General features: G+C 42.3%; 2 long non-coding RNA genes across 5 annotated transcripts; both read left to right on the top strand.

The window, feature by feature from the left end:
- The first annotated feature begins 36459 nt into the window (after positions 1–36459).
- LOC130283779 (uncharacterized) lies at positions 36460–71068 on the top strand. Its single transcript, XR_008846846.1, has 3 exons — positions 36460–36536; positions 63330–63401; positions 70698–71068. It is a non-coding gene; the product is annotated as an uncharacterized LOC130283779 (long non-coding RNA).
- Positions 71069–71226: 158 nt separating this feature from the next.
- On the top strand, positions 71227–110240 carry LOC130283772 (uncharacterized). Of its 4 annotated transcripts, XR_008846841.1 has the most exons (7): positions 71227–71523; positions 97150–97290; positions 101565–101703; positions 107827–108006; positions 108325–108440; positions 108533–108735; positions 108827–110240. It is a non-coding gene; the product is annotated as an uncharacterized LOC130283772 (long non-coding RNA). The 4 variants fall into 4 exon arrangements; XR_008846843.1 differs by lacking the exons at positions 97150–97290; positions 101565–101703 and adding an exon at positions 101899–101941; XR_008846842.1 differs by lacking the exon at positions 97150–97290.
- The last annotated feature ends 33939 nt before the right edge of the window (positions 110241–144179 follow it).

The raw sequence follows: 144179 nt of genomic DNA, 5'->3' as shown, positions 1-144179 counted from the left end.
GAAAGCTGGCTTGTCGGAACTGGTAGCCTGCCAGCTTTTACCATACAAGCTGGTGGAGTCTAAGGCATTTAAAAAATTTGTAGCCATTGGGACACCGCAGTGGAAGGTACCCGGCCGAAATTTTTTTGCACAAAAGGCAATCCCCAACCTTTACTCCATTGTGCAAAAGGAAATTATGGCATGTCTGGCACACAGTGTAGGGGCAAGGGTCCATCTGACCACTGATACCTGGTCTGCAAAGAATGGTCAGGGCAGGTATATTACCCACAATGCGCATTGGGTAAACCTGGTGACGGCTGCCAATCTTGGAATGCGTGGCTCTGCAGAGGAGTTGGTGACACCGCCACGACTTGCAGGCAGGCCTGCTGTCACCTCCTCTACTCCTCCTACTCCATCCTCTTCCATCACATCCTCTGCCGAGTCCTCTTCCACTGCTGCATCTTGCTCCACATCACCGACACCCCCCCCCCCAGCTCCCCAGGTGCTATTCCACATCCTGAATACGGCAGTGTCATGGCATCTTGGGGTTGACTTGCCTCAAAGCGGAGAGTCACACCGCACCAGCACTCCTGTCGGCCCTGAACGCACAGGTGGACCAGTGGCTGACTCCGCACCAACTAGAGATTGGCAAGGTGGTGTGTGACAACGGAACAAATTTGTTGGCGGCATTGAGGTTGGGCAAGTTGACACATGTGCCATGCATGGCACATGTGTGTAATCTGATTGTACAACGCTTTTTGCTCAAGTACCCAGGCTTACAGGATGTCCTGAAGCAGACCAGGAAGGTTTGTGGCCATTTCAGGCGTTCCTACACGGCCATGGGGCACTTGTCAGATATCCAGCGGCGAAACAACATGCCAGCGAGACGCTTGATTTGTGAAAGCCCGACACGTTGGAATTCAACACTCCTAATGTTCGACCGCCTGCTCCAACAAGAAAAGCCGTCAACGAATATTTGTATGACCGGGGTGCCAGGAAATCATCTGCGGAGCTGGGAATTATTTTGCCACGTTACTGGAGACTCATGCGCAATGCCTGTAGGCTCATGTGTCCTTTTGAGGAGGTGACAAACCAGGTCAGTCGCACTGAAGGCACCATCAGCGACATCATACTGTTTGTTTTCTTCCTGGAGTGTGCCCTGCGAAGAGTGCTGGATCAGGCAGTAGATGAGCGTGAAGAGGAAGAGTTGTGGACACCATCACCACCAGAAACAGCCTTATCAGCATTGCTTGTTGGACCTGCGGCAACGCTGGAAGAGGATTGTGAGGAAGAGGAGTCAGAGGAGGAATGTGGCTTTGAAGAGGAGGAGGAAGACCAACCACAGCAGGCATACCAGGGTTCTCTTTGTCACCTATCTGGTTCCCATGGTGTTGTACGTGGCTGGGGGGAAGAAGATTATACCTTCCCTGACATGCTGTTGCTGGAGGACATGCAGAGCTTTTTAAGTCCTACACATCGCCACAGCCCTTCGGGGTCCACCATCAGAGAACGACTTGACCAACAGGTAGCAGACTACCTGGCCTTAACCGCAGATATCGACACTCTGAGGAGCGATTAACCCCTTGAATACTGGGTGTGCCGGCCTGACCTGTGGCCTGAGCTATCCCAATTTGCGCTCGAACTTGTTGCCTTTCCTGCTTCAAGTGTCCTGTCAGAAAGGACCTTCAGTGCAGCAGGAGGTATTGTCACTGAGAAGAGGAGTCGCATTGGTCAAAAAAGTCTGTATTACCTCACCTTTCTTAAGATGAATGAGGGATGGATCCCGAAGGGACTGACAATTGGCGATACATTTCACCGAACAAGGCCTGATCAGATGAGCTGCCTTGGGCTAAAAATGGTCCACACGCTGCTGTATTTGAACTCTGAATGCCGGATGACTTGCGTGACTTATCTGCCACCAACTAGGGTTCGAACCGCAATGTTTTAGGACACTTTCTGCTTGGCGAAACAAACAGAAATTTTTCTGGCCGCTGCTACAGCAGCGGCTGCGACAATACCAAATTTTCCAGCCAGGTGTACATGCCTAATTTTTCTGGCCTCTGCTGCTGCACTTGTTATGGTGCTGCAATTTTTCGGGCTGCTGCTACAGCTGCGGCTGCGACAATACCCAATTTTTCATCCATGTGTACATGCCTAATTTTTCGGGCCTCTACTGCTGCACTTGTTATGGTGCTGCAATTTTTATGGCCGCTGCTACAGCTGCGACAACACCACATTTTCCAGCCAGGTGTACATGCCTAATTTTTCTGGCCTCTGCTGCTGCACTTTTTTCTGGTGCTGCAATTTTTCTGGCTGCTGCTACAGCTGCGGCTGCGACAATACCAATTTTTCATCCATGTGTACATGCCTAATTTTTATGGCCACTGCTGCTGCACTTGTTATGGTGCTGCAATTTTATGGCCGCTGCTACAGAAGCGGCTGCAACAATACCACATTTTTCAGGCATGTGTACATGCCTAATTTTTTTGGTACTCTCTGCTGACATCTCTGTCCATTTTAGCAACCGTGGATATTAGATGTATGCTAAGGGTAGCATGGTGGCTCAGAGGTTACCACTGCTGCCTTGCAGCGCTGGGGCCTTGGGTTCAAATCCCACTATGTGCTGCCTAACATGGGGGAATCTATGTGCTGCCTAAAGGGGGGATCTAACTATGTGCTGCCTAAAGGGACTAAACAAAACTACCCTCAGGGTAGTAAGAGGCAAATATAGGCACTATGTGATGTAGTCTGATACTGCGTGCTGTTATAGACAGCGTATTTGCTGAATTGGACTGTGGTTGCCAAATATGGTAACAATGTACATATACCTTTCTGTTAGAATATTTATCCTTACTATTTATATTCCTGCTAGTATGTACAAATATTCTTTATTTGTTATAGATTGACACACTATTTTCATCTTATTTATATTTTAGTTATATCTCACTGTTATGTTCACTTTACTCATAATTACGTTAGTATATAGACAGATTCTCTCTTTTTTCCTTTTTATTGGCACTGATCTATGCACAATCCCCTCTTTTGATGTGGAGCACTATCACCATGTTAGTATTGAATTCTCTTCTTTAGAGATTACTGATTCAGAATGCATCACAGTAGTCTGTACCATCTATAGGGTATTGTAGAGGAGTTTTAGTTGTTTTTTCTAAGTACTAGCGCATGCGCCGATTTCTAGCGCATGCGCCATTGACCTTACAGCGCTGACGGAGATTCCGGCATCTGACATGCGCGGCACAGCGATATGATGCAGTGAGTAGACACGGGCGCCACTAGATGATGGGGGCACTATGCGGATATGACGAGAGCAGGACGGGCTCCCGGACATGAAGTTTCCCGACCATGATTGGTGAGTAGGAGACTCACCCAGATGATCCTAATTGCGGGAGAGGGTCTATTGGTAACCTGGAGCACAATTGATGTTAAAGTAAATTCTATTGGATAGTGAACCTGGACGCACATTGATGATAAGGGGAGGGTGGTTTATAAATACCCCCTCCGCCATTTTGACAGCTGCCATTGCCACCATTGCCTCTTGAGAAAGCCGCGGAGGCGGCGAAACATGTAGAGCCGGCAATTTTGTTTGTTTTTAAGCAATTCCAGAGTGTTACTCTTTATATAAATAGCCACTGCAGGGCTACTTTTGGAGAAATAGCGGTGACTATTCTTTTAACTGTGATACAAACACTCGGTACACCAGGCATCAGTTTTAAATCTTTATTAGTTTCTTTGGGATCTTTTACTAGCACCTAATAAAAGTTATATTTTAGGGGGTAAGCAATAGGGGTATCATAGCCCGGGCTTTGGCCCTGGGATTTAGTGTGTTAGTTCTGCCTAAAGGGAGGCTCTAACTATGTGCTGCCTAATATGGGGGAATCTATGTGCTGTCTAAAGGGGGGAATCTAACTATGTGATGCCTAAAGGGGGGCTCTATGTGCTGCCTAAAGGGGGCTAAAGCACGTTATTCCAAACCATTTAGGAATAATAGGTGATTTCTGCTCTTTATGGATTAAAACCAGACTCTGCATCAACTATGATATTTTCCATGGGAGTTTTGCCATGGATCCCACTCCGGCATGCCACAGTCCAGGTGTTAGTCCCCTTCAAACAACTTTTAAATCACTATTGTGGCACATTCCCTGAGTTTTTCCAGCAAGATGGTGCACCACCATATTATGGGTGTCAGGTCCGAGCATTCCTAGATGAACAGTTTTCTCTCGCGTAAGGAAACACCCCATATGTGAAAGAAAAGTGCTCCAGTGGCGCACTACAAGTCTCAGAACAGAAGAAGTTCTATTGGACAGAGAATTTTCGGACCCCCACCAAAAAAAATAAAATAAAGAGCTGCTTATTATAAAATGCCTGGGCCTTGAGGGATTGGGGGGGGGGGGGGAGCCGAGGTAATTTTTTGCATCAGGGCTCTGTGGTTTCTAGCATCGGGGCCCTTAAAGGAGTAGTCTGGTGAAAAATAACTTAAGGGATAAGTTATAGATCATGGGGGGGTCTGAGCATTGGGCCCCTTGTGATCTCCTGCAGGGGGCCCTGGCAGTTTGCTGGAAGCCGATGTCTGTACCCCGCAGGAAGCCGTGGCCGGCACACCCCCTCCATGTATGCTCTAATCTAATTAGAAGTATATATATCTAGAAGATAAAATAAAATTGGGGGCAGGCAATGGGGGGGGGAGGGGTTAGGGGCCCAGGCCTTGAGCTGTGCAAAGGGCCACACAATTTCTGATGGCAGCCCTGGTGCCAGAACAGCAGAACCCCCCCCCCCCCCCCAGGTGACACCATTTTGGGAACTACACCCCCTCGAGGAACGTATAAAGGGTTACAGTGAGTAATTACACCCCACAGGTTTTTTTGAACAGTGGGCAGTAAAAATGAAAATATAGATTTTTAAAATGCTGGTGTTACCCCAAATGTTTAATTTTTACAGGGGGGAATAGGGAAAAGGCACCCAAAATTGTAGTGCAATTTCACCTGAGTAAGAAAATTTCCCATATGTGGAAGTAAAGTGCTCTGGTGGTGTACTACAGGTCTCAGAATAAAAGACATTAAGCTTTTTGACAGAGAATTTTTCTGGAATTGAAGTCGGAGGCCATGAGCGTTTATGAAGCCCCCATTGTGCCAGAACAGCAGAAACCCTTCACATGTGACACCATTCTGGAAACTGCACCCCTCAAGGAACATAACAAGGGTTACAGTATGTAACGTCACAGTTTTTTTAAACAGTGGGCCATATAAATGAAAAATTTGATTTTTAACACTAAAATTCTGGTGTTACCCCAAATTTTTCATTTTCACATTGGGTAAGAGGAGAAAAAGGCCTCTAAAATTTGAAGCTCAATTTATCTTGAATAAGGAAATACCACATATGTGGAAGTAAAGTGCTCTGGTGGCACACTACAGGTCTCAGATCAGAAGGAGCGCCATTGGGCTTTTGGACAGAGAATTTTGCTGGAATTGAAGTTGGGGGCCATGTGCGTTTACAAAGCCCTCTTAGTGCCAGAATAGCAGAATCCCCACACATGTGACACAATTATGGAAACTACATCCCTCAAGGAATGTAACAAGGGTTACAACAAGTTCTTACACCTCACAGGTTTTTTAAACAGTGGGCCATAAAATTGAAAAATTAGATTTTTAACACTATAATGATGTTGTTACCCCCAAATGTTTCATTGTGACAAGGGGTAATAGTGCAATTTTGCCTGAGTAAGGAAATACCCCACATGCGGATGTAAAGTGCTCTGTGGGCGCACTACAATACTCAGAATAAAAGGGCTTTTGGAGAGAAAATTTGGCTGGAATTAAAGCTGGGGGCCTTGTGCATTTACAAATCCCCCATGGTGCCAGAACAGCATAAAACTCCCCACTCGTAACACCCTTTTAGAAACTACACCCCCCCAAGGAATGTAATGAGGGGTACAGTGAGTACTTACACCACAGGTTTTTTTGAACAGTGGGCCGTAAAAATTGGAAAATTTTATTTCTAACAATGAATTGCTGGTATTACCCCAAATTTTTATTTTCACAAGTGGTATTAGAAAAAAGCCGCACAAATGTATAGCCCAATTTCTCCTGAGTAAGAAAATAGTTTTTTTAACCTCTTAAGGACCCATGACGTATGCATACGTCATGAGTCCCGGTCCTGCGATATAACGCGGGGTCACACGGTGACCCCGCATCATATCGCGGCGGGCCCGGCGTCATAGTGAAGCCAGGACCCGCCTCTAATAGTGCGCGGCACTGATCGCTGTGCCGTGTGCTATTAACCCTTTAGCCGCGCGCTCAAAGCTGAGCCGCGCAGCTAAAAACGAAAGTAAAATGTGCCGGTTAGCTCAGGGAGCTGTTCGGGATCACCGCGGTATAATCGCGGCATCCCGAACAGCTGTAGCACAGCAGGAGGTCTTCTTACCTTCTCCTGTGCTGTCCGATCGCCGAATGAATGCTTCAAGCCTGAGATCCAGGCTTGAGCATTCAATCGCCGAAAACACTGATTGATCCATTCCTATGGAGATGGATCAATCAGTGTAAAAGATCAGTATATGAAATGTTATAGCCCCCTATAGGAGCTATAATATTGCATAAGAAAAGTGTAAAAAAAATCATTAACCCTTTCAATTATCCCTTCCCCTAATAAAAGTTTGAATCACCCGGCATTTCCAAAAATAAAAAAAACATTATGTAAATAATAATAAAAATAAACATATGTGGTATCGCCGCGTGCGGAAATGTAGGAATTATAAAAATATACTGCTTTTTAAACTGCTCATTCAATGGCGTACGCGCAAAAAAATTTCAAAGTCCAAAATAGCACATTTTTGATCACTTTTTATACCACAAAAAAGCGAATAAAAAGTGATCAAAAAGTCTGATCAGAACAAAAATGGTACCAATAAAAACTTCAGATGACGGCGCAAAAAATGAGTCCTCAAAGCGCCCTGAACACAGAAAAATAAAAAAGTTATAGGGGGCAAAAGATTACCATTTTAAACGTATAAATTTTCCTGCATGTATTCATGATTTTTTTCGGAAGTGATACAAATTCAAACCTATACAAGTAGGGTATAATTTTAACCGTATGGACCTACAGAATAAAGATAAGGTATCATTTTTGACAAAAAATGTACTGCGTAAAAACAGAAGCCCCCAAAACTTACAAAATAGTGTTTTTTCATCAATTTTGTCGCACATTGATTTTTTTTCCCGTTTCACCGTAGATTTTTGGGTAAAATGACTAATGTCATTACAAAGTAGAATTAGTGACGCAAAAAGTTAGCCATTATATATAATTTTAGGTGAAAATGTTTAAGAGTTATGATTTTTTAAAGTTAAGGAGGAAAAATTGAAAATGAAAAAACGGAAAAAGCCCGGGTCCTTAAGGGGTTAAACAATAGGCCATAAAAATAAAAAAATTAATTATGTTTTACACAAAAATGCTGGTGTTACACAATTATATCATTTTCACAAGGGGTAATGGGAGAAATTGGGTTACACATTTTGGAGGGCTTTGTTTCCTGACTATGGAAATACATTCACATATGGGGTAACGTTTTGAGAGGGTGCACAACAATGCTCAGAAGTCAGAGATCTGTTTGTACTTGGGGCCTATGGCATACCAGTAGCTGACTGTTGCATACATTCAGAAAAAAAAAAAGAAACACCCACATGTGACACCATTACAAAAAGTCCCCCCCCCCCCCCCCCCTGAGGAATGGGTATAGGGGTTAAGAGGACATTTTAAACGCACTGGTGTTTCCTAAAAATAAAATTCCAGGAATGGATGAAGGGTAGTTTGAGAAAGTTGCAATTTTCACCCTACACTCTAACAACTATGCTCTAATGTGACTCCGAGTTGTTGCCTGGAAATACGACAGAACTCATGAGGGAGAACTCTTCGCATTTGAGGCCGATGTTTCTTATGGACCTAACAGTTACATACATTCAGAGGAAAATACAAGAAAGGAACACCCACATGTGAGAATATTACAAACAATACACCCCCTAGGGAAGGTGTATAGGGATAAAGTGGACATTTGGAACAGACGGGTGTTCCTTAAATTTATTTACCAGGAATGGATGAAGTGTACTGTGTAGAAAATGAAAATTGAAATTTTACTACTGATATGCCAGTTATGTTAATGTAATTGATAGATACATCTGTATCTGTAGATAAGTGAGGTCTGCCAATATTATACAGAGTCATGTAGAAAAGGGAACCTTAAAACATGCCTTTTATTATTTCTCTTAAAAGGAAATATCACACCTAGTTAAGCTAAAATCAGTTATCGTTGGCCACCAATAGATACCTGATTTGTGTTCTCCTATTGTGTGCCATGTGTACTGGTTGCTGATTTACATAAGCATCTCAGTTCTGTTATATTGAGGGGAATACTATGTAAGTGTTGTGTGCACTGATTAGCGCTTGGTGGTGGCAGGGGGCGCAGGAGTCAGTGGGGGGGGGTCCAGCCAAAACCCGGAAAAAAAAAATAGTGGCTGGCTGTTCTTTTATATGGAAGAGGGTCCGGCCACACATCGGAAAAAAAATGATCAGCGCCCTAAAAAAGTCTGAAGGGCAGACCGCAGCGCCTCTGTAGGGCCCAGGTCATGCAATTTTTGTCTTTTTTTAACCACCTAAGAAACTGTCCCTGCCTAACCTAAAGCTGCTCCTGCAATCTAAAGTGCCGGATGGCAAAAAATGGTGCCAGATTGCACTGGATTACACTGAGGGAGGGAGATGGCAGCACTGGGCTCCGTCCTGCTCACAAGCTCACAGAGTGTGGTGGGCAGAGTGGGGCAACGTGCTCCTCCCCCTCTTCTCCTTGCCCCTTACTGCCGTTATTGGCCCGGACGTTCACACAGGCCAATCACAGAGTTCTTGGGGGGTGACATCACTGCCACCTCCCAGTACAGTATGGAGGTCTGTCATACACCCCCAAGCTCTCTTTTTTTTCCAAGTGATAAAGTCACCGGAGACCCACATGACCTGAAAACGCTGCAAATCGCCTGTATGAATTGACCGATGATTTGCGGTGATCGACCACCCGGGGGGGGGGTTAGGAGCTCTCAGGACCCCCTTGGCGATGTCATGGGATGCCTGCTGAATGATGTCAGCAGGCATCTCATACTTATCACCGTACCTGTACGCTCTGCTTCCACAAGTGGTTACACACAAAAATACATTTCCAAAACCTACAGTTGCATAACTATCTTATCCCATATCTGTTTCATTTTTGCATTTGTTATACAAAGATCTCTTGAAAGCTGCAAGTACTTGTAACTAATATAGTTCTTATGAAGTATAACTGTCATTCTGTTTGCAGCCCTAGCATAACTTGAATATTAATGCATTTATGCACATCCACAAAAGAAAATAAAGGCAGCACACCACGTAGTAAAGCTCAAAGGTGGATTTATTCCATAATGTACATGAGACTAAGTTTCACCAGCCTCACACTTGAAAAAGCCAGTATAATATATCTTAATACTTGCAGTGTGCTGCTGTGATGCATATATATATATTTGTGGTCGGAGCTCACCGAAACCGTGAGCGTACTTAGGTACCTAGATAACAACCCCTACTTAACTGGAACCTAAGCAGTCTGAAATGTGCCCATACTGCAGCGTATAGAGTAGGCCTGAATAAGAGGGCATACCCTGTAGTAAATGTGTGTAATTAAGGGAGGGTGGGAGGGAGCGAAGAATCCACGGCGTGCAGGGGAGGTGAGTCGCGGGTCCTTATGTACCTCCCGCCCCTCCCACAAATACGGCTAATAAATTAGCCTAACACTTGTGGTCGGAGCTCACCGAAACCGTGAGCGTGCTTAGGTACCTAGATAACAACCCCTACCTAACTGGAACCTAAGCAGTCTGAAATGTGCCTATACTGCAGCGTATAGAGTAGGCCTGAATAAGAGGGCAAAACTCAGAAAATGCAATCACAAAACTTTATTTACATAACAATCACATGACAAGAGACTGAAAAGCGGACGCCATCTCCTTGCGAGGATTCGGTATATATCTCATGTAGCTAGCGTATTTCCAGCGACCAAGTAGTTTAATGACATGTGCCGGAACTTCGTTACGAGACGCAGCGGTGGCAGCTCCTATACGAAATGAATGGCCCGATAGAGAGGAAGGATCACCTCCCATAGACTTGATCAAAACACGTAAATATTTAATAAAAATAGAAGTGGTTAAGGAATAATTATTAAACAACAACAAATGAGTGTCGGGCATACTAAAAAGACATAGACTCAACAGCGTGTCAAGAACTTTCACCGGGCACCGCTTATGAGTGGTGGGGAAATACCGGACCTCTACCACTTGGCCTGGAAGAGACGTCTTAGTCATCGTCAAAGACAATACATAATGCTCCTCCTCTCGTACTAGCTGACTAAACTTAAGATAAGAACTGACTGAATTGCGGCTAGTAAATTCCACTGGTCTAAGAAATCCATAATACCCCAGATACATGGCTGCTTTCAAAGATAGACTATTAACTAAACCAAACGGGGCATTATCTAACATGTCCGAAAGTTTCCTAAAAACATCACCAGAAATGGGCTGCCTAACTGGTGCCCTAGGAGCCTCCCCTTTAGCAACACCCTTCAACGCTGCCTTAACTAAACGGGAGGAAAACATTGACGCCCTGTCTGGGTCAGTCAAGGACAGATGGTGTTGAATACCCGACAGATATAGCTTAATAGTACTATGGGTTAAGTGTAGGTCAGTGTGGCAAAACCCAATGAAAACTAAAATAAAAGACACTGATCTAACGTCCCCTTCCGGAAAATCAGTATGAAGTTTGGAGAATGCTCTACAGGCAGTGTCATAACCCCTACGAGTATTGGCAGACAGCGAATTAATGATAAGTTGTTTGGCTACTTGCCAGTGTCCTTCTAATCGAACATCAGTGTATGTAGTGGTGGGACCTGCACCCCCGTTATCTCTGCCTCTGGCAACACCTGAAAGAAAAGTGAGAAATTTCTTCTAGAGAGAGCATCGGCAGCCACATTCTGAATACCACTTATGTGAGCGCAAGTATAACTGAATCCATGCTGTAATGATAACCACACTAACCTTCTAGCAAAAGATATAATTAACCCCTTAAGGACCAGGCCATTTTACACCTTAGGACCAGAGCGTTTTTTGAACATCTGACCACTGTCACTTTAAGCATTAATAACTCTAAGACGCTTTTACCTATCATTCTGATTCCGAGATTGTTTTTTCGTGACATATTCTACTTTATGTTATTGGTAAAATTTTGTCGATACTTGCATCGTTTCTTAGTGAAAAATTCCAAAATTTGATGAAAAAATTGAAAATTTTGCATTTTTCTAACTTTGAAGCTCTCTGCTTGTAAGGAAAATGGATATTCCAAATAATTATTTTTTTTATTCACATATACAATATGTCCACTTTATGTTTGCATCATAAAATTTACGATTTTTTACTTTTGGAAGACACCAGAGGGCTTCAAAGTTCAGCAGCAATTTTCCAATTTTTCACAAAATTTCCAAAATCACAATTTTTCAGGGACCAGTTCAGGTTTGAAGTGGATTTGAAGGGTCTTCATATTAGAAATACCCCATAAATGACCCAATTATAAAAACTGCACCCCCCAAAGTATTCAAAATGACATTCAGTCAGCGTTTTAACCCTTTAGGTGTTTCACAGGAATAGCAGCAAAGTGAAGGAGAAAATTCACAATCTTCATTTTTTACACTTGCATGTTCTTGTAGACCCAATTTTTGAATTTTTACAAGGGGTAAAAGGAGAAAATGTATACTTATATTTGTAGCCCAATTTCTCTCGAGTAAGCACATACCTCATATGTCTATGTAAAGTGTTCGGCGGGCACAGTAGAGGGCTCAGAAGCGAAGGAGCGACGAGGGGATTTTGGAGAGTACGTTTTTCTGAAATGGTTTTTGGGGGGCATGTTGCATTTAGGAAGCCCCTATGGTGCCAGAACAGGAACAAATACCCACATGGCATACCATTTTGGAAACTAGACCCCTTGAGGAACGTAACAAGGAATAAAGTGAGCCTTAATACCCCACAGGTGTTTCACGACTTTTGCATATGTAAAAAAATGTTTTAAAAATGTCACTAAAATGTGTGTTTCCACCCAAATTTCACATGTATGCAAGGGTTAATAGCAGAAAATACCCCCCAAAATTTGTAACCCCATCTCTTCTGAGTATGGGGGTACCCCATAAGTTGACCTGAAGTGTACTACGGACGAACTACAATGCTCAGAAGAGAAGGAGTCATATTTGGCTTTTTGAGAGCAAATTTTGCTCGGGGGCATGTCGCATTTAGGAAGCCCCTATGGTGCCAGGACAGCAAAAAATACCCACATGGCATACCATTTTGGAAACTAGACCCCTTGAGGAACGTAACAAGAAATAAAGTGAGCCTTAATACCCCACAGGGGTTTCACGCCTTTTGCATACGTAAAAAAAAAAAAAAAAAATTTCACTAAAATGTGTGTTTCCCCCCCAAATTTCACATTTTTGCAAGGGTTAATAGCAGAAAATACCCCCCAAAATTTGTAACCCCATCTCTTCTGAGTATGAAGGTACCCCATAAATTGACCTGAAGTGCACTACGGGCGAACTACAATGCTCATAAGAGAGGGAGTCATATTTGGCTTTTTGAGAGCAAATTTTGCTCGGGGGGCATGTCGCATTTAGGAAGCCCCTATGGTGCCAGGACAGCAAAATAACCCCCACATGGCATACCATTTTGGAAACTAAACCCCTTGAGGAACGTAACAAGGGGTACAGTGAGCATTTACCCCCCACTGGTGTCTGTCAGATCTTTGGAACAGTGGGCTGTACAAAATTTTTAATTTGCGCAGCCCACTGTTCCAAAGATCTGTCAGACACCAGTGGGGTGTAAATTCTCACTGCACCCCTCATTACATTCCGTGAGGGGTGTAGTTTCCGAAATGGGGTCACATGTGAGGTTTTTTTTTTTTTGCGTTTGTCAAAACCGCTGTAACAATCAGCCAGCCCTGTGCAAATCGCCTCAAATGTACATGGTGCACTCTCCCTTCTGGGCCTTGTTGTGCGCCCCAAGAGCACTTTGCGCCCACATATGGGGTATCTCCGTAGTCGGGAGAAATTGCATTACAAATTTTGGGGGGTGTTTTTCCCTTTTACCTCTTGTCAAAATGAAAAGTATGGGGCAACACCAGCATGTTGGTGTAAAAAATTTTTTTTTTTACACTAACATGCTGGTGTAGACCCCAACTTCACCTTTTCATGAGGGGTGAAAGGAGAAAAAGCCCCCCAAAATTTGTTAAGAAATTTCTCCCGAGTACGGCGATACCCCATATGTGACCCTAAACTGTTGCCTTGAAATACGACAGGGCTCCAAAGTGAGAGCGCCATGCGCATTTGAGGCCTAAATTAGGGACTTGCATAGGGGTGGACATTGGGGTATTCTACGCCAGTGATTCCCAAACAGGGTGCCTCCAGCTGTTGCAAAACTCCCAGCATGCCTGGACAGTCAACGGCTGTCCGGCAATACTGGGAGTTGTTGTTTTGCAACAGCTGGAGGCTCCATTTTGGAAACAGTGGCGTACCAGACGTTTTTCATTTTTATTGGGGAGGGGAGGGGGGCTGTGTAGGGGTATGTGTATATGTAGTGTTTTTTACTTTTTATTTTATTTTGTGGTAGTGTAGTGTTTTTAGGGTACAGTCACATGGGCGGGGGATTACAGCGAGTTTGAGCTGCCGCGCAAAATTTGCTGCATCGCAAACTTGCAGCCTGATACTCACTGTAAGCCCCCTGCCCATGTGAATGTACCCTGTACATTCACAGTGGGGGGGGTGGGGGGGTGGGGGACCTCCAGCTGTTGCAAAACTACAACTCCCAGCATGCACAGTCCATCAGTGCATGCTGGTAGTTATAGTTTTGCAACAGCTGGAGGCACACGGGTTGGGAAACACTGAGTTAGGAAACAGACAATGTTTCCCAACCAGTGTGCCTCCTGTTGTTGCAAAACCACAACTCCCAGCATTCTCAGGCATGCTGGGAGTAGTAGTTCGGCAACATCTTTAGAGCTAGATGTTGCCGAACTACAACTCCCAGCATGCTTGGAGTTGTAGTTTTGCAACATCTGGAGGACTACAGTTTGCAGACCACTAATACAGTGGTTCCCAATCTGTGCCCTTCCAGATGTTGCAAAACTACAACTCGCAGTATGCCAAAACTGTCCAGGCATGCTGGGAGTTGTAGTTCTGCAACATCTGAAGGGCCAGATGTTACAGCACTACAACTCCCAGCATGCCTGGACAGTAAGGGCATGCTGAGGATTTGTAGTTTTGCAACATCTGGAAGGGCACAGTGGTCTCCAAACTGTGGACCTCCAGATGTCGCAAAACTGCAACTCCCAGCATGCCCAGACGCCAAGGGCTGTCTGGGCATGCTGGGAGTTGTAGTTTACAGGGTCCCTTTACAGCAATGCATGTCGCTTTACGGCGACGTGCATTGCTGTAAAGGGCCCGACCGCGGCTGAAGATCTACTCACCTGTCTCCGCCGCCGCCATCTTCATCGTCTGGATCCGGGTCTTCAGGGACGAGGTAAGTACCGGGGCCGGTCCCCAGCACTCCCCCGTCCCCCGCCGCGTCCTCCGGTCTTCCTCCCGTCCTCTCCGGACTTCAAGGGGCCGGGCAGGACGGGAGGAAGTAACCGCCCCCCCTCCTGCGATTGGTCGGTTAACTAACCGACAGATCGCAGGGGATCGGAGGAGGTGGCAGGCTTGCCACCTCGCTCCTAGGCTCCAGCATGGTCCTGGCTGTGTGTGACAGCCGGGATCATGCGAAATTACCGGGCGGTCGGGTCCCAGAGACCCGATCAGCCCGGTATCGCCGCAGATCGCAAGGGCGATTTCCCTTGCGATTTGCGGCGATCGCCGACATGGGGGGCCTACATGGCCCCCCTCGGCGTTTGCCCTGGATGCCTGCTGAAGGATTTCAGCAGGCATCCAGTTCCGATCTCTGCCCGGCGAGCGGCAGAGACCGGAAAATGCCATGACGTTGTGGAACGTCATTGGTCCTTAAAGCCCAGGGTGCCATGACGTTCCACAACGTCATTGGTCCTTAAGAGGTTAAAGAACATTTTGACCTGCCTTTCAGAAGCACTTCTACTATTGCTGTATTGTCAGATACGAACAACACCGTGGTCTTCCTCCAATACTGACCCCAAGCTTGCGCTGCTGCCACTATAGGATATAACTCAAAGAGTGCGGAATTGCGCTGAAACCGACGCAGCATGCTGACTTCTGGAGGCCAAGAGCTCGCCAATCATTTTTTACCACAGATAGCAGCAAAACCTGAGATGGCAGAAGCATCGGAAAAAACTATGGGTGACTGATCGCTGACTTTCGGAATGAAAAACGACACACCATTCCAGTCAAGTAAAAATAATTCCCACATGCATAAATCAGATATCGCTTGCTGGTCTAGCTAGATAATGCTGTGCTGTTCTGGGACTGTAGGCAAAAGTTCTAAGAGACGGGAAATGAAAGTGCGGCCTTGCGGAATAATCCGCATAGCAAAATTTAACATTCCTAAAACTGACTGTAACTCTACCTTTGATATGTGGGGACTTTCTTTAAATCTGGAAATAACTGCTTTGACTCTCTGCAACTTCTCCTGAGGTAACCTTGCTTCCATATTTTGAGAATCTAGTACAATCCCCAAAAAGGTGATAACCTTCAATGGGCCCTCTACTTTCTTAGGGGAAACTGGAACTGCTAACTGTTCAAAAACCGCTAACAATATGTCTAAATCTCGCGGGGTTCTATGCGGAGGCTCAACGAGCAAAAAATCGTCTAAATAATGTATGACATGACCGCACGAAAATCTATTCTCTAGAATCCAATGAAGCGCTTCCGCAAACCTGTTAAATAACCACGGGCTACTCCTCGCACCAAAAGTCAGCTTGACTGCAAAATAATAATTGCTCATCCATTTGATACCATGCCATTTCCACAACTGAGGCTGGATGGGCAGAAGCTTGAATGCATCGGATATGTCAGCTTTAGCAAGCCAAGCCCCCCGACCCATGTTGAGGATGATGGCATTAGCACTATCAACGGAGGCATATTTCAAGGAAAATTCCTCTGCCGGTATGAGGGAGTTAAGACTAGGAGTAGACTTAGAATATGGCGCGGACAAATCATAAATCAACCTTTTTTTATTGGAAAATTTACCCGTAACCAAGCCAATAGAACTTACTCTCCACATGTCAAAAGGAGGTTGGGAAAAAGGGCCTATGATAAATCCTTTGTCCAATTCTGCCTGTATGAGAAGTGAAACAGTGTCTGGATCCGCTAAGGTTGATTACAGATTATCACACTCATAAGTAGCCTGAGGAAGCGTCACGAACCCTACATGGAATCAAGCACGGAACTTATTGAGCAGGAATTGGACAAAGCACTGGTCGGGGTGATCTGCCAAGAACAAACCAAGAAACTCAGTGTTCACCACGCCTAGTCAGGACTTCTCCGATTTTTGGGAGCAAGATGTCTTAGGATGAGCACGAAAACAGATTGTACAAATATGTAATAACCTGCACTGACCGAAGTTACATGATGTGTAATTAAAGTTATTGCATATTTGTGACTTACCCAAAAAACAGATAGGCCTTCCCAGTTTATCAGTCAAACCTGACACTCTATTACCCTTAGAGTAGGAACCTGAAGTACTAGGCTTTTTTTCTGTAGCATCGGAATTCGCCAGATGACACCATTCGGAGGAATGGGTGGTAGATTGGCATCTGGTGCATGCCAGGGCTTTAAGACCCGCAAAATGGTTGCAATAGATCTCAGTATCTACCACCGCCCAATTGACTTTATAATTAAACTCATTCAAGGCAGCTGCCGCTTTGGCAGAAAAAGACTTATGATAATCATAAAACGTGTGACCCCCGTACTTATGATAGAATTTAGTAATCTTGTACAGATACTGGTCTAGCTCCTCCCTCCTACCTGGCTTGACTGTGCAGATAATGTCTCTATAAATACTGAAAGACATTATAAACTCAGACAACATTAACTTCCTGTTGAGCCTCACATCCTTGGATTTTAAAATTACCGACACCTCACCGCAGGCTATAGTTTTGTTTTCAGATAAATCATGTGTGGCTATCAACAGGGAAGCTGGGTTTACATCTTTGCCCTCGATAATGTCTTTCTTGATATGTGCCGGTATAAAATGGGCTGGAGCAATATTAAGGAATGACTGCCACTGTACCTGGACGGCTAACTTGCTGCGCTGACAACTGAGTGGTGGGAGGAACTGTAGGATTCGATACGTTCCTGCTCTCTAATGCCTCGACTCTAGTTTGCATATCTGAAATGTTGTTGGACATATTGTTGATGAGAGCATGCAGCTGCGTTAACGATGTATGAAGTGTGTTCATGGAGATCTCCTCATTAGAGGGACCAGCAGTATCAGCCATCATGAGTCTGTAAAGTTCTGCCTTTCTAGCAGTCGCTGGGAAGGGGATCCCCTCTTGACGAGTTCGGCCGTGATCTTCGGAATAGTCCAATTCCGCAGAGATGACACACTAGCATGCCCTGAAGATCTAGCCACATTCTCCATGATCGACGCTGATTCCTCTATGTCTGAAGCATGCAACATACTGTAAAATAACCCCCAAAACTGTAAGGAAACTCTTCCTACACAAATTTATGCAGATTAGTGACCACCACCAAAAAACGCTACCCTTACCTGAAGTACTCACCTGCCGACCCACCTAAGACAAGGCAACTACCAAACAAAGACTATAACACAACCTGTGAAGTAACTGAGTGCCGCTGGTGACCACGCATGCTAGTGAATACCCCCAAGCCATACCTTATAACCAGTGGTAACTGTAACCGTGGGAGAAATACACCGAAGTAACCGCAACCCAAAGGCGTGTTGGGTTCATGAGGCGATTACCAAGAGAAACAAACAAGAATCTTACCCGGAATAGATGGAGTAGAGCTTCCTGAGGACAAGACAACAACAAGCTTGATATTAGAAATACAACCCGAACCACAAAATACATAAAGGTGATCAAAAGAAAAACATGACCGATGACAAGAACACATACCAATTAAAGATGAGTCGACTGTAGAAATATGATGACCCCACCAGCTCCAGATGTTACTGATCCCTAACTGTCTTAACTAAACAACCTGAAAGACAAGAAACCCTGAATTTATGACTGTAAAAAACAAGAACCGAAACCCCTGAGGTAACCGCAACCTGAAGGCGTGTCAGGTTCATGAGGCGATTACAAGGGCCGACCTCCCCACGTACCAGCAATAGGAGCCAACAATAAGAATGAAGCGGAAAATAGATACTTGTGCAGATAACCAACTGTAATCCTGAGGATAAGAAAGCAAACAAAATATATATGTATATATATAAACTTCATTTTTAAATTTTTTTTTTTTAACAGAGGACCATCAACATAATACACCCTCACTTACCTACCTAAGGCAAGAAAATAACACTAGCATCGATAGCAGAACTGAAACAGCCAAGTGCCGAAACCTTAGATCTCTGAAAAAAAACTGGTATTCATTCCACATACCAAACAAACCATTTTTACTACCTACAGCGCCCCCACCAGTGACCAACCAATAGCTTAACACTTGTAAAGATAAGAGTACCTACACGACAAGGACAAACACGATGAAAAACTTTTGCGCTAACTTACACGGTACAGTATGTGATCGAGCTGTACGTTCCGAACTAAATGGTGAGTGTGTGCTAAACCAGGACTGCAACTGATCGCTGATTGATTAACCCCGACAGGCTATACCTATTAAAACATATAGTAACAACACATGCCAGACAACTTAATCAACTATGCAAATTATAAAACGTACCGAATGTAATCTAAGGATGTCCCCAGACGTAGATAATGAAAAATGAGCTTGAACCTGTAAAACATGACTACATTTTTTTTTTGCTACCCCTCCTTCCCCACAAAACTCATGTATAGATATGCACACATACATACACACATGCATACACGTATTCTGAATACGAAGCACAATACACATCTATACACATAAGTGAACCCTTATAAATTGACATATCTATCTCAAAGAAAGTATGCATGAGGGGAGGGAGGGGGGGGGGCACAACCAGCTGGAAGTGAAGATGGACTCACTGAGAACCACCTGCCTCTGGCAATAAACTCCCCCTCCCCCCTCGTAGCGTGAACCGAGCTGGCCAGCATGTGTAACAATATGACAAGAGCCATGGCTGGGCTGGACGGGGGATCCCTCATGCCTCTAGCTTACCTCCAGAGCGAGGGAAAGTACCCCGCTCGGCCAGCCACTAACCTGCTCGTACTCCGTGTGCGCCCGAAGACCGCAAAGACAGTCAGCTGACGCGCCTGGTCAGCTGATCGGAAGCGAAGAATTCACGGCGTGCAGGGGAGGTGAGCCGCGGGTCCTTATGTACCTCCCACCCATCCCACAAATACGGCTAATAAATTAGCCTAACATATATATATATATATTTATTTTTTTTTTTTTTTGCACCATTACTATGGAAAAAAATGGTAGGTTCTTAGCAAACCATCTGATCAAATTGTGTGTCCCTTCAGGAAGGAGTCAAAACTATAGATATGTCTCTTGGGCTAGCTCTAAAGCTATATTCACATGGCAAAATGTCCGTGCAGAATTCTGCATAAATATTCTACACGGACAATCTGCATCAAGAGTCCCATTGATTTCAAGGGATTTGCTGTTCTTTTCCCACAGATGTTACTGTCACAGAAATTCTAATTCCGGAATCCACAAAAACATTGAACCTGTTCAATGTTTTTGCAGATTCCACTCGGAAATGCATTGTTGTCTATGAGACAGCCCATTTCCGAGCAGTCCTAGTGCCTGTTCTGCTGATGCTCTTCTGTCTGTGGAATATCCACACATAAATTTTACATGCAGATATTCCACTGTATGAACATAACCTAAGCCTACAAAACTTTCTGGTAGGATCCAGCTATTCCCTGGTTAAAAACACCCAGGGGGAGGGGTGTGGTGCAAAACTTAAATTAAGGCAGCCATATACAAGATATAAAAACAAAAAAATGGTCAGCATATACAAAAGACCAAAACTGTTCTTTTGGATGTTGTGTACAATGTATGTGATATCTTAGGGGAAACTTATCGAATGCAGAAAAGAGGAAAAGTTGACCAGTTGCCCATAGCAACCAATTAGATTGCTTCATTGATTTTTAAAGAGGCCTGTAAAAAATGAAAGAAGCAATCTGATTGGTTGCTGTGGGTACCTGGTCAACTATTCCCCTACACAGGTTTTTGATATATCTCCCCTAGTGTGTTAGTACATGCATTTTTGGGCATTCTTTTTTGTGCTGTTTATTCAATTAAAATTCTTGCAATTCTTTGATCATGTTTTCTCATGAAAACACCATTAAAAATGCACCCAAAAAAGAACATACATTTAAAGGGGTACTCCGCTGCCCCAGTGTTCGGCATTTTGTTCCAAATGCTTGGAGCGGGCGGCAGGGGTTGTGACCTTAAGGCCACACACCTTGTGACATTACGCCACGCCCCCTCAATGCAAGTCAATAAGAGGGGGTGATGTGATGCCATACCACTCCCCCTCAATGCAAGTCTATGGGAGGGGCGTGGTATGACATCACGTCACACCACATATAATATTATCTTCGCGTGCGTGAATGTCCGAACTATAAAAATATATCGTTAATTAAACCGCACGTTCAATGGCTTATGCGCAAAAAAGTTCCAAAGTCCAACATAGCATATTTTTGGTCACTTTTTATATAAAAAATAAAATGAATAAAAAGCGATCAAAAAGTCAGATCAATGCAAAAATGGTATTGATAAAAACTTCAGAACACGGCACAAAAAAATGAGTCCTCATACCGGCCCGTACGGGGGAAAATGTAAAAGTTATAGGGGTCAGAAGATGACAATTTTAAACGTATACATTTTCCTGCAAGTAGATATGATTTTTTTTTAGAAGTACCACAAAATCAAACCTATATAAGTAGGGTACCATTTTAACCGTATGGACCTACAGAATAAAGATAAGATGTCATTTTTACAAAAAAAAAATGCACTGTGTAGAAACGGAAGCCCCCAAAATTTACAAAATGAAATGTTTTCTTCAATTTTGTTGCACAATGAATTTTTTTTCCATTTCGCCGTGGATTTTTGGGTAAAATGACTAATGTCACTGCAAAGTAGAATTGGTGACACAAAAAATAAGCTATCATATTTTATGTGCAAAATTGAAAGCGTTGTGATTTTTAGAAGGTGATGAGGAAAAAAGTAATGGGAAAGAGAAGAAGAATGTGTAATCATAGGACCATTGTACAGTTACATTACAGTCACATTGCTGAATTTGAAAGATCCTTTCTGGCTCCTCATGGCCTTACATCTCAGGTAACCTCAAGGGGAAGGCTTATTGTCCCATGAAACCTCATGGCGGTTCCATGCAGGCCTCCCTTCTCTTGAAAGATTAAATCCTTACATGGCAGCTTCTGGTGGCGTATGCTCTCCCATGTACCCCCTTCTTGTGGCATGGATATATATTTAATAGCAAGGCTGTTATGACGTATGCCCCTGGGTATGAATCTCTTGACCAATAGGGACATAGGCAGCCCACGGGACAGTGATAATATAATTCATTCTAGGTGTCGCTATAACACCGCATATCAAACCCGGGACTAAATATGACTAATAAACAGGTTAAATATTTCAGTTAATAAAAATATAAGAAAAAAAGGAGAACTTTGACATTGTGAAAACTATCAACACCATATTGTTTATTGCTAATGTCTGACAATGTAGGGCATTGTAGCTAAGACCTTTAGAAAAAAAACAAAAAAAGCTGATATGGTGTTCTGAGAACATTATTTGTTCTTGTGGAGTAGAAATTAGCGAATTTTTCAAAAATTTGATTTATCCAATTCGATGAATTTTCCCCAAAAATGAGTTTTGGTCCGAATTTACTTGCGGCAAGTCACTATTCAAAACGGCTATTTCTGGCCTGCAGAGAGCCTCAATAGGGATTTGGAACACTTTGCCTTGCTGTAACACACATAGGGTGTGTGTGCTGTATTAGTGAAATAATACTGTTATTCAGTATGACTTGCAGATCAGAGGTGTCGCTATTAGAATCACTGTGGCAGAGCGGCACAATGACAGAGCCTGGAGGTGGCATCAGTATGAGGAGACCATGTAGTGGCTGAATGACACAGCGTGGAGGTGGCAGCAGCATAAGGAGAACATATAGTGGCTGAATGACACAGCCTGGAGTTGGCGGCAGCATGAGGAGACCACTTAGTGGCTAAATGACACAGCCTGGAGTTAGTGATGAGCAGCAGAGACAGTATTCGAATTTGCGATATTTCACGAATATATTGATGATTATTGGTCCTATGTTCACGAAATTCGCATATTAACTATGTTCATTCACTTTTTTTTATCCATGCGAAAATTTGCATGAAAAATTTGCATAAAAATACGCATAAAATTTGCATGTAAAAAAACGAAAATTTGCATTAAAAATTGCACGAATAATCATCATTTCGAATATAAAGCCCTATATTTTAAATATTCGCAAAATCGCAAAGTGCTGATATTCGCAATGAAAATTAGCATTACAAATATTCGTGCTCAACACTACCTGGAGTTAGCAGCAGCATATAGTGGCTGAATGGCACACCCTGGAGTTTGCGGCAGCATGAGGAGAACATATAGTGGCTGAATGACAAAGCCTGGAGGTAACGGAGGCAGGAGGAGACCATATAGTGGCTGAATGACACAGCCTGGAGGTGGCGGCAGCATGAGGAGACAATATAGTGGCTGAATAACACAGCCTGAAGTTGGTGGCAGCATGAGGAGACCACATAGTGGCTGAATGACACAGCACTGAGTTGGCGGCAGCATATAGTGAATGAATGACACAGCCTGGAGTTTGCAGCAGCATGAGGAGAACATATAGTGGCTGAATGGCACAGCCTGGAGGCAACCATATAGTGGCTGAATGACACAGCCTGGAGGTGGCAGCAGCATGAGGAGAACATATGGCTGTAGTATGAGACAGCTTGGAGGTGGCATCATCATGAGGAGTCCTGAAAGTGACCCGGTGACAGAGTGGTGTGGAGGGTGTCAATAACAGTACCTGGTAACGAAGGTGAGTGAAAAAAGGAGAACTTAGCATCAGATGTGTGGAATCAGGTGGGTGGCAGGATCAGAATAGTAGCTGAGGCTGGTAGGCAGAAGAAAACAATCTCTTTTGTAAAAGTGTTAGTGTGCACAAGTAAGTAATGAGGATATGCATTACGTAAAACTAAACTTTTAATAAAATGCTTAGGAAAAAATAAATGAACCCAACATTTTTTTTTTAATCAAACAAAAGGAAAGGTGTGCCACCTACACCACCAAGTATTGATGTGATGCAAAGACCTCTAAAAGGTGGAAGGGAACAATGTATGGTCCATTGTAAAAGCTTCCCCTGTAAGGCCCTGCTCTGGCATTATTAATTCCCTTCTTGGCAAGTGTTACTTGCCCCAAAAATGGCTGTCCTACACAGGATCCTCTCCCTATTTCCACCTACAAACACTGCCATTTCCCAGGGTTTTTAGGTAGAAATAGGGACTGGTTCCTGTGTGGGCTGCCCTTTTTAAGACGAGTAACACTTTCCTTGAAAAGGTGGAAGGGAACAATGTATTGACCATTGTAGAAGTTGGGGGTAAAAACTTCCCCTGTAAGGCCCTACTCTCACCCTATTAATTCCCTTCTTGGCAAGTGTTACTCACCCTAAAAAGGGCGGCCCCACACAGGAAACTCTCTTTAATTTCACCTAAAAACCCTGGGAAATGGCAGTTTTGTAGGGGGTAAACATTAAAATTTGTCAAGAAGGGCCTTACAGGGAAAGTTTTTACTCTGAATGCTTACAATAGGCCATACGTTGTTCCCTTCAACCTGTTAGAGGTCTTTGCATCACATCAATACTTGGTGGTGTAGGTGACACATGGTGTTTTTGCACACCTTTCCATTTGTTTGGCTTACAAAATAATTGTGGAACATTTATTTTATCATAAAAAAAGTTAAGTTTTAGCTAATGCATATCCTCAATACTTACTTGTGGTCTGATGCTGAGGAATATCTGTAACTGAGGAACAGCATCTTATACATGTTTTGCACTATCCATATTTGTGAAGTGTTGGTGTGGCACCAAGGTCAATCTACTCTGATGCATCAGGCATTGGTGGGTGGAAATCCTGGCTGATCCATGTCTGATTCATCTTCACAAAGGTCAGTCTCTCCACATTTTTCATGGACAGACAAGATCTCCTTGGGGTTACTATGACCCCCGCCGCACTAAACAAAGTCTCTGATGGCACACTACTGGCCGGGCAGGACAGCTTTTCCAGGGCAAACTCTGCTGGCACAAATCAAGTTTGGCTGCTCAGAAGTCCAGCGGGTCTTCAAGGTGTGCTGGCATGGTCATGTCAAGGTATGCCACCACCTGCTGGTTCAGGCCCTGCTCCAGTTCTACCTGCTGCTGATGAGTTGCTTCACTATGCGGGTGAAGAAAGCTACTCATCAGTGACTCAGGCTGCTGCTGATAAAGCTGGTACTGCTCCTGCCACCCCACCCCTCCCCAGCAGTCATGGCAGTGGAAGGTGAGCGCAGAGGGCCCCCCGAGTCAGACCTGCGAGAGGATGGATGATGGCACAGATAGGCATCGGCCAACTGACTAGATAGGATGTCTCCGTAGTAGGTCAGTTTGTCTTCCCTCTTAGTGGGTGTAAAAAAGGCCTCCATTTTGTGCCGGTAGCGAGGGTCCAATAAGGTGGAGAGCCAGAAGTCATTCCACTGCTGAATGGTGACAGTTCGGCGGTCACTACACAAGCAAGTGAGCATGCATTGTGACATTTGTGCAAGTGACTCGGAGGGACTCACTGTCTCCATATCCATTGCATACTGCCACGGTGTGTCTAGGTCCTCTGCCTTGCCTTCCTCATAACCCTCTAGCTTCTCTTGCTCCTCCTCTCATGTCATACGACTAGAAAAACTGCCCATCTCATGAAACCTAAACTGTGCTCCACTGTGCCCCTCCTCTTCCAGTTCAGCCCACACAGGGCTCATGTGGCCGTGAGATGTAGGTGCCAAGTCTCCTGTGCCCTGACCAGCCATTGTTTCCCACACGTGTTGTAGTAGATGAAGTGGAATGGATGTAGTTCTGCTTGGATCATCAATAAATCGGTGATGGCTTTTCCCTGTTCGTATAGTAGGTCCAACATATGGAGGGTGGAATTCCAACGTGTGGAAACGTTGCAAATCAGACTATGTTGGGGGAAGCCGTTCTGATGCTGCAGCTCAAGGAGGGTGTGCTTTGCGGTGTACGAGTGGCTGAAGTGCATGCAAAGTTTACTTCCCATTGTTTGGATGTCTTGCAGATGGGGGGAACACTTCAGGAACCGCTTGACAACCAGATTGAACACGTGTGCTATGCAGTGCGCATGTTTCAGGCTTCCTTGTCACAGCGCAGACAAGATGTTCTTCCCTTTGTCGGTCACCATGGATCCCATTTCCAGTTTTCGAGAAGTAAGCCATGATTCGATTTATTGATGAATGACTGTTAGCAGTTCCTCCCCTGTGTGACTCTGTTCACCAAGGCAAACCATGTGAAGAACAGTGAGACACTGCGTTGTCCTGCACACATGGTATGCTGGAGTGGCACTGAGACTTGTGTATGTAGTGGAGGCTGAGGACACAGTGGAAGAAGAGGAGGTGGATTTGCACACTGTCAAAGGACCAATGGCCTGAGAGCGTGGAGGAGGAAGCGGCGTGACATGTCCAAGTTGCTGTTGTGGCTGTGCAGGAACCACATTCACCCAGTGGGCTGTAAAGGACATTTATTGTCCCTGACTGTAGTTACAGCTCCACACATCGGCGCTGCCATGCACTTTGCTGCACACCGACAGGCTCAAGGACTGGCCCCCCCTTCTGTTCCACAAAATTGTGTAGGAATGGTACTGCCTTTTTCGCAAAGAAATTACGGACTCTCCACCTCAGCTCGGACCAAGCCATCAGTTCTCTGAAAGGTGCACCACTTGAAAAGGGAGGGACTACAGCACCATCAACTTGGACCGGAGAACAGTCAACTTCTGCACTGTTGGATGAGTGGGCGCACACTGTTATCTCTTGGACATGGCTTCACAGATATATTGCTTGCGGAATGACTGACTCGAAGTAGGAGGAGCAGGAGCATCTGGAGCAACAGAAGATGGGTATGACACACAGCTCCTTTTGGCTAAGGTGGTTGATCCTTGGCTGGCTGAAATAGGGAGCAGTGTGCCACTGGGTGATGCAGCAGGCTGAACCACTACATTGGCGCCCCGGTTCTCCCAGGCCGCTTTATGGTGAAGCTGCATATGTTGATGCAGGGCCGTGATGCCAACATTGGGACCCTGGCCATGCTTCACCTTCTGCCGACACATCTTGCATGTGGCCAGGTTAACATCCTCCAGATGCTTTATGAAAGACAGCAACACCCACAGTCCGCAAAGATTGACTGCTACTGCCGCTGACTCCAGGAACCCCTGTTCCACTACCTCCCGGGATGGTAGGCTGCCGCGAAGCAGGTGGGCTACCCCGGGCACGTTTGGCTCCAGACTTATGACTTCTGCCACCATGCTGACTGTCAACCATGCTACCACCTTGCTGGCTCAGCTGCTGCCTCACGGGCAACCTGCAACACTCTTCTCCTGATGATGATGAAGCCACTGCTGCACCCGGCTCCCAAGTGCGATCGGCTTCATCATCATTGAGTTATGTTTGCACTTCCTCCTCAGGTTCCTCAACAGTGTGTTCAGGAGCCTGAATGCTCACAACAACACCTCCCACGCCACTCTCCTCATCACTACATACTCGCCCAGTGGAGGAAATGGAGCATGTCTCCTTCACATCTTAGCTGGGCAGTAGCTGCTGATTGTCCTCTAGTATATCGTCTTCACGATCTTCAGCATAAGATACTTCTAAGGGGGAGGGAACAGCATAGAACAGAGGCAATGGGAGGACAGGGACTGCTCCCGGGCCATGACAACTGAGGGTTGTGTCTGAGGAACCCACCGACTGTTGACTGGGGGAGTCAGATGTCATTTCTGATGAAGTGGATGACCATGTTAACCAATCAATGACAGCAGATGAGTTGCTGTTGAGACACGACTGCTAGTTGATACCAGGAGCTAAGGCCTCTAGCTGAGCATCCTGCTGCCACTCACCCCTAGTCTGCTGCAACCTCTGCCTGATGAATTTAAGCCTCTGCTGCTCTTCTGTGCACATCCTGGCACTTCCCTGCCTGACATACTTAGTGTGTATATGAGGGGAGGACAATACGCTCCACTACGCTTAAAACAGTATATTTCAACAACACAAGCAGGTGCGTACTTTTGGCCGGCCTTTCACAGTATCTAGGCACTTAAGACTTTAACGGGAACAAAATAGTACACCACTGAGGTGTACGTATGTGGTATACACTAATGAGGGGAGGACAATGTATTCCACTACGATTAAAACAGTATTTGTCTACAACACCAGCAGGTGTGTATTTTTGGATGGCCTTTCACAGTATCTAGGCCCTTAAAGGAGTATTCCAGGCCAAACCTTTTTTTATATATATCAACTGGCTCCAGAAAGTTAAACAGATTTGTAAATTACTTCTATTAAAAAATCTTAATCCTTCCAATAGTTATTAGCTTCTGAAGTTAAGTTGTTGTTTTCTGTCTAACTGCTCTCTGATGACTCATGTCCCGGGAGCTGTGCAGTTCCTATGGGGATATTCTCCCATCATGCACAGCTCCCGGGATGTGACATCATCATTGAGCAGTTAGACAGAAAACTTCAGAAGCTAATAACTATTGGAAGGATTAAGATTTTTTAATAGAAGTAATTTACAAATCTGTTTAACTTTCCGGAGCCAGTTGATATATATATATAAAAAAGGTTTTGCTTGGAATACCCCTTTAAGACTTTAACCTCTTAAGGACCCAGGACGTACGGGGACGTCATGGCACCCTGGGCTTTAAGGACCCAGGACGTCCCCGTACGTCCTGGCGTTTTCCGGTCTCTGCCTCTCGCTGGGCAGAGATCGGAACCGGATGCCTGCTGAAATCCTTCAGCAGGCATCCAGGGCAAACGTCAAGGGGGGCCATGTAGGCCCCCCATGTCGGCGATCGCCACAAATCGCAAGGGAAATCGCCCTTGCGGTCTGCGGCGATACCGGGCTGATCGGGTCTCTGGGACCCGACCGCCCGGTAATTTCGCATGATCCCGGCTGTCACAGACAGCCAGGACCATGCTAAAGAATAGGAGCGAGGTGGCAAGCCTGCCACCTCCTCCTATTCCCTGCGATCCGTCAGTTAGTTAACCGACCAATCGCAGGAGGGGGGGGCGGTTACTTCCTCCCGTCCTGCCCGGCCCCTTTAAGTCCGGAGAGGACGGGAGGAAGACCGGAGGACGCGGCGGTCGACGGGGGAGTGCTGGGGACCAGCCCCGGTACTTACCTCGTCCCTGAAAACCCGAATCCAGACGATGAAGATGACGGCGGCGGCGACGACAGGTGAGTATATCTTCAGCCGCGGTCGGGCCCTTTACAGCAATGCACGTCGTCGTATAGCGACATGCATTGCTGTAATAGGACCCTGTAAACTGCAACTCCTCGCATGCCCAGACAGCCCTTGGCGTCTGGGCATGCTGGGAGTTGCAGTTTTGCAACATCTGGAGGTCCACAGTTTTTGGACCACCGTGCCCTTCCAGATGTTGCAAAACTACACATCCTCAGCATGTCCTTACTGTCCAGGCATGCTGGAAGTTGTAGTCCTGTAACATCTGGCCCTTCAGATGTTGCAGAACTACAACTCCCAGCATGCCTGGACAGTTTTGGCATACTGGGAGTTCTAGTTTTGCAACATCTGGAAGGGCACAGCTTGGGAACCACTGTATTAGTGGTCTGCAAACTGTAATCCTCCAGATGTTGCAAAACTATAACTCCAAGCATGCTGGGAGTTGTAGTTCGGCAACATCTGGCTCTAAAGATGTTACCGATCTACTACTCCCAGCATGCCTGAGAATGTTTGGGAGTTGTGGTTTTGCAACAGCTGGAGGCACACTGGTTGGGAAACATTGTTTCCTAACTCAGTGTTTCCCAACCCGTGTGCCTCCAGCTGTTGCAGAACCACAACTCCCAAACATTCTCAGGCATGCTGAGAGTAGTAGTTTTGCAACAGCTGGTGGTCCCCCCCTGTGAATGTACAGGGTACATTCACATGGGCAGGGGCTTACAGTGAGTATCGGGCTGCAAGTTTGCTATGCAGCAAATTTTGCGCGGCAGCTCAAACTCGCAGCGGGAAACTCGCTGTAATCCCCGGCCCGTGTGACTGTAACCTAAAAACACAACACTACACTACCACAAAATAAAATAAAAAGTAAAAAACATTACATATACACATACCCCTACACAGCCCCCCTCCCCAATAAAAATGAAAAACGCCTGGTACGCCACTCTTTCCAAAATGGAGCATCCAGCTGTTGCAAAACAACAACTCCCAGTATTGCCGGACAGCCGTTGACTGTCCAAGCATGCTGGGAGCTTTGCAACAGCTGGAGGCACCCTGTTTGGGAATCACTGGAGTAGAATACCCCTATGTTCACCCCTATGCAAATCCCTAATTCAGGGAGATACAACATATGTGGGCGTAAAGTGCTCTGGGGGCGCACAACAAGGCCCAGAAGGGAGAGTGCGCCATGTACATTTGAGGTGATTTGCACAGGGGTGGCTGATTGTTACAGCGGTTTTGACAAACGCAAAAAAAACAAAACCCCACATGTGACCCCATTTCGGAAACTACACCCCTCACGGAATGTAATTAGGGGTGCAGTGAGAATTTACACCCCACAGGTGTCTGACAGATCTTTGGAAGAGTGGGCTGCGCAAATTAAAAATGTTGTACAGCCCACTGTTCCAAACATATGACAGACACCAGTGGGGGGTAAATGCTCACTTTATGCCTTGTTACGTTCCTCAAGGGGTCTAGTCTCCAAAATGGTGTGCCATGTGGGGGTTATTTTGTTGTCCTGGCACCATAGGGGCTTCCTAAATGCGACATGCCCCCCGAGCAAAATTTGCTCTCAAAAAGCCAAGTATGACTCCTTCTCTTCTGAGCATTGTAGTTCGCCCGTAGTGCACTTCAGGTCAACGTATGGGGTACCTCCATACTCAGAAGAGATGTGGTTACAAATTTTGGGGGTATTTTTTGCTATTAACCCTTGCAAAAATGTGAAATTTGGGGGGGAAACACACCTTTTAGTGATTTTTTTTAAATTTTTTTTTTACGTATGCAAAAGTTGTGAAACCCCTGTGGGGTATTAAGGCTCACTTTACTTCTTGTTACGTTCCACAAGGGGTCTAGTTTCCAAAATGGTATGCCATGTGTTTTTTTTTTGCTTTCCTGGTACCATAGGGGCTTCCTAAATGCGACATGCCCCCGAGCAAAATTTGCTCTCAAAAAGCCAAATATGACTCCTTCTCTTCTGAGCATTGTAGTTCACCCATAGTACACCTCAGGTCAACTTATGGGGTACCTTCATACTCAGAAGAGATGGGGTTACAATGTTTGGGGGGTATTTTCTGCTATTAACCCTTGCAAAAATGTGAAATTTGGTGGGAAACACACATTTTAGTGAAATTATTATTTTTTTTTACATATGCAAAAGTCGTGAAACCCCTGTGGGGTATTAAGGCTCACTTTATTCCTTGTTACGTACCTCAAGGGGTCTAGTTTCCAAAATGGTGTGCCGTGTGGGGGATTTTTGCTGTTCTGGCACCATAGGGGCTTCCTAAATGCAACATGCCCCCCAAAAACCATTTCAAAAAAATGTACTCTCCAAAATCCCCTTGTCGCTCCTTCGCTTCTGAGCCCTCTACTGCGCCCGCCGAACACTTTGCATAGACATATGAGGTATGTGCTTACTCGAGAGAAATTGGGCTACAAATATAAGAATACATTTTCTCCTTTTTCCCCTTGTAAAAATTCAAAAATTGGGCCTACAAGAACATGCGAGTGTAAAAAATGGAGATTGTGAATTTTCTCCTTCACTTTGCTGTTATTCCTGTGAAACACCTAAAGGGTTAAACGCGGACTGAATGTCATTTTGAACACTTTGGGGGGGTGCAGTTTTTATAATGGGGTCATTTGTGGGGTATTTCTTATATGAAGACCCTTCAAATCCACGTCAAACCTGAACTGGTCCATGAAAAATTGTGAGTTTGGAAATTTTGTTAAAAATTGGAAAATTGCTGCTGAACTTTGAAGCCCTCTGGTGTCTTCCAAAAGTAAAAACATGTACATTTTATGATGCAAACATAAAGTAGACATATTGTATATGTGAATAAAAAATTTTTTTCTTGGAATATCAAGTTCAAAGTTAGAAAAATGCTAAATTTTCAAATTTTTCATCAAATTTTGGGATTTTTCACCAACAAAGGATGCAAGATACCACAAAATTTTACCACTATCTTAAAGTAGAATATGTCACGAAAAAACAATCTCGGAATCAGAATGATAACTAAAAGCATTCCAGAGTTATTAATGTTTAAAGTGACAGTGGTCAGATGTGCAAAAAATGGCCGGGTCCTGAGGTGTAAAATGGCTGGGTCCTTAAGGGGTTAAACAGGTACAAAACTATATAGACTCACCTCGTTGCTGTAGTTTTGCATGCTATTAAAAATGTTTCATGTTAGACGTACGTATGTGATGTGCACTTATGAGGGGAGGACAATGCGCTCAAGTACGCTTAAAACAATATTTGTCTACAACATCAGCAGGTGTGTTTTTTTGCCTGCCCTTTCACAGTATCTAAGCCCTTAAGACTTTACCAGGAACAAAATAGTACAACACTGAGATGTATGTATGTGGTATGCACTTATGAGGGGAGGACAATGCGCTTCACTATGCTTAAAACAGTATTTGTGTAAAACATCAGCAGGTGTGTTCTTTTGGCTGGCCTTTCACAGTATCTAGGCCCTTAAGACTTTACCAGGAACAAAATAGTACACCACTGAGATGTACGAATGTGGTATGCACTTATGAGGGGAGGCAATGCAATTCACTATGCTTAAAAAAGTATTTGTGTACAACACCAGCCGGTGTGTACTTTTTGCTGGCCTTTTACTGTATCTAGACCCTTAAGACTTTAACCCCTTAAGGACCAAGCCCATTTTGGCCTTAAGGACCAGAGCATTTTTTGCACATCTGACCACTGTCACTTTAAACATTAATAACTCTGGAATGCTTTTAGTTATCATTCTGATTCCGAGATTGTTTTTTCTTGACATATTCTACTTTAACATAGTAGTAAATTTTTGTGGTAACTTGCATCCTTTCTTGGTGAAAAATGCCCAAATTTTATGAAAAATTTGAAAATTTTGCATTTTTCTAACTTTGAAGCTTTCGGCTTGTAAGGAAAATGTATATTACAAATAAATGTTTTTTTGATTCACACATAAAATATGTCTACTTTATGTTTGCATCATAAAATTGATGAGTTTTTACTTTTGGAAGACATCAGAGGGCTTTAAAATTCAGCAGCAATATTCCAATTTTTCACAAAATTTTCAAACTCAATATTTTTTAGGGACCAGTTCAGTTTTGAAGTGGATTTGAAGGGTCTTCATATTAGAAATACCCCATAAATGACCCCATTATAAAAACTACACCCCCCAAAGTATTCAAAATGACATTCATTCAGTGTTTTAACCCTTTAGGTGTTTCACAGGAATAACAGCAAAGTGAAGGAGAAAATTCAAAATCTTCATTTTTTACACTCACGTGTTCTTGTAGACCCAATTTAGAATTTTTGCAAGTGGTAAAAGGAGAAAATTTCTACTTGTATTTGTAGCCCAATTTCTCTCGAGTAAGCACATACCTCATATGTCTATGTAAAGTTTTCGGCGGGCGCAGTAGAGGGCTCAGAAGGGAAGGAGCGACAAGGGGATTTTGGAGAGAACATTTTCTGAAATGGTTTTTGGGGGGCTTGTCACCTTTAGGAAGCCCCTAGGGTGTTAAAACAGCAAAAAAAAAAAAAAAACACATGGCATACCATTTTGGAAACTAGACCCCTCGGGGAATGTAACATCGGATAAAGTGAACAGGTGTTTCATGACTTTTGCAAATGTAAACATTTTTAAAGTAATAGCAGAAAATACCCCCCCCCCCCCCCCAAAATTTGAAGCCCAATTTCTCTTGATTCAGAAAACACCACATAGGGGGGTGAAAAGTGCTCTGCTGGCGCACTACAGGTCTCAGAAGAGAAGGAGTCACATTTGGCTTTTTTGAAGCAAATTTTGCTCGGGGGCATGCCGCATTTAGGAAGCCCCTATGGTGCCAGGACAGCAAAAAAAAAAAAAAAAAACCCTTATAGTTACATAGTTACATAGTAAACTGTTGCCTTGAAATACGACAGGGCTCCAAAGTGAGAGCGCCATGCCCATTTGAGGCCTAAATTAGGGACTTGCATAGGGGTGGACATAGGGGTATTCTACACCAGTGATTCCCAAACAGGGTTCCTCCAGCTGTTGTAAAACTCCCAGCATGCCTGGACAGTCAGTGGCTGTCTGGTAATACTGGGAGTAGTTGTTTTGCAACAGCTGGATGCTTCGTTTTGGAAACAGTGGCGTACCAGATGTTTTTCATTTTTATTGGGGAGGGGAGGGAGGGTGGCTGTGTAGGGGTATGTGTATATGTAGTGTTTTTTACTTTTTATTTTGTTTTGTTTTAGTGTAGTGTAGTATTTTTAGGGTACAGTCCCACGGGCGGGGGTTCACAGTAGTTTCTCGCTGGCAGTTTGAGCTGCGGCAGAAAATTAACCGCAGCTCAAACTTGTAGCCGGATACTTACTGTAAACCTCCGCCCATGTGAGTGTACCCTGTACATTCACATTGGGGGGGGGGGGGGACATCCAGCTGTTGCAAAACTACAACTCCCAGCATGCGCTGACAGACTGTCCATGCTGAGAGTTTTAGTTTTGCAACAGCTGGAGGCACACCGGTCGTGAAACACTTAGAGTTAGGTAAAAAAAAACTCTGAGTTTCACAACCTGTGTGCCTTCAGCTGTTTCAAAACTACAACTCTCAGCAGTCAGCGACAGCCAACGGGCATGCTGGGAGTTGTAGTTATGCAACCAGCAGATGCACCACTACAACTCCCAGCATGCACTTTAGATGTTTGTGCAAGCTGGGAGTTGTAGTTATACAACAGCTGAAGGTACACTTTTCCATAGAAAAAATGTGCCTCCAGCTGTTGCAGAACTATAAGTCCCAGCATGCCCATAAGGGAATGCTGGGAGTTGTGGTGGTTTGCCTCCTGCTGTTGCATAACTACAGCTCCCAGCATGCCCTTTTTGCATGCTGGGAGCTGTTGCTAAGCAATACGGACTTGCACAGGAAATTTGAGGGGCAGGGGCTCAATGTGAAAAAAAGGGCACACCCGATCCATATGCAACTCCCTAGACCAGTGTTAACCCAAGCACGGTCCTTAAAGGACAACTGCAGACAACATTTTACTTATCCTCTATTCCACAGGAAAGGGGATAAGTGTTTGATTGCTGGGCCCACCTACGATCTCCTGTACGGGGCCGTGCCGTGGCTCTCCCGTGCAGGGGGCATGCCGGCCGCAGCATGACGTTGAGGCCAACATGCCCCCCCCATACATCTCTATGGGAGAGGCAGTGTTCATGCCTCCCCGCCTCCCCCATAGAACTGTATGGGGACGGGGCGTAAACCGTCGAGCTCAGAGCTCAGCGCTAATGCCGGTGCCCCGATAGGGAGATCGCAGGGGGTCCCAGCGGTCGGACCCCCCGCGATCAAACACTTATCCCCTATCTTGTGGATAGGGGATAAGTTAAATTTGGCTGCAGTTGTCCTTTAAATACCCAGACCAGAATTCTCTCACCTGTGAAAGACTAAGGGAATCTTGAAAACATGACCTGTTAGGGGGACTTGAGGACCGCGCTTGGGAAATCTACAGGATAGAGGATAAGTGTTTGACCCCCGCGATCTCTCTAATGGGGCCCCCGCATTAGCACTCAGTGAAAGGTCGACAGTTACGCACCCTCCCCACCCTGTCCCCTTACAGTTCTACGGGAGAGGCGGGGAGGCACAAACGATCAAACACCCCCCCGCGATCAAACACTTATCCCCTTTAACATACCATCCACAGCTCCCCCGTTACACTGATATAGCTTTTCTGTCCTCTGTTCCGGCCTTCTTTCTGCTTCTTGTGCACAGATCGAAACACTGCGATTAACTTATTGCCGGGCGCAGCGATTTCCCACCTTGACGAGTGATACAATGAGCGCAGTGTCATATAACAGGCCAAGGCTCCTTATATGACATGCACTCAGCCTATTACCGAACGAGGTGGGACATCACTGCGGCTGGAGATAAGCTCATCGCAGTGTCCTGGTGCTGTCCACACCTCGTGTCACACTGGGTCTGGTGCTACATAAGCTGCATATGGACTATGCTCAGTTATCAGCTGTGGACAGTTCCAGGAGTGGGGAGAAAGGAGCCCTGTTAAAAGGGTACTCTGGTGAAAAACATATATATATATATTTTTTTATATCAACTGGTCCCACAAAGTTAAACAGATTTGTAAATTACTTCTATTAAAAAAAATCTTTACCCTTCCAGTACTTATTAGCAGCTATATACTACAGAGGGAATTATTTTCTTTATGAATTGCTTTTTGTCTTCTCCACAGTGGTCTCTTCTGACACCTGATGCCTGTATCAGGAACTGTCCAGAGCAGGAGAAAATCCCCATAGCAAACCTCTCCTGCTCTGAACAGTTCCTGTTATGGACAGAGGTGTCAGCAGAGAGCAGTGTGGACAGGACAAAAAATAAATTTAAAAAGAAAAGAATTTCATCTGTAGCATACAACTGCTATATTATTAAATAGCAGTAATTTAGAAATCTGTTTAACTTTCTGGCATCAGTTCTTTAAAAAAAAGAAGTACCCCTTTAAGGTATTTATAAGCCAAATTGGTTCTGCACAATAGTTAGTTATCATAAGCAACGGAGTTGTGCTTTAAATGTTAACACAAATACAGTGTGAATCCAGCCATTGGGATTTTGCTACAGATTTTTTTGCTGCAGATTGTATACTCTTGATTTTGTTATTGAATTACCAGCAGAAATTCTGCATCAAAATGGGGGAGATTTATCAAAACCTGTCCAGAGGGAAAGTTGTCCAGTTGCCCATAGCAACCAATCAGATTGCTTCTTTCATTTTTAACAAGGCCTCTGAAAACTGAAAGCAGCAATCTGATTGGTTGCTATGGGCAACTTTTCCTCTGGACAGGTCCACAAGAAAGGTGGGACAATACAAAGATGTTAGGGACTGATGTGGGGAAGATACAGATGTGGAATGGCATTATAGGGGCACAGGTGGGTAACACTATTGGTTTATAGCTATTGGTTTATAGCAGTGTTTCCCAAGCAGGGTGCATCCAGCTGTTGCAAAACTGCAACTCCCAGAATGCCTGGACAGCCTTTGGCTGAGAGTTGTAGTTCTGTACCAACTGGAGGCACCCTGGTTGGGAAACACTAGTTTATAGGGAGGGAAAGAACAACTATGCTGGACTAAGCTTTTCAGGTACTGTAGGTGGGGGACACTATGGGGGAGATTTAACAAGACCTGTTCAGAGGAAAAGTTGCCCATAGCAACAAATCAGATCCTTTCTTTCATTTTTCAGAGGCCTTTTCAAAAGTAAAATAAGCAATCTGATTGGTTGCTATGGGCAACTTTTCCTCTGGACAGGTCTTGTTAAATCTCCCCCATAGTGTATATCAGAATAAATAAGGAAAAAAACAAAACAACACAAAAACACACTATAATTTCCCTGAAGCTGCTTGTACAGAGGAGGCCAGTCCTCCCTGACAGACCACCCTGCTGATCATCAGTTACTGTCACTGTGGACTCTTCTAACTCTTCTAAGTCCCCTCACACAGTCCACCGTCCCTACAGTCCTCCCTGACCGACCCGGCTGATGATCACTTACTGTCCCCTCATGGCAGCTCCAGCTGATCTTCTATCCTCCATCTCTTCCTTTCCTTACTCAGAGAGGAGCAGGGAGGGGGAGGGGCCGTTAGCAGCAGCAGGACCCCGGGAGACAGTGTCCAGAGAATGCCTGTATGACAAGATGTCACTTCCTAACACTTGTATCTGCTCTTTCTTCTTGTCCCCTGCTGTTATCTCTACCAGCCGTGCCTCTATACACTTCTGCCCCTGTGCCTCACACCTTTTAAAAAAAAAAAAAAGGCATTAAGGGGCAGGGGCTTAAGCCCCCTTTGAGCACTATGTGTGCACGTCCCTGCTAAGCAACAGCAGGAGGCTGTCACTCAGCTCCAACTGCTGATCCACGCCGCTGCTGCAGGTCAGTCCCTCACCCCGCCGCCGCTCCTGGGGCCCCGATCCCAACAGGAACGCTGGGGAATGGGGTCCCCAGCTGCCGGGGTCCTCTACCCGCACCGGATCATGTCCTCCGGAACAGGGGCGGAACGGGTTGCGGGAGTGACACCCGCAGCAGGTGCCCTGATTGGTCGGCCAGTAAACCGGCCGACGAATCAGGGCAATCGTGAGGTGGCACCAGTGCCACCTCATCTCTGCTGGCTATGGCTGATCGGGGCCATCAGAGACGGCCCCAAACAGCCTGTAATTCCGGGTCACCAGGTCACTGGAGAGACCCGATTGACCCGGAATCCGCCGCAGATCGCAGGGCTGAATTGTCCAGCGATCTGCGGCCATTGCCGACATGATCGATTTCAGCAGGCATCCGGCTCCGGTCCCCAACCGGCTAGCGGTGGGGACCGGATTTCCCACGGGCGTATGGATACGCCCTGTGTCCTTAAGGACTCAGAATGCAGGGCATAGCCATATGCCCTGTGTCCTGAAGAGGTTAACAGGAACAAAATAGTACACCACTGAGATGTGCGTACTGTATGTGGTATGCCCATATGATGGGAGGACAATGCGCTCCAGTATGCTTAAAACAATATTTGTCTACAACATCAGCAGGTGTGTATTTTTGCCTGTCCTTTCACACTATTTAGGCCCTTAAGACTTTAACAGGAACAAAATAGTACACCACTGAGATGGACGTATGTGGTATGCACTTATGAGGGGAGGACAATGCGCTCCAGTACACTTAAAACAGTATTTGTGTAAAACACCAGCTGGTGTGTACTTTTGCTTGGCCTTTCACAGTAAGTAGGCCCTTAAGACTTTAACAGGAACATAATTGTACACCAGTTAGATGTGCAAATGTGGTATGTACTTGTGAGGGAAGGACAATGCTCAGCAGTACGCTTAAAACAGTATTTGTGTACAACACCAGCAGGTGTGAACTTTTGTCTGGCCTTTCACAGTATCTAGTCCCTTAAGACTTTAGCAGGAACAAAATAGTACACCACTTAGATGTACGTATGTGGTATGCACTTATGAGCAGAGGACAATGCGCTCCAGTACACTTAAAATAGTATTTGTGTACTACACCAGCAGAACACACTAGTGCTGCAGCACACAGTTGCTGTGTACTACACCCAAAATTGCACTTTTCTCTCTCAATCTCACTCCCTTCCCTATCAGTGCTTCTCGGCTGGAATTTGACTTGAGGTGAATCTCTGCTGTTCTGTGCAATATACTGTTCTCTGTCCCTCTCTGTAATAGAAGGCTGTAGTGACTGAGAAGTCAATCACTGCTGGAAAAATGCTTTTCTGTGCAATACACAGTGCTGTCTGTCCCTCTCTCTCTCTATTTCTCGCTCTGCAATAAAAGGCTGAAGTCACTGGTCGCAAGATGGCTGCTGATTATATAGGGCTGTGACAGGGGTGGCTGGCTGCTGATAGGCTTCATGCTGCATGTTATTCAGGATCACCCCGCCTACCCTTGTTCCTGCCTTCCCAGGATTCCTTGCCCCATGTTCTCACATGTGGATCTGCCATTTTAGATGCCCTGGAGCCTGGGTCGCACTAAATGGCGTTTAATTAAGCGATTTGCGCAATTGAATCGCGGCCAAATTTGCATTCGTTGTGAATCAAATTTTTCCTGAAATTTTTTACTAATTCGGATTGGTCAGATTTGATTAGTTCATCCCTATTTATGATAATAGAGGTTAGTGTGGAATATTACAGATCCATCAAAAATGGCAGATTTTCTGTTATACTTAAGAATATGCATCTGCGTAAACATGGCTACCAGGGTCAAAATGGAGACTCATGTATTTTAGTTTCATTCTGACCAAGAACCCATGACATGTGGGACCATAGCCTTAATGGAAAAGAGGATTTTTAAGATTGACTTAGCTCTACTTTTTGAATATGCAAATACGCAAACTCTAAAAGCTTATTCTAGTGAAAGATTCATATTTCTGTGCATTGTCTTCTTACCTTGACATTGTCAGTTTGGAATACTGCACTGTCTTTGCCAAGACAAAAATATTTCTCACTTTAGAAAATGCTGCAGATATTTTTCATTTTTATGTATCTATGCCAAGGACCACTGGAATTGAATCAGTCTTCTTAATCCATTTCAAGAAAATGGAATGTGGCGCAGGATCATTTGAAGTATTTCTAAAAAAAAAAAAAAAAAAAAAAGACAAGCTCTTCAAATACATTAAAAGTGCCTTTCTGGATGTACTCCAAATCCTATGATGATGGTCATTGTAATTACAGATAAGCAAGCCAAATGCATTAATTCCGAGTTGTTTGAACTTTAAGAAAATATTGGTTAAGAACCATGGTGTCAGCACCATGTAAGATTGGAGAAGGAAGGAGGAACACATAACCTTAGGGGAGCCCAGAATACCTTGCAAGAAGGAGGAAGGATCACATGACCAAAAATGCATTGCAAACAGTTTTTATCCTGTCAGGAAGCAGTACAGGAGTCGGGCACAGGCACCAGAAAAGCCTATGCATACAGTTCCAGCTGCCATTTTAGGGACACAGCCGTAAGGTATAGTGTGTGAAATGTGTCCTTCGGACTTCACACACACTGCTTTTTGGTACTTTTAACTTAAGTGCGCCTAATTCCCAGTTGTGTATATTGTAAATAAAAATTTGCATGTATTACCTGTAAGGGTTGGGTCATCCAGTTTTTGTATACCCCCTTTCATGCTCCCTGAGGTTCAACATTTATCTGCACTATAAATTACGGTTGTCCTGAGCCTTTCCCATCTTGTTCTATCTTGTAATTTGCTAGCTCTATACTTTGTTTTAAAACTGCATTTTTACTGTACAACTTAAAAGCCAAAGAGGTGGAGCTAGGCTACAGTGGCATACTTCCTCTCTGCCCCTCCCACCGTTTGCACTGTGACTCGGCACCGCCTCTCTGACTATTAAGCTGTACAGTAAAAGTGTTGTTTTATAACGTGATAAAGGAAACAAAAGTACAGTTGGTTTTAGCTTACTGTAACCTAATGTAGTCTGTAACTCTGTACGAGGCTCAGAGCTGACAGAGTCCCTTTAAAGCTTCATACCCACTTGTGCTATGGGGTTCTGTTGCCACCATATATACTGGAATCTTGGTAAACCTGAATGAAGTCAATAGAGTGCAAGATATTGCCTGCAACATCCCTTCTTATTGATACTAGCCAATGACAATCCTTAGAGACTGTGCTATTTATGTGCCTGTGAAATCAAATGACAGAGGTCAGGGTTACAGTGTATCTTCTGACTCCTTTCACAGTTTAGGGACTGCTACGATCCAGGGAATGAACAGCAAAGCTGCACACTTGCCGAAGCTTGTTCTCCTGATCAGTATGGGTCTCAGTACTAAGACCCTGACCAACAAAACGTTTGACATATCCTTGTGACATGACAAAACTTTTTTTTAAGTGCCCATTTAACTTCCCTACTAGTACCATAAATATTGTACAGTACTAGATGCATGTACAGTGGATAAATAAATATAAAATATAGATTTTGATTCTGAATGCATTATGCAAATGATGGCATTTATTACAATGGGAGTTAGTTTTGTAACATCAAGTATTTTAATATTCTGCTTTAGAAAGCTGCTCATAGAGAAGTTGATGCCAGGGACATGCTGTCTTTGTTTACACACATACATCCAAATCCATCTGAGCAACGTAAAGAGCCGAAATGACAGAAGGGAAGTGGAGTTAAAGAAAATAGGATACATGATAAACTACCATTAAAATGTATTCCAAAAAGTCGTAGGATAAAATTAACCCAATGAAATATAATACAAGTAACTTGCTGAGTTATAGCGCAAAATATAATTGGATAACTGTGGTCCCATCTGTAAAAAGTCCTTCCTATCATTGCTTTCCAACTACTGTAACTTTCAGCACCATCTGTTTTAGCGGAGAAAGATATATATTGGGCATGTAAAGAACTTAGCATTTTGAAAGTATGCACTTTAAAAGACCAACAGAAAGCGAGCTCTCCAGCAGAGTAATGTATGGCTACTATAATCACAATACATCTGGGATGCAAATAAGCTGCATTTATTCTACTGTGTATTTCACATTGTCACTGCACCAGGAGTAAATGCAAATATTTGCATATACATTAAAAATGTGAAAGGAGTTTTACTTGATATATTAGAAATGGGTTTTGTACTGATTCTATATCAGTGGAAAATTCAGGCTTTACTGCAAACACATAAGTCATCTTAACAGGTCTGTACAGTTTTACTGTAATGTAATGTATGGCCGATTGGTAAGTGATGTCACTGTATTCTTGTTGAGCCGAGGCTGATGCAAGTTTGCAAATCGAGAAATGTAAAAGTGTAAAATGAAAAATAATGAGTATAGAGGCAAATCTGCCCACGTTTTCATCTGTTAGGATAACCGCGAGTCAATTCTGTGAGACCAGCACGTTTTACTGAAAATTACTCCAATCTCTTAACAAGCTTTCTCTTTTTTGCTTTGCTGTGTAACATTGGGCTTGTTCAACTGAGACGATGAAATCAATTTACTGTGTTGGTATAATAGTGGGAATTTAGTGAAATAAGTTCCAAGCTCTCGAGGAGATCTCTAGAGGAGAATGCTACTGTTCTTTGACGTAGCTCAACTGCACATTCTAATTGCTAATCAGGATTGGGCGCTTATCTGGAAGGATATTATTGGGAAAATTCATCAGATCCGCATGTTAACTGTGAATTAACCACGTAATTATTAGTAGAAGCACACTGTGCTAGGCTTGCACAGGCAGTTGCTGTGAAAATGTACAATGTTAATGAATGGGAATTAAGGAAATTTCATTCACATACTGCTGATTTTTTTGTCGTGATTTAAAGAGAATCTGCGGTAAGGATTAAAAGCATAAAAGATAAAGTTTCAGTTTGTAACCTTGGTGCTTTGATTCCAGTATTTTTATTTTATTTGATTGTGTTGCAACAGTCCCTCTCCCCTATTCCCAAAATGCTACTTTTGCTTTACTATCTTACTATCTGCACATTTCTCTGAATAGTCAGATGGGTGTGGACTTCATTTCCAAACAGATCATAAATACTAGACTCAGAAGGTGTGAACATGAGGCTAAGGGGGTATGAATCAAAATCACTATCCCTAAGACTAGAATTCACACTACATTTTGAAATTCAGTAGTTAAACAAATAGTAAAAACTATTAGGTTTTATAGTTAAGACAAGGGTTTTTGATGTACACTTTAACCCCCACCCCCTTGCCCACCTATTTTTCTGTGACCATACCCCTTTCAAATACATTGACAACGATGGTACTGAAACATAGAGAAGCAGAACACGGCCTTACATCCACACCTTGCATTATGATCTACTTGCTTCTCAGCATAATTTCAAAAACTAACAGGTTGTTTGTATACCTTTTGATCAAAACGTGCAAGCCCCCTCGCCACATCAAGGCCACCTGATAAGAGTGGGTCCCTAAACTAACAGCCCAACTGCTGCCTGACCAAGCCCCCGGCTCTGGGCCACACCATCCCACAGACAAAGCACCACACTAGTGTAAACACCTAACATGTGTGCTCTGGCAGAGGGATGGGAGAATGCTAGGAGGGAACTCTTATGCACTCTCCTGCTGATTAAAATTGCCTGGGCTGAATGGGTGGAGTGGAGTGCTTGTCATAAAAAAATTAAACAAACAGGGGACATGGTGCAAACAAGTCAAAATTTTTACACAAAAAATGGACAAATTTGATTTTGAATATCCCCCCCCCCCTCCTCCTCTTCCAATCTTAAGAATGTGTCTAGGGGAGGTGTGTATGGCCATTAGGTTCCGCACCTCCCTGAAAACACCCTGGGTACTCCTGCTTTGGCAGGGTACCAACCGTTATCAGCTCTGTGGGCAAATACCTTGGCTAACGCCAAGGGGGATGCCGGGAGCAATTGTGGTCCCTTAGTAGCTTTGGCGAAAAGGGACATCGAACCTGGAACCTCGCAGGTGCCTTTTGGTCCGGAGGCGAAGGGTAAGGTTTGTTGGGGGGCCTCTCTCCCATCCAAGAAGGGCTTGCGATAGACCGCATCCTTTGTGCACGTTTTTTTTTAGTGTAACACGTTTGCACTTTTTCTTGCACTTTGGGTGATTTGAGAGCACGTTCCTCGGCTCTTAAAAAAAAAAAAAAAGAAAAAAAATATATGTTAAAACATAGCAAATGTACATTCTTAGAATTCATTAAAGATATCCTATAGATTTGTATAAGAGTATTTTCTTCCATGATAACAGACCTGGGTATTTCAATATGTAGAATACGTAGAGAATGTGAGATAGACTATGGAATGATGTCAAAAGAAAGAGGAGTTGTAATTGAAAGACCACTGAAAAAGGGCCAAAGAAGTGTTTAAACGTGTCTGGACTGCTAAGCCTAATCATATATATCAGCAAAATTGTTCTAACTTGTATACTAAGCATCTACCCAATTCAGGTACCACAACCAGAACTGCAATTCTGCTGCTTGCAAGACACTTTAGACGGGCACCTCTCCTGTGCTTGGCAACTTTAAGAAGCGCGCATTCTACACAGCAGCTATGAGTGGCAATAAATGCTGTCAGGCTTCTCCATCTATCATCATTAGATTCCACAACTTACTACACTGGCCAGAAAGATCGTCACACTGCGTGAATGGGTGAGAGGTGCATAACACCACAATATATCTTGCATTTCTACTATAATTGGAAGCAAATATATTGGAAACTCATTTGGACAATATGAGGAGTTTTATTCACACGTTCACCTTTTTTACCTATGAACTATTGAACTTGATTTAATGACCTTATATGAGTCTATAAAACTCCACATGAATGTATGAATATGAATTAATTAATTTACTATGAACTGACTCTCCCAAGAATAACCATTGAGCTTTAACTATATGGACAAACTTACTTGAAATTATGTATATTTACAGTATGTACTTTTACACAATTTTACTTAGCTATACTCTCAGCTTTGGATCTGTTGAGCTATCTCTTTTTTAAAAACCTATTTTTATTTATTGACCTATACATTTATGGAACTATGTTGACGTGATTAATTCAGTTTTTTGTTTTATGCTATACATACTTCATATGCTATTTGTGGCAGTTTTCCTAAATAGGTGTGATACAACACAAAGGGCCTCAAGGTTTGATTATACTTTCGGGGAGATTTATTAAAACCTGTGTAGGGGAAAAGTGGTGCAGTTGTCCATGGCAACCAATCAGTTTGCTTCATTCATTTTTAAAGAGACTTGTGAAAATTGAAAGAAGAAATCTGATTGGTTGCCATGGACAACTGCACCACTCTTACCCTACACAGGTTTTGATAAATATCCCCCTTTATCTTTAACCCCTTAACGACGCAGAACGTATATTTACGTCCTGCGCCGGCTCCCGCGATATGAAGCGGGATCGCGCCGCGATCCCGCATCATATCGCGTCGGTCCCGGCGCTCATCAACGGCCGGGACCCGCGGCTAATACCACACATCGCCGATTGCGGCGATATGCGTTATTAACCCTTTAGAAGCGGCGGTCAAAGCTGACGGCCGCTTCTAAAGTGAAAGTGAAAGTGACCCGGCTGCTCAGTCGGGCTGTTCGGGACCGCCGCGGTGAAATCGCGGCGTCCCGAACAGCTGACCGGACACCGGGAGGGCCCTTACCTGCCTCCTTGGTGTCCGATCGACGCATGACTGTTCCGTGCCTGAGATCCAGGCAGGAGCAGTCATGCGCCGATAACACTGATCACAGGCGTGTTAATACACGCCTGTGATCAGGATGAGAGATCAGTGTGTGCAGTGTTATAGGTTTCTATGGGACCTATAAAACTGCAAAAAAAAAGTAAAAAAAAAAGTGTTAATAAAGGTCATTTAACCCCTTCCCTAATAAAAGTTTGAATCACCCCCCTTTTCCCATAAAAAAATAAAACAGTGTAAAAAAATAAATAAATAAACATATGTGGTATCGCCGCGTGCGTAAATGTCCGAACTATAAAAATATATCATTAATTAAACCGCACGGTCAATGGCGTACGCGCAAAAAAATTCCAAAGTCCAAAAAAGCGTATTTTGGGCACTTTTTATACCACTAAAAAATGAATAAAACGATCAAAACAAGAATCATACCGATAAAAACTTCAGATCACGGCGCAAAAAATGAGTCCTCATACCGCCCTGTACGTGGAAAAATAAAAAAGTTATAGGGGTCAGAAGATTACATTTTTAAACGTATAAATTTTCCTGCATGTAGTTATGATTTTTTCCAGAAGTGCGACAAAATCAAACCTATATAAGTAGGGTATCATTTTAACCGTATGGACCTACAGAATAATGATAAGGTGTAATTTTTACCTAAATATGCACTGCGTTGAAACGGAAGCCCCCAAAATTACAAAATAGCGTTTTTTTCCGATTTTGTCGCACAATGATTTTCTTTTCCCTTTCGCCGTGCATTTTTGGGTAAAATGACTAATGTCACTGCAAAGTAGAATTGGCGACGCAAAAAATAAGCCATAATATGGATTTTTAGGTGGAAAATTGAAAGGGTTATGATTTTTAAAAGGTAAGGAGGAAAAAACGAAAGTGCAAAAACGGAAAAACCCTGAGTCCTTAAGGGGTTAAACCATACTTTTTTAAAAAGTTTTTAACACTTTCCCACTGTGGGACGTATGGGTACATCCTTGCAGCGAGTATGTTCCCATTACAGAATGTACGTTCTAACTATTCTGGGCTGTCAGGAGCAGAGTGCATGGTATCGGCGGTGAAAGCGGGCTGACAATCAAGACCAAGATTGTGTCGGTCTTGCCCGTTTTAATTCCAAGGTACATAGCGCACGGTATATACGGTGGAAGCCAGCTGTTAGTCACAGCTGGGATCCAGGTGCACTGCTGAGACCTAGATTGGGTCGGTCTTGGCATTTTTAACCTGTTGTCAGTATTGGCCTTCATATCATGGCCTTAAGTATATACAACATTCAGCTCTTCACCTCAATCCAGTATAGAGCTCACCTACTCATAAAAACTGATCAGGTTAGTTTGACAGGACCAATCGCTCATAAAACCAGTTTGATATGAAGGCATACATTTATTTTTATTAGGATACTCCAAAAAAGCATCTCTTAGAAAACCCTCTGGAATTTTTTTTTTTTACATACAACTCAGATTAAGCTAACACGCCTATAATTCCCAAGGATCACTTTTTGGACCCTTTTAGATATTAGCATCACATTTGCTATGTACCAGTCCTAAGGAACAGGACTGGTACATATCAAATATGTCAATATAAAGTCCCTGAATATTATATATAGGCGTCTGGTGTGCTCCGGTGAAAAATTTTTTTTTTCTAATCACCTGGTAGAAAGTTGAATTGCTTCTATTAAATCATCTTAATCCTTCCAGTACTTATCAGCTGCTGTATACTACAGAGGAAGTTGAGTTGTTCTGTCAAGAATGGGGGTTTGGCAAGGAGAAGTGAGCCCTAAGCTGTCCCTAGAAACACTCTCCTACTCTGCCTACTTGCCCATCCACGCTATTTGATGGATTGATAACTGGGCGCCGGTCACTTCCTGCGCTAAAGTTCAAATGGCATCAAAGTCATCAAAAAATAAATTCAAAAATAAACTATACTATACATAGTAGGGAACAGGTCAAAAATGTAATGGGAATACAACCAGCAACCAGAACAGATACCAGGCAGGATATAAATACTAACAAAGCAAGATATAGCATACTAAGATACAGTTCAGAAACCGGAATCAAGATAAACCGCAGATTTGAAAAAATGAACAAGACTAGATATTGAATAAATATATAGCAGACAAAACCAGGAGATGCAGGGGTTGAACAGATGAACTGAATTTCAAACACTAAACGGGTAAGAAACTATAGAACATAGTTCACACTGGACACAGAAAAAGGAACACTCTTCACAAACAGATACAAGTTCAGAGGAGACAGATCAATGTTAAGGTACCTAGGCCACTATAGATCAATGGTAATGTACAGAGGACACTCTAGATCAGTAATCATGTACTCTATGATCAGTGCATGTACTAAAAACACTAAGGATCAGAAATCATGAACTCACTAGATAGAAACAAGAAAAATATCAAAGGCCAAACTCCATAAAATGGAGGAATACAGGAACTACAAAGCCAAATTCCATAACATGGAGTAATGCAAGTCAAGATACTTAACAGGAATACTACAAAACAAAAATCCATAACATGGAGGAATACGGGTCTAGATACTAAACAGGAATACTAAATACTGAACAATAGAATGAGAACAAGAACTATACATGACTGATATAACACACAATGAGATCAAAGTCTAGGTAAAATCACAGAACAAACACAATACTAAAAACCCAACAAATGTACTAAAACCAAGCATGCTAAAATCTACATCATAAACAGGAATAATAACTATGCTTATAACTCAAATAAATACTAAAACAGACAAAATCAAGGTGCATAATAAAACAGTCATGGTCAGAGTAGAACTAATCACCAGCAGCCAGTTCCAGCAAAGCTCGGGTTTACATAACCCCACCTGAGTTGCCATAGGCTAAGAGCATTAACTCACCCCTAGCCAGGTAGAATAGCACAGAAAACTGTTCAGATACAAACCGAGTGTCTGAACAAACCCCAAAACAGAAAAAAAAATATATATTTTTTTTTAAATCAACTGTTCCCAGAAGGTTAAACAGATTTGTAAATTACTTCTATTTAAAAATCTTAACCCTTCCAGTACTTAGCTGCTGAATTGCTCACAGGAAGTTATTTTCTTTTTTAATTTCATTTCTGTCTGACCATAGTGCTATCTGCTGACACCTCTGTCCAGGTCAGGAACTCTCTGGAGCAGGAGAGGTTTGCTATGGGAATTTGCTCCTACTCTGGACAGTTCCTTACACAGACACAGGTCTCAGCCGAAAGCACTGTGGTCAGACTGAAAAAAACAACTCAACTTCCTCTGTAGTATTACAAAAGCTGAGAAGTACTGGAAGGATTACGTTTTTTTAATAGAAGTAATTTACAAATCTAAAAGAACAAGAAATGTGTAAGTGCAGCTCACAATTAATAATTGACATGATCCGAGGTCAAACAGGGCATGCAACTATACCTCAGTTGCAGAAAGAAAATAGAAAAATATATACAAAATTTGCCCGGACCTTCCAGGAAAGTATGAATAATTATAAATATAAACTATATATAAAAAATAGATCACTAAGGTCGTGCTTCAATGATAATTCAATAATTTTATTAAAATAACACAATATAAAATAAGTTACTCCTCACAGGGCCCTTGTGAGAAGAACACATATAATGAACGCAATCAATTAGTAAAATATAAATATATATATATCACGGGTACATTTGATGTATCTCTAAATATGGAAATAGAGGTAGACAATACTTATATTATGTAGCTGGTTTTTCAAAAAAGATACTTATATAAAATGTGTCAATAATAAGCAGTTTGTATCATGTGTAATACAATATTACCGGTCCTGTATGGTTTAGCAGCAGTTCACTCGGCTCAGACAGCTTGCGCTGGGAAATAAATGCCGTTGCTTAGATGCTGAGATGGTTAGTGGCACAAAGTCCTTTATGAAGCAGTGCAAGGTAGTGCTGGTACTTTAGCCAAGCGAAGTACCGGTATTCAGCAGTGATGGTAATCTCAAACGGATGGCGCTGGTAAGCGTTGATGTTCCAGAAGAGCGCTGGCACGCGCTGATGTTCCAAGAGACTGGGAGCCCGTTAGCGCTGGCAGGAGCTTTAGATGATAAGTTTCCTCACCGCTGGACTTTGGAATTGGTTACTCGCTAAATGTGACCATGAACCTCACACTGTGTATGGAGGTCTCGCCTCGTGTTGCCGGCATGTGACGTCAGCGGGTGCTGTGGCCGAGGTAGCAGAATCAGGACCGGAATAGCAAGGTCAGGACAGGACCTATACAGGACTGGATCAATAAGCGCTGTGGAATCTGTAGGCGCTATATAAATAAATAAAATAAATAAAATAAAATTGTTGTGCATAAGTCCACAGGCGATAACCAGTTCTCGACGTATATAATAAGTGCAATTTATATACAGCGTTGTTACCAGTGATAAATAGTGATTATGACTAGATGCGTTTCAGGGTTCTAGAGTACGACCCTTTCCTCAGTAGTCATGACTACTGAGGAAAGGGTCTTACTCAAGAACCCTGAAACGCGTCTAGTCATAATCGCTATTTATCACTGGTAACAACGCTGTATATGAATTGCACTTATTATATACGGCGAGAACTGGTTATCGCCCGTGGACTTATGCACAACAATTGATTCAGTCCTGTATAGGTCCGGTCCTGACCTTACTATTTCGGTTCTGATTCTGCTACCTCGGCCACAGCACCCGCTAACCTAACGTCACATGCCGGCAACATGAGGCGAGACCTCCATACACAGTGTGAGGTTCCTGGTCGCATTTAGCAAGTAACCAATTCCAAAGTCCAGCGGTGAGGAAACTTATCATCTAAAGCTCCTGCCAGCACTAACGGGCTCCCAGTCTCTTGGAACATCAGCGTGTGCCAGCGCTCTTCTGGAACATCAATGCTTACCAGCGCCATCCATTTGAGATTACCATCACTGCTGAATACCGGGACTTCGCTTGGCTAAAGTACCAGCACTACCTTGCACCGCTTCATAAAGGACCTTGTGCCACTAACCATCTCAGCATCTAAGCAACGGCATTTATTTCCCAGCGCAAGCTGTCTGAGCTGAGTGAACTGCTGCTAAACCATACAGGTCCGGTAATATTGTATTACACATGATACGAACTGCTTATTATTGACACATTTTATATAAAATCTTTTTGAAAAACCAGCTACATAATAATATAAATATTGTCTACCTCTATTTCCATATATAAAGATACATCAAATGTACCCGTGATATATATTTATATTTTACTAATTGATTGCCTTTATTATATGTGTTCTTCTCACATGGGCCCTGTGAGGAGTAACTTATTTTATATTGTGTATTTTAATAAAATAATTGAATTATCATTGAAGCACAACCTTAGTGATCTATTTTTATATATGGTATATACTTATAATTATTCACAGTTTCCTGGAATGTCCGGGAAAATTTTGTATATTTTTTTTTAATTTACAAATCTGTTTAACTTTCAGGAGCCAGTTGATATGATTTTTTTTTCCACCGGAGTGCCCCTTTAATAAAGTGGAGAAGAATGTGTTTAAATTATTTGCTTTGTCCTCATTACCAACTAAAATTGCTCCCTCATTACTTTTTTAAATGGTCAATGGTTTTATCTGTAACATTTCTACTATTTATGCAAAAACAATATAATTGAGGTAATGTATGTTGATTTGTATATTTCTGTTAATACTTGCTTCTTTACAGAAAAAATAAATTGAAATTAAAAATGTAAAAGAAAAGTTAAAATTTCACCTTAGTTTTGCTTTATTTTTTGAGAGCCACCTAAAGGGTTAGGAAACTTTGTAAACATTATTCTGAATAATTTAAGGAGGAATGCAGTTTTTAAAATAGGTTGATCCGATAGGTTTCTAGTATTACAGAACCCTTAAAATCTTGAAGTGGTCCTGAAATGGTCCCTAACAAAATGCTCAAAATATGTGAACTACAGCCTAAAAAGCAGCAGAAGCATAGAAAGCATGAAAAAGCAGTGGTAAGCAGTCAAAACTGTGAATGGTGTGATCTCTTCATTACGCATTTGTCCATTTACTTTCTCACAGCTTCTGTGCAGTTTCTTTGTCCCTCAAAGAACGTCCTTACCATCTCTCTTCTTTCCCTTTATAGACTTGTAAGGGTAGCTGTAAGTTAACCCCTTAACGACAATGGACGTAAATGTATGTCATGGTGACGTGGTACTTAACACATCATGACGTACATTTACACGCCGACATGATTGCGAGCACCGGAGCGGTGCTCGCGTCATGCCCGGCAGGTCGGACCCGCCGGTAATGGCGGACATCCACGATCGCGTGGATGTCTGCCATTAACCCCTCCGATGCCGTGATCAATACAGATCACAGCATCTGCGGCATTGCAGTACTTTGAACGGATGATCCGATCGCCCGCGGCACTGCCGCGGGGATCCGATCATCCAGCATGGAGGCCGGAGGTCCCCTCACCTGGCTTCGGCCATCTCCCGGTGTGTTCTGCTCTGGTCTGAGATCGAGCATACCAGAGCAGAAAATCACCGATAATACTGAGCAGTGCTGTGTCCTATTCATAGAACTGCACAGTATTAGCAATCAACTGATTGCTATGAATAGTCCCCTATGGGGACATAAAAAGTGTAAAATAAAAAAGTAAAAAAATGTGAAAATCCCCTCCCCAATAAAAAAGTAAAACTTCTGTTTTTCTCATTTTACCCCCCAAAAAGCGTAAAAAAAATAATAACCACATATTTGGTATTTGCCGCGTGCATAAAAGTCTGAACTATTAAAATATATTGTTAATCATCCCATACGATGAACGGCGTAAACGTAAAAAAAATTTAAAAAAAGGTCCAAAATTGCTGCTTTTTTGTCACATTTTATTCCCAAAAAAATTAATAAAAAATTTATAAAAAGTAAAACCTAAGCAAAAGTGATACTGTTAAAAACTAAAGATCATAGCGCAAAAAATGAGCCCTCATATCGCCCCATATACAGAAAAATTATTATTAAGTTATAGGTAGTCAAAATAGGGCAATTTCAAACATACTAATTTTGTTAAAATGGTTTGAGATTTTTTTTAAGCGGTACAATTATAGAAAAGAATATAATAATGGGTATCATTTTAATCATATTGACCTACAGAATAAAGAAAACATGTCATTTTTACCGGAAGGTGTACATCGTGAAAACAAAACCTTCCAAAATTTGCTAAATTGCGGTTTTCTTTTTAATTTTCCCACATAAATAATATTTGTTTGGTTGTGCCGTACATTTTATGGTAAAATAAGTGATGTCATTATAAATTACAATTGGTGACACAAAAAACAAGCCCTCATATGGGTCTGTGGATGGAAATATAAGAGTGTTATGATTTTTAGAAGGCGAGGAAGAAAAATTGGTCTGGTCCTTAAGGCCAAAATGGGCCTGGTCCTTAAGGGGTTAAAGGACATCTGCAGCAAAATACCACTTTATCCCCTATCCACAGTAAAAGGGCTAAGTGTCTGATCGTAGGGGGTCCGACCACAGGGACCCACCGTGATCTCCCAAACGGGGCCCCCGCATTGCCGCTCTATGTGAGCATCAATCTCTCCCCGTCCCCCTCCCCATACAGTTCTATGGGAGAGGCGGGGAGACACGAAAGCCGCCTCCCCACCTCTCCTATAGAGATACATGGAGGAAGCATGTCGGCCGCAACATCACGCTGTGGCTGGCATGCCTCCTGCATGGGAGAACCGGGGCAGAGACGTGGTCCCCTACAGGAGATTGTGGGGGGGGGGGGGGTCCCAATGGTCAGAGTCCCAGCAATCAGACACTTATCCCCTATCCTGTGGATAGGGGATAAGTTGTCTTTTGCTGCAGGTCCATCTTGTAAACAACAGACAGAATTGATCTGATTTTTTATAGTGGATGGTAATTTAGCAGGAGGTGGAGGGAAGGAACAAAGCTTGACAAGAGGAAAAGAAAAGTATTTTGTCTAATAAGACATATTACAAGGTTTCTTATATTCCCTTGTTCTATTGATCTACTCAACGCTTGTTCAAAAAAAAGTGACAGTTAATAGAAACTGCTTCTAAAGGGGCAAGTTAGAATAAAAAACACACAGGGGAAACAAGCTGGGGCCCTATATCTGCTTTTGCAGTTAAAAACAATGTCACTCTCCTATCAATGTGCAGACAAAACTCTCTGTTTGTTGTGTTGAAGGTCACAGCATTACTCCAGGCTCAAATTTACATTCATAATAGAGTACAATGTCTCCGATGTCTCTGTTTGACATCCTATTTGAACATGTAACACACAGAATTGCTACCGTATTTTCTCCTTTTTTCCTCTTAGAAAAAAATATTAAAAAACAAAAATGAATCGGAATCAGGTAAGGTGAACACTTATCTCACTTGCTTTCCTTTCATGCTGGGAAAAAGTTCCACTTCATCACTGCACACAGAACACTCTGTATCTGATATCACAGTAAGCAGTGTGCTTTGTATTTCTAATTGCAACTCATGAACTAGAAACAAATTTGACTTAGTTGTTTCTATAGATTATTTCGGTAACAGCAGGTGTAACACAAACAAAGTTGATTGACATTGCTTCTACAACATAGGAGATTTCTTAGATTTTGCACAACTTCTCATGGCCCACAACAATAAAAGTCTACTGTAAATTCTAAAACATTTTTTACAAGAATTTAACTTTTTGAAGCTTAGGACATATTTAAATGGGCACTGCCATGAAACATGATTTTTAACCCCTTAAGGACACAGGGCGTGCCTGTATGCCCGAGGGAATTTCAGTCCCTGCCGCACACCGGGCGGGGACCAGACCAGGATGCCTGCTGAAATCATTCAGCAGGCATCCCATGACAACACCTGGGGACTCCTGACACCATGTCGCGATCGCAACACATCGCTGGTGAATTCACACCGTTCATCTGCGGCGATTCCAGTCATACAGGTCACATGTGAACCATTGACCCGGAATTAGAAGGTGATCTGCGGTGTACTATACACCGCCAATAACCTCCTGCTGCCATGGGGAGGTGGCGATGACGTCACCTCCCCAGATGAGCTTCTATTGGTCGGACGATCGATAGCTGCTGACAGAGGAGGGGTTAAGCCAGGGACCTCCCCCTGACAAGATCTGTGCCCTTCAGGACAGAAGAATTGGCCTCCTGCTACCTGTAGCTCAGGGTAAGTAGCTTGTGTGAAGAGAAAGGTAGTAAAAAAAAAAGTTTTAAAAAATCCTCCCCCCCCCGATCCCCTAATAGGTCCTTAAGTGTCTGCCACACATTTTGCAGCATGACCTGGGCGTTATTAGCGTTACAGGGAGCTGCATTTGGCCACCTATTTTTTTTTTTTGGGCTGCAGCGTTTTTTTTTATTTTTTATTATGGTGTGTGTTATTTTATGTTTTATATAGAGCTTGCACCAAGCACACATACATACACACTTCATCACCCCCCCACACACACCCTCCCCCCTATGGTATGGCTATAGCACGGGGGCGGTTCAAGGCCATATGGAAATGCCTGCGTTACAATGATAATGCGGCATGTCCCCCCCGAAGTTATCCTGCCTATGACCGGCTTTACAAAGTGAGGCCAGTCGTAGATCACTTTGGTGCCAAATTTTGGGAGGCCTACGTACCCCAACCCCAGAGATAGCTCTTTGTAGATGAGTCTCTTATCAGTTTTATGGGGAGACTAATCTGCCGCCGGTATATTCCCTCGAAGCGGGTGCGGTATGGTGCAAAACTCTATAAATTTTGCGAGAGTACCTCCGGGTACACTTGAGAGTTTAGAGTATATGAGGGACTAGATTCCCGTATTGGCCCCCAGAATGTTTCCCCACTTTGGGTGTTAGTGGGAAACTCGTTTGGGACCTTGTGCATCTATTGCTAGATAAGGGTTACCATGTGTACATAGACAACTTTTATATCAGCATCCATCTGTTCACATCCCTTGCCACCAGATAAATATCCACTTGTGGGGCCGTGCGGAAGAACCAGAGAGGCCTCCCTCTAAATTTAAATCAGATTCCTATGCCCAAGGGTGAGTCCGTGTTCTGGACTACAATCAGTATATGGGGGAAGTTGATCTCTCTGATCAAGTCCTCAAGCCATACATCACCATGAGGAAAACACGGGTAGGGTACAAAAAAGTTCCGGTCTACTTGGTACAGGTTGCCATGCATAACTCTTTTGTACTGTCCCAGTACGCTGACAACACATGGACATTCCTCCAGTTCCAAGAAGAAGTTCTAAAGGCCCTGATCTTTGGCAACCGGAAAAGAGCAGGCTGTAGTTCCCAAGGAACTGGAAATATAGGTGCCAGGCCAGAACTTTCCAGGTGAGGTCCCCCACGCTGGAAAGAAGGGACAATAATCCCAGAAAAAATGCCAAGTATGTCACAAGAGGGATACAGAAGGACACCACCACTCAGTGTGACACATGCCCCAATCATCCAGGCCTCTGCATTAAAAACTGCTTTAGGGAGTATCACACTTCCATGGAGTACAAAATGTTCCCTTTTCATTTTAATTTCCCATTATTTGACCCCATTGTACCAAGTCCAGAGTACATTCCAAATTTTAAGCTCATAAACCACAAAATTGCCCCCAAAAATTTGTTAAGAAAAAAATAAAAAATAAATAAAAACAAGTCACTAGCATCGGGGTCTTTTTTATGTTGCCTCAAATGTGCAGCGCTCTCTCTCCACCTGAGCGGGTGCGCATTTGAGGCAACAGGTTAGGGACGGCCACACAAAATCACATTCCAAGAATGATGATTCAGAGCATAAGGTTTGGGGTGGGCCTATTTTTTACTTTTGGCTATGCTCTGGGTCATCATTCTGAGAACATAATTGGCATATCAGTAGTAACATTGTAATTTTCATCCCCCCCATAGTACACTTCATCCATTCCTATACACCTTCCCCAGGGGGTGTACTGTGTGGAATGGGGTCACATGTGGGTGTTCCTTTCTTTTATTTTCCACTGAATGTATGTAACCATCAGCTACTGATACTGTATGTCATAGGCCTCAAATGCAAATATAGCTCTATGACTCTTGAGCCCTGTAGCGCGCCCGCACAGCATGTCATTTCCACATATGGGGTATTTCCATGCTCAGAAGCAATGGGGTTACAAAATTTTGGGGGCCTTTTCTCCTATTACCCCTTATGCAAAGGAACAATTTGGGGTAACCCCAGCATAAAAAAAAAAAAAAAAAAAAAAATATTTTGTCATTTTACTGCCCAATGTTCCAAACACCTGTGAGGTGTTAATACTCACTGTACCCCTTGTTACATTCCCTGAGGGGTGTAGTTGCCAAAAGCATGGCACTTGAGGGGGGTCCCGCTGTTCTGGCTCCATGGTAGCTCTGTAAACGCTCAAGGCCCCTGACAAAATTCCCCAAAAGCTGAATGGCGCTCCTGCTCTTCTGAGACCTGGTGTGCACCCTCAGAGCAGTTTACGTCCAAATATAAGTTATGTCCTTACTCCGAAGAATTGTATTTACAAATTTACAGGTACATTTTTGCCTATTACCACTTGTGAAAATGAAAAATTTGAGGTAGCCCAGAATTTAAGTGTAAAAAATCTAATTTTTTCCTTTTCACATTCCACTTTAATGAACATTTATCAAACACCTGTGGAGTGTTAAGGCTCACATTTCTACATTCCTTGAGGGGTGTAGTTTCTAAGATAGTATTCACTATACCATGTGTTTTTTTTTTGTGACATGCCCCCCCAAAAACCATTTCCACAGAATTTGCTTTCCAAAAGCTAAATGTGACTCCTTCTCTTCTGAGCATTGTAGTTTGCCGGCAGTGCACTTTATGTCCACTCTTGGGGTATTTCCATAGTCAGAAGAGATGGGGTTACAAATTTTGGGGAGCATTTTCCCCTATTACCCAATGTAAAAATGTAAAATTTGGGGAATAACCAGCATTTTAGTGAAAAAAAATTTTACACAACTGTTAAGGCTCACTGGACCCCTTGTTACGTTCCTTGAGGGGTGTAGTTCCCAAAATAGTATGCCATGTGTTTTTTTTTTGCTGTTCTGGCACCATAGGGGCTTCCTAAATGTGACATGCCCCCCAAAAACCATTTCAGCAAAATTTGCTTTCCAAAAGCCAAATGTGACTATTCTTCTGAGCATTGTATTGCACCCGCAGTGCACTTGACATTCACACATGGGGTATTTCCATTCTCAGAAGAGATGGGGTTACACATTTTGGGGGGCATTTTCTCCTATTATCCCCATTTTCCAAAATAATATGCCATGTTTTTATTTATTTATTTATTTTTTTGCTATTCTGGCATCATAGTGGCTTCCTAAAAGGGACATGCACCCCAAAAACCATTTCAACAAAATAGTATGCCATGTGTTTTTTTTTTGTTTTTTTTTGTTGCTGTTCTGGCACTATAGGGGCTTCCTAAATGTGTCATGAATCACCGAAAAAGAACACTAAGACTTAACTTTTATTATATATCTTAAAAGGATCCATACAAAGGTCACCAACCGTGAAATGAAAAAAAAGCAAAGAAATGAAAAATAAGAATAATGCTCAAATATTTTAAAGTATGCCTAGCACCCTCTATCTGGGTCTAGGCCTTCACCACTTGGATAAAAACCAGCAGGATACAAATGCTTGACCGGTACCCAATGTTTATGCCAGATATATAACTGCCAGACGCATAAAGGCTACTGCATTGATATAGTACAGAAAAACAATAAAAATATTTTATCACCTCCTAACTAAAGGTAGGGAATAGGAGAGGATAAGAGGTGGAGGGAACTGTAGGGACAGTGCTTGCCAGATGATGGTTGTTGACTACTATCCTAACGTCTCCCTAATCAGCCCTCACACTAGTCCTAAACCTAGGCAGAGTTTACGCCCTGATAAGGGTGGCCCCGCTCTGGAACCTAATCCTGTACTGTTCCTATACGCCCCATGATAAGACCATATTGGATAAATACCTATCTAACTCACTGGGGTACCCTATATAGCTAATGGGATAGGAAGGACTAACCCTAGTATATATATATAATACAATGTAATATATTGGAAAGAGCCCACATAGGAGGTGTAGCTGCACATACAGTACTTGATTTGCGTAATGGTAATTTGGCTGCAAAGTATACCAAAGGTAGCTCCAATAGATATTCTATATGACATTTGGTCACAATCTTGAGGCAACAGAAAAGGGATGTTATATTCTTGTATCAAAGATTAGTATCAAAATGAGGATACTTCCTATGAACTAGGAAGATAATACAATCCTATATAGAAAACTGATACCACTATGTGGGTGCTCAGCAACAAAGCACAAAGCAGGGCTTTAGGTTATACTTAGGAGTAGCAGGCATTGAGCAGCCTGAGAGTAATCATGATGTCACATACTCTATCAGAGAAATATTGAGCCAAAGCAGATAAATCACAATATTTGCATAACCCACATTAGGAATAATGGTAACTGTGCAGCAAAAAACTGATATGGAAGGATAAAGATACTTATCAATAAATATGCCCAGTCAGCAATTATCCCCTATGTTCATCAGGGGACGATTGGGGGGCTAGTTGAGAGAACAAGATGATCCTTATGATGGCCAGATAAGGAGCATGATGACTAAGAACTGCTGATGGCCACCAGCACCCCCCCAATCGTCCCCTGATGAACATAGGGGAGTGTGAAACGCGTTGGAACACATTTAAGATGTGTTGCTGACCGGGCATATTTATTGATAAGTATCTTAATCCTTCCATATAAGTTTTTTTGCTGCACAGTTACCATTATTCCTAATATGGGTTATGCAAATATTGTGATTTATCTATTTTGGCTCAATATTTCTCTGATAGAGTATATTACTGTGACATTATGATTACTCTCAGGCTGCTCAATGCCTGCCACTCCTAAGTATAACCTGGAGCCCTGCTTTATGCTTTGTTGTTGAGCTCCCACATAGTGGTATCAGTTTTCTATATAGGACTGTATTATCTTGCTAGTTCATATGATCTTGTATCCTCTTTTTGATACTAATCTTTGATACAAGAATATAACATCCCTTTTCTGTTGTATCAAGATTGTGACCAAATGTCATATAGACAGGGGCGTAGCTATAGAGGTAGCAAAGGTAGCAGTCGCACCGGGGCCCTGGTGCCTAAGGGGGCCCCAACGCACATCTGCCCCATAAGAGACCAGTATTATAATCGGCATATGGGGCCCTGTTGCAGATTTTGCATCGGGGCCCAGAGGCTACAAGCTATGCCTCTGCATATAGAAAATCTATTGGAGCTACCTTTGGTATACGTTGCAGCCAAATTACCATTACGCAAATCTAATACTGTATGTGCAGCTACACCTCCTATGTGGGCTCCCTCCGATATATTACATTGTATTATATATACTAGTGCTAGTCCTTCATATCCCATTAGCTATGTAGGGTACCCCAGTGAGATACAGAGGTATTTATCCTATATGGTCTTATCTTAGGGAGTATAGGAAGAGTACAGGATTAGGTTCCAGAGCAGGGCCACCTTTATCAGGACGTAAACTCTGCCTAGGGTTAGGACTAGTGTGAGGGCTGATTAGGGAGACGTTACGATAGTAGCCAACAACTATCATCTGGCAAGCACTGTCCCTACAGTTCCCTACCTTTAGTTAGGAGGTGATAAAATATTTTTATTGTTTTTCTGTACTACATCAATGCAGTAGCCTTTATCCATCTGGCATTTGTATATCTGGCATAAACATTGGGTACCGGTCAAGCATTTGTATCCTACTGGTTTTTATCCAAGTGGTTGGGGCCTAGACCCCGATAAAGGGTGCTAGGCATATTTTAAATATTTGAGCATTATTCTTATTTTTCATTTGTTTGCTTTTTTTGTCTTGATGGTTAGTGACTTTTGTATGGATCCTTTTATGATAGAAAATAAAAGTTAAGACTTAGTGTTCTTTTTCAGTGATTCACTTCTAATATATACACTAGAGTATATTTCTTACAATGATTTTTTCTAAATAGGACATGCCCCCCAAAAACCATTTCAGAAAGACTCACTCCCAAAATCCAATTGTCTGAGCCCTCTAGTGCACCCACAAAGCACTTTACTTTCACATATGAGGTATCGTATTTATCGGCGTATAACACGCACTTTTAAAACTTAAATTTAAGGCAAAAAGTCTTCTGGTCACTGATTTAAAGCGCCCGCAGCAGCGTCTGCTTGTTAAGTATTAACAGTATGGCCGCGGCCACTTTAAATCAGTGACCAGCGGCGTCTCCTCCCCGCACTGTCACTTTTTTTTCTCCCGCACTATCCACAGGTACTGGTGTGGTGGGTAGTGCCGGAGACGCTGATTAAAATGAGCCCTACCTTGTCCGGATCTGCTCTACCTTTTAATCAGCGTCTCCCGCACTATCCACCAGTACCTGTGGATAGCGCCGGAGAAAACAAGTGATTTTCACTTTTACTTTTACTTCATTCCCCCTCCCTCATCATTCCCTCTTTCCTGCTTTTTTTTAGTTTTGTTTATTTTCCTTACCTGTCTGCGCTTTGGCAGGTCAGGTCAGGCGGAGGGTCTTGCAGGCAGTGAAGCAGATGAGTTACGTCCTCTCCCGGCATCACTCACGTCACTTTTCATTTCCTGTAGTCTCCGCCGAAAAGTGAAGTGCCGCACAGAGAAGCCGGGAAAGGACGTAACTCATCTGGTTCACTGACCCCGCAAGACAGCCGAAGCGCAGAAAAGTAAGGAAAGGGGAAGAGTGGTCTTCAACCTGCGGACCTCCAGATGTTGCAAAACTACAACTCCCAGCATGCCGGACAGCAGTTGGTTGTCCTGGCATGCTGGGAGTTGTAGTTTTGCAACATCTGGAGGTCCGCAGGTTGAAGACCACTGGATGCCATAGGAGGAACATGATGGGGGATGATAAGACAGGGGGAAATGATGAGGGGGGGGAATGATGGGGGGATGAGACGTGGAAATGATGAGGGGGGAGAATGATGGGGGGATGAGACAGGGGGAAATGATGAGGGGGGGATCATGGGGGAAATGATGAGGGGGATGATGAGACAGGGTGAGGGGAATGATGGGGGACATGATGAGACAGGGTGGGGGGATGATGAGGGGGAATGATGGGGGACATGATGAGACAGGGTGGGGGGATGATGAGGGGGGAATGATGAGGGACATGATGAGACAGGGTGGGGGACGATGAGACAGGGTGGGGGGATGATAAGACAGGGGGAAATGATGGTGGGGGAGGCACTAAAGGCTTAATGCCTGTATGGCTAGTGGTGGTCTATGACAGGGGGAAATGATGAGACATGGGGGGATGATGAGACATGGGGGGGTGGCGATGAGAGGGGTAAATGTGGCACAGGGACTGATAAATGGGAAGGATTGATGTGGCACTGGAGGGGACAGGACCAAACTGAGGTGCAGAAGAAAATGAAGTTGGGGGGGATGATGTGACATTCAGTCCAAGTAATTTATTTTACATTTTATCTTTTTTACTTAAATTTCCCTGTTAAAATGGGGTGCGTGTTATACGCCATTGTGTGTTATACGCCGATAAATACGGTATTTCCTTTCTCGAGAGAAATGGGGTTACAAATTTTGTGGGAATTTCTCTCCTTTTACCCCTTGTAAAAATTCAAAAACTGGGTCTACAAGAACATGCGAGTGTAAAAAATGAAGATTCAGAATTTTCTCCTTCAATTTGCTGCTATTCCTGTGAAACACCTAAAGGGTTAACATACTTTTTGAATGTCATTTTGAATACTTTGAGGGTTGCAGTTTTTATAATGGGGTCATTAATTTGGTATTTCTAATATGAAGGCCCTTCAAATCCACTTCAAAACTGAACTGGTCTCTGAAAAATTCAGATTTTGAAAATGTGAAAAATTGGAAAATTGCTGCTGAACTTTGAAGTCCTCTGATGTCTTGCAAAAGTGAAAGCATGTCAACTTTATGATGTAAACATAAAGTACACATACTGCATATGTGAATAAATATATAATTTATTTGGTCTATCTTCCTTACAAGCAAAGAGCTTCAAAGTTTAAAAAAAATGAAAAATTTTCATATTTTTCATCAATTTTTAGAATTTTTCATTTTTCAAGAAATGATGCAAGCAAAAATGTACCACTATCATAAAGTAGAATGTATCACGAAAAAACAATCGCTGAATCAGAATGAAAAGTAAAAGCATCCCAGAGTTATTAGTGCTTATCGTGACAGTGGTCAGATGTGTAAAAAATACTCTGGTTCTTAAGGTAAAAATAGGCTTGGTCCTTAAGGGGTTAATATTTGATTCCTTATGCCAAATAAATAACTGTTGTATTTAGTTTCCATTAAAAAAAAAAATTAAAAAACTTATGTTAGTTTTTCTGCTGTATACTTCTGGCCACCAGGGGTCTCCCTTGTTGGCCAGAACACATTCCGTCTGGTCAAAATCTCAGATTTTGGTCTCCTGCTTGTAATGGCAGTAGACCAAACTCAGGAAGTGTTTCTCTGCACTAAGCTTGATTTACAGCTGCAAAAAACCTCACGGAAAGCTGCACAGACTGAAAGCTGCAAAGAGCCTCACTGAAAGATACACAGACTGAAATCTGCTGTAGAGGGCTTGAGGTCTTCTAATAATCAAAGCACTGAAATGATGTGAAGGCGGAAGTGGTCCCCCAGCAGGCTTCAGCAATGCCCACTTTCTCCTGCTGCGAGATTGTACTATGTGACCAAGAAGAAAGGTAAGATTCAGAGCTTTTTAAAGCTCAGAATTTTTTTTTTTCAAAGGGTGGTAGGAGTTTTAGGAGTAGTTGGAGAACGTAATCTGAGTTAATATAGAAAATTTTATTTTATGACATGCACCAAAAAAGTTTATTTGGTGAAGGTCTTTAAGCATCAGTAAAAAAGAAAAAAACTAAATATTAAGGGGGAGATTTATCATTGTTTTGCTGTGCAAAGTCCTTTTTGTGTGGTTTTATTTTGTGCTGTTTTTAATAAATATTGCACAAATTTTATTTCACCTCACAAACAGCTGTGTGCTGCCAAATTAGAAGTTTACTTTTGTTTTCCCTCAGACTAAGTTGCCTTTGCTCCGGAGACCTGTGTGAACCATATAGAAGGTGCTGCCATTGCAGGGTGCCCTACTTGTAAGTGTTTAATGTTAAAAAGTTTTTCTGCCTGTCTTATTTTTTTACTATTTATATGTTGCAGGTCCTATTCTGCCTAGTTACCTTCAGAAAGAGTTGGCCTTGCTTAATCGCTAATTTTATGTAAATACAAAACGCTCCTATTATGCTTTGTAACTTCATTTTACTGATCAGCAGCAAAATAAATATTAATGAATATTACACAAGAAAAAACTTTAAAACATAGGTATGGTGTAGCCTAACATGCTACCATAATATCAACCAATCATGTAACTGTATCAGATATATGAGTGACAGTTAATATAATATCTTCCTTCTTCTTTTGCTGCTCAGCAGTGATAACAAGCTAAGTGTCTTTACTCCATATATAATACACATTATTATTTATATTTCTTTATTCTGTTTATTTTGATTTCTTTATCTATTACCGTATTTATCGGCGTATAACACGCACTTTTTAGGCTAAAATTTTTTGCCTAAAGTCTGTGTGCGTGTTATACGCCGATACACCCCCAGGAAAGGCAGGGGGAGAGAGGCCGTCGCTGCCCGCTTCTCTCCCCTTGCCTTTCCTGGGGTCTAGAGGGCTGCTGTCGGCCCTTCTCACCCCCTGGCTATCGGCACCGCTGCCCATTCTGTCCCACTGACTATCGGTGCCAGCGCCGATAGCCAGGGGGAGAGAAGCGGCGCCGACAGCCAGGGGGAGAGAAGGGGCAGCGGCACCCATTGCCGGCGCCGCTGCCCCGTTGCCTCCCCCCATCCCCGGTGGCATAAGTACCTGAGTCGGGTCCGCGCTGCTGCAGGCCTCCGGCGTGCGTCCCCGGCGTCGTTGCTATGCGCTGAACGGCGCGGCACATGACGTAAGTGCGCCGCGCCGTGCATAGCAACGACGCAGGGGACGCACGCCGGAGGCCTGCAGCAGCGCGGACCCGACTCAGGTAATTATGCCACCGGGGATGGGGGAGGCAACGGGGCAGCGGCGACGGCAATGGGTGCCGCTGCCCCTTCTCTCCCCCTGGCTGTCGGCGCCGCTTCTCTCCCCCTGGCTATCGGCGCCTTTCCTGGGGGTGTATCGGGGTATACACGCGCACACACGTACCCTCATTTTACCATGGATATTTGGGTAAAAAACTTTTTTTACCCAAATATCCTTGGTAAAATGAGGGTGCGTGTTATAGGCCGGTGCGTGGTATACCCCGATAAATACGGTAATTATCATAATTTTCATTATATTTCATTATTTTTATTTAACATTATCCCATTTGCATTCATTTTATAACCTAAATATTAATTTTATCTTTATTAATTATAATCATCACCTATTATTCCTATATTTCTTACTGAATCATTATCTCTTATTGTTATTTCCATTCCTTTTGTCCCATTTCGTTCTGCTCTTCCTGCTTTTACATTAGCAAATGTATTCTGTCTCTGAAATATTATATATTGTTTTGAATAATTGAAAATTTTCTTTCTCTTTTGTACTAACTTACCTCTCTGACATCTCCGATCGCTATCCCGAACATCCTTCTTCGGTATTTCTTCCCCTGCGCTCCGCATTTGCTTCTTCTTTTCTCCTGCGTCATCACCGCCATGTTCTCCCTGCTCCCGTGTTCTCGCAAGACTTCGGCAGAGTAGTCATTACTTGCCGTTGGGCGGGAATCCTGTCAGTCAGTCAGGTTCCCTCAGCGACGCAACAACTCTCTCCCTGCATTACAGAATATATTAGTACTGATTGGTTACTCATTAGTAACCTTTCTAATTACATTTCTAACCTCTCTCCTCTATTATACTACCACCTAGTGGTTGAATTACTAACTGCTTTTTTAAAAGCATAAGTTTTTCTATAGATTTTACCTCAGAATTGTGAGTACAGCACTATCACCACTACTATCATTTATTATATCTGCATCAAATAAATATAAATTATCCCTCATGGACATGACAGAAGAATCCAGAAATGCCCCTAGGGATATTCGTTCTCAATCTGTCTCTGAGGCAGTTCATAATGAACACCTCCAAAATTTAATTGATAACTCTGTGGCTCGCTCTGTAAACACTGCGGTGCAATCCGCAGTACAATCTGCGGTTATTATATTACAAGATAATATCCAAAAATCCATTTCTACAGCATTATCTCATCCCTCTGTCAGTAATCCTAAAACACCTTCTGATAACTATTTTTCACCTGAGACATCTGTTTCAAAATTAGCTACAGGATTTAACATCCCTAAAAAAGCTAAATCCAAAAAACGCCACACTAATGACGGCGACGTTCCACCTTTTAATAAATCTAAAAAGACTCGCCATGAAAAATCTAAGGACAGATCTATGTCAGATCACCATGACCGTGCATCTCAGTCACAAAATGTACCCTCTGCCCTAGAGGACGTACAGGTTAAAAGGGTTCAAAAAACCGTCAGACAATCTAAACCTGACTCTTATATAGAACCTGAGTCTAATTCATCTTCAGATTCTCAGGATGAGGAAATATTAGATTCCTTTGAATATATGTCTCAGGAAAGTGGCGAACTAGTAGATGACCCTGAAAATCAGGAGGATGACCCTTCGGAGGAAATAGAACCTTCCTCTTTTGATCCCTCCCTTATTCTTCATCCCAGGTCGGGAGAATGGTTACCATAAGTTACAAGATGACTTGGATAGACTAAGTGTCTGGGCATCCACTTGGCAAATGAGGTTCAATGTGGATAAATGTAAAGTTATGCATCTGGGTACTAATAACCTGCATGCATCGTATGTCTTAGGGGGGATTAAACTGTCAGAGTCACTGGTAGAGAAGGATCTGGGTGTACTTGTAGATCACAGACTACAGAATAGCATGCAATGTCAGGCTGCTGCTTCCAAAGCCGGCAGGATATTGTCATGTATCAAAAGAGGCATGGACTCAAGGGACAGGGACATAATACTCCCCCTTTATAAATCATTGGTACGGCCTCACCTGGAATATGCTGTTCAGTTTTGGGCACCTGTCCATAAAAGGGACACTGCGGAGTTGGAAAGGGTGCAGAGACGCGCGACTAAACTAATATGGGGCATGGAACATCTTAGCTATGAGGAGCAATTAAAGGAGTTACAATTGTTTAGTCTTGAGAAGAGACGTTTAAGGGGGGATATGATAAACGTATATAAGTATATTAATGGCCCATACAAAAAATATGGAGAAAAACTGTTCCAGGTTAAACCCCCCCAAAGGACGAGGGGGCACTCCCTCCGTCTGGAGAAGAAAAAGTTTAGTCTCAAGGGGCGACACGCCTTCTTTACCGTGAGGACTGTGAATTTATGGAACGGTCTACCTCAGGAACTGGTCACAGCTGGAACAATTTACAGCTTTAAAACAGGATTAGATACATTCCTGGAACAAAATAACATTAATGCTTATGAAGAAATATAAAATCTCATCCCTTCCCAATATCGCGCCACACCCCTACCCCTTAATTCCCTGCTTGAACTTGATGGACATATGTCTTTTTTCGACCGTACTAACTATGTAACTATGTAACTATGTAACCCCTTGTTGCAAAATTTTTATCCCAGAGGATTAAAAAATCTATGGACAGAGGAACACGTAATAAACTGAAGGCAGAGTGTCCTCGTCCTACCCTTCCCCATAATTCTTCAGTTACCCCTGAACTGGACCCAGTTCTTACAAAATTTTTGACAAAATTCGGGAAAAAATCCCAAGAAGGGCATAGACAGGAGTTTTCGAGCATGCCAGGACAAACTTCTTGATATTCTAGGCCCCTTGTCCAAAATTTTGGACATGGTTGAGGAATCTTCCTCCTCCACTAAACCAGTTGACACTGAGATCTTAAGAGGGTGGGCACAATGCATTGCGTGCTTTTTGGGCAATGCAAATACTGCCCTTACCATTGAACGCAAACGTTCAGTTTTTATGCGTATTGACCCCCAGTTGACAAATTTAGCATCCAACGAACCATCAAAACCCACTGATGGGATGCTTTTTGGGGAAGATTTTATCCACCAAATGGGAAAATATGTGGGATTATTTTCATCAATCACCAAATCACAGGCTTCCCTAAAGAAAGTCTTTCCAAATAGAGTTTTTAACAGGGCCGGAAAAGGTAGGAGCCGCTTTTCCGGGCTGCTACCTACCCTCTAGACAGCAATCAAGAGGCTCCCTCCCAACATATCAACAATACCAACCTTATACTCCACCGCAGAATCCATTCTTCCCCTACCGTGTTAGACCCTGGCGTCCCAGAGGACAACGTGGAGTTCAACGCGCTAAACAAACTACAGGTAAGTCCTCCATTTTCTCCTGCCAATCTTCCATTAGGCGGAAGACTAATACATTTTTTAACACAATGGAGTATGATTACATCAGACTCATGGATTCTAAGTACCGTTTCAGGCTTCCTTACAGAGTTTGTTTCCCCTCCCATTCAGTTCACTCTACCTCACCCTATCCGTTTTTCTACAACAGATCAAGAATTGATCAATCTAGAGGTGGAAGATCTTGTATTAAAGAAAGCGATCATTCCTGTACCTCTCAATTCTCAAGGTTTTCTCAGCAACCTTTTCCTTGTACAGAAAAAAGACGGAGGTCACAGACCCGTAATAAATCTAAGACTACTCAACAATTTTGTTGTGTACCGACACTTCAAGATGGAAGGTATCCATCTACTGAGAGACATATTACTAAAAGACGACTGGTTAGTCAAGATAGATTTAAATGATGCATATCTGACAATCCCAGTTCATCCATCTTCACAAATCTTTCTTCAATTTCTATGGAACAACAAAAAATGGCAGTTCACCTGCCTTCCATTCGGCCTATCATCGGCCCCTTGGTGCTTCACGAAACTTCTGAAACCAATTGTCTCTTTACTCAGAAGTCGAGGTGTAAGACTAATTATTTATCTAGACGACATTCTTCTAATGGCTCAATCCAAATATCTTCTACTAATTCACAGAGATTGGACTCTCTCTCTTCTATCCAATCTGGGTTTTTTGATCAACTTCAAAAAATCCATTCTTCAACCATCTCAAGAGATGGAATTTTTGGGATTTCTAATCAATACCCACTCAACTATTCTGAATCTTCCTCCGAAGAAATTCAAAGTTATAAGGAAGGAAATTCGCAAAATCCTTCGCAAAGATCTTATTTCTCTCCGAACTATAGCTCGGATTGTAGGTCTCCTCTCAGCATCCATTCAAGCTGTATTTCCAGCTCCTCTTCATTATCGAGCCCTTCAACGTCTAAAGATCAGACATTTAAGAGAAGGCCTGGGTTACTCAGATGAAGTTCCTCTTTCTTCAGACGCCAAAGAAGAACTTCTTTGGTGGCTCTCCCATATTCAAATTTGGAACGGAAAAACCATTTTCCATCCGAATCCAGATATCATCATAGAATCGGACGCAAGTCTCTCGGGATGGGGGGCCCGTTGCGGTTCCCTATCTACTGGAGGGAAATGGTCTCCTACCGAATCCCAGCTTCATATCAATTGCCTAGAGCTTTTAGCTGGGTCCTTCGCTCTAAAGAGTTTTGTGAAGAATTCCTCACATTGTTGTGTTTTGCTTCGCATGGACAATATATCCGCAGTCCAATATATAAATCATCTGGGTGGAACACATTCCAAAGCGCTTGTAGACATTGCCAAAGATTTTTGGCATTTTTATCTAGACAGACACATTACACTCAAAGCGGAATACCTTCCCGGCATCTCCAATTCAATCGCGGACTGGAATTCTCGCTTCCGAACAGATTTCAGCGATTGGAGGCTCCTTTCACCCATTTTTCAAACAATCAATCAATTATGGGGCCCTCTTCATCTAGACATGTTCGCTTCTCGACTGAACTGTCAGATACCTCAATTTTTCAGTTGGAGACCAGACCCAGATGCTTTAGGCATAGATGCCTTCCTCCAACATTGGCCTCAGGAAACACTTTATGCATTTCCACCTTTCAATCTAATCCCTCGGGTTCTTCTTCAAACTTCGATTCGGAAAGCTACCATGGTTTTAATTGTTCCTTGGTGGTCGACTCAATCGTGGTTTCCCCAACTACTTCAACTTCTCATGGATTATCCTCGTGTACTTCCATCTGTTCCAGATCTCCTCCAAGATCCTCTTGGCAATTATCATCCATTAATACTATCGAACCAACTAACCCTAATGGCTTGTCTAATTTCAGGTATCCCAGAACATCATCTCCACTTTCTCTCACAACTAGAGAACTTCTTTCCGACGCTTGAGCTCCAGGTACCAGATCTGCTTACAGATCAGCCTGGAAAATTTGGCTTCATTGGTGCTCTAAACGGGACTTGGATCCCTTACAAACCTCTCTTAATAACATCTTAAATTTTCATTCAGATTCCTTTGATGCTGGTAGAGCTTATAGAACTATCAATCTTTACCGCTCCGCCATTTCGGCTAGACATTCCCTTATCGATTCTGTCCCTATTGGCCGCCATCCTCTTGTATGCAAATTCTTAAAAGGCATACGCTTTAGACGCCCTCCTTTACCCAAATACAGTTCTACTTGGGATGTGAACATTCTTTTGAATCTCTTTCTTTCATGGGAGGATAACGATTCTCTATCTCTAAAACTTCTTTCCTTTAAACTTACGATTCTATTATGTCTCATTTCAATCAAACGCATATCTGATGTCAGAGCCCTTGACATTTCTAGAAGACAATACTCTCCGGAAGGAGTTTTATTCACTGTCTATCGCCGCACAAAAACTAATTTACATTCAGTATTCTATCCTTCTTTTCCTCATCAACAAAAATTATGTGTAGTTCGTTGTTTACGATCCTATGAATCCAGGACTGAATCCTTACGTTCTCCTTCTTCCTCCCAATTACTCATTTCTTTCTGTAAACCCCATAAACCGGTTTCTTCCAGTACCCTTGCTCGTTGGGTAAAATCGACTATGACTATGGCCGACATCGATACCTCCATGTATGGTGCTCACTCCACTAGAAGTGCAGTTTCTACAAAATTATTTCAATCAGGCGCTTCACTGTCTGATATTATTAAGGCTGCAAATTGGTCTTCTAATTCAACATTTAAAACGTTTTATTTTAGACCAGATTCACATGTTTCTATGGTTCTTTTGTAATCTGTATTGTTTAATAAGCCTATTTCCTCTAGCTTTAAACTAGCATAATAGGAGCGTTTTGTATTTACATAAAATTGAAGATTTTCCTATCCTTGGTGAAGGAAAATATAGATTTTATTAAAGACAAAACGCGAGTATTATCCCCCCCTATGAACCCATCCCTTTGATTTTTATTATTATTTTGTCTTCACAGCTACTTAAGAAGACTTGCTTCAGAATAAAAATTGTTCTTCGTTGGAATTTCTCTTATTATTAATTCAATCTCTTCAACTATGGAAGATGACCTTCTTCTAGATTCCTACATCGTCTACGAGTACCAAGTTTCTACTACTATCTTCTAGTTCCAGTTTTACTTCCAAGATTACACATCCGTATTTGGACTGTTTTACCTTCGCTCAAAAGAAAAAGGAAGATATTATATTAACTGTCACTCATATATCTGATACCGTTACATGATTGGTTGATATTATGGTAGCATGTTAGGCTACACCATACCTATGTTTTAAAGTTTTTTCTTGTGTAATATTCATTAATATTTCTTTTGCTGCTGATCAGTAAAATGAAGTTACAAAGCATAATACTCGCGTTTTGTCTTTAATAAAATCTATATTTTCCTTCACCAAGGATAGGAAAATCTTCAATTGTTGAATAACATAACAACCTGGCGTGCCCCAAGTTGGAATACCAGAGAGCTGTTGCAACTGTCTGTTAAGGCACATGCACCAACTTTCAGACTAAACGCAGCTTACCTGTTACCGAGCTGTCAACACCTAGGCCATTGTGGCGAGGATTGTCACTGCTCCCTGGTCTCAAAACTTAGGGCTCTAACTTTGTGCTCTTCAGTTTATTAGGGGAATGACAATTTAAGATGATTTGACTCACAGAGCAACCCAAATGCAGGAAAACTCTCTCCAGCTGATTGTAAGAAAATTCAAGGACAGCAGTCGTGTCTCCAGCTGTTGCCAAATGCGAAAGAAAATACAGCATGACAATAGCAACTTGTTTGGCATGTCCTAATGGTAAGTAATAATCTCCATTATTATATTGAAGAATAATGTATTGATATATTAGAAGATCTTATTAAGTCACACAACCCTGCTTGGAGCTTAGTTTATTTAAAGGGGTACTCCGGTGGTCAGCATGTTTTTCCGTTTTGTTTCATTTCTATTCTTGTTGTTTAGCCTACTCTATTTTCGTTCTTTGTTGTCTTTTTATCCCCCACTTTGTTTTCCAATCTTTACTTCTATTTAATGTTTCTTGCTGTGTTTTTTTTTGTTCCGCCCTTTACCCATCCTACTATTTTCCCGGGTCGGCCCCCTTATACACAGCACACTAATATAATCAGCCTTGGTTGGGATACACTGTCATACACGCACAAAAGGGACTACAACTCCCAGCATGTGTCATTCAGGAGTCTTCAGTCTGTGGTATAACACCAGCATGCTGCCTCTGTAGTCTCCTGGGGGTTGTAGTTCACCACACCTCTGTAGGGTATACACCAGTGTTTCCCAACCAGGGTGCCTCCAGGTGTTGCAAAACTACAACTCCCAGTATGCCCTGACAGCCTTTGGGCATGCTAGGAGTTGTAGTTTTGCAACAGCTGGAGGCACACTGGTTGGGAAACACTGGTGTAACATGATATGTATGCTGAATAGGCTAGAACAGTGTTTCCCAACCAGTGTGCCTCCAGCTGTTGCAAATCTACAACTCCCAGCATGCAAAGTCTGTCAGGGCATGCTGGGAGTTGTAGTTTTACAACAGCTGGAGGCACACTGGTTTGTAAACACTAGAATACACACACATAACAGGGACCGCAACTCCCAGCATGTGTCATTCAGGAGTCCCCCCCCTCCCCCTTCACTTATAGAGATCATTCCCATTATGAGATTCACTCCCCTGCAGTCTAGACATCCCCAGCCCGTGTACCTTCTCGTCCTTCCCTTCAGATAACACTTATCTTCTCTGTGTTCCTTCTCCTGTGCAGACCTGCATCCTCAGAATACAGAGCAGGGGGAGGGGAGGTGAGTAGCTTGTACTCTGGCTTCTCATGCAGACATGTGTCCTCAGAAGCAGTGCAGGGGGAGGGGAGGTGAGGAGCTGTGTACTATGGCTTCTCATGCAGACCTCCGGGAGGGAGATGAGGGGGCGTGGCTTATTTCTCATGCAGACAGAGAAAAAAAAAAGCTATGACATCTTGTCCACAGCAGACTCAGAACATGGCCTCTGTGGACAACAGTAAAAGAAAACACTCTGAACTACAGAACTTTCTGCCCAACAAACAGCTAAGCAAAACACATACATGCTGCCAAAACATATAACACACGTATATTGCAAAAAAACTAAACTTACAAAGAAGATGCCATATAGCCCAAAAAATTTACCACCGGAGTACCCCTTTAATTTTGCTTACTCTATTATAACAGATGACTCCTTACTAAATAACTGGTCCCCCATGCTTGAAAGTAATTTCCCTGTGGTCTGACATTTTCGAAAGCCAAGTTGGTCATGGTCTACTTCTGCAGTGTTTCTAACAGGGTTGCACAAAATATTTTCGCCTTTTTAACAAAGGCACAGTTAAAGGGGTATTCCAGGCAAAAACTTTTTTTATATATCAACTGGCTCCGGAAAGTTAAACAGATTTGTAAATTACTTCTATTGAAAAATCTTAATCCTTCCAATAGTTATTAGCTTCTGAAGTTTTCTGTCTAACTGCTCAATGATGATGTCATGTCCCGGGAGCTGTACATGATGGGAAAATATCCCCATAGGAGCTGCACAGCTCCTGGGATGTGAGTCATCAGAAAGCAGTTAGGCAGAAAACAGCAACTCAACTTCAGAAGCTAATAACTATTGGAAGGATTAAGATTTTTTAATAGAAGTAATTTACAAATCTGTTAAATTTTCCGGAGCCAGTTGTTATATAAAAAAAAGTTTTGGCCTGGAATACCCCTTTAATATTTACTGTCCACTGCATGGGCAACTGCACAGCCCTGCAGCACACAGCCAGATTTTAAAAAAGTGCCTATTTCAAAAAGGCACAAAAAAATATGATCAAAATCACACTGCAATACTTGGTACTTGTAGTCTGCTGCAGGTATCCTCCATTGTATGCATTTTTATGCTGGGGATCGCCTTTAGCAACTTACTACAAGGGCAGGATCTGCTCCACCCAGTATAAATGCACTACCGCATTTGGGGTTGAGCACCTCCAGCCATTTGAGACCACGTTTTTTTGTTGTTTGTTCAAAATCACACTGCGCAAAAAAAATTGTGCGTTTTAACAGCCAAAAAAAAGCTTGATAAATCTCCCCCTATGATTTTAAATGTTGCACTCTGAAAGTGAGGGGGTTATGTATCAATGTGTGCACCAGGTCAGATGGTAGATTTTTTTGATCAGGGGTGTCTCACATGTGTTTGCCACATTTATGATGAGACTTTAATGGCACAATTGCCTTTCTGCATTTCTGCATGTGCGACAATGGGGCATGTTATGAGCAGGTTTTGGGCGTGGTTTAATTGGCACACAAAAGTTTGCCTGATGTATTATGTGGGACATCAGCAAAAGTGTCAGATGCCACACCACCCTAAAGCACACACAGCTAGCTGAGTGCCTTCTCTGAACAGGTTCATAGATCTACAGTATCACACATATGTGAGTACAACCCTCCTATTTTTGCAGATATATGTTATAATATTATGTCTCTTCATGTAACAATACTAAAAAAATGGCACTCTAAATGAACCCTAAGCTGAAATGTCCAAATTGGGCCAATAAGCCATTTTTCCTCCCCAATTTCATGTGATTTTTTTAGTGTTGCAAGGTCTCAGGAGTGAATGGAGAGCAAATGTCTTAAATTTGGTGTTATTGCTCTCACATTTTTCAATATTGGTCACTGAAAGTTCAACATGGAACCTCATGGCAAATAACTCTCTGAGGATCTGAGAGAAAGTGTTGCCCTTCTTAAAGATGGCCCAGTGATGGCGAACCTATGGCATGCGTGCCACAGGTGGCACGCCGAGCCCCCTCTGTGGGCACACGGCCACAGGCCCCCGTCACATTCCGGACATCCCTGTATCCAGAAAGGTCATTTCCGGACACAAGGATGTCCCGGTTACCTCTCTGCGGTCCCGCGTTAGCTTTAAAAACGCAGGGACCGCCAGGAGGTAGAGCACGCAGGGATGTCACGTCACTGACGTCCTGTGCATGCGCTCGTAAAGCAGAGCAGAGTGGAGCATCGGGGAGGACCGAGGATGACGCGCGCATGGTAAGTGACCAGCGGGACGTCATCTTCAGTGTTCCGACACACAGCCATACATACATACAGCCTCCAGCCATACACTGTATATGTCTGTGGGGGAATACTGCCTGTCTAATGTGGGGTAACACTGCCTGCCTAATGTGGGGGAACTCTGCCTAATGTGGGGGAACACTGCCTGTATAATGTGGAGGAACACTGCCTGCCTAACGTGGGGAAACACTGCCTGTATAATATAGGGGCACACCGCTTGCCTAATGTGGGGGAACACTGCCTGTATAATGTGTGGGAACACTGCCTGCCTAATGTGGGGGAACACTGCTTGCCTAATGTGGGGAAACACTGCCTGCCTAATGTGGGGGAACACTGCCTACCTAATGTGGGGAAACACTCCCTGCCTAATGTGGGGGAACACTGCCTGCCTAATGTGGGGGAACTTTACTGCCAACCTTGTGGGGGGGATTATACTGCCAACCTTGTGGGGGGAACTATACTGCCAACCTTGTGGGGGGAACTATACTGCACCCAATGTGGGGGAACTATACTGCACCCAATGTGGGGAACTATACTGCCAACCCTAATGTGGGGGAACTATACTGCACCCAATGTGGGGGAACTATACTGCCAACCTAATGTGGGGGAACTATACTGCCAATCTAATGTGGAGAACTATACTACACCCAATGTGGGGGAACTATACTGCAACCTTAATGTGCGGGGAACTGTACTGCACCTAATGTGGGGGAACTATACTGCACCCAATGTAGGGCAACTATACTGCCAATCTAATGTGGGGAACTATACTACACCCAATGTGGGGGAACTATACTGCCAACCTAATGTGGGGTAGCTATACTGCACCTAATGTGGAGAACTATACTGTACCTAATGTGGGGGAACTATACTGTACCTAATGTGGAGGAACTACTGCACCTAATGTGGGGGAACTATACTGCCAACCCTAATATGGGGGAACTATACTGCCAACCCTAATGTGTATTCTGATTTAATTGCTGTGCTGGCACATTGAGGGGAAAAAAGTTGGCGTGCATTACGGTTCGGGCACTCGGGCTCAAAAAGGTTAGCCATCATTGGCCTAGGCTATAAGCAGATTGCCACAACCCTGAAACTGAGTTGCAGCACTGTGGGCAAGACAATTTAGTGGTTTCACAAGACAGGTGTTCTTCAGAACAGTGTCGGCGACACCCCATTGGCCAGAGGGACACATGACAGGATTGGCTCAGGCTTTGCCACAGTAACCACAAGCTAGCTGCTCTCGGGTGTCACCACAGCAAACACACGCTAACTGCAAACAGGTAAGAAAAATTATTTCAATTTTTTATATCAATTAGCTGGCAAAGGAATAGAACATGTCCATTCTCTGCAGAAGAAGGAGAAGTGATCCATATTCAAGAACCTTACAATCTTGAGATTGTAACGGTCAACCATTCTACATTACCAGATACTTGTAAAGCTATACATGTTTATGAACAACATGGTATTGCATCATTTACATTCAACTAGTTAAATATATTGAAATATTTGAAAAGATCCACTCAATATGGATGCCCTTATGATATGACAATCAAGACTGAGAATATACAATGCTAGACCTTAATATTTATGTGTGATTTCCTGACAAAATGCTAGGAATATTTGTCAAGAAAAATAGAATAACAATACTATTGTACTATTCTTAAACTTCTTTAACCCCTACAGGACCCATGATGTAACGGTACGTCCCGACACCCTGGGTCGTACATTTACGTCATGGGCAGTTCTAGTCCCCGCCGTGCGCCGGTCGGGGATCGGAGCGGGATGCCTGCTGAAATCATTCAGCAGGCATCCCGTGCAAATGCCCAGGGGGGTAATCAGACCCCCCCCATGTCGGCGATCGCGGCAAATCGCAAGTGAATTCACACTTGCGATTTGCGCGATTCCAGGTCATTACGAGTCTATAGTGACCCGGTGATCCGGAATGTAAGGGGGATCGCTGGTGTCTAAGACACCCAGGATCCCCCTGAAGCGATAGGAGTGAGGTGGCAGGGTTGCCACCCCTCCTATTCCTGCTATTGGTGGTCTAGACGCCACCACCAATAGCAGATCGGGTGCGGGGGGGTTTACTTTCGTTTTCCCCGTCCTGCCCTCCCACAATAGGCAGGGCAGGACGGGGAAACGACGGGGAAAGGCGCCGAAGATCCACTTACCGATCCGGGCGGGCGACGGAGGCTGCGGGCGACGGAGGCTGCGGGCGACGGAGATCGGCGGGTGGCGATGACGTGCGGCTGGATCCGACGGAAGCCGGTGAGTTGCCTAGCAACATCTGAAGGGTACAGTTTGAGACCATTATACAGTGGTCTCTAACTGTAGCCCTCCAGATGTTGCAAAACTACAACTCCCAGCATGCCCAGACAGCTGTTTAGGCATGCTGAATTATGTAGTTTTGCAACAGCTTGAGGGCTACAGTTTGAGACCACTATATCGTGGTCCCTAAACTGTAGCCCTCCAGATCTTGCAAAACTACAACTCCTAGCATGCCCAAACAACTGTTTGCTGTCAGGGCATGCTGGGAATTGTAGTTTTGCAACAGCTGGAGAACCACAGTTTGGAGATCACTTTGCAGTGTTCTCTAAAACTGTAGCCCCCCAGATGTTGCAAAACTGCAAATCCCAGCATGTCCAAACAGCAATAAGCTGTCTCGGCATGCTGGGAGTTGTAGTTGCGTACCTCCAGCTATTGCATAACTACATCTCCCAGCATGCCCTTCGGTGATCAGTACATGCTGGGAGTTGTAGTTTTGCAACAGCTGGAGGCACACTGGTTAGAAAATACTGAGTTAGGTAACAGTACCTAACTGAAGGTTTTCCAACCAGTGTGTCTCCAGCTGTTGCACAAGTACAACTCCCAGCATGCACGGTCTGTCAGTACATGCTGGGAGTTGCAGTTTTGAAACAGCTGGAGGTTTGCTCCCCCATGTGAACGTACAGGGTACATTGACACGGGCAGGCTTACAGTAAGTTTCCTGCTTCAAGTTTGGGCTGCGGCAAATTTTTCGCCGCAGCTCAAACTCCTAGCGAGAACCTCACCGTAACACGCCAGTGCGAATGTACCATAAAAACACTACACTACACTAACACATAATAAAGGGTAAAACACTACATAAACACCCCCTTACACTGTCCCCCCCCCCCCCCCCAATAAAAATTAAAAACGTATTGTATGGCAGTGTTTCCAAAACGGAGCCTCCAGCTGTTGCAAAACAACAACTCCCAGCATTTCCGGACAGCCACTGACTGTCCAGGCATGTTGGGAATTTAGAAACAGCTGGAGGCACCCTGTTTGGGAATCACTGGCATAGAATACCCCTATGTCCACCCCTATGCAATCCCTAATTTAGTCCTCAAATGCGCATGGCGCTCTCTCACTTCGGAGCCCTGTCGTATTTCAAGGAAACAGTTTAGGGCCACATATGGGGTATCTCCGTACTCGGGAGAAATTGCACTACAAATTTTGGGCGGCTTTTTCTCCTTTTACCCCTTATGAAAAGGAAAAGTTGGGGCTACACCAGCTTGTTAGTGTAAAACAATAAAAAATATTACACTAACATGCTAGTGTGCCCTTTACTTTTTATTTTCACAAGCGTTAAAAGGAAAAAAAGACCCCCAAAATTTGTAACACAATTTCTCCTGAGTACAGAAATGCCCCATATGTGGGTGTAAAATGCTCTGCGGGCACACAACAAGGCTCAGGAGTGAGAGCGCACTATGTATATTTGAGGTCTAAATTGGTGATTTGCACAGGGGTGGCTGATTTTACAGCGGTTCTGACATAAACGCAAAAAAATAAATACCCACATGTGACCCCATTTTGGAAACTACGCCCCTCACATAATGTAATAAGGGGTACAGTGAGCATTTACGACCCACAGGTGTCTGACAGATTTTTGGAACAGTGGTCCGTGAAAATGAAAAATTTTATTTTTCATTTGCACAGCCCACTGTTGCAAAGATCTGTCAAACGCCAGTGGGGTGTAAATATTCACTGCACCCCTTATTAATTTCTGTGAGGGGTGTAGTTTCCAAAATAGGGTCACATGTGGGGGGTTCCACTGTTCTGGCACCACGGGGGGCTTTGTAAACGCACATGGCCCCTGACTTCCATTCCAAAAATTTTTTTCCCAAAAGCTCAATGGCGCTCCTTCTCTTCTGAGCATTGTAGTGCGCCAGCAGAGCACTTGATGTCCACCCATGGGGTATTTCCATACTCAGAAGAGATGGGGTTACAAATTTTGGGGGGTCTTTTCTGCTATTAAGCCTTGCAAAAATCTGAAATTTAGGGGGAAACACACATTTTAGTGAAAAAATTTTTTTTTTGACATATGCAAAAGTCGTGAAACACCTGTGGGGTATTAAGGCTCACTTAATTCCTTTTTACGTTCCTTAAGGGGTCTTGTTTCCAAAATGGTATGGCATGTGTTTTTTTTTTTTTGCTGTTCTGGCATCATAGGGGCTTCCTAAATGCAACATGCCCCCCCAAAAACCATTTTAGAAAAACATACTCTCAAAAATCCCCTTGTCGCTCCTTCGCTTCTTAGCCCTCTACTGCGCCCGTCGAACAATTTACATAGACATATGAGGTATGTGCTTACTCGAGAGAAATTGAGCTACAAATATAAGTATAAATTTTCTCTTTTTACCCCTTGTAAAAATAAAAAAAATTGGGTCTACAAGAACATTCGAGTGTAAAAAATGAAGATTCTGAATTTTCTCCTTCACTTTGCTGCTATTCCTGTGAAACACCTAAAGGGTTAAAACGCTGACTGAATGTCATTTTGAATACTTTGGGGGGTGCTGTTTTTATAATGGGGTCATTTGTGGGGTATTTCTAATATGAAGACCCTTCAAATCCCCTTCAAACCTGAACTGGTCCCTGAAAAATAGTGAGTTTGAAAATTTTGTGAAAAATTGGAAAATTGCTGCTGAACTTTGAAGCTCTCTGGTGTCTTCCAAAAGTAAAAACATGTCAATTTTATGATGCAAACATAAAGTAGACATATTGTATATGTGAATCAAATTTTTTTTTATTTGAAATATCCATTTTCCTTACAAGCAGAGAGCTTCAAATTTAGAAAAATGAAAAAATTTCAAATTTTTCATCAAATTTTGGGATTTTTCACCAAGAAAGGATGCAAGTTACCATAAAATTTTACCACTATGTTAAAGTAGAATATGTCACGAAAAAACAATCTCGGAATCAGAATGATAACTAAAAGCATTCCAGAGTTATTAATGTTTAAAGTGACAGTGGTCAGATGTGCAAAAAACGCTCTGGTCCTAAGATGTAAAATGGCCTGGTCCTTAAGGGGTTAAATGTTGCCATACCATTTCTTATCATGAGTTTCATAAATGTACTGCATGTAGTTAATTTTATGCAGTCTGCAAATATTTGTATATCTCTGATAACATTAACAATTCACATGTATTTGTAAGGACTATTTTAACCCCTTGAGGATGAAGCCCATTTTGACCTTAACCCCTTAAGGACCCAGGGTGTATGGGTACGCCCTGGCTCCTTGGTACGCGGTGGGGACCGGACCGGGATGCCTGCTGAAGTCATTCAGCAGGCACCCCGTGCAAACCCCTGGAGGGGTCCTGAGACCCCCCCATGTCGGCGATCGCCTCAAGTCGCCGGTCAATTCAAACCGGTGATTTGCAGCGATTCCAGGTCAATCGGGTCTCTGGTGACCCAGTGACCTAGAAAAAAAGGGGGAATGGGACTGTCCGAGACAGCCCCATTCACCCTTACCCAGCAGGAGTGAGGTGGCACGGGTGACACCTCATGATCACGTGATTGATTGGTTGGAACAAACAAGCAATGACAGCCCTGCTGGGCGGTGATCGGGGCGGCAATCGGGGCAGGCGGGGGGGTCTCATACCTCTCCCTGGTCCGGCTAGGATCCCTTCAGGAGTGGCGGCAATCCCGGCGGCAGGAGTCGTGGCAGCAGCGGCGGTCCTGATGGCAGGATACAGCAGGAGGTGAGGCCTGCTCACCTCCTGCTGTTGCTTAGCAACAACTCTCAGCATGCACAGCCAAAGGGCATGCTGGGAGTTGTAGTTTTGCAACAGCTGGAGTTCCAACTACAACTCCCAGTAGGCTCTTTGGATGTCTGTGCATGTTTGGGGTTGTATATGTCTGATGACATTAACAATTCACATGTATTTGTAAGGACTATTTTAACCCCTTGCGGATGAAGCCCATTTTGACCTTAACCAGGACAAGACCGGGATGCCTACTGAAATCATTCAGCAGGCACCCTGTGCAAACCCCTGGGGGGGTCCTGTTCAAACTACAACTCCCAGCATGCTCTTTTCCAGCCTGTTAATGTTGGGGGTTGTAGTTATGCAACAGCTGGAGGCACATTTTTTCTATGAAAAAGTGTGCTTCATGCTGTTGCATAACTACAACTCTCAGCATTCACAAACTACCAAAGGGCATGCTGAGAGTTGTAGCAGTGTGCCTCCAGCTGTTGCAAAACTACAACTCTCAGCATACCGTTCAACTGTCAATGCATGCTGAGTGTTGCAGTTTTGCAACAGCTGGAAACACATTGGTTGTGAAACAGAGATTGTGTCCTAACTCAGTGTTTCACAGTTGGTGTGCCTCCAGCTGTTGCAAAAATACAACTCCCAGCATGCACTGAGAGACTGTACATGCTGGGAGCTCTAGTTTTGCAACAGCTGGAAGCACACTGGTTGCTAAACACTGAGTTAAGTAACAAACTCTCTGTTGCGCAACCAATGTGCCTCCAGCTGTTGCATAACTACAACTCCCAGCATGTATGGTCTGTCAGTGCATGCTGGGAGTTGTAGATTTGAGGTTTGCCCTCCCCTCATGTGAATGTACAGGGTACATTCACATGGGAGGGGGTTTACAGTGAATTTTCTGCTGCAAGTATGAGATGCTGCATATTTTCCGCCACAGCTCAAACTCACAGCTCAAACTCACTGTAAAACCCCGCCCGTGCGAATGTACACTAAAAACACTGCACTACACAAAATAAAAAGTAAACCACTACATATAAATATACTATATATATATATATATATATATATATATATATATATATATATTTTCTACCCGAATTCACATATAAATATACCCTTACACAGTCCCCCCCCCATAAAAAAAAACATCTTGTATGGCACTGTTTCCAAAACGGAGCCTCCAGCTGTTGAAAAACAACAACTCCCAGTATTGCTGGACAGCCACTGACTGTCAAGGCATGCTAAGAGTTTTGCAACAGCTGGAGGCCCCCTGTTTGGGAAACACTGCCATAGGGTATATCGGTGGCAGATTCAAATCCCCAAAATAGGACTCAAATGCGCATGGTGCTCTCTCGCTTTGGAGTCCTGTCGGATTTCAAGGCAACAGTTTAGTGCCACATATTGGGTATTTCCCTACTCGGGAGAAATTGCATTACAAATTTTGGGGGCCTTTTTCTCCTTTTACCCATTATGAAAAGGTAAAATTGGGGTCTACACCAGCATGTTAGTGTAAAAAAATTAATTTGTTTACACTAACATGCTGGTGTAGGCCCCATACTTTTAACTTTCACAAGCGGTAAAAGGAAAAAAGGACCCCAAAATTTGTAACAAATTTTTTTCTGAGTACGGAACTACCCCATATGTGAGTGTAAAGAGATCTGTGGGCGCACAACATGGCTCAGAAGTAAGAGCGCACCATGTACATTTGAGATCTAAATTGGTGATTTGTACAGGGGTGGCTGATTTTACAATGGTTCTGACATAAACGCAAAACAATAAATACTCACATATGACCACATTTTGGAAACGACTCCCCTCACGGAATGTAACAAGCGGTATAATGAGCCTTAACACCCCACAGATGTTTGACAAATTTTCGTTAGAGTTGGAAGTGAAAATGAAAAAAAAAATGTTTTACTAAAATGCTGGTGTTGCCCTACAAGGAAGAATAGGAATAAAGCCCTCAAAAATCTGTAGCCCTATTTCTTCTGAGTAAGAACATACCCCATATGTGGATGTAAAGTGCTCTACGGGTGAACTACAATGCTCAGAAGAGAAGGAGCGTCATTGGGCTTTTGGAGAATGAATGTGTTGAAAATTGAAGGCCATGTGTGTTTACAAAGCCCTCATAATGCCAGAACAATGGACCCCACCCACATGTGACCCCATTTTGGAAACTGCATCCCTTACAGAATTTAATAAGGGGTGCAGTGAACATTTACACCCTACAGGTGTCTGACAGATTTTTGGAACAGTGGTCCGTGAAAATGAAAAATTAAATTTTTCATTTGCACAGCCCACTGTTCCAAAGATCTGTCAAACACCAGTGGGGTGTAAATGCTCACTGCACCCTTTATTATATTCTGTGAGGGGTGTAATTTCAAAAATGGGGTCACTGATCTGCCACCATGGGGGGCTGTGTAAACGAACATGGCCCCCGACTTCTATTCCAACCAAATTCTCTCTCCAAAAGCTTAATGGCAAAGCACTTTTCATCCACATTTGGGTTATTTCCATACTCAGAAAAAATGGGGTTACAAATTTTGTGATGCTTTTTCTCCTATTACCCCTTGTGTGAAAATGAAAAATTTGGGTTACACTAGCACTTCAGTGAAAAAAAAATCTAATTTTTCATTTTCACGTCCAACTTTAGCAGAAGTTTGTCAAACACCTGTGGGGTGTTAAGGCTCACTGTACCCCTTGTTACATTACTTGAGAGGTTTAGTTTCCAAAATAGTTTGCCATGTGTTTTTTTTTTTTGCTTGTCTGGCGCCAGAGGGGCTTCATAAATTCCACATGCCCCCCCCCCCCCCCCCAAAACCATTTCAGCAAAATTTGCTTCCCAAAAACCAAATGAGGCTTCTTCTCTTCTGAGCATTGTAGTGCGCCCGCAGTGCACTTGACGTTCACACATGGGATATTTCCATACTCAGAACAGGTGGGGTTACATATTTTGGGGGTGAATTTCTCCTATTACCCTTTGTAAAAATGTAAAATTTGGGGGAACACCAGCATTTTAGTGAAAAAAAAATCATTTACACATCCGAACTTAACAAAAAGTCGTCAAACACCTCCCACAGGTGTTTGACGACTTTTTGTTAAAGTCGGATGTGTAAATGATCAAAGTGAAGAAGAAAATTAAAAATCTTCATTTTTTACACTCGCATGTTCTTGTAGATCCAGTTTTTGAAATTGTACAAGGGGTAAAAGGAGAAAAAGCCCCACAAAATTTGTAACCCAATTTATCTCAAGTAAGGAAATGCCTCATATGTGTGAGTTTTTCTGAAATGGTTTTTGGGGCCATGTCCCATTTAGGAAGACCCTACGGTGCCAGAACAGCAATAAACAAAAAAAAAAAAACAACAACATGGCATACTATTTTGGAAACTACACCCCTCAAGGAACGTAACAAGGTGTGCAGTGAACTTTAACACCCCACGTGTTTGAGGGGTGCAATTTTTATAATGGGGTCATTTATGGGTTATTTCTAATATGAAGGCACTTCAAATCTAAATATTGTGAAAAATTGGAAAATTGCTGCTGAACTTTGAAGCCCTCTGGTGTCTTCCAAAAGTAAAAACATGTCAACTTTATGATGAAAATATAAAATAGACATATTGTATATTTGAATCAATATATAGTTTATTGGTTATGTCTATTTAACTTATAAGCAGAGAGTTTCAAAGTAAAAAAAAATGCTTTTTTTTCTTAAAGGGGTTATCCAGGAAAAACTCTTTTCTGTCTAAGTGCTCTCTGATGACACCTGTCTCGGGAACTGTGCAGAGTAGAAGCAAATCCCCATAGCATACCTCTTCGGATCTGTGCAGTTCCCAAGAAAAACAGAGATGTAAGCAAAGAGCCCTGTTGTCAGACAGAAAAGAACAACTCAACTTCAGAAGTAATTTATAAATCTGTTTAACTTTCTGAAGCCAGTTGATATATAAAAATATATTTTTTTCCTGGAATACCCCCTTTAAAATGTTCGCATTTTTCACCAAGAAATGATGCAATTATTACAAAAATGTACCACTGACATAAAGTAGAATAAATCACGAAAAAATAATCTTGGAATCAGAATGAAAGGTAAAAGCATCCCAGAGTTATTAACCTGTTGGGGGCGGAGGGCGTACTTGTACGCCCTCCACCCACTCCCTTTCTGTAATGTTGGGCGAAACTGGTTGGGTCGGGCCCGGCCTCTAACAACAGCCGTGACCCATGGCTAATAGCACATAGTACTGATTGCAGTGCCGTGTGCTATTAACCCTTTAGACGCGGCATTCAAAGTTGAAATCCGCGTCTAAAATGAAAGTAAACTGCTCCCGGCTAGCTCAGTGGGCTGTTCGGGATCGCCGCGGCGAAATCGCGGCATCTCGAACAGCTGTAGGACAGCAGGAGGGTCCCCTACCTTCCTCCTCGCTGTCCAATCGCCGAATGACTGCTCAATGCCTGAGATCCAGGCATATGCAGTCAAGCATCAGAATCATTGATCAATGGTTTTCTATGAGAAACCATTGATCAATGTAAAAGATCAGTGTGTGCACTGTTATAGCCTCCTATGGGAGTTATAACACTGCAATACAAAAGTGAAAAAAAAGTGAATAAAGATCATTTAATCCCTTCCCTAATAAAAGTTTGAATCACCCCCCTTTTCCCATTAAAAAAAAAACTGTGTAAATAAAAATAAACATATGTGATATCGCCACATGCAGAAATGTCCAAATTGTGAAAATATATTGTTATTAACCCCTTAAGGGCGCAGGACGTAAATGTACGTCCTGGTGAGGTGGTACTTAACGCACCAGGACGTACATTTACGTCCTGTGCATAACCGCGGGCATCGGAGCGATGCCCGTGTCATGCGCGGCTGATCCCGGCTGCTGATCGCAGCCAGGGACCCGCCGGCAATGGCCGACGCCCGTGATCTCGCGGGCGTCCGCCATTAACCCCTCAGGTGCCGGGATCAATACAGATCCCGGCATCTGCGACAGTTAGCGATTTAAATGAACGATCGGATTGCCCACAGCGCTGCTGCGGGGATCCGATCATTCAGCACGCCGGACGGAGGTCCCCTCTCCTTCCTCCGTCCGGCTCCCGGCGTCTCCTGCTCTGGTCTGTGATCGAGCAGACCAGAACAGAAGATAGCCGATAACACTGATCTGTTCTATGTCTTATACATAGAACAGATCAGTATTAGCAATCATGGTATTGCTATGAATAGTCCCCTATGGGGACTATTCAAGTGTAAAAAAAATGTAAAAAAATGTAAAAGTAAAAGTAAAAAAAAGTGAAAAATCCCCTCCCCCAATAAAAAAGTAAAATGTCCGTTTTTTCCTATTTTACCCCCAAAAAGCGTAAAAAAACATTTTTTATAGACATATTTGGTATCGCCGCGTGCGTAAATGTCCGAACTATTAAAATAAAATGTTAATGATCCCGTACGAAGAACGGTGTGAACGAAAAAAAAAAAAGTCCAAAATTCCTACTTTTTTAATACATTTTATTTAAAAAAAAATTATAAAAAATGTATTAAAAGTTTTTATATGCAAATGTGGTATAAAAAAAGTACAGATCATGGCGCAAAAAATTAGCCCCCATACCGCCGCTTATACGGAAAAATAAAAAAGTTAGAGGTCATCAAAATAAAGGGATTATAAACGTACTAATTTGGTTAAAAAGTTTGTGATTTTTTTTAAGCGCAACAATAATATAAAAGTATATAATAATGGGTATCATTTTAATCGTATTGACCCTCAGAATAAAGAACACATGTCATTTTTACCATAAATTGTACGGCGTGAAAACAAAACCTTCCAAAATTAGCAAAATTGCGTTGTCTGAGTCCTTAAGGCCAAAATGGGCTGAGTCCTTAAGGGGTTAAACCGCACAGTCAATGGCGTACGCGCAAAAAAATTCCAAAGTCTAAAATACTGTTTTTTTGTCACTTTTTATATCATGAAAAAATGAATAAAAATCGATCAAATATCAATATAAAACGGTACCACTAAAATCTTCAGATGACAGCGCAAAAAATGAGCCCTCATACTGGCCCGTACATGGAAAAATCTAAAAGTTATAGGGGTCAGAAGATGACAATTTTAAACGTATACATTTTCCTGCATGTAGTTATGATTTTTTGCAGAATACGACAAAATCAAACCTATATAAGTAGGCTATCATTTTAATCGTATGGACCTATAGAATAAAGATAAGGTGTCCTTTTTACTGAAAAATGTACTGCGTAGAAACGGAAGCCCCAAAAATTTACAAAATGGTGTTTTTTCTTCATTTTTGTCGCACATTGATTTTTTTTCCGTTTCGATGTCGATTTTTGGGTAAAATAACTGATGTCATTACAAAGTAGAATTGGTGGCGCAAAACATTAGTCTTCATATGGATTATTAGGTGCAAAATTGAAAGAGTTATGATTTTAAAAGGTAAGGATTAAAAAATGAAAGTGCAAAAACGGAAAAACCCTCTGTCCCCAAGGGGTTAATGTGCAATAAAAGCCCGGGGCCTTTAAGGGGTACTCCAGTGGCCAATGTGTTTTTTCAGTTTCTACTTATCCTTGCAGGTGAGTTTTCTTGTTATCTCTGGTCTCGTGCTTGCTGTTTGTTTGTCTTTCTTTTCCTTTATTTGCACAAGTGTGTCCATGTAGTGTAGCATCTAATTCCGTTTTGCCTTTGTTTCAGAAACTACAGCTCTGAGCATGCCTTGTAGCCTGTCTCCTCTTTCAGTGCCCTGCCCAACTTGTTTTGCGTTGCCGCCCAGCCCTGTTTGTGGGCAGCTTTTTTTTTCTTTCCCCTTTAGCACTCCCTTTCCCCCCTGCTCATTAGTATACTCATCCCACCCTGACTCTCAGCTTCTCACCCCACAGTCCCCACATCAGGGAAGGAATTAAATGCCAGCCGCAGTGCTCTGTCCCCACGTAAAAAAAACTAGTCATATGCAACACACGGGCGCTGCTCTGCTTCCTGACCCTCCCCAACACCCTCCACCCAAGAGATGTCCCTGCAAGGGTTAACTCTGAGCCGCAGATGCGCTTTACATTCTCCCCACATCGGGGAATGAATGAATTGTGAGCGCTGACGCAGGGTTTCTGATCAGCTTCTGTTTTCTGATCAGAAGCCCTGTGCCCGCGCTCACAAATCATTCATTCCCTGAAGTGGGGAGAATGTTAGAGTTAAAGGGGTACTCCGGCGCTTAGATATCTTATCCCCTATCCAAAGGATTGCGGGGGTCCCACCACTGGGGGGCTGATCTTGCACGCCGCACCCCGTTTAAAATCAGTCCCCAGAGCGTGTTCGCTCCGGGTCTGATTACTGTCGATCACAGGCCAGAGTGTAGTGACGTCAAGGCTCTGCCCCGTGTTACATCATGCTCTGTCCCCCTCAATGCAAGCCTATGGGAGAGGGCATAGGAGAAAGGAGTAAAAGGAGAAAAAGCCTCCCAAAATTTGTAACCCAATTTCTCTCAAGTAAGGGATACCTCATATGTGGATGTTAAGTGTTCCGGAGGTGCACTAGATGGCTCAGAAGAGAAGGAGCGACAATGGGCTTATGGAGAGTGAATTGAACTGAAATGGTTTTTGGGGGTAATGTCGCATTTAGGAAGCCCCCATGCTGCCAGAACAGCAAAAAAAAAACAAAAAAACATATGCACATAATTTGCATTTATGTCAGAACCGCTATAACCATCAGCAACCCTTATACAAATTACCAATTTAGGCCCCAAATGTACATGGTGTGCTCTTACTCTTGAGCCTTGTTGTGTGCCCGCAGAGCACTTAACGTCCAAATATGGGGTATTTCCGTACTCGGGAGAAATTGTGTTACAAATTTTAGGGGTCTTTTTCTCATTTTAACCTTTTATGAAAATGAAAAGTAAGGGGCAACACCAGAATGTTAGTGTAAAAAAATAAAATTAAATTAAACTAACATGCTGGGGTTGACCCCAACTTTTTCTTATCATAAGGAGTGAAAGGAGAAAAATCCCCCCAAAATGTATAATGCAATTTCTCCCGAGTACCAAAATACCCCATACCGTATGTGACCCTAAACTGTTGACTTGAAATATGACAGGGCTCCGGAGTGAAAGAGCGCCTTACGCATTTGAGGCCTAAATTAGGGATTTGCATAGGGACAGACCCGGATGCAAACATTACACTTACCTCCACCACCAAAAATACCCTATGGCTGTGGTTCTCAAACAGGGTGCCTCCAGCTGTTGCAAAATTATCAGCATGCCTGTACAGTCAGTGGCTATCCGGCAATGCTGAAAGTTGTTCTTTTGCATCAGCCGGAGGCTCTGTTTTGGAAACAGTGCCGTACGAGACGTTTTTAATTCTTATTGAGGGGGGGGGGGGGTCTGGTAACTGTATAAGGGTGTGTGTATATGTAGTGCTTTACTTTTTATTTTGTGTAAAGGAGTGTAGTGTTTTTAGGGTACATTCACACCGGTGGGGGTCCAAATCAAGTTTCCCGCTGGGAGTTTGATCTCCGGCAGAAAATTTTCCGCAGCTCAAACTTGTGGCTGGAAACTCACTGTAAACCCCTGCCGTGTGAATGTACCCTGTACATTCATATGGGGGGTAGGGGAGCGCAAACCTCCAGCTGTTGCACAACTGCACCTCCCAGCATGCACTGGCAGACCGTGCATGCTGGAAGTTGTAGTTTTGCAAGATCTGGAGGGCCACAGTTTAGACACCACTGCACAGTGATCTCCAAACTGTGGCCCTCCAGATCTTGCAAAACTACAAATCCCAGCATGCACAGACAGCAAATGGCTGTCCGAGCATGCAGGGAGTTGTAGTTTTGCAAGATTTTGAGGGCCACAGTTTAGAGACCACTGCACAGTGATCTCCAAATAGTGGCCTTCCAGATCTTGGAAAACTACAAAGCCCAGTATGCCCTGACAGCAAACAGCTGTCTGGGCATGCTGGAAGTTGTAGTTTTGCCAGATCTAGAGGGCACAGCTTGGAGATTATGGTGCAATGATCTCCAAACTGTAACCCTCCAATCTTCACTTTCACTCACCATATGGCCGCCACCAGCCACCAACGAGGATGATGATCGGTGCCGCCTCTGCCACCGCCACCAATGATCGCCGGTTTCCCCACTCTGCCCAGACTTGGTAGCGGCAGGCAGAACGAGGGAACCAAACTTTTAACCCCCGCCATTTGTCGGTCACTTCCGACCGACCACTCACAGGGATAGGAGTGGGGTGGCACCCCTGGACCCCACTCCTATCCTTCAGGGTGATTGGTTCTGTTTCAGACAGCATCAATCACCCTTATTTTCCAGTTCACCAGTGACCCGATTGGCCCTGAAATGTTCTGTCTCGGACAGCATCAATAACCCTTACTTTTCAGGTCACCAGTGACCCTATTGGCCCTGAAATGCCGTAATTCCCCGGTCAGAATTGAGCATTGCCACGGGTTGCCTGCTGATAGATATCAGCAGGCATCCCATTCCGATCGCCACCCGGCGCCGTCCGTCCTTAAGTTTCGGGACGTGAGGGCTTACCTGTATGCCCTCCAGCCTCAACAGGTTAAAATCAATTAAATAACATTTATTATCTTAGAATTTAGAGTTGAACTTTGCATGAACGTGCTTAGACCACATGTAAGGTTGGCTGCTGGAGGCAAAATGGAGACTTATGCATCACTGGTTCATTTTGACCTGGACAACAGGCCTCACCATGGTCGACTAAAAAGTTGAGTACATGCACTTAGGACATATGAGTGCTGCCAGCATTGCTCTATAGGTTGAAGTCAGCCTACCAGTGCTCAGATCATATGCCGCACACTGCATCAAATTGGTATCTATGGCTGTCATCCCAGAAGGAAGCCTCTACTAAAGATGATGCACAAGAAAGACCACAAACAGTTCGTGGAAGGCAAGTAGGGTAAGGCCATGGATGCAAAGTGCTCTCCAGGCACATTACAGGGCTCAGAAGGGAAGGAGCGACGCCTTTTAGAGAGATAATTTTGCTAAAATGGTTTTTGGTGGCCTTTGCGCATTTATGTGTCACATTATGTGGTATGGAACTACCCCCTATGTGGAAGTGCTCTGCGGGCTCATAAGAGAAGGAGGGCCATTGGGCTTTTGGAGAGAGAATTTGTCTGGAATTGAAGTCAGGGGGGCATGTGCGTGTACAAAGCCCACATGGTGCAAGAAAAGTGGACCTCCCCCCCACATGTACATATAAAAAGAAGAAAAAAATCCACAAGCGCTCAGAGAAGTGTTGGAATATCATATACAATACATATAGATAGGGACTTACTCCACAGTGGGGGGAAGTGTTCATTTATAACCCCTCCTCGTAGGCATATCTCATAGTCTCAGGATCGAAGCAAAAACAGGCATCCACCCGGGCAGTAAACCAGTTCCAGACCAAGAGAGCGAACCACTGGACCGACTTAGCTAGATCTTGTCATAGTTTATTATGTGCATGCGACGCGTTTCTGAGGTAAAATTGGCTCAAGCCACCTCCTTCATCAGGCATATGATATATAAAATACAAATAGTTTAAATACCTTCCCTCTGGGTCCTCGCATGTAGCGTCTTCCGGGCAGCATCGCGTAGCATGTGACAGACTTCCGGCCGGCGTCCGATCACATGACTCCACCATGCATTCCAGCGGACGTCATTTCCTGCAGATGGTGGAACGCAAACATGAACGGATACCAAACATTACAGAGGACCCAAAGGTTAGGTAATACAAAACTTACAATTTATCAAAATTAATAAAAATTTACATAAACTAACATCAGTACTGATAAAAACTACATAAAAATATATCAAATTCATAAAATGATTATAAAATTGAACCTACACCTGTTCTAGGCTCTCATTAAGACCATGGGGAAAAAGAGTATTAAAACGAAAGATCCAATACATTTCCTTGTTGCAGAGTGTCTTGTAATCCAATTTTTATTTCTTGCCGAAAGTGCGTAAGGACAAAAGGAAACCCCCGGGTAGACCAATAATGGCGAGTATGAATTCCATCACGGGTGGAGTATCTGAATATATAGACCACCAACTACAAAGGTTTGTTACGAATCTTCCTGCTTATCTGAAGGATACGGGACACTTGTTGTCCCTACTCAGAGATATTAAATAGGAGGAAGGCTACATCTGGGTTACCCTAGATGTAGCTGCCCTATATACAAACATACCTCATAATAAGGGTGTTGAAGCATTGGGTTTTTTCCTACAGGAAGACCCCCTAATGCCTTCAAAACAAAAAAAGTTTATATTAGATGCCATCCATTATACACTGACTCATAATTATTTTACATATAATGGTGATTACTACGTGCAGGTTTGCGGTACAGCAATGGGGACGAAATTTGCCCCTTGCTATGCAAACCTGTACGTAGGAGCCTTCGAAACACGAATTTGTGATGAACGGTCCGTGTTTTATAGAAGGTTTATTGATGACATCATCATGATATGGAACAGTAGTGAGGGGTCTCTCATTGATTTTATAGGAGAGCTCAATACAAACAATTGGGGCCTGAGCGTCACATCTAATATTAGTACCTCTAGGGCTCTATTTTTGGATCTAGAGATTGAGGTGAGAGATGGCTGTTTGCATACCACCACCCATTTCAAGGAGGTGGATGCAAAAAGCTATCTAGACTATAGTAGCTGCCATAAAAAGAGTTGGAGGAATAATATACCATATGGGCAGATGAAAAGGATAAGACGCAACTGCTCAGCTGAGGTGGATTTTCACCAACAGCTGTGTACATTGCGTTCAAGCAAAAAGGCTATCCGCAACCTTTGATTGAGGGAGCAGAGCAGAAAATAAAAGCACTTTCCCAAGTAGAGTGTCTACCCAGTGATAAAAAAAGAGACGAGGAACAAGTACTAAGAGATTCTAACTCTAATTATAATATAGCGTTTATCACTAGATATAATAATTCACATGCAGAGATCAATAAAATATTGCAGAAAAATTGGAATTTGATTAGTAGTGACCCTATACTTGGAGAACATATCCCAGAAAAACCTAAATGTATTTTTAAGAGGAGCAAGACTTTAAAAAATATTCTTGCCCCGTCAGTACCTCGTAAACAACAACCCAAATTAACATCATGTAAAGAAGGGTTTTTGCAGGAGACCAAGGGAGTATTCAAGTGCGGTATAAACAGGTGTCAATACTGTTCACACATTTGCAATAAAAGGACGGAAATAACCATTGAAGGGGAATCTGAACCTTATTTTATTAAAGAATTTTTAAACTGCAGTAGTGAATTTATTGTATATATGATAGAGTGCCCATGTGGGCTTAGATATGTAGGGAGGACTATAAATAGCTTAAGAGTTAGGATAAATAAACATAGGTCCAACATTAGAAATGGATACGCTTTACATAGTGTATCCAGACAGGTGTAGGTTCAATTTTATAATAATTTTATGAATTTGATATATTTATATGTAGTTTTTTATCAGTAATGATGTTAGTTTATGTTAATTTTTGTTATTTTTTATAAATTGTAAGTTTTGTATTACCTAACCTTTGGGTCCTCTGTAATGTTCGGGATCCGTTCATGTTTGCGTTCCACCATCTGCAGGAAATGACGTCCGCTGGAACGCATGGTGGAGTCATGTGATCGGATGCCGGACGGAAGTCTGTCACATGCTACGCGATGCTGCCCGGAAGACGCTACATGCGAGGACCCAGAGGGAAGGTATTTAAACTATTTGTATTTTATGTATCATATTCCTGATGAAGGAGGAGGCGTGAGCCAATTTTACCTCAGAAACGCGTTGCATGTACATAATAAACTATGACAAGATCTAACTAAGTCGGTCCAGTGGTTCTCTCCCTTGGTCTGGAACTGGTTTACTGCCCGGGTGGATGCCTGTTATTGCTTCGATCCTGAGTCTATTAGATATGCCTACGAGGAGGGGGGATATGTTATAAATTGACACTTCCCCCCCACTGTGGAGTAAGTCCCTATCTATATGTATTGTATATGATATTCCAACACTTCTCTGAGCGCTTGGGGATTTTTTTCTTCTGTACATCAATTACAGATTTACCTGTGGTATATCTGGATACCAGTGCAATCTCCTATTTGGATATCAGTCTGGTGGAGGAGTGTCATTAGATTGTACTAACACGAACGTGGCTCTGGAGGTGTTTGTGGTGGTTTTCTTGGTATAGAGATCACTACTTACACCAGGTGGGTAAAAACCTATAATCCTCTCCTTATTCCTGATTCTCACAGTCTTCCAACATCTGGTTGTTTTTGACAGCAGCGCTCCCTGGTGATTTTTCTATATTTTTCTCCCCCCCACATGTGACCCTCAAGGAATGTAACAAGAGGTGCAGTGAGCATTCAAACCCTACTTGCGTCTGACAGATTTTTGGAACAGTGGGCTGTGCAAATTAAAAATGTAATTTTTTTATTTTTATGGACCAATGTTCCAAATATATTTCAGACACCTGTGGGGTGTAAATGCTCACAGCACCCTTATGAAAATTTTTGAGAGGTGTAGTTTTCAAAATAGGGTCACAAAGGGTGTTTTTTCCCCATTTATGTCAGAACTGCTGCGACTATCAGCCACCTCTGTGCAAATCACTAATTTAGGTCTCAAATGTACATGGTGCATTCCCACCCCTGTGCCATGTTATATGCCTGCAGATTGCTTTGTGACCACACATGGGGTATATATATGTTTGGGAGAAATTGTGTCATGAATTTTGTGGGGCTTTAGATCCTTTTACCCCTGAAACAATTATATTGTTTACATGTATTACATTTAATTTTCACAAGAGGTAAAAAGAGAAAAAGACCCCCAAAATGTGTAAAGCAATTACTCCTGAGTAGGAAAATAACCCATATGTGACAGTGACTGTGCTACATGGTCTGTAAAATTAGTTTAGTTCATAATACAGTGTCTGTACCTTTGTTTGGTGTCTGGTCTTGCAATTCTTATGTGATTTTTGCCTCAATGTTTATTTTTAGCTGCATACAAAATAAGTGTTGCTGAGACATTACGTCACTAGTCAGATGTTGAAAGGGAGCCTGTCTGCTTCAATGGGTGGAGTGACCGCTGGGTGGGAAGGAGATCATTCTCCACAGTCCTGAAGGGAATTGTAGTTTCATGAACCACACGCATAACTCAGTTGTGCTGCAAAGGGTGGGGTGACTGATGTGTGGGAGGGAAAAAAGTGACCTCACACTTACAAACAAGGAATCCTGGGACTTGTAGTTGGATCGTCATGGTGGACTCACAATACCATGGTGGACTCACAACACCAGCCATTTAGCCCCAAGACAAGCTCGGATCCTTCCTGAGGATTTTCATTACTGGCAGGTAAGTACTAAAGTCACCATATGGTGGAAAGCTAAAGTGACCTTATGGTGGAAAGTACTAAAATAACCTTATGGTGGAAAGCTCTTTTTAATCATAAAATAAATTAAAAAGAGCCTAATGGTAGCAAAAGATTTTCAAGACACCCTGCATGCTGAATAAAAAACTGTTTATGTTCATTAGGAAAACACTGTACATGACAAACGAAGCCACTGTTGTTGGACAATTCTCCGGAAACCAGCAGTTTCTAAAATATTTTTTGGCAAAAGGTTTTATAGAAAGATAAGACAACTTTTTAAGCAAAGTAATTATTGGAGAAAAAAGAACTTTGCACACAAACACCAAAATCTCATCCCAACTATAGCACAGTGGTTTGGATTTGAATTTCTCAACATATGGATGACATTTCAGAACCCCATGCAACATTTTTATGTTAAAATATTCCTTTTTTTATTTTATGTTTTTTTGACTTATTTGCAATTTTTTCAATTTGAAATTCTTTCTAACTTCCTCTTTTGTGTATAGTATCTCAGTAGACTGCTGTGCACACTTGCTCCATAGGTAAAATTTATCCAGCTGGTGAAATCTTGCATCTTAAAGAATACATATCATGAACTCATCTGTTCCTAATCCCCCCCATCTTTCCCTTTTCCTACTTTTTCCAATCCCTTGTTAGTCGCTCATTTTGCTACCGTCTGTCAGAGAGGAAGGGGGGGGGGGGTGGTGGCCCAACAGGCATGATGTCAGTTAAAGCCTAGCTGGGCTCACTTCTGCCCTTCTTATGCGGCCTGCTTTTAATTCGGATCCTGCTTGCAATCTGGTATTCCGCTAATCCGGGGTGGGGGGTGTAATGGGGGGTGCTTTTAGCCCTGCGTTCCTGCTGCTGCTGTGCTTATAATCCCGGAGGGGGGTGCTGTTTGCCCAGTGATCCTGCAGATGCTGGGCTTATAATCACGATGGGGGGGGGCTGACAGGCTCTGTGGGTCATCCTGCCTGCTATGTACAGCGCTGCTCCCACCTGTTTGACTGTGCTTTTCAGTGTCCCGGTTGCACTGAGGGTTCGGACTCATGCTGCCAGGCCAGCATGAGTCCGAAATCATTGAACCTGGACATGTAGGGAGACCCCCTGTGGTCAGTTTTTCAAAGTAAAAAAAAATATATAAAGATACATTTTTGTTAATCACATGGTATTAGAAAGTTGTTTCTACTATATTGATTAACAAAATATAAATAGTTTTTTGGGTGACAGGTACTTTTTAACATTTGCTTTTCAAGTAAATAACTATTTGATGGATGTATTAGATTTTATCCTTATATAAAATTCAAAGCCTGTTAGATTTATGATTAATATGCGGGGATAGCTCCTTTGTACTATGGCTTATCAGATTTCTTTTATGATCTCAAGTTAATATATATCAAAGTTTTTTACACAACTGTTTTGATATTTTATTAAAAAATGTCATTTTTGCTAGAATAATGAATTGATGACATTTCAGAAAAAGTCATCTGATTAAATAGTGTTCAGTTTTTAAATCTTTTTGACCCCAAATTGACCATTTATTATAGTCTATTATTTATAGTATATACAATATACTCCCAATTCATATTGTAGTTGTTAATGAACATAATAATAATAATGATAATAATAATAATAATAATTAATAATAATAATAATAACACTCATATCACTTACATGTTTAGTAATTGAACACAATTTGTTACTTATAAACACATTAAAAATGTGGAAATATTTTGCATGTAAAATATAAAAGCAAGTTTTAATAAATGTAAATTAGCCTCTATCCTAATAAAAGTAAAATTCACCCCTCTTTTCTCACTTTTTACAGGTAAAACTATGTAAACAAATATAATCATAAATATATCTGGCATCACCACATGTGGCTAATTCTGAACTATTAAATTATGTTAATGAAAGAGTACGGAGAGTGGGGTAAACGTAAAGAAAAAAATACCAAAGTCCTTAGTGATGCCTGTCTCTTACCTTTTTTCACCAGTGCGCTCCAGCCCCCAACTTTGGAGATACTCTCTTGTGATGAAGTGATGAAGGTCTTCATAAAACCTTCATGGAGTTTAAAGTGACATGAAACCTAACAATGTACTTACTGTGATGTGCCTTTTTCAACATCTATATTCATGTAGGTGCAATGTTTACTATTTGGAAATATTAGAAAAGCTATGATCGCCCACACTATCAGTCATAGACCTATCTTTTATTATTTTCTCTTTTCCACCCAACAATTCTTTTAAAAGGACTGAGGCCTTTGAGATCAGTTGGTATTTTCCAGAGCATTTCATAGCCCTCATACTTGAAGAAATTTGAAATTAGACAAACATGAAAGTTTTTCTGTGCAGCAGAATAAGATGGATGGCAGTCTGGTACCACCTGACACTGCTTATTTAAGCAGGACAACCTGTATGTTCTGTGTTCCATGTGAGGTATTGGTATTGACATAAAGCTAGGGCTTAGAAAACAAAATATTAACTTGTTTGGTCAGCTAAATTATAAAAATTACATACAATCATATTGGATACAGTTTAGTCAGCCAGGCCCTCCAAACTCATATTCGAAATGAACTAAGGGGTTTCGCCACCTGCCGAACTTTTCAATATTGCCAGGTTAAGCTTACTGTGCATCAAAGCACAGAAAGAAAGAAGATAATTATCATTGCTGAGCAGTGCTAGTTAACTCCTTTGAGGGGGGGGGGGAGGCTGTATATATTATGCAGCCAACTATATGGCTGTATAATGTATACAATGAAGAGAGTGATACTTACCATCTCGCCGCTAGTCTGGGCCTCTTCTTGTGTAGCTCTGCCCCATTTTGACATCATCACTAGTGGCAGGGCTGCACAAGAAGAGGCCGGGCCAGCAACAAGATTGGTAAGCATCACTCTCTTCACTTTCTACATTATACTGCCATATAGATGGCTTTATAATATATGCAACACCCAAAGAGTTAACTAGCACTGTTCAGCAGTGCTAACTAACTCATCAACTAATAGCATCCTAGAAAGATGTTGCAGTAAGGAAGTGAATTAGCTGGTTTGCTGTTACAAAAGATTGAAGTTCACCTTGAACCAAATAGTTTTTGAAAGCCCAACGAACTGAACTTTTGGAAAGCTTGGAAAGAAAACTCTAATATTGGGCATTATAAGCAGGGATATTACTACAATTACCAACATACCAGAGATGTCATATACATTTATTGACATACCTGACACATTTCCTAGAGTTATCTTTAAATCCACATAGTAGTTTAAAGTCCTTGGGATTGTATTACTAAACATTACTAACATTGCAGACCACTTCACAATCTGTATTGCACATATTCATAGAACTCTATGTGTTAAATAATATTCATCCCTATTTAACCATGGAATCCAACACAAACACATTAATTTATGCTGTACAAGGCTTTGCAGATAGATAAAACTATCGAAAAGTTTCTGAAATAAGAATGTAATTTTAAAACATACAATTTTGTAATAATCTTTGTCTCTTCATGCTTCTTATTCATAAATGCAGTCTGGAATAATTTCTTGATTGTTTCTATAAAAGTCAGCAAGGCCAACAAACAATTCAGTTTTTTCCATTACGGTTAGTAACATTCTATAGTACAATATATGTTTCTGAGCAAGAGGATGGAGATTGATAAAGGCAGAAGTCATTAAAATGCTGACACCATTGGTCTTATATGCTTGGGCAATCTATCATCCTCAGTGAAATTGCTTGTGTGGAAAGAATGCAAATGCTACAATTTAAGTAGAAATATATTAACACACATTTAGCATAGATATCATTTGTTAACCTGTAAACTATAAAATGGTTTTGTCTCCTTCATTGTCCCCAGCCAAGGCTAACACAATGTTCTTCCCTTGTTGCTAAATCAGCTAAGCAAATTCTTTTCCATTCAGAGTATAGAATCCAATATGTGCTGACTTTTAAAGAGCCTCTGATGATCTTCAAATTGAAAACAAAGTGGAAAAATAAAGAGGCATTACATTTGTTACATCAATGCTGATAATAATTCATACGTAAGCCTTTTGGAGTAAATTACATTAGCACAGTTTTTCAAGCAACCCCCCCCCCCCCCCCCATAAAAAAATAAATAAATAAATATATATATATATATATATATATATATATATATATATATATATATATATATATAAAAACAATAACAAAAAAACAACAAAAATAAATAAATAAAATAAATAAATCTAAATATATACTAAAAAAATACATATTTATAAAGGGAATATTCACACTTGTTAGATATATATTTCAACAGGTATCGAAAGAATTTGCCAGCAGAAATTCATTGTCTTCATTTTTAATCATACTTTGGATTTTCCTTGCTGCATCATGCTATTTCACCAGTGGATTTTTTTCTGTAACATAACCAAAAATCCATGCAGAAATTTTCAATAGCATGTGAATTCGTATATGGTTACTGCCATTTATCTAGTGTTGCTGCAACTTTACTTCATTTCCCTGAAATGTCACACCTAATAATTATTGTGGCACTTGCAGTGCATCTGGCATTTAAAAATGTAGTACATTTTTTGTTTACGCACTTCACTCCCCAACTTGCTGCAATGTCCATCCAGCTTCAATGGAAGGCTTGATTATAGGTCTACAGAGAACATACAAATTTGTTGCAGATGTGGGGGCATCTGAACCTAGGGTCCCAGCAACAATGCTAAATTCTGAGCCACCATGTAACCTGCATTTATGGTATACCACAGTATGTCTGATAAATTTGGGTCTTTTTTTGGGGAGCCTGATTAATCTCGAATTATAAGAACCTCAGCCCAACCTAGCCTGCTTGGTTCAGCTGTAGGTGTTTGGGAAACCCTTAAACAAGATAGCGGGCTGTTTTACATAGTTTTTATAAGTCCCATAAAAGTAATGAAAGTTGTATACCCTGTTCCCATATCTGCAGTAAACATCCATGAGATTTAAAAGTCCAGACTGGGTTGGGGGAAGGATGGGGGGGGGGGGGGGGTTAGGGGGAGGGGGGTTGGTTGGTTTAGATAGATGGAGCTCCAAAAAGTGGAACCTGTATCTTTTAGCAAGTCAAGGCATATTCAGCAAAGGTTGGGGATGAGAATACCCTTATAAGTATAAGATGGCCAAAATCTACAAATGCAAGTGACCTTCAGCTTGTTATATTCATTTTTTTAAGTTAGTTCTGTATCAGGTGTCTGATTGCCCCCCCCCCCCCCACCCCAATATTATTGTGAGGAGTCAATCCATTGTCATGGCAGCCCAAGGTCTGTACTAGGCATCTGTTTCTGTCATTACTAATCTATAGAAAGGCTGTACTAGCCGATCACCAATTGAATTGATCAATGTAGTATTAAAGTATTACATTATTCTGTATGAGCAATTGATTAAATACATATACAAATCCCCTAGGGGGACTAAAACAATGTAAGAGAAGTAATGTTTTTGAAAATAATTTTTTTTCCACTTAATAAAAATCGCTTCCAAAGTGCACATTACTAGAGTAAAAATATGTCTATTTTTTTTTAAATGCTGATTTTACTGCCATGTTTATACTCGTAATGTTATGGTGAGTGAACCCAGCCTATATATAACGTATATATATATAACATCATACATCACATATTTTAATAGTAAGCACTGACTGTTTTATCAAGACTGTCCATTGTTCTCTCTTGTAATTCACATTGATTTCAAAATTTTTTTGTAATTTTTTTTTTTAAAGGTTCTGATTTACTGCTGGGTATTATAGTCAAATGTGTTTTTTTTTCTTTAGTTGCTCAACCAAAGGATCTGATAGAAGCAGCAGAAGACCCCAGTCTGCAGCCATAAATAAAATGTTACAGGGGTTGTATGTTAATATATCAAAGGGATTTTTTAGTGAAGAGTTTTACAATGTTCTAATATCTTCGACAGTATATATTATAATTTCTCACTATTTTAAAAACTCTGCTTGCTTTCTCTAAAAGGAGACATTCAATTATTTGAACAGCACTTTACAGTCACATGACAATCACCCCCTATAAAACTCGAAGGAGCGTTGTCATGCGTTCTGGGTCAGAATGAAACAAAGAGACATGAGTCTCCATTTTGACCCTGGCAGCCATGTTTAAGCAGATGCATGCAAAGATTAACCCTAAATGCCAAAATAATAATGTTATTTTATTGAATATAAATTGGTGCATCCCACAAACATATTTTATATTCGCATTCTGCATATAATTAGCTGTACACCACATCAACCATAATACATGTTACTCTAATATTTAATAGGGTTTTAGTTTTTTAGAGAAAAGCACATAGTTTTGTTATTCTGTTGTTCCTCATATTCCAGCCATTTTTGATGAATCTGTAATATTCCACACTAACTTTTATTGTCATAAACATTTCATCACAATAGCAAATGAGGTTCTCAGAACACCATATCAGCTTTGTTTGGAGTTTCTTAAAAGGTCCCAGCTTTCCCCTGGAAGTTACCTGAGAAGTGAGGCAATGAGGAGCCAGAGAGGACCTGTAAAATGCATCAATACGACTGTATGGTAACTATACAAGGGTCCTTTAATTACACGTTCTTTCCCTCTTTCCCATTACTTAAAGTTAGAGGTCTCACATACAGTATATCTGGTAGCATACTAGCTCTTATTTTATTGAGATAATTTTACAATGTGGATAAAATTATATCAGTTAGTATATATTGTGAAATATCTTTCCTAATCTCCAGTTTGAGATTATAGGTTCTAGAATACAGAAAATGATCCTTCTACTGCAGAGAATAGGGTGTGTTCTGTGCATATTAATGCATACATATATTGTATATAGTATAGTCTTATCTTTCACCATCCAATTTAAATAATACAAATATATCCGCAAGAAAACTTATTTAAGTATTCCTTCACATTAAGTGTGCCATAGAAACCATAAAAGTAAGATAACAAACTTACTAAAATAGATTTTATATTTGTACTTAAATATGTCCTACCAGATTTGTGTGGTTAGTTAGGGACTGGAGGGTCCATATAAGTCACCTCAATTTAATATATTTAGAGATCAGATATTGGCCCATTCTTTATATCATTTGGTCTAATAACATATGATTCGAGATGAGCGAACTTTTGAAAAATTTGATTTGGCCGATTTACCGAATAAAAAAAAAAAAAAATTGGTTCGATCGGAATTTATTTGCAGCAAATCTATATTAAAAACAGCTATTTCTGGCCTACAGAGAGCCTCAATAGGGGTGTAGAACACTTTTCTGTGTTCTAACACGCATATGGAGTATGCTGGGGTAGTGAAATAATACTGTTATTCAGAATGACATGCAGATTACTGACATCGCTATTAGAATCACTCCCGCAGAGTGATGACAGTGCCTAGAGGTGGCATGAGTATGAGGAGACCATATAGTGACTGAATTACACAGCGTGGAGGTGTTGGCAGCATGAGGAGACCATATAGTGGCTGAATTACACCGCTTGGATGAGGCTGAAGCATGAGGAGACCATATAGTGGCTGAATGACACAGCATGGAGGTGTTGGCAGCATGAAGAGACCATAATGTGGCCGAATGACACAGCCTGGAGCTGGCAGCAGCATGAAGAGACCATAATGTGGCCGAATGGCACAGCCTGGAGCTGGCAGCAGCATGAGTAAACACAAGGGCTTCACACTCCCTAAGATTAAAAGATGAATTTTGAAATTTAAATTGAAGATTTATGGTAGCTAGTGCTATCATCAAAAATGTTTAGGTCCAGGCCCAGCAGCATCAGTAAACCATATATTGGCTGAATGGCACAGCATAGAGTTTGCAGCAGCATGAATAGACACCAGGGCTTCACAATGCCTAAGAATAAAGGATGAATTTTTACATTTTAATTGAAGATTTTGTTATGGTAGAACTAGCTACCCATAATCTTCAATTTAAATGTCAAAATTCGTCTTTTAATCTTAAGGATTGTGAAGCCCTAGTGTCTCCTCATGCTGCTGTCCACTCCAGGCTGACCCATTCAGCCAATTTATTGTTTACTGATGCTGCTGGGCCTGGGTCTGGGCCTAATAAATTTTTATGGTAGTGCTACCATAAAAAAATTTAGGCCCAGACCCAGGCCCAGCAGCATCAGTAAACAATAAATTGTCTGAGATTAAAAGACGAATTTTGGCATTTAAATTGAAGATTATGGGTAGCTAGTGCTACCATAACAACATTTCCCAGACCAAGGCCCAGCAACATCAGTAAACCATATATTGCCTGAATGACACAGCCTGAAGTTTGGTGAAGCATGAGGAGACCTTATAGTGTCTGAATGGCACAGCCTGGAGTTGGCAGAAGCATGAGGAGATCATTGAAATTTATGATTTTTAAATTTAAGATTTTGAAATTGAAATTAAGGATTTTGAAATTGAACTTTTAACTCCCAAGTTTTAGTGACCCGGGCCCCGACGGGACACTAAAACAAAGGAACAAAGGACCAAATCTAACAAGGAGTCACATGTCACATGGCAGCACATAGACAAAGCCTGGAGGTGGCATCAGTAGGAGGAGACCATATAGTGGCTGAATGGCACAGCCTGGAGTTTGTGGCAGCATGAAGAGACCATATAGTGGCTGAATGGAACAGCCTGGAGGTAGCAGAAGCATGAGGAGACCATTGAAATTTAAGAATTTTAAATAGAAATTTAAGATTTTGAAATTGAGGATTTTGAAATTTAACTTTTAAAGGGGTTATCCAGGAAAAACTTTTTATTATATATTTCAACTGGCTTCAGAAAGTTTTGTAAGATTTGTAAATTACTTCTATTAAAAAATCTTAATCCTATCAGTACTTATGAGCTGCTGAAGTTGAGTCACATGTCACATGGCAGCACAATGACAGAGCCTGGAGGTGGCATCAGTAGGAGGAGACCATATTGTGGCTGAATGGCACAGCCTGGATTTGGCTGAAGCATGAAAATAGAACATATAGTGGCTGAATGAGACGGCCTTGAGGTGGCATCAGTATGAGGAGAAAATATAGTGGCTGAATGACTGCCTGGAGTTGGCGGCAGATGAGACAATAGGGCCTCACAATCTCTAAAAATAAAAGATGATTTTTCAAATTTGCATTGAAGATGTATGGTACCTAGTGCAACTATAAACATATATATGACAGACACAAACTTAGCGCCCGGACTGGCGTGGGCAGCGCCTAGCAAGCAGGAATCAGGAACAAACGAATGTCCAGCTCAATGATGCGGAAACGGAATGCTTTTATTGCGGTATTCAGCACATAGATGACAGCGTTACAGGTGACGCGTTTCGGCCCTGGAGTTGGGCCATAGTCATACAAAGGTATAAGGCATATGCAAGCCTTATATATGGAGCACCTCTCATAGATCGTTCAATCACGAGTCATGATCACTGGTAAGCTCCTCCCCCATAGTTATGGACAGGTGTGCCGTAATCTCAACTTTCAACTCAGCACACCTATGCAGTGATGGTGAACATAAGGCTTAGTTCATACTATAAAATGCAAGGTGGCAAACAAGAGACTTGACAAAAGTACTTGTACTGCAATTATCCTTGTAACATATAATACATTCATAAAAAACCCAATAATAGGCCATAAAAGAAGAAAAACTTATATTGTCAGGCAAATTTGTCTCAGAGTAAAGCATACAAAAATATAAAACATATATGAGTACATAACACTTTAATAAAGAAATATAAAATTATGTTTGTCCCCGAACAATTTGCTGAACATGCACATACATAAAATAAATCAACTCATGAACAGCAAGGGAATGGGGCGCGTATATTAACCTCATGCAACTGTATATATGCTGCATAACAATAACTTATATGGACATGCACCAACGGAACAACAAGTATGAAACATATAAATATAGGAGCAAGGGGACCCTTCACTCAATAGTGTAAAATGGTGTCCATTCTTTTATTCAGACCATTCGGTATGCGGCTGTCTAATTTAGTTATCCAGAAAATCTCCCGATCAAGTAATTTGAGTTTGGTGTTGCCCCCCTTGATTGGAGGGGTAACACGTTCTAAGCCTTGTAACATGGGGTGGATGTATTGCCCCCATGGACCTCAGCACAGTGCCTGGAAACCATCGATACATGTCTGGAGCTGAAGTGACGTTTATGTATGCAAACCTTTAGAGGGCTGGTCGTGCACCCCACATATTGTAAATTACATTCCCGACATGTAAATGCATAAACTACATAGGAGGTGTTACAATTTATATACTTAAGGGTTTTGTGTGATTCACCAGTAGAAGTGGATACAACTGTATCTGTACTATGCATATATTTACAACAGATGCACTTTCTATGCCCGCACTTATGGGATCTGCTATGTCGCAACCAAGTTGGTTGCGACTTTGCATTGCATTCCACAAACAAACTAGGTGAAATAAATTGTCCAACTGTGGGAGCCCTCCTAGAGATACATTTGTAACCTGATGAGAACACCCCCTGAAAAGCAGGGTCGCTAGTGATGACTGGCATGCATTTATGGATTATATTGCATATCTCCTTGAACTCATAGCTGTATCTTGTAGAAAATATTATGGGTGAGTTTTTTTTGGATGCTTTGGATATAGGCTTGTGCGGTTTGTCCAATTTGGGCGAAATGAGTATGTCCCGTGTCCTGTTGGAGGCTATGTTTATACCACGCTTAATATCACGTGTATGATAACCCCGAACCAATAGTTGGGAGTCGATGTCCCCCGCCTCCCGCTCATGTGCAGAGCAGTTCCTTCGGGCTCTAATCATTTCACCCACAGGCAAATTTCTGATCACATGTGGTGGGTGACAAGATCTATTCGATCATCCCCCATTCTCTAACACTACAGGTTCTCACATGGTTTCTCAGCCCTTACTACACTGTCATGCTACAGGAGTACATCGTCCAGGTTGTGGATTTTCTACTACATCATAATTATTTTATGTTCAAAGTTTCTTTCTTCAGATTAAGGGAGCTTCGATGGGGGCGAAGTTCTCCCCCTCTCTCACCAACATTTACATGTGTTGGTGGGAGAGGGGGACAATCTTCTCCCCGTCAAATCCTTTTCTGCCATCAATTATCTGGTATGGTTGCTACATAGATGACCTTCTCATTATTTGGGGGTCCAGTGTGGCGACCATACCGGACTTTAAGGAGTATCTAAATGCAAACACCCACAACCTGAGGTTTACAGTTGCTCATGAAACCCAAAGTGTTGATTTCTTGGATCTACATTTGGTGGGTGATGAGCAGAAACAGTGCATTATTACTACCACATATAGAAAGAGCACTGTTGTCAACTCAACTTTACATGCTTCATCTTGTCATCCACCACATGTGATCAGAAATTTGCCTGTGGGCGAAAAGATTAGAGCCCGAAGGAACTGCTCTGCACATGCAGACTTTGAGCGGGGGACATTGAGTCCCGACTTCTGTCTCGGGGTTATCATACACGCAATATTAAACGTGGTATAAACATAGCTTCCAACAGGACACGGGACACACTCATTTTGCCCAAATTGGACAAACCGCACAAGCCTATAGCCAAAGCATCCAAAACAAGACTCACCCATAAAATTTTCTACAAGATGCCCAACAATTGAAATCTTTGTGAAATTGGTTAGAGAGGAATTTAAAAGACTGAGTAAACATGTAAATGAAGATAACTTAACAAAAGAAGAGAGAATCAGTTTACAGAGATTGAAACAGTTGGATGATGTGGTGTATAAACCAGCTGATAAGGGAGGGAACATAGTCATCTGGCCCCGCAACTTATATGAAGCAGAAGCCCTTAAACAGCTACGCAATAATACCTGCTATAAGAAAATGACTTTTAACCCTTTACCCTCTTTCAAACGGGCATTTCTGGAAATGATCAAACATGCACAAGCTGCGGGTACTATATCTTCACAACTGGTGAAAGCATTGACTGTTGAACATCCATGGATTCCGACCCTGTACCTATTACCCAAAATACACAAACATCTGACAAGACCACCTGGACGACCCATTATTTAAGTTTACCATTGTTTGTGCGGGATACCAATGACATGCTAAAGAGACTTCATGGTCTACATGTTGATGATGACACCCTTTTAGTGACATGTGACGTAGAGTCACTGTATACAAATATACGTCACAGTGATGGCATAACTGCAACAAGGTTTTTCTTGGAAACAAGTGATACTACCAGGGAGATGACTGAGTTTATTTTGCAACTACTTGATTTTACCCTTACCCACAATCTGTTCACGTTCAAGGGGTCCCTGTACCTACAACTCCAGGGTACGGCGATGGGGGCAGCTTGTGCGCCCTCATACGCCAATTTATTCTTGGGGTTGTGGGAGAGGGACCTCTTCCTGTCAGACCGTGGGGACATCGAGATGGATCGCATCCTGTTTTGGGCGCGGTACATCGACGAAGTCCTCATGGTCTGGCAGGGAGATGAGGCACAGCTAACTCAGTTTATTGCCAAACTCAATGCTAATGAAAAGAACATTCATGTCACCTATCATTGCCATCCTAATCGTATTGCGATCCTAATTGTATTGATTTTTTGGACATCACCGTCATCAGAGATCAATTTGGAGCTATCCACACAGACATGTATCGTAAACCTACATCCACCAATACCTATTTACATGCATCTTCATTCCATCCCCAGCATATGATCGCAGCCGTACCCACTGGACAGTACCTGAGAGCCCGCCGGATATGTTCATCCAGACTCCAGGCTGAGGACCTAAGGAGAAGATTCAGCGAAAGAGGCTTCAGCCAACGCAGTTTAAAGAAGGCATATAAGAGAGTGAGCACCACCCCAAGAAATTATTTATTACAACCAAAGGTGAGCATCAAACATTCACAACCAGTCTGGTTTATTATCAATTATAATTCTCAGTGGAAAAATATGCAAAAAACTTTGGATAAATACTGGCCACTACTTACATCTGACCCTGTTCTAAAACAATATATTTCCCCACGAGCAAATATTACAGCAAGAAAATCTAAAAACTTGAGGGATATATTGGTTAAAAGTGAATACATACCAAAGGACCATTAAATGTTTTCGGCTCAAGAGGTTTGAATAATGGATGTTCACCATGCGGGCACTGTGTGGCATGCCCAAACATACAAAAGACTGATGCCTTTTTTAATTCCTCAGGTACCAAGGAATATCACATACGTTCAAGAATAACATGTGAAACGAAATCCGTGATTTAATATGCTACGTGTCAGTGTACAAAAATCTACATTGGGATGACATCCAGAAAATTGAAGGTACGAGTCCGGGAACATGTTAGGGACATCAGACTTGCATCCTCTTGCACAGAGACAGACGATCTTAAACCGTTTGCTCGTCATTTTGCCAGGTACCATAACTGCAACTCCTCGCTACTTAAGGTGAGCTGGAATTGAATCAATTGACCTTGGGATCAGAAGTAGTAATATCGAAAAATTCTCGCCCAGAAAGAAAGCCGATGGATCTGGACTTTGGATACTTTATACCCCAGAGGCCTCAATGACATCTTACCATTTGCTTCATTTCTCTGACTGTTTCGTCTTCCCCCAATAGGTAAATTTGTTTTTAGATGTTTTTATCCGTCTTTATTTTGTGATGTTTTATGTTCCTAATTATGCTTTTCCCCCTTTTTTTCTCCCCACAGAAGGATCAGATGCCACCTGCTTCATCACATGGTACTTTGCTACCCCCACAGCCTGCCATGTGCCACTTGATTATTTTTTGTTTCTCTATAGTCACTCTGCCAAACACCAAAAACTTAGTATTTGGTGGTGATCGTTCTTTTTACCCCATCAATTTTGGGGATATCTGCATACTTCTATGCTTCTGCATATCCATATATGATCACGTAGTGTTTACTTATTCTATTTTTCTCACCTATATATATATATTTTTTTTTTTAGAGATTTTTTTTTAGATGTGTTTTCACAATAACTTTGTTGTACTTTTCGCTAATGTATTTTTTTTTTTTTCATTTTTAATCCTAACCGATGTGCACACCCACTTACAATAACACTTTTTAATTTATTAATTTTATTCATTTTTTATTATCATTTTTCAAATACACTTTTTTTCCATTCAAAATGGTTTTGTCACTATTTCATAATTTTTTTCTTAATCCAACATCAGTGGTAGATCCATTTACCATTCTCATCACTTTTTACAATTTCATTCACATTTGGAGTTGTTTACCTTTTATGTATACTCCTATACTCTCCATACATACTCATATATTTCTTTTTCACATACTCTATATCATTTTAAATTTTTATTGTTTTATTGAAAAGATGGGACTAACAATCCCATACATCCAGTTACAGAATGCTCTCTCACATTAATTACACTGCAGTCACACAATTGGTTAATCACTCACACTCCTATTCGCACTCACTTTTTTCACCATCTTTACGCCCATCCTCTTTTCCTCTTATCACATTCTCATTTTCTCCTTCACATCCTCACACTCTCTACTGAACACACTTCACGTCACTCAATTCATCAATTGCGCATGCGGGGTAATACAAACTTCACTTTGCAAAGTACTGAGCCCAGTATAGTGTGCAGGCGCCGTCTCCCGGCTCACGCGACTACGAGTATGTGGCGTCATGTGATCCGGTCAGCTGGCCGGGCCTCTGACGCGGTACCCGGAAGTTGATGGTGCCGGGAATGACGGCGTGTGCGCCATTTGTATGCTGCGCTCAGGTATAACCAATGCTTATAATTAGGTACCGTGATGTGGCTACCTGTGATTGGTCTGTGGTAGCATAAATAGCATATCCTGATGGAGAGACGCCACCCCTCGACAAAGGTTTGCCGAAACACCGCGTTGGGGTGGTTTTGCTCCGGTGTCCTGTGCCTTCTTTACCTTTATGTATGGCTAAGTATACACTCTGCATTTTATGCTTCTGCACAATTTTGCACAATAGACTTTGTTTACATGTGTTTACTGCTATGTATATGCTGCCTGTCAGTTTGCTAATGTACCATGCACTAGGCACTTTGTAAAGGATACATGAGTGACACCTTTTCTTGATTCTCTTCCCTTCCTGGGTAGATATTCTCCCATTTTTTATGTAATTTGATTATTAATAAAATTGTTTACTAATTTTACAAAAACTAATAAGTGACTCCAGTTTCTTTCTTCTGTTTGCATATTATATTTGGGAGGTCACTAAGCACTTTATTACATAGGGGGACACTATGGCACTTTAATATTAACCTTACATGTTATGTAATTTGTTTATTTTCCCCCTTTTCTTATCTGAAAACCTGACACTGTCTATAATATGGCACATTCCTGTGCGGTCCTAGCGCCAGAACCATTACAGACTAACCCTGGGCAAAAGCTTTGGCAAAAGTTTTTTCCTCCTTCCATCATAAGTATGGTGAGGATAAATGGCCACCCTGTCTGCTCCCCGCCCTGGCCACTCTGGTATCTTGATACGTCAATTTCAGTCCCTGCTGTTCACCAGATTAACCCGGCGTGTCTGTTTTTTGTTCTGACAGCAGCTTCAGCACCTTCTGCCCAACTGCAGCTTTACCTATCACTATGATGACTAGAGTTGAGCGAACTTTTAAGTTTGGTTAGCCTGACTCGCTGAACTTTTCGGACTTTTGCCGAACTTTTCGACTCAAACCGGCAATAAAATAACCCCCTAAACATGTGTATAACACTGCCTAACACCTCTTAACCCCTGTTTAACTCTGTTACTACCATTACTACCAGTTTAATTTACAAACTTACATTTATACTTGGACTTATCAGCCATAACTATGGCTAGATGAAAAGAATTTGGCCAAGGAACCCGTATACTTCGTGAACAGGGAGTATTATACAAATGGGGGTTCCCAGTAAAACTTATAAATACCTTTAAGGGGAGAAAATATGTTCCATCGACCCCACAGCAATTATTATCTCTCTGCCGAGAATGGGACTTAACCACGGATGGGCAAGATAACACAGTACGAGCACAGGATCTCCCAAATTATGTTAGAACTGAATGGGCCAGGGTCCCCAGTAGAGGAGAGACCTTGCGTAAAAATAGTAGAACCAGGACCGAGCGGTCTCCACCAGACCATTAAGATCTGAAGATAAATTATTGTTAAATGTAAAATACTAAATAGTTGCACATAATAGGTTAGAAATGTCTGTTGTTTTGCAGAATTTTGTCGGATTAGCCATGATAGAAGTTTTTTTGGGAAATGCCAAATTCCCTCTAAAGGGCATAAGGGGAATATGCCTGCACTATTGATTTTGAATAACCTGATGTCAAAGGAATAAAATTGTTTAGTCATGTGAGAGATTACTCAAAAATACTTTTGCAGCTTTTTGCCTAACTTATATTCTCTTTCTTGGTTCACTTTAACTAAAACTTTTCTTTTTCTTTGGGCACCTGGTCCTTTGATTTATTGGAATACAAGAATTATAGGGAGAGAACTCCCTCTGCAGGAGGGACAGCATAGAGACGGTTAGTAAGCATTTATGTATATATGAGGGATTGGAGACTCCCCCTCTCAGCGCAACTGCCAAAACAAGGAGAATACATACAGTCAAATGACGCTTAAAATCCTCTCTCAAAATGTAAGGGGGTTAAACTCCCCTTGCAAACGTTCTCTCCTGTCCAAAGAAGTCCGAATCCATCAGGCGGACATCTGTTGTATACAAGAAACACATTTGAATATAAATGATCTACTTAGGCTTAAGTTTAAATCATATCCAACAGTAGTCTCCTCACGAGCGATGTGCAAGAGAGGGTGTATCTATTTTAAAACGCGACTCAATAACATTTACCGTATTTTTCGCCCTATAGGACGCACCGGCATATAAGACGCACCTTACTTTAAAGGTCCAAAATCTAGAAAAAAAGATTCTGAACCCAAAAGTGATCTTAAACCTGCGGACCTCCAGATGCTGCAAAACTACAACTCCCAGCATGCCCGGACAGCCAACGGCTGTCCGGGCATGCTGGGAGTTGTAGTTTTGCAACATCTGGAGGTCCGCAGGTTGAAGACCACTGGTATAGGAGGTAATACTCATGTGTCCACGCCGCTCCGGACCCGTCACCGCTGCCCTGGATGTCCCCGACACTCCGGACGTCTTCTTCCCTGGGATCCACGCTCTCTGTTGCCGTCATCACGTCGCTACGCACGCCGCTCCTATTGGATGACGGGACGGCGTGCGCGACTACCTGATGACGTTGAAGGAGAGTGCCGGCAATGCAGGGGATTCCGGCACGGAGCAGACAGGTAAGGTCCCTCCCGGTGTCCTGTAAGTTGTTCGGGACGCCGCAATTTCACAGCGGCGGTCCTGAACAGCCCGACTGAGCAGCCGGGTTAGTGATATTTTCACTTCAGACACGGTGGTCAGCTTTGATCGCCGGGTCTGAATGGTTAATACAGGGCATCACCGTGATCGTTAATGTCCTTTATTAGCCGCGGGTCCCGGGCGTTGATGGCCGCAGGTATTCGCCGTATAAGATGCACCAACTTTTCCCCCCCAAGAAAAAGTGCATCTTATACGGCGAAAAATACGGTAATATTAGGAAGCAAATAATGGATAACGAAGGCAGGTACATCATACTTTAGTGTTTGATCAATGGCAATCCCTATACACTGGTTTCAGTTTATAGCCCTAATACAAAGCAGCACAGCTTCATTAAAAGAATATTGAAACTAATTACTAGTATAAGACAGGGGTTATTAGTTATAATGGGAGATATGGCTCAATGGCCCTCTATGGACACAACCACTTCCAACCCACCTACAGAACCCACTTCTTATGTTAGAACACTCAACACCCACCATCTTTTACTGACTATAAAATAACCACTGAAGAAGCGGTATGCAACTACTTTATTATTAATGATAACGGTCAAATATCAGACATCATGCTGTGGTGCGCTCATAAAACATACATCCAAGGACACTTCATTAACCCCTTAAGGACCCAGCCCAAATAAACCTTAAAAGGACCCGGCCATTTTTTGAACATCTGACCACTGTCACTTCAAGCATTAATAACTCTGGGATGCTTTTACCTTTCATTCTGATTCCGAGAATGTTGTTTCATGACATATTCTACTTTGTGTTAGTGGTAAAATGTAGCATTTTTTTACTTTGAAACTCTCTGCTTATAAGGAAAATGGATATTCCAAATAAATGATATATTGATTCACATATACAATATGTCTTCTTTATGTTTACATCATAAAGTTGACATGTTTTTACTTTTGGAAGACATCAGAGAGCTTCAAAGTTCAGCAGCAGTTTTCCAATTTTTCACAATATTTTCAAAATCGTAATTTTTCAGGGACCAGTTCGGTTTTGAAGTGGATTTGAAGGGCCTTCATATTAGAAATACCCCACAAATGACCCAATTATAAAAACTGCACCCCTCAAAGTATCCAAAATGACATTCAGTAAGTGTGTTAACCCTTTAGGTGTTCCACAAGAATAGCAGCAAAGTGAAGGAGACAATTCAAAATCTTCATTTTTTACACTCGCATATTCTTATAGACCCAGTTTTTGAATGTTTACAAGTGGTTATAGGAGAAAAGACCCCTAAAATGTGCAACCCAATTTCTCTCGAGTAAGGAAATACCTCATATGTGTATGTCAAGTGTTCGGCGGGCGCAGTAGAGGGCTCAGAAGGGAAGGAGCAACAATGGGATTTTGGAGAGTGAATTTTGCTGAAATTATTTTTGGGGGGCATGTCACATTTGGAAAGCCCCTATGGTGCCAGAACAGCAGAAAACCCCACATGGCATTCCATTTTGGAAACTACACCCCTCAAGGCACGTAACAAGGGGTCCAGTTAGCCTTAACACCCCGTAGAAGTTTGACAACTTTTCGTTAAAATCGGATGTGTAAATGGAAAAAAAATTTTTTCACTAAAGTGCATTTTTTCCCCCAAATTTACCATTTTTACAAAGGGTAATGGGAGAAAATGCCCCCCAAAATTTGTAACTCCATCTCTTCTGAGTATGGAAATACCCCATGTTAGGACGATAAATGCTCTGTGGGCGAACTACAATGCTCAGAAGAGAAGGAGTCACCTTTGCCTTTTTTAAAGCAAATTTTGCTGAAATGGTTTTGGGGGGGCATGTCGCATTTAGGAAGCCCGTGTGGTGCCAGAACAGCAAAAAATACCCACACGGCATACCATTTTGGATGCTACACCCCTTAAGGAATGTAACAAGGGGTACAGTGAGCCTTAACTACCCACATGTGTTTGATGACTTTTTGTTAAAGTTGGATTTGTAAATGAAAAACAATTTTTTTTTACTAAAATGCATTTTTTCCCCAAAATTTTACATTAATTTTTCATTTTCATGGACCATTGTTCCAAAAATCTGTCAGACACCTGTGGGGCATAAATGCTCACTGTGCCCCTTATTACATTACATGAGGGGTGTAGTTTCCAAAATGGGGTCACATCTGGGGAGGTCCATTGGTCTGGTACTATGGGTGCTTTGTAAACACACGTGGCCTTCAAGTCCAGATAAATTTTCTTTTCCCAATGGTGCTCCTTCTCTACTGAGCATTGTAGTGCGCCAGCAGAGCACTTTACATCCACATTTGGGGTATTTATATACTACAAATTTTGGGGGGGCTTTTTTTCCCTATTTTCCCTTGTGTAAATGAAAAATTTAGGGTAACACCGGCATTTTAGTGATTTTATTTTCTTTTTCCATTTTCCCATCCAATTTTAATGAAAATTTGTCAAACGCCTGTGGGGTGTTAAGGCTCACTATACCCATTGTCACGTTCCATGAGGGGTGTAGTTTAGAAAATGGGGTCACATGTGGGTATTTATTTTTTTGCGTTTATGTCAGGACCGCTGTAAAATCAGCCACCCCTGTGCAAATCACCAATTTAGGCTTCAAATGTACATGGCGCTGTCACTCCTGAGCCTTGTTGTGTTCCCGCAGAGCATTTTACGCCCCCATTTATGGGGTATTTCCGCCCACATTTGGGGGTCTTTTTTTCCGTTTACCTCTTGTGAAAATAAAAAGTATGGGGCAACACCAGCATGTCAGTGTAATTTTTTTTTTTTTTTTACACTAACAGGCTGGTGTAGCCCCCAACTTTTCCTTTTCATAAGGGGTAAAAGGAGAAAAAGCCCTCTATAGCGCAATTTCTCCCAAGTATGGGAATACTCCATATGTGGCACTAAACTGTTTCCTTGAAATACGACAGGGCTTTGAAGTGTGAGAGCACCATGCGCATTTGAGGACTAAATTAAGGATTGCATAGGGGTAGACATAGGGGTATTCTACACCAGTGATTGCAAAACAGGGTGCCTCCAGCTGTTGCAAAATTCCCAGCATGCCGGGACAGTCAGTGGCTGTCCAGAAATGCTGGGAGTTATTATTTTGTAACAGCTGGAGGCATCATTTTGGAAACACTGCCGTACGATACGTTTTTCATTTCTATTAGGGGGGGACAGTGTAAGGGGTGTATATGTAGTGTTTTACTCTTTATTATGTGTTAGTGTAGTTTAGTGTAGTGTTTTTAGGGTACATTTGCACTGGCGTGTCATGGTGAGTTTCCCGCTAGGAGTTTGCGCTGCGGCGAAAAATTTGCCGCAGCCCAAACTTGAAGCAGGAAATTTACTGTAAACCTGCCTGTGTGAATGTACCCTGTACATTCACATGGGGGGGCAAACCTCCAGTTGTTTCAAAACTACAACTCCCAGTATGCACTGACAGTCTGGGCATGCTGGGAGTTGTACTTTTGCAACAGCTGGAGGCACACTGATTGGAAAACCTTCAGTTAGGTTCTGTTACCTAACTCAGTATTTTCCAACCATTGTGCCTCCAGCTGTTGCAAAACTACAACTCCCAGGATGTACTGATCACCGAAGGGCATGCTGGGAGATTTAGTTATGGAACAGCTGGAGCTAAGCAACTACAACTCCCAGCATGCCGAGACAGATGTTTGCTGTCTGGGCATGCTGGGATTTGCAGTTTTGCTGTATCTGGAGGGCTATAGTTTCTAGACCAGTGCACAGTGATCTACAAACTTTGGACCTCCAGATGTTGCAAAACTACAAATCCCAGCATGCCCAGACAGCAAACAGCTATGTGGGAATGCTAGGAGTTGTAATTTTGCAAGATCTGGAGGGACATAGTTTAGAGACCAATGTATAGTGGTATCAAACTGTAGCCCTCCAGCTGTTGCAAAACTACATATTCCAGCATGCCCAAACAGCTGGTGGTCTCAGACTGTAGCCCTCTAGATCAACTTACTGGCTTCTTTAGGATCCAGGGAGCCATCCTCTTCTGACGCACGACGTCGCCGCCCGCCGATCACCGTCGCCCGCAGCCTCCGGACGGGTAAGTGATCTTCGGCGTTCGGTCCGCTTCGTTTCCCCGTTCTGTCCCGCCTATTGTGGGTGGGCAGGACGGGGAAAACGAAAGTTAACCCCCCGCCCCCGATCTGCTATTGGTGGTCGCGTCTAGACCACCAATAACAGGGATAGGAGGGGTGGCACCCCTGCCACCTCACTCCTATCCCTTCAGGGGGATCGTGGGTGTCTTAGACAACCGCGATCACCCTCATATTGTGTGAATTCACTTGCAATTTGCTCCGATCGCCGACATGGGGGGGGTCTGATGACCCCCCTGGGCATTTATGCGGGTGACTGCTGATTGATATCAGCAGTCACCCCAGTCCGATCCCCGCCACGCGGCGGGGACCGAAATTCCCAGGGGCGTATGGATACGTCCTGGGTCCTTAAGTATCAGAAAGCCAGGGCATATCCATACGCCCTAGGTCCTTAAGGGTTTTGGCAAAGCAAATTCAAAACCAACAATCTAGATCCCATATTCACTGTATTTACAATGAAAATGGGGAAAAAATTGTTGACCCGAAGGGTTTTTCGAATGTTATGGCAGATTATTACAAGCACTTGTATAATTTAAAAGACGACTCTGCTTTGCCACAATCTAGCTCAGCAAAAATCAATGCCTTTTTAGAAGAACTAGAGCTTCCCCGCGTGACATCAGAACAACTAAAACTTTTATCAATGCCCATAACTCCAGCAGAGATAACACTAACTATTAAAAAATTAAAACTACAGAAATCACCCGGACCGGATGGTCTGTAAAACGCATATTACAAAATTCATAACTCTCTTCTTGCACCCCATTTGGCCAAAGTAGGGGAAATTTCTGCCGGAGATGTTAAAAGCTTTAATAATAACCTTGCCAAAACCAGGTAAAACTCCAGACGTACCAAAGAACTTTAGGCCAATTGCATTACTAAACACAGACCCTAAAGGTGTACTCTGCCCCAAGACATCTTATCCCCTATCCAAAGTATAGGGGATAAGATGTCAGATTGCCTGGGTCCCACTGCGGGGGACCCTGGAATCGCTGCTGCGGCACCGCTCTATCATTACTGCACAGAGCGAGTTCGCTCTGTGCGTAATGACGGGCGATACAGGGGACGGAGCAGCCTGACGTCATGGCTTCGCCCCTCGTGACATCACAGCCCGCGCCCTTAATGCTAGTCTATGGCGGGGGCGTGATGACCGCCACCCCCCTCCCATAGACTTATATTGAGGGGGCAGGCCGTGACGTCACGAGGGGTGGAGTCGTGACATCACAAGGGGTGGAGCCGTGACTTAACGATGCTCCGGCCCCTGTATTGCCCGTCATTACGAGCAGAGCAAACTTGCTCTGTGCAGTAATGATAGCGGGGTGCCGCAGCGGCGATCCCCGGGATCCCCAGCAGCAGGACCCCGGCGATCTAACATCTTATCCCCTATCCTTTCAATAGGGGATAAGATGTCTAGGGGTGGAGTACCCCTTTAAAGTTTATGCTTCCATATTTGCCAAGAGACTGAACAGTATCCTTCCCCTATTGATCGCTAGTGATCAAGTAGGGTTTGTATCTGGTCCACAGACTTTAGATGGAACCCGTAGATTCATAGACATAATCTCAGTTTTAGAGCGTCGTCGAACGCCTTCTCTGCTCCTCACACTGGATGCAGAGAAGGCATTCGACATTGTACATTGGGGGTATTTGGAATGCGTACTAGAACATTTTGGGCTGGGAGGGACATTTGAAAAAGAAGTTATGGCCATGTACTCTTACTCGTACTTTTAGTTTCTCGAATGGCACAAGACAGGGGTCCTTGGAGTCTCGAATGGCACAAGACAGGGGTGCTCCCTATCCCCATTGATTTTTGCTCTGGCAATGGAGCCCCTTGCCCTAAGCATTCGAGACACCAAGGACATTAAAGGAGTAATAATCAGCAGTAAAGATCATCGCATTGGCCTCTATGCGGATGATATTATTTTGTCCCTCACAGCTCCGGAACAGTCATTAGGGGGTATCACTCGAATTTTGCAGAGATTTGGGGAAATTTGCTACTATAAAATAAACCCAACTAAATCACAGATTCTAAGTATTTGCATTAAGACTGATCTTAAGCTTCATCTTCAAAAATTGTACCGGTACATATGGCCGGTCGGCAATATTCAATACACACTCACATCCCTAATATCTAAACTAGTGACAATCAACTGCACAAAACTATTTTCCACATTATCTAGTGATATTACCAAACTTTCCAAATTCCCAACATCTTGGAATGGAAGAATTGCAGTTGCTAAGATGACACTACTGCCCAAAGTTTTTTTTAATCTATTCCGTAGTCTCCCTATATTGGTTCCAAAGTATAGGATCCAGGCTTTACAGTGCCTTATGATGCAATATATATGGAAAAACCAAAAATCCAGAGTCCCCTCACAGCTGCTATGTCTTCCGAGCAACAGAGGTGGACTAGGAGGCCCAGACTTAGATAGATACTACTGGGCGACATTAATAGACCAACTAAAATCATGTTGGTCTAATGACCAATCCAAATTTTGTGTCAATATTGAATCTCTATTGATATCCCCTTCCCCTCTTCCCATAACCCTTTGGAACTACCGCTTAACCAAAATAACATCACACAACCAATTTCCAACAATCAAAGCAGCAATTAAAGTATGGACTCTCCCCTCAGTCATTAACCATATACTTCCCTTTGGATTAGGAGACATACCCCTTGAAACGTTCCAAACATTGATTCCCAATACTAACTTTCTTCTATGGGGAAAATACGGTATACAGAACTATTCTGACATAGCAGATGCAGAGGGGAGATTGTTGCCATTTTCAAACATAGCCCAGAAATTTGTTCTCCCACTTAAAGAACTTTATAAATATTACCAGTTAAGACAATTCACTTCTTTAGTGCATCTTCCCTTTAAAAGACTTAATTCGTAATACAGCGCTTACTTTTTTAATGCTGGTATTAAACAAGGGGGCACATCTAGGGCTTACCAAGCCTTGCTACCTCTAACAAACCTACCAAGCTGTTGTAGTAAATGGGTGCAAGAATTAGGGAAATCATTCTCAAACGAACAGTGGACCCATGCATTTAATCTAAGTACTAGAGTGTCACACAATGCAACACATCTAGAGACCACTAGGAAAATCATATATAAGTGATGTATATAGAAAGTGTCGAAAATGTTCCCTGACCATTCTGATACTTGCTGGCGCTGTAACAATCAAATAGGGACGATGCTATATGTCTGGTGGGGGTGCGTGGTGATCGCGACACTATGGAATAGGGTCTATAACATTTTGTGTACGATAACGGGGCACACCCTCCCTTGGGGCCCAGAAGTGGGTCTATTGCATCTAAACCTCTATCAGATAGCTCCTATGGACCTTACTATTATAGTACATGTCCTGACATCGACTATAACATTAATTGCAGCCAACAGTTCCAGATACCCACCAAATCATAAACACAACTCAGCATAATTACTTTATGGAATGTTCTATTGCTTCAGCATCTAACAGTCTAGAACGATTCAATAGAACCTGGCCAAAATAGTCGGAATTCAGACCCCTCTGATTATTGATGTATCTTCTATCAATCATTTACTTTTTTTTTTTTTTTTTTACTTTTTCTTATTAAATATCTATTTTCTCTTCTTTTATCTTACCTTATTCTAGCTCTATTCCTTTTGCCTTCCTTACTAGTCCCCTCTTTTTCCTTTCTTCATTTAAAGTTAGGTGTTACTTATAGTAGGATAATCCTAGCTAGGAACAACCAATCAAGTACTCTTAAACACTAACATGCTTGTTTGATTTGTATTGTTTTGTGTAAAGAAACAATAAAAAAGAAAAAAAATTTGTTAGTAATGTTTTTAAGGCTCAGTTACGGCAACAAGTGGTAACTCATGGAAACAATTAGAGCTCACCCATTCTCAGGCCTAATCACACCAAAATAAAACAGCATCTCTGGTTGTTGTAGATGCTGGTTAGTGTTAATATGCACACCAAGGCATTGAAATATCCCTTTTCTGGGAGTAGCAAGAGGTTCTCATTCTAGCAATTGAAGAAGATGGCATGGATTTTTCCACGCAATCCGAAAATTATCCTTTTTTAGGAGTAACAAGAGGTTCTCAGTCTAGCATGTGAAGAAGATGGAAGGAATTCTTCCAAGTGTTCCAAACATTATCCCTTTTTTGGGAGTAGCAAGAGGTTCTTAGTTTAGCAAGTGAAGAAGATGCCATGGATTTTTCCAAGCATTCCAAAAATTATCCCTTTTTTAAAGAAACAAAAGGTTCTTAGTCTAGCAAGGGAAGAAGGCGGCATGGATTCTTCCAAGTGTTCCAATAATTATCCCTTTTTTGGGAGTAGAAGGAGTTCTTAGTCTAGCATGCAGCCTTTTGGTGACGCTCCATATGCCTAAGTAGAGACGTAGTTCCTACACTCGGACCCTGGTCACAGCTTATTTTCTGTTTGCAGAGACGACATATTGCCACTTTGTCTGCATCAGGTAAGGTGGAAAATAAGTTCCACACATGACAATATCAGAGACTGTTACACCTGACTGTTCCTCTCCTCTGGATGTTTTTTTTTTTTTTTTTAACGGAACCTGAACAGGCAGCAATATCGCCATCGTCAGACCAGTTGCCATATGCCTGTTATGTTTCAAAGGTTTTTTTCCCCTACCTTGGCTACACTCTACTTCGCTGACACTGCAACTACCCTCCTGCTCTAAACATGTCAGCTCATGTCCAGATGGCTCCCACATCCTGTCCAACATCACATCATCGTCAACATCAAAATCCTCATCCTCCACACCACTCCTCTCTTCATGGACTTCTTGGGCTTCGACCACTGATTCGACCTCCACACCTCGCCAACACACTCCAAAGCTTGACTGTCCCCACATAACTCCTCCTCATGGCCAGTACTATCCTTCTGCTTAGCAGGGGGGGGTAGAGGCAAAGCCAAACATGAGAAAACACGGTGTCTGGGATAGGCCTTTCCACTTCCCGATGTGAGTGTAGACTCGAAGGAATCCACTGACCAGTGGCTCACCATAATATTGTCAGAGTCTTCCTCCTCAGAAGTCGTATGAAACAAATATTCCAGTAAAGCCGGATCCTCCTGTGAAACCACATAACCTCTCTCAGGCAGTGAGAACTTGGGATGGCTGACACTGCTACCACACGACACCTGGCTGCTGTTGCCGCTACCTTTACTAGTACTGCCACGAACATTCTTACTGGCAGAGAACATGGCCAAGGATGTTTTCCAAACATATTTTTTGGGGGTTACTTTTATCCTTTTTTGGTGATTTTTCACCAACCTACTTGTCAAATTTAAGTTTCACGGCTTTGATCGCAGCATCTAAACCAAAATTAAGATTATCCCGGCAGCTCAGCAGAGCTGATCGGGACCATCGCAGTGAATCTGCGACGTCCTGATCAGCTGAGAGGAAGGCAGAAGGGTCCAAAGATATGGCTGGAGCAGCATAGCACCGATAATACTGATCAATGCTATGCTATGGCATAGCATTGAACAGTATATGCAATCAAAAGATTGCATGGTATAGCCCCCTATGGGGGCTAAAAAAAAAGTGTAAAGAAAAATATTTTATAAAATGGAATTAACCCTTTCCATAATAAAAGTGTGAATCACCCCCCTTTTCCCTTTTTTTTAAATAAAATAGGCATATGTCATACTGTCATGTGCGTAAATGTCCGAATTACTAAAATATAAGATTAGCTAAACAGCACGGTCGATGGTATAAACATAAAAAATAATACAGAAATTCCAAAAATGTGCTTTTTTGGCCACTTTATATACCATAAAAAATGTATAACAAGCGATCAAAAAGTCCCATCAAAACAAAAAAGGTACTGATAAAAACTATGGACCACAGCACAAAAAAATGTGCCCTCATATAGCCCCATATGCAGAAAAATAAAAAAAAGTTATAGGGGTCAGAAGATGACAATTTTAAACATACTAATTTTGGTGCATGTAGTTATAATTTTTTTTTAAAGTAGTAAAATAAAATAAAACCTACATAAATTGGGTATCCTTGAAACTGTATGAACCAAAAGAATAAAGATAAGGTGTCATTTTTTTCCAAGAAATGCACAGCGTAGAAACGGAAGCTCCAAAATATATATATTTTTTTTTTTTATTAAGTGAATTTTTTATTTATTTTTTTGTTTTGCCGCAGGATATGTTATAAAATATGTTATGTCATTACAAAGTACAACTGGTGATGCAGAAAACAAGCCCTTACATTGGTCTGTATGTGTAACATTGAAAGTGTTATTATTTTTAGAGGGGGGGGAGGAAAAAACTAAAGTGCAAAAAGCAAAATTGACTGGGTCCTTAAGGCCAAAATAGGTTGAGTCCTTAAGGGGTTAAATAATTCCTGGATCTAGAGGGGCAACTGGCAACACTGAGATTCATTGACAAATTGGAGAGGAGTTTCCTGCTCACTGAGCAAGTACTCTCTGGGGTAGAGGTGGGGGAGGATAGTGGAATGGAGGTGCAGGACAGTCAGGCAGCTAGCTGTGTCACAGTTAGAAAACGGGGTGGAAGGAAAAGTGTCCTAATCTGGCACACCCCAACAAGTTTGCCCGTTTTGCAGATGAGGGGGATGCCATTTCAGAGCTAGCTGAACTGCAGCAGGACTCTGCCTTTGACCACAAGGGGGCTGTCTGCTCCAGTAAGGAGGGAAGGAGGAGTGCATGGTAGGCCATACAGTTACTGGTAGTGGGAGACTCAATTATTAGGGGTATAGATAGGGCGATCTGTCACAAAGACAGGGATTGCCGAACAGTTGTCTACCTGGCGCTCGAGTTCAGCACATCGCGGATCAGGTAAACAGGTTGCTGGGTGAGGCTGGACTCAGCGATCATGGTACATATTGGCCCCAATGACAAACTAAGAGGTAGGTGGAGTGTCCTTAAAAATGATTTCAGGGACTTAGGCCGCAAGCTTAAGGCATGGACCTCCAAGATAATATTTTCTGAAATATTACCTGTACCACGAGCCACACCAGAGAGGCAGCGGGAGATTAGACGTGTGAATCTCATAAAGGAAACAGGTTTCTGACTATAGGTAAAGACAATTATCTGTCCCAAATGGTGCAGGGGCCAACCAGAGGGGGCGACCTACTAGACTTAATATTAACCAACAGAAATGACAGAGTAGCTAATGTGCAGGTAGAAGGACACCTAGGGAATAGTGATCATAATATAAAACATTATAACTTGTACTTCAATAAGGGAACCTCTTGAAGGGCCACAAAAACAAAGAACTTTAGAAAGGCAAAGTTTGATCAACTCAGGGAAGCCCTTAACAATATAAAATGGGATAATGCCCTCAAAAACAAGAATACTGATACTAAATGGGAGACTTTTTAAGAATATTTAAAATTCTCACTGTAAGAGATATATACCTTATGGGAATAAAAGAAAACCAATGTGGATGAATACAAATGTTAAGGGGCAATAAATGACAAAAATAAAGCATTTAAACTACTAAAACAGGACGGCAGTGAAGAAGCATTAAAAAGCCATAGAGAAAAATGTAAATTATGTAAAAAAGAGATAAAAGCCGCAAAAATAGAGACAGAAAGACACATTGCCAAAGAGAGTAAAATTAACCCCAAAATGTTCTTTAACTATATAAATAGCATAAAGGTCAAAAATGATGAGGAAGAAATTATAGACGAGCATCAGGAAAAAGCAAATATATTAAACAAATTCTTCTCCACTGTATTCACCCAGGAAAATGAAATGCCAGGTGAAATACAGTGAGATAAGGTAAACTTCCCAGTACAGGTCGCCTGTTTAGCCCAGGAAGAAGTACAGTGCTGCCTACAAAAAATCAAAATAGACAAATCCCCAGGTCTCAATGGCATTCACCCCCGTGTTCTAAAGAAATTAAGTAATGTAATAGACAGACCCCTATTTTTATATTCAGGGACTCTATAGTGACAAGAACGGTTCCCCAGGAGTGGCGCAAAGCAAATGCGGTGCCATTCTTTAAAGAGGGGTCGAAAGGTGACCCTGGGAATTATAGGCCTGTTAGTTTAACCTCTGTTGTATGGAAATTGTTTGAGGGTTTTCTTAGAGATGCTATTTTGAGTATCTGGATAAAAATAAATGAATGACTCCATATCAGCATGGCTTTATGAGGGATGAGTCCTGACAAACTAACCTGATCAGCTTTTATCAGGAGGGGAGCTCCAGACTGGACCAGGGGGGATTGCTGGATGTCATATATATTTTGATTTTTCCAAAGCATTTGATACGGTGCCACAAAAAAGATTGTTGCATAAAATGAGAAGGACAGGGCTGGGGGAGAATGTGTGCAAGTGGGTAAGTAACTGGTGATAGAAAACATAGGGTGGTTATTAATGGTACTTATTCTGATTGGGTGACTGTTAATAGTGGGGTACCACAGGGGTTAGTCTTGCGTCCCGTTCTATTTAATATATTTATTAATGACCTTGTAGAGGGGTTGAATAGTAAAGTAGCAATCTTTGCAAATGATATTTAACTCTGTAAAGCAGTAAACACTATAGAGGACAGTACACTGTTACAAATGGATATGATAAGGTTGGAGGTTTGGGCTGAGAAGTGGTGGATGAGGTTCAACACTGATAAATGTAAGGTAATGCACATCGGGAAGAAAAATCAGGGGTGGGAATATGTATAACATTGGAGCACACTTGGGATGACTGATGTGGAAAAGGACTTAGGAGTCTTAGTTAACAGTAAATTTAGCTGTAGTGACCAGTGTCTGACAGCTGCTGTCAAGGCCAATAAAATCATGGGGTGCATCAATAAGGGCATAGATGCCCACAACAAGGAAATAATTCTACCGCTGTACAAATCACTAGTCAGATCACACATAGAGTACTGTGTACAGTACTGGGCACCAGTGTACAAGAAAGATGTCATGGAGCTGGAGAGGGTTCAAAGATGGGCAACCAGGGTAATACAGGGAATTGGTGGACTACAGTACCCAGAACGATCATCAGAATTGGGGTTATTTTGTTTAGAAAAAAGAAGACTTAGGTGAGACCTAATAACTATGTATAAATATATCAATATCAGGAGACCGTACAGAGATCTCTCCCATGATCTATTTATACCCAGGACTGTATCCATAACAAGGGGGCATCCTCTACAGACCGGGGTTCTTTACTGTAAGAGCAGTGAGACTATGAAACTCTCTGCCAGAGGAGGTGGTCATGGGGAACTCTGTAAAAGAGCTCAAAAGGGGTCTGGATGCATTTTTGGAGAGTAATAACACTGTTGGTTATGTATACTAGATTTATAGGGACAGAATGTTGATCCAGGGATTTATTCTGACTGCCATATTGGAGTCGGCAAGGAATTTTTACCTCTAGTATGAGTTTTTTTTTTGCCTTCCTCTGGAACAGCTCAGTAGAGATATAGGTTAAACTTGATGGACTCTGGTCTTTTTTCAACCTTATGAACTATGTTACTATGTTAAATAGCAACACTTTAAGCTAGATATGGGTAATTTCAACATTCTTTTTGGGTGAATGAAGAGACAGCATTATGAGTACTGAAGGTGTTTGCAGAACAATATTAAATGCACCAGAACGATATAATACTACAGGAAAGATACGTGTAACTTCAACATGCTTTTTGGGTGGCAGAGAACACAGCACAATGATTATTGAAAGTGCTTGTGGAACAATATTAAATGCACCATACCCGTATAACACTACAAGCTAGATATGTGTAACTTCAACATTCTTTTTGGGTGAAAGAGGAGACAGCATTATGAGTACTGAAGGTGTTTGCAGAACAATATTAAATGCACCAGAACGATATAATACTACAGGAAAGATACGTGTAACTTCAACATGCTTTTTGGGTGGCAAGGATGACAGCACAATGCGTACTGAAGGTATTTGCGGAAATCTTTTATATTCACTACTGTGTTGACAGGTCCTATAGGTATATAGGTGCCACTTGAATACGCTTTGTGGGTGGCACAGAACAATGCCTCTCACTGGAGCTGTTTCAGGAACACTATTCAATTCAAGCATATGCAGGTATGACCCTTGAAAAAAGCTGTTGAATTGTGGCAGCAAAAGATGAGCCCTTCGGAGGCTGTGATTAGGATGTCCCCTCCTTTTATGCTGTTTTGGTGTATCCAAGCCATTATAAGATTCTTCTTGTATGTGGATTAAATCCTGTTCACACACACACACACACACACACACACACAAGATATCTCTTTATAATCTTTATCTCTCTCTTTCTTAGCACTACCTGTCCCTATTTCTCTTCTCTTTGTACTCTGTATTTTAGTCTCTTTCTTTTTAAGCCCTAACTGCCCCTATGTCAGGCTTTCTCCCTCTGCAGAAGTTCTCTATCTGCAGAAGTTCCCAGCGGTCTCAACACTGTGGCTCACATTAGTGCCCTTTTATTTGTGTCCCTGGTTGTGTCCTGTTGGCCTTTCTGCTTGATTGACACAGTAAGCAGCAAATCACATGATAGACCTGGGTTATCAAGGAATTTGCTGCTTTCTCTACATCATCTCACAGCCCCCTGCCTGCCCTGCTTCTTCCGTCTGCCAAAAACCATGCTTTGTCTTTTTTTTAGCTATTTACTGACTAATGCAAGCCAAACCAGTAAAAGGTGGAGTCTTCGCCGAGCCAGAAAAATCCTGAAGTTCAGGTCGAATCTGGGTTTGCCGAATTCAGCTCATTTATCTCTAATGATGACACCCGGCTAATAAGGAGGCATTTTCAACTGGCCAAATGTGTCCAGCCTTAGCATTTCTACCCTCCTGAACTGGCCAATTTATACTGCTCTTAGACTCTTTGTTCTTTCCTGCAATAAATTATCTTTTCATTGTCCTTGGCTCTGGTTTGCTATTCCTGTTTATCTTCTGTATATTCTTGGCATGTTTTCCAGATTACTCTATTACATTCTGATTTTGTACTGCCCCTCTATCTCTCTCTCTCTCTCTCTCCATCTCTCTCTCTCGTCCTCTCAGTTACTGACTTTTTTACGCTGGCTATATGTTTGTGTATTCCCTGTTAGTTTTTCTATTGCTGCTCATTAGTTTAGGATTCTAAATTAATCACTGCACTAATATTTACAATGGTCCTAAATATATAAATTGCATACATCACATACATAGCGCTATGCATAATGCTTTCTGTTCAATGATATGTGTATACATTGTTCGCAAATTTGCTGCCATCTAATAGTATAATTTGTAAAACGCTTAAAAGAAGACCCCATAAACTTTACTTAGCTAACTTCATTCAAAGGAGAATTTGCTAGAACCTATGGGTGACATTTTTCTAACCTATGCTTCCTCTTAGTAGAGGGCAGGCATCTGGTTTAGACCAGTTCAGTTATAGCCATGTTCATATAGTGAGCTGCCAAAACTTGTGCTGTGAAACTTCCAGGGTGTGCACACGTGCCTAGTTTAACTCTAAACACAGCTAGGTCCTTTGTTATGGCCATTATACCACAGTGGACCAGAATTATACACCCTGCCTATAAGTGCATGAAGAGATATCATGAACTCTTGTACAGAACCTTCCTATCAGAACCTATGGGGTTAAAAGTTTCTGACAGGTTTTCATAGTTTTTTTGTTCCTGGGTTATGCCCGGCTGCCTGGACTGGTCAGCTGACCTTGATTGGAGCACCTGTTCTGGCTCCACATAAACTGGCAGTCTACTCCTAATATTTGTCTGCTAAAGAGCTCAGTTTATACTCCTAGCTAGCTTTATACTGTATCTGTTATATCTGGCATTTTGACCCTTTGGCTCCGCTCTCTGACTCTTCTCTGGTATTTTTTGACAACTCCTGGTTTTGATGCGGATAGTGGACATTGACTTATTGTGTCAATGTGTTAGTTTTGCTTCTGTTAGTCTGTCTGCTCCCTACTGTACCTTGACCTGTGTCTGTATTTTTGTATTTTATTATTTGACTTTGCCTTGCCCTGTACCTTAGTAAGGTAGGGACTGGCACCGTGGTTGTGTCCACATTTTATGAAGGAGGTGGGCACCCAAAAAGGCAAAGACAGAAGGTGTGAGCCATTTCAGGGCCACACTTATCCCTGCCCAGTGTGACACAGAGTTTGTGTCTGGGAGGAGGGTCATTTCCCAATGTTATTATATGATAATTACTGGGCATCTTCTAGTGTTAAATTGAGAAATCAAGCGTTGTGTGAATAACGTGTCCTTTTTACCTGCTAAGGATAGGTTCACATAGTGTTATTGCTATATGTCCCAAGTTGATGTATGACAAGCTAAGAAATATTACACAGCAGCAGTCATTTAGTGACTAGAGATTTTGTTTGGGCTACTTACCATACATATCCTTTTGTTTTGCTATTATAATAGCGTGTTCAAAAAGAGGTCACACAATTTGTATTTGTATACATATTTGTAAAGCTCCCAGCAACAGTGCATTTGACTTGTCACTTTCTGCTTGCAGATTGTTGTGTTTTTTTTTTGTATAATGAAATTATATAAGGGAATTGTGATGCATGCATTTAGAGCAGCTTCAAGGTAGTCTCTCAGTTTAAGGCTTTGATTCTATCTGACAGATACAGCATTGTAAGTGGCACATCATATTGGTTGATACAGAAGTTTAACTCTCACAATGCAATATCATTTTATTAGCCAATTATCCTGCTTATGTGTGTTCGGAGAAAAGCTCTGGCTTTCAGAGATATGAGTCACATGTTACGCCCCATAGGGTTATGATGCTGTGTTGCTATTTATATTCTCCTGTGCCAGTAGGCTGTACACCGCAGAGAAAACTAATAATATACCTTTAATGAACAAGTATAAGCTCAAAATGCTCTGAAAAATATAGCTGCCGTCAATGACTGTGCTTGCTTTGGGGAAAGGGAGTTTTTTTTAGGTTCCATTTTGTCTTTTTGCACATGCTAGGCATCTGTGCCTGTAAAGCTTCCAGTCTACATACTAAATATGTCCATTGACCCATATGCTCCCAGTATATGCCAAAAAGAGTGTCCTTTTAGCATATGCTGGGTAAGTATGCATTAGAACACCTCCTACACTGTATGGAAAAGCATAGTCTACAATGTTTTCTTAAACAAAAGAACACAATACGAAAAAAATGTGTTAATGGCTATTTATTTATGTGTCTATACAATGGCATAAGTCAGGGGCTTAATATTACATTCTTTTAAAATGACAATATCACCAAACATGAATTAACTATTTCAGAAATTACAGTAATTGTGCATAATTGCAGTATCCTGCAACAGATCCTACTTTAATTGTAGTATCATATGGTCAAAGTGCTTTTGCAGTGTGTCATTTTTCCTGTACTGTGAGTCTCATTGCGTAGTGTTTTCAGTCAGATTATTATTATTATTATATCAGGTGTTATTGAAATATACATATGTGAGCATGGACTGAGTCTGATTAACTGCATTACTTAAAATAGCAGAGGAGAAGGAAAAAAATATATCTAATATAACAAGGCAAAATAATCAACAGCAGCAGATGTAAACATCAGGATTCTAAATCAATCACTGCACTAATATGTATAATGGCACTAAATATATTACATATATATATATATATAAAGCAAAATCATCGGTAGTTGCAGTATCTTGTAATACCTTTTTTATTGGACTAACAAGATTTTGTAGAGACAAGCTTTCGGGATTCCTCCCTTTATCAAGTCATAAGCATATATATATATATATATATATATATATATATATATATATCATACATTACACTATGCATAATGCTTTCTGTTCTGTGATATAAATAGACATCAAGCAATCTGCTTTGCTAATATGCTGTATTTTGATATATAGTGTTGAGCGGCATGGGCCATATTCAAATTCGCGAATATATGGACGAATATTCGACATATATTCGCTAAATTCGCATATTCGTAATATTCGCGTTTTATTTTCGCATATGCAAAAATTTGCGTATGCAAAATTTTCCGATAAAAAATTTGCATAAATGAAAATTTGCATATGCGAAAACTAGCATATGCAAATTTTTGCATATGCAAAAATTCCCACGCCATCTCACACAGTAGTATTAGAGCCTTCTTTACACCACACAAGCTGGAAGCAGAGATGGATGACCACTGTGATGTGTACTGTGATTATTCACGAACAAAATTCGCATCGCGAATATTCGCAAGCAACACTATTCAGTTATAGCCATGTTGTAGTTCTGTGCACATGGAATTAATTGTAGTAGCCACAGTGATTAGTTCAGAGCATCAGAGTCTCTGGGTGTGCATACAGAGGGGCAAAAAAGTATTAAGTCAGCCACCAATTGTGCAAGTTCTCCAACTTAAAAAGATGAGAGAGGCCTGTAATTTTCATCATCGGTATATACCTCAACTATGAGATACATAATGAGAAAAAGAAATCCCAAAAATCACATTGTCTGATTTTTAAAGAATTTATTTGCAAATTATGGTGGAAAATAAATATTTGGTCACCTACAAACAAGCAAAATTTCTGGCTCTCACAGACCTGTAACTTCTTCTTTAAAAGTCTCCTCTGTCCTCCACTCGTTACCTGTATTACTGGCAACTGTTTGAACTTGTTATCAGTATAAAAGACACCTGTCCACAACCTCAAACAATCACACTCCAAACTTCACTATGGCCAAGATCATAGAGCTGTCGAAGGACACCAGAAACAAAATTGTAGATATGCACTAGGCTGGGAAAACTTCACACACGTCGGCACACACTGCTACTGTACCTATATCTCCCTGTTGCAGCCTATGACAAGCCTTCCTGGAGGGATGCGCATGATTGGTGACATCATCGCATCTGCAGCGCAGGACGAAGTGATGCTGACTTCCTGCACGGCGCATGTGATGATGTCACCTAACACATGCATCACCGCAAAGATGGCTTGTTTTAGGCTGCAGCAGGGAGATGTACGTACTGTAACTGTGAAACTTAACTTGCCTAATTACTTGCCTAATTAGGGAGGACCTGCTTGTCACCAGGTGCTAACTTATCTTCTTAGGGGGCATAATTGTTTAAATAAGAGCCCTACCTGCCGAATGTAATACCTATCTGGGGGCCTTTACACATATTGGGAGCCCCTACCTGATCATTAGGTAGGGCAATTAAGTAGGTAGACAGGCCTTCAGACAGATATTACCCCCATCAGTGATGGGGATCATATCTATCTGGGGCCTCTATCCCTACTTCGGAGCCCTACCAGATGGGGGTCATATCTATATGGGGGCTTATGTACCTACTGGGGAGCCTTACCAGATGAGGGTCATATCTATCTGGGGGCCTTTGTACGTCCAAGGGAGCCCTATCTGATGGGGGTAATATCTATCTGGGGGCCTGTCTTGGGGCATGATGGGGGCATTACATGTGAGGGGTGCATGATGGGGCCATCATATGTGAGGGGTGCATGATGGGGCATTATATGTAAGGGGTGCATTATGGGGGCATTATATGTGAGGGGCACATGATGGGGGCATTATATGTGAGGGGTGCATCATGGGGGCATTATATGTGAAGGGCGCATGTGGCCCAGCCTCACCCAGCCTCTACCCCCAGTGGCCCCCAGATAATTTGTGTTTGAGACCCCTAATTTAGATGATCCAGAAGAGTATTGGGAGAATGTCATATATTCAGAAACTCAACTCATCGTGTTTGGAGGAGAAAGAATGCCGAGTTGCATCCAAAGAACACCATACCTACTGTGAAGAATGGGGTTGGAAGCATCAAACTTTGGGGCTGCTTTTCTGCTAAGGGACCAGGATGACTGATCTGTGTAAAGGAAAGAATGAAATGGGCCATGTATCATGAGATTTTGAGTGAAAACCTCCTTCCATCAGCAAGGGCATTGAAGATGAAATGTGGCTGGGTCTTTCAGCATGACAATAATACCAAACACACCGCTCGGGCAATGAAGGAGAGGCTTTGTAAGAAGCATTTCAAGATCCTGGAGTGGCCTAGCCAGTCTCCAGATCTCAACCCCATAGGAAACCTTTGGAGGGAGTTGAAAGTCCATGTTGCCCAGCGATAGACCCAAAACATCACTGCTCTAGAGGAGATCTGCATAGAGGAATGGACCAAAATACCAGCAACGGTGTGTGAAAACCTTGTGAAGACTTACAGAAAATGTTTGACCTCTATCATTGCCAACAAAGGGTATATAACAAAGTATTAAGATTAACTTTTGTTATTGACCAAATACTCATTTCCACCATAATTTGCAAATAAATTCTTTAAAAATCAGACAATTTGATTTTATGGATTTTTTTTCTCATTATGTATCTCATAGTTGAGGTATACCTATGATGAAAATTACAGGTGGGAGAACTTGCACGATTGGTGGCTGACTAAATACTTTTTTGCCCACTGTATATGCCTAGTCCAACTCTCAACCCAGCCAGGTTCTTTCTTATGGCCACTATACCAGTGAACCAGAACTCTACACCCTGCCTGGGGGCCCATGAAGATATATCATGAACTCTTGTAAAGAACCTTTCTCTTCCAGAAAACAATCCTGTCCTTGCTGAGGGAATTCTGCTGCCTTTGAACTTTGAGCCAGAGAAAATAAACTTTATTAAAGCTTTTTTGTATAGGCCTCCAGTAGAGGCCAGAGCCTTCTGTTAATCTCATGTTAATCTTCCTGAAGACACCTACCAGGAGCTTACTATTTAAAAAAAAAATCCATTAATGAAGTGTTTTAGGACTGTATCATCCAAACTTGCATTTCTCAAGGCTAGAGTACGGGAGTAGACAGTGTCGGAGAACTGAGCAAAAACTTGAAAGTAGTGAGACTACATGGGAGGGGGAAAGAATTGCATACCCACAAAACAAATGTATTTTGCTATTTTTAGAACTGGAGCAGACAGGCAAGCAACGTTATATGCTTTTGCAGCATTTTTTTTAAAGGGGTACTCTGGTGAAACACAATTTTTCAATCAACTGGTGCCAAAAAGTTAAACAGATTGGTAAATGATTTCATTTAAAAAATCTTAATCCTTCCAGTAATTATCAGCTGTTGTATGCTCCAGAGGAAGTTGTACAGTTATTTTCTGTCTGACCACAGTGCTCTCTGCTGACACCTCTGTCTGTGTCAGAAACTGTCCATAGCAGGAACAAATCAGAGAGCAGAGAGCACTGCATGCGCAGTATACTCGCACGTCGCGGCAGCTCTCAGCCTAGCTCATAGAGCAGGGGAAGCGGCCGTGATGTGTGCGAGTACATCGCGCATGCGCAGCAATTCACACATCGCTTCAGTGTGTCTGCACGTAGCTGCATATTGCCGCTCCGAGCAGGCACATGTAAAGGCAGCATACAGAGGTCCTTCTGCGGTGTATCTGCAGCGTAAAATATGCTGTAAATCCACCCGTCTGAACGTACCCTAAAACATGGTGTTCAATTCTGAAATATTTTATAATATCACTTTGAGATCATTTTCTTCAAAAGGTGAATACATTCCATGAATAACACAGACAATTGTAGATATACAATATTTTCCTTTCCTCTTATTGAGTAGCAATCTGCTTATGCTTTTCTTATTGAGACAGCATGAGGTCAGCTAACAGAATGGCATTGTTAAAGAGCAAGCTGTAACACACATTGTCATCCAAATAAGTTTCACAATTTTGCATGTATTGATCCAACTTTTAGAGCCATCAGATCTAATGATGCAAGTTCTAAATGATACAGACAAAGGCTTGACTGGAGCAATTGCTTTAATTTTCCAGATGAAATTGCATCAGTCATTATAAAGAAGACAAATTGTTTAGTGTCGCTAGTTTCCATTACAATTACTATTCTGTCTTAAGTGGTGTTTTTTTTCAGCTGATTTGAACAGAAAACATTTCAAGTGTATTATATTACATTTTTCTTTGCACAGATACGTTGTGTCTGAGTATTACTAAATAATGTCATATATTATGCTCAGACCTAGGGATTATATATGACCTTCAACCAACTTGCTTTTACAGGACAGTCTACGTCTGTTTCTTTGAGGTCGGTTGCCAATCCAAGCAAGGCATTGATGAAAATTATGACAGATAAATACAATACAGATAAAAATAGTCACTTATTGACCTCTAGTCTGAATGCCTTAAATGCTTATAATTATTCTTTTTTTTTTTAAACAAATCTTTTTATTAAGAATGTGTAACACTCACATTTCTAAAGACAGGTACCCCGGTGGATGTGGATCCGCTGTGTGGCAGATGACTCGGACCATACCAGGGAGCGGAGTCAAAGGTGCCACTGGTTTCCACCAGAGCCCGCCGCAAAGCGGGATGGACTTGGTGCTGCAGGCGGCACCCAGGTTGCTACCCCTGCCACGGCTCGACCACACAGGCGGCTGAGGAGATGCGAGGCACAGGAGGGATAAGGCAACTCATAGTCTGGATAGCATAAGGTCAGGGCAGGTGGCACAGTAGCGTAGTCAAAGCGAAGCAGGAGTTCAGAAAGCAGGCAGCAGAGGAGCAAGGTCAAGTCACAAGAGAAAGAGATCTGATACATGGCAAGGCAATACAGAGGGACACTTTCTCAAAGGCACAAGGCAGGGAACTGAGCAGGGTGGAGGAATTTATGAATGAGCCACAGGTGGATTACACTAATGAGTGTACTGGCCCTTTAAATCTTAATGCTCCGGCGCATGCGCACCCTAGGGGACAGGGACACGTGCGCCAGAGCAGAGAGGCAGAGGCAGGAGAAACACCCAGAGAGTAAGGGGACCATGCGCTCACGGCCAGCATGTGTGGCCGGAGCGCATAACATAACAGAATGAAGCATAAACCTACATCAAGTGAAGAAAATACCATATGAAAAAGGATATGTACATTGTATGACTGTAATGATAGGAAATTAGTTTAATTTGTAAAGTAAATGGAGTTATAGTTTGCCAGTGTGACAAATGGGGTATATGTATCAAATACCTTTAGTGGTGACACGGGGGTGCAAGGAATTCCTAATCACTTTGTGATGTCAGGGCACCATTTACCTACACATGGTCCTAGAAAGAAACAGCATCTCCTAGGCCAAACATGGTCCCATTAACAGGGTTTAAACCACGAGCGGAGAACTGGGTCCTAGTTGCTATGGGCAGCCAGGACCCATGGAAACTGAAGGGCACTGCCGATCGAGCCGATGCCCTGCATTAACCCTTTAGATGCCGGAATCAAAGTTAATCGCAGTATCTAAAATGCGAGGTTAACGGTGCTGGTAGCTCAGTGGAGCTGATCGGGACATCCACGGCAAAATCGCAAGTCCCTATCAGCTGAGTGGACGCCGGGAGGTCCCTTACCTGCCTCGCTATCCGATCGGTCTTCTGCTGCTTTATGCCTACATAGCAGGCTTGAAAAGCAGCAGAGCACCAATGACACTGATCAATGCTATGCTATGGCATAGCATTGATCAGTATATGCAATCAGAAGATTGCATGGTAAAGCCCCCTATGGGAGCTAAAAAAAAAGTGTAAAAAAAAAAAAAGTTAATAAAAGTGCATTAACCCCTTCCCTAATAAAAGTTTGAATCACTCCCCTTTTCCCATTTTTAAAAAAAATAAAAACATGTAATTAAAAAAATATAATTATGTGGTACTGACACACGCGTAAATGTCCAAAATATTAAAATATATTGTTAGTTAAACCACACGGTCAATGGTGTGCACGTAAAAACATACCAAAATTGTGCATTTTGGTCATATATAATAGAAAAATGAATAAAAATCAATCAGAAAGTCCCATCACAACAAAAATTGTACAGATAAAAACTACAGACCACGGCACAAAAAAATGAGCCCCAATACATCACAGTATGTGGAAAAATAAAAAAGTTATAGGGGTCAGAATATGACAATTTTAAACATACTAATTTTGGTGCATGTAGTGAAATAAAACCTACATAAATTGGGTATCCTTGTGACGGTATGGATCTACAGAATAAAGATACTGTAAGGTGTCATTTTTAGCGAAAATTGCACATTGTAGAAATTGAAGCCCCCAAAAGTTACAGAATGGCGTTTTTTTTTTTTTTTTTCAATTTCACCCCACAAATATATGTTTTTTTGGGGTTTTGCAGTAGATTTTGTTAATAAATAATTGATGTCATAACAAAGTAAAATTTGTGATGCAAAACACAAGCCTTTATCTGGCTCTGTAGGTGCAAAATTAAAATTTTTAGAAGGGAAGGAGAAAAAAGCAAAAGTGCAAAAATGAAAATTGGACACAAAGGTCCCTTAGGACAAGAAATATCAAAATGCATCTCTATTTTCATGCTATTACTGTCCATGTCTCTGCCATAATACCAGAATCCTCTACTATCAACATTGTATACCAAAAGAAACAAAACTAGAGTATATGATTCTACACGGGCCCATCTTAATAGTAATATTATACTAGTATTTTAGGCATATGCCCGAAAGGAAGCATGTTGGATTGCTACATTAGCTACAATGGTTCCTGGCCAGCCTAAATGAGCAACTGAGCATTGTCTCTTATTTGTAAAAGTATGTATATCCAGTCTGCTTTGATTTTAATTTGTTTTTTCTTTTTATTTATTATAGTAGAAATATTAGATCTCCATGATGTGCTGCTTCTCGTGTACAACAATGGGGATAGATAGAACAAAAGGAAAGCCCATCTGAAACTTAATTTTAATGTCAGACTAGTATTTTAGGGATATGTGAATTATATAACATTGTATGGGTAATCTTTAAATTGGGGGTAATTACGGTAATCAAGTTATGCAGAGGCTTCATCACACAGTGCTCCATGCAGTTGGAGCTCATGTATGAACTGTTTAAGACGGAACGTGCAAAGGTGGCCTTTGTCATTAGTCTACTGTCCGGAAAAACCCTGGCCTGGACTACACCCCTTAGGGACCATGGTGATCCGGTATCCTCCAATTTGTCAGCTTTCTTGGCAGAATTTTGCAATGTCTTTGAGGAACCCGCACATGCCTCTTCTGTTGAGACGGCTTTGATGAACCTCTGTCCAGGGAATTCTTTCGTTGGTGGCTACGCAGTTCAATTCCGCACTCTAGCCTCAGAACTTGCATGGAATGATGAGGCCTTGTGTGCCACATTCAAAAAAGGACTGTCAAGCAGGATTAAATATGCCCTCGATGCACGTGATCCTTCATCTTCTTTAACTGAACTTATCCACATGGCCACACGAGTTGATGTGCTTTTTGCTGAGAGAGGAGGAACTGCGCTTAGAGAGGGAACCAGTCCATAAACGGAGATATCCTCGCCTGGCACCCCTGTTTCAACGTCCACTTCTTCAGTTTCCTGCGCCTCTTGCCAAAGAGGATATGCAAGTAGATTGTTTTCGTCTTACGCAACAGGAGAGGTCACAACGACGCAGTTTGAATTTGTGCTTGTATTGTGCTAGCCCAGAGTACTTCCTCAAGGACTGTGCAGTTCGCCCACAGCGCCCGGGAAATGCCCGCACCTAGGGTACGTGGGAGAGGCGTCCCTGGGTGTGAATACTACCTCTCCACGCTTAACTATTTCTGTACAAGTCTTCACTTCTGCCAAGTCTTCCTTTAGTGCTACAGCATTTTTGGATTCTGGATCAGCATGTGACTTTATTGATGCTTCTTTGGTCCACAAGTATCATCTTCCTGTCACTCGGCTTGCCAAGCCCTTGTTCATCTCCTCTGTTAATGGACAAAATCTGGACTGTATGGTTCACTTCCGTACAGAATCTCTCATCATGCAAGTGGGTGTATTGCATGAAGAAAAGATTGAATTCTATGTTCTGCCACACTGTACTTCTGACATTCTTCTTGGCCTTCCTTGGCTACAACGCCATTCTCTGCAACTGGATTGGAGAACTGGAAAAATAATTCACTGGGGACAATCCTGGCCAACCAGTTCAGCCTAAAGTTCTTTCTTGTCTTGCTCTTTTACCTGGCCTGCCGCCACCTTACCAAGATTTCTCTGAGGTATTCTGCAAGAAACAGGCTGAGTCTCTGCCTCCACATCATCCTTACAACTTCCCTATAGATCTTCTGCCTGGTACCACTCCTACTCGTGGAAGGATATACCCTTTATCGGTTCCTGAGACCAAAGCCATGGCTGAGTATATCCAGGAGAATCTCCAAAAGGGATTCATTCGTAAGTCCCCTTCTCCTGCTGGAGCTGGTTTCTTCTTTGTTGGGAAGAAGGATGGCTCACTCTGTCCTTGCATTGACTACAGGGGTCAAGAACCGTTACCCACTACCTCTTATCTCAGAACTTTTTGACCATCTACGTGGTGCCAAGGTTTTCTCCAAGTTGGACTTACATGGAGCGTATAACCTCATTCGTATCCGCAAGGGAGATGAGTGGAAGATGGCCTTCAATACAATGATGGACATTTTGAGTGTCTCATAATGCCTTTTGGTCTCTGCAATGCTCCAGCTGTTTTTCAAGAGTTTGTCAATGATATCTTCCAAGATCTTCTCTACATCTGTGTTGTCGTATACCTAGATGACATCCTGATCTTCTTTTCCAACTTTAGAGGAACATCGTACTCATGCTCATCTGGTTCTTTAGCGACTACGGAAGAATCATCTCCACGCCAAACTGGAGAGATGTTCGAGAAGTCTAGTCTTCCATTTCTTGGCTACATTGTCTCTGGAGGTTGATGCCTCATCTGTTGGAGCCGATGCCGTTCTTACACAGAAAAACACCAAGGGCAAGACTGTAACTTGTGGGTTCTTCTCCAAAACCTTCTCTCCTGCAGAGAGCAATTACTCCATTAGAGATTGTGAACTCCTCGCTATCAAGCTATTCTTGGAAGAATGGCAACATTTATTGGAAGGTTCTTCTCATCCAGTCAGCATCTACTCTGACCATAAGAATCTTCTATACCTTCAGTCTGCTCAGCGTTTGAACCTCCACCAGGAAAGGTGGTCACTGCTCTTTTCTAGGTTCAACTTTTTCATCCGCTTTCGTCCGGCAGATAAAACATCAGGGCAGATGCTCCCTCCAGGTCCTTGGACGTCATTGGTTTGGACTCCATGCCTAGGCATATTATGACTCCTGACCATTTGATTACTGCCACTCCTGCTTAAATTCATCAAGTTCCTCCAGGAAAATCCATTGTTCCCGCCAGATTAAGATGCAAGGTACTGAAATGGGGGTAGTTCTTCCTTGACAGCAGGTCATCCTGGTATACGCAAAACTCTATTTCTAATCTCCCGGCACTACTGGTGGCCCCATCTTGAACATGACGTTTCTGATTTTGTTTGTTCCTGTGAAACTTTTGCCCGTGTCAAAACTCCTCAACAGAGACCTGCAGGATCCTTACAGCCTTTACCCATTCCGGAAACTCCCTGGTCCCATATCGCCGTGGTTTTCATCACCGATTTGCCACAATCTCAAAATAACACTGTCATCTGGCTCGTTGTAGATTGGTTTTCCAAGATGGCTCATTTCATTCCTATACCAGGTCTTCCTTTTGCCTTGCAGCTGGCGAAGTACTTCTTGTTGCATGTCGTTCGTTTACATGGTCTTCCTCAGCATATTGTTTCAGTTTGTGATGTTCAGTTTGTTTCTAAGTTCTGGTGAGCCCTTTGTAACCTTCTGGACATCAATCTGGACTTCTCCTTGGCCTACCACCCTCAGTCCAACAGTCAAGTGGAGAGGGTTAATCAAATTCTTTAGACTTATCTTCGACATTTTGTTTCAGTTTGCCAAGATGATTGGGTTGACCTTCCCCCCTGGGCTGAATTCTCATATTCTCATATATAATCATAAGGATTCCGAGTCCATGAGGTTGTCTCCCTTTTTTGTTGTCTACGGACTCCATCTCCGTTCTCCTCTTCCTCTCCCAGTTTCCTCCGGTGTGCCTGCTGTTGATGAACTGGTCTGTGACTTCTCCACCATCTGGCAACAGACCCGAGAGTCGTTATCTCAGGCTTCTTCACGCATGAAGGCGCAAGGGTATAAAATTAGAAGACCTCCTCCGTCCTTCTCTCCTGGTGACATGGTATGGCTTTCATCCAAGTACATCTGCTTAAAGATATCCTATTACAAGCTTAGTCCTCGCTACTTTGGTCCCTTCCAGATTCTACAAAAAAATAATCTTGTCTCCTACAAACTCACACCTGTCTCCACACTCCACACCTGTCTCTGGCTCTTCTGACGTCTACAAAGTTAAAGAGATTCTTGCTAAAAAAGGTTAAAAAAAATTCTGGTCAACTGGGAGGGTTACGGTCCTGAGGAGAGATCTTGGGAGCCTGAGGAGAATATCCTGGAACGTCACCTTCTCAGGAATCGTAAAAGGAGGGGGAGACCTAAGGGGTTACATCATGCATTCCAGCCGCACACGCTGGCTGTGAGCTCATGGTCCCGTTACCTGCTGCTGCTGGCGGGGCTAGGATTCGCATCACGGGACGTGCCCGCATGTGAATCCCAGCCCATCACTCACCTGGTGCTTCTCCTACCTCAGCCTCTGCCTCTCTGCTCTGGCGCGCGTGTCCCCGTCCCCTAGGGAGCGCACCGGAGCTTTAAGATTTAAAGGGCCAGTGCGCCCATTAGTGAAGTAACACCTGTGGCTCATTGATAAATTCCTTCACCTCCCACACTTCCCTGCCAGATCTTTGTTGCCCTAGTGCCTGAGAGAAAGCGTTCCTGAGAGTTGCCTTGCTGTGTTTCATACCCTTTGCTCCATGACCTGACCTTGCTCCTTTGCCGCCTGCCTACTGACAACTTGCTATCTTCTTGACTATGCTATTGTGCCGCTAGCCCTCACCTTCTGCTATCCTGACCACAAGTTGCCTTATCCCACCTTTGCCTCGAATGTCCTCAACTGCTTGTGTGGTTGAGCCGTGCCAGGGGTAGCGATCTGGGTGCTGCCTGATGCAGCAAGACCATCCTGCTTTGCTGTGGGCTTTGGTTATAACCAGCGGCACCTTAGACTTGGCTCCCTGGTACAATCCAAGTCATCTACCACACAGGTCCAGCGGATCCACTACTATAGTGTTGCAATAGGTTATCATTGCGGTGTTTGGTCAGTGATGTAATTGTGGTTGTGGTTCAGAAGGGAAGCATGTCATGTCTTAACTAGGGATAGCATATGGCCATTTATAATATTTAAATTATTTTAACATTTTCAGTACAGAGATTTATATAAGTGAGCACTATATATATATATATATATATATATATATATATATATATATATATATAACAAAAATCCAATGGGAAGCAAACAGCGGTACTCCAACAGTTTAAAGAAGAAGAAAATTCCTTTATTCACCTATATGGTGCTACGTTTTGACCCACTCAATGGAGTCTTTATCAAGCATACAGTGAAGGTGAACATATGCCATATATATATGGTTCACAATTGTACAGATCTGCCCACAAGGGCTTGACAACAGTGACATCACTTATCAAAACAATGTAAATATATGTGCTAAATACAGTGATCTATACAATAAATGTCTAAGTCACATACATAATAATAAAGTGCAATGCAGTGCAATTGTAATACCGTGTCTGACATGTCCTCAATATATTGCACATGTCTTCTGAAACAGAATAAACATTAATAAGTGGGTGTTTCCTCCATCTCCGGACAGCCTACTTTTCCTGCACGGCGTGTCTCCACCACTGTTTGTAAACAGAGGCAGTGCGCAGGTCCGGAACACATCACATCACATGATCAATCACATGATGCAATCACGTCATTGGGAGAAGATGTGTTTTGCGGATGCGCGCCGCTCACTCTCTCGCTGGCTAACAGATGAGAGGGTGTCAATGTTGGAAAAATGCCATATTAGATATGGCAAATAGTGTGGGCATAAAGCAAGGTAAGTATATTAAAAGAGATAGATCAGGCAGCAAACTTATAAATCTTAGGGGTATTCAGGGTTAATTTGGAGCTGGACCTTTTATTTTACAGTGAATGGCATAGAGAGGAACACAGGAGTGACAGGTGGGCTATGGAGGTGTAATATACACCCATTAGACACTGACCCCGAGTGGTCCGTTGTCCCGTCACATTTATTTCACTGCGATCTGCGGAGAATGTGTGAGGGACATGCTAGCCTATCACTTTTAGGCAGTATGCTCCATACATTGATAATTCATCCCCTTGATTTATAAGTTTGCTGCCTGATCTATCTCTTTTAATATACTTACCTTGCTTTATGCCCACACTATTTCCCATATTTAATATGGCGTTTTTACAACATTGACACCCTCTCATCTGTTAGCCAGTGAGAGAGTGTCTATTGCGGCGCGGAGCCGCAATACACAATTTCTCCCGATGATGTGATTGCATCATGTGATTGATCATGTGATGTGTTCCGGACCTGCGCACTGCCTCTGTTTACAAACAGTGGTGGAGACACGCCGTGCAAGGAAAGTAGGCTGTCCGGTGACGGAGGTAACACCCACTTATTAATGTTTATTCTGTTTCAGAAGACATGTGCAATATATTGAGGACATGTCAGACACTGTATTACAATTGCACTGTATTGCAATTTATTATTATGTATGTGACTTAGACATTTATTGTATAGATCACTGTATTTAGCACATATATTTACATTGTTTTGACTAGTTATGTCACTGTTGTCACGCCCTTGTGGACAGACCTTCACTGTATGCTTGATAAAGACTCCATTGAGTGGGTCGAAGCGTAGCACCATATGGGTGAATAAAGGAATTTTCTTCTTCTTGAAACTGCTGGAGTGCCGCTGCTTGCTTCCCATTGGATTTTTGTTGTTCATTATACCTGTGGTCGAGGTTGGAGCTGGCTGAGTACCCGCATTGATACTTTATAGGCTTGAAGCTTGCTCCTTCATCATATTATCTACTATATATATATATATATATATATATATATATATATATATATATATATATATATATAATGTTTAGCCATACACTATGATGGAGTGGACAGAGACATACGCAAGTTAGTACTACAATATTTAATCAATTATTTAAATCATGTGTAATAGAGCAATAATGATAGCATTAAAAAGTGGGGATTAGTACTTAATTATGTATGATAATAATTGGGATTTTAAATATTGTATGCACTGTCACTTTAATATATGGCATGAGTATATGTAATTGGGTAATGATTATGCCCACAATGTGATATTAGGTTTATATATCATGGTAATTGTTGTGGGTAATTGTTTCCATAAATACCGGAGACCTACTAAATGTTGAGATCTGCCACATATTCCCTAATCATGCAGAAGCTGATCAGCGTTGGTGCATGCATCAGTGAAGGACAACTGGAGCGCCTGGTTCATGCAGCGACTGGTAGTATACTGCCCATATCGGGCTGAGATTAAAAGGAAAACTGTCAGCTTGCTCCCCCGCACTAACCAACGGTACTGAGTGGGGAACGCTGATCAGTTTGATACTTACTGTGCTCGGATCCGCCCCCGCCATTCTGTCGATATCTTCGTTTTTCCCTATATGCTAATGAAGTGCTAACTGGCACAGGCGGGGTAACCGACACTCTCACATCACCGCCACCGGTCGCAGCGCCCAATTCATCAATATTCCTCCCCTCCCTCTGCCTCTCACTCTTCTAGCTGCTCTGTAATGAAGAGAAAGGGGAGGAATAGTGATGAGCTGGGCAGCGCTGCGGCGGTGACGTCAAACTGCCAGTTAA

This window comes from Hyla sarda, chromosome 1 (genome assembly GCF_029499605.1).
Source record: "Hyla sarda isolate aHylSar1 chromosome 1, aHylSar1.hap1, whole genome shotgun sequence".
In the NCBI taxonomy this organism is placed as follows: Eukaryota; Metazoa; Chordata; class Amphibia; order Anura; family Hylidae; genus Hyla; species Hyla sarda.
Note: the sequence above shows the minus strand (reverse complement) of the source record. Positions and strands in the feature narration are given on the sequence as shown.